The 123,310-nt window shown below is 44.2% G+C and overlaps 2 protein-coding genes across 3 annotated transcripts; one reads left to right on the forward strand and one right to left on the reverse strand.

Annotated features, from left to right (window-relative positions):
• Positions 1 to 11,390: 11,390 nt before the first annotated feature.
• Positions 11,391 to 38,030, reverse strand: LOC137374155 (dnaJ homolog subfamily C member 15-like). The gene is made up of 7 exons (XM_068039936.1): positions 37,980 to 38,030; positions 37,739 to 37,894; positions 30,932 to 30,983; positions 27,000 to 27,073; positions 21,879 to 21,955; positions 14,716 to 14,786; positions 11,391 to 11,643 (listed from the first exon to the last, which is right to left on the reverse strand). The coding sequence occupies exons 1-7, from the start codon at positions 38,028 to 38,030 to the stop codon at positions 11,573 to 11,575; spliced, it is 552 nt and encodes a 183-aa protein (XP_067896037.1). The 3' UTR covers positions 11,391 to 11,572.
• A 23,752-nt stretch (positions 38,031 to 61,782) lies between these two features.
• cdadc1 (cytidine and dCMP deaminase domain containing 1) lies at positions 61,783 to 121,442 on the forward strand. Of its 2 annotated transcripts, XM_068040300.1 has the most exons (10): positions 61,907 to 61,996; positions 62,541 to 62,772; positions 66,024 to 66,115; positions 76,495 to 76,672; positions 77,246 to 77,827; positions 96,127 to 96,176; positions 98,137 to 98,309; positions 114,562 to 114,751; positions 117,287 to 117,341; positions 118,750 to 121,442. In XM_068040300.1, the coding sequence occupies exons 3-10, from the start codon at positions 66,077 to 66,079 to the stop codon at positions 119,601 to 119,603; spliced, it is 2,121 nt and encodes a 706-aa protein (XP_067896401.1). In that variant the 5' UTR covers positions 61,907 to 61,996; positions 62,541 to 62,772; positions 66,024 to 66,076; the 3' UTR covers positions 119,604 to 121,442. The 2 variants fall into 2 exon arrangements, with proteins under 2 accessions (XP_067896400.1, XP_067896401.1); XM_068040299.1 differs by lacking the exon at positions 62,541 to 62,772 and having other exon boundaries at positions 61,783 to 61,996.
• The last annotated feature ends 1,868 nt before the right edge of the window (positions 121,443 to 123,310 follow it).

Here is a 123,310-nt window from a genome sequence, read left to right on the forward strand (position 1 = left end):
TCCTTTAATAGTAAGCTGCAATGATACGTGACAATGGTGCTCGTCTTGTGGTGATTGGTTGTCACTAAGCCAGTGTGTTCCAGTCAGCCACTAACTACTTAAGATTTGACATGCTTTAGCTAAACACTAAATGTAGACAACAACTGTAGCTTTCCATCAGTCTCATTTCACACTACTGTATGTAACATACTGTAAGTATGTATAAGGGAAATGGATCAAAGGCAAGCAAATGGAGTTGATATATAGATCATCCATGATTTAATTGAATGGCAAAAGAGGCTCAAGGGGCTGAATGCTCTCCTGTTGTTCATCTGTTCCTGTATTTTCTTCAGCACATGCTGGAGTGCTTAAAATCTGTTACTCGGGAATATCAACGCAAATTTGAGTTTGTGGATAACAGAGAGGCAAGAGATCGGCCCCTGTGGAATTTGAGCAGAGTCCATCTGTATATTGTGTCTCAATGTTTTTTGGATGATATTTTCAATTCATCAGAGGTGCAATAGGGGTGTCAATTAAATCCTTGCTATTGGGATGATGGGAAAGGGTGTGAGTTCATCTCTGAAGAGTCAGTGGATGTGTCTGATCTCTAGGGAAGCAATATGAGAGCTGTTGAACTGCACATTCCCTAGTAGTCTGTTGTTGTGTCTGCATCAGATCTCTGGGAGCCTCCTAGGAAGTTTTGGGCAGTTCTATGACAGTCAAAATACAAACTGGTGCCCATGATGACAGCATTCACCAGGCTTCACATTTTCCAAGGAACCAAACTTCAGCCCTCCCAAACCTAAGGGTCAAAGAAACCTAATCCCTCACCCTAACATCATGACAGTGACTCAAATACATTTCTCATCTGTTGATTCATGGTCTACTACATTATTGTGTTATTCTGAAATCCAGCTAAATAATGACCCTTGTGCTTCTCCTTGCATTCTATTATTCATGAGATGTTAGCTGTGGCTCAGTTGGTAGCATTCCCACTTGAGTCAGAAGGTTGTGGATTCAAGTCCCATTCCAAACTCTGGCACACAAAATCTAGGCTGACATTCTAGCATAGTACTGAGGGAGTGCTGCACTGTTGGTGGTTCCATCTTTGAGATGAGATGTTAAAACCCAGGATCCTGCCTCCACTCTCAGCTGGATGTAAAAAACCCCATGGTACTATTCAAAAAAGTACAATGGATCCCCTGATGTCTGATCGAATATTCCTCCTTCAATCAACATCATTAAAACAGATTATCAGTTTCACTATCACATTGCTCTTTGTAGGACTTGGCTGTGTGCAAATTGTCTGCTACATCTCCTTCATTGCAACACAGGCACAGTGGCGCAGTGGTTAGCACCGCAGCCTCACAGCTCCAGGGACCCGGGTTCGATTCCGGGTACTGCCTGTGTGGAGTTTGCAAGTTCTCCCTGTGTCTGCGTGGGTTTTCTCTGGGTGCTCCGGTTTCCTCCCACAAGCCAAAAGACTTGCAGGTTGATAGGTAAATTGGCCATTATAAATTGTCACTAGTATAGGTAGTTCATTGATCTCACCAAAGCCTTTGACCTCGTCAGCAGACGTGGTCTCTTCAGACTACTAGAAAAGATCGGATGTCCACCAAAGCTACTAAGTATCATCACCTCATTCCATGACAATATGAAAGGCACAATTCAACATGGTGGCTCCTCATCAGAGCCCTTTCCTATCCTGAGTGGTGTGAAACAGGGCTGTGTTCTCGCACCCACACTTTTTGGGATTTTCTTCTCCCTGCTGCTTTCACATGCGTTCAAATCCTCTGAAGAAGGAATTTTCCTCCACACAAGATCAGGGGGCAGGTTGTTCAACCTTGCCCGTCTAAGAGCGAAGTCCAAAGTACGGAAAGTCCTCATCAGAGAACTCCTCTTTGCTGACGATGCTGCTTTAACATCTCACACTGAAGAATGCCTGCAGAGTCTCATCGACAGGTTTGCGTCTGCCTGCAATGAATTTGGCCTAACCATCAGCCTCAAGAAAACGAACATCATGGGGCAGGATGTCAGAAATGCTCCATCCATCAATATTGGCGACCACGCTCTGGAAGTGGTTCAAGAGTTCACCTACCTAGGCTCAACTATCACCAGTAACCTGTCTCTAGATGCAGAAATCAACAAGCGCATGGGTAAGGCTTCCACTGCTATGTCCAGACTGGCCAAGAGAGTGTGGGAAAATGGCGCACTGACACGGAACACAAAAGTCCGAGTGTATCAGGCCTGTGTCCTCAGTACCTTGCTCTACGGCAGCGAGGCCTGGACAACGTATGCCAGCCAAGAGCGACGTCTCAATTCATTCCATCTTCGCTGCCTTCGGAGAATACTTGGCATCAGGTGGCAGGACTATATCTCCAACACAGAAGTCCTTGAAGCGGCCAACATCCCCAGCTTATACACACTACTGAGTCAGCGGCGCTTGAGATGGCTTGGCCATGTGAGCCGCATGGAAGATGGCAGGATCCCCAAAGACACATTGTACAGCGAGCTCGCCACTGGTATCAGACCCACCGGCCGTCCATGTCTCCGTTATAAAGACGTCTGCAAACGCGACATGAAATCGTGTGACATTGATCACAAGTCGTGGGAGTCAGTTGCCAGCATTCGCCAGAGCTGGCGGGCAGCCATAAAGACAGGGCTAAATTGTGGCGAGTCGAAGAGACTTAGTAGTTGGCAGGAAAAAAGACAGAGGCGCAAGGGGAGAGCCAACTGTGCAACAGCCCCAACAAACAAATTTCTCTGCAGCACCTGTGGAAGAGCCTGTCACTCCAGAATTGGCCTTTATAGCCACTCCAGGCGCTGCTTCACAAACCACTGACCACCTCCAGGCGCGTATCCATTGTCTCTCGAGATAAGGAGGCCCAAAAGAAAGTATAGGTAGGTGGTAGGGAAATATAGGGACAGGTGGGGATGTTTGGTAGGAATATGGGATTAGTGTAGGATTAGTATAAATGGGTGGTTGATGTTCGGCACAGACTCGGTGGGCCGAAGGGCCTGTTTCAGTGCTGTATCTCTAAAAAAAAAAGCTACATTTCAAGAGTACTTCATGTATCGCAATTTGAGCCATCCTGAGATCATGAAAGGTACTATATAAGTGAAAATCTTTCCTCTTTATGATACAAGGTCAATTACTGACCGCTAATTCAGAAATTAAATCCGGTCATGTAAATGCAAACCCATTCTCCAAAATTCTGGTTCATATGTAAACCTCTACATCTGCAGCATTCAAGCCTTTTGTCTTTGTGCTTATCAAGAAGCTTTGGTGGGGTTGGGGTTAGGTAGGAGGGTGGATCACAAATGGGCCCTGAAATTCTGTGGGGTTTCTGGTCTCTTGCCAGTGGAAGATTTGCAGAACACTAAAAAAAATCAAGGACCCTGTATAGCCGGATTATGCAGGGCTGTATTATTTTTTGAGGGGGTTCCATTTGGTCTCCTGTCAGAGTGACAAGTAGGAAAACAGGAGAACCCGCCCCCTCAACAGCCCTTGGAATTTCAGGGCCATGAAATTTAAATCCATGCTCCCAGAAATTTGATTAGATCGCAATCTGTGGCCACTAATAAATCTTGGTGTTCTGATTAGGAAACATTCACCAATGAAGCAACAGCACTAAGAGCCGTCCTTTCCAAACTGCAGACCCACAGTTCAAAAGAACTTGACTAAGATGCAAACATAACAGAGTTACTTGTGCCTTGTTGACTGGACTTCCGGAACTCACAGACAGTGCTTAATACGGTTAATTCTGAGATAGACTGAAAGGCAATACAAGAAGTCATTGATAAACTTGAAGAATGGGCGTGTGAATGGCAAATGAATTTCTTATAGATAAGTGTGAAGTGGTGTAGTTTGGCAGGAGGAATAAGGAGGCCATATACTCCTTGGAAAATAAGGGTCTGAATGTGGCAGAGGAGCAAAGAGACCTCCGGGTATAGATTAGCAAATCATTAAAAGTAGCAACACACGTTAACAAGGCCATGCAAAATGCAAACAAAGCCCTGGAGTTCATTTCTAGAGGAATAAAACTGAAAAGCAGGGAAGTTATGTTAAACTTGTATAAAACCTTGGAGTACTGTACACAGTTCTGGTCTCCACATTCTAAAAAGGAAATAGCGGCACTTGAGAAGGTGTTAAAAAATTATTTTACAAGGATGATATCAGAACTGTGATGTTACAAATATTAAGAAAGACTGAACAGGCTGGGACTCAAAAGCCTGAAGCGCGACGAATAGAAGCCTTTAAATTTATCAAGAACTTTGATCAGATCGGTGTAAAGAACATATTTCCACTTGTGGGAGGACTTCAAAACTGAGGGCCATAAATCTAAGATAGTCACTAATAAATCCAAAAAGTAATTCAGGAGAAATCTTTTACCAAGAGAATGAATACAATGTGGAATGTGCTATCACATGGAGTAGTTGAGGTGAATAGCACAGAGCCTTTAAGGGGAGCTAGATAAGTACATGAGAGAGAAAGAAATAGGATTATGCTGATGGGTTAGATGAAGTAGGGTGGGAGAAGGCTTATGTGGACCATAAACCCCACCATAGAGCAACTGGACCTAATAGCCTGTTTTGGTGCTGCAAATTTTATGTAATGTAATACTTTGCCCATCTCCTCTCTACATCTTTATCTCCTGGTTTCCAAATTGAGCTGAATTATTTGCCTATTAATTTAATTGACTCCTCTGCTAATGTCTGCCATATTGGAATGGATTTCTCATGTTCAGTTCATTAGTTTGATAACACAATCAGGAACGTGACATTACATAAAGATTGATTTCTCCATTTGATAAAAGACGTAATGAAATTAGTTGGTGGACTGTAACCTAATTTTACTACAAACACACTACAAAGTGACTGTAGTCATTTTCAATTCTAATGTGACACTGCTTCAAGAAACTAATGAAGCTTGTCGAATAAAGATTATAGACATCTATTTACTTACAGATCTGAAAATTTATAGCAGCTGCTGACCTAGTGCCTAAATGGACTTACTTTCTGAGTGCAAAACGATGAAAAGGCTAGGTGAAATCAAATATTTAAACTGTTAAATGACAGTGGGAATGGCTATAGATAGGAGAGTTCTATTTCTTTATGGTCTGATCATCACCAGTTATCTCCCCACTTCGGGCGTGAAATTCAACTTTGGCAGTGCCACAAAATTGGCCATCCCGATTTTCATCCCATCGACTTCAGTGTGAAGGGAAATCGGGCAAGGTGTATAATGGGCAGGTGATTTGCTATCCCAACGGAATTTCTGGGCCAATTTGTGGCCTCCACCCTTCCCCCCAAAGTCAAAAGGCTTGGACACTCCAGGTGTACGGGTATACAGGTCAAAAAAGAATTTCAGAGTTAGGGTCTGAATAATGTGTTATAGCTTCAAATTTCACAGCAGCCTCTAATTTCTGAATTGGGGTCAACAATCCTGAAGTGTTATATCATGAGTGTAAGATATGAATTTCAGCCCTACACTTTCATAAGTAATATACACTGGAAGGTCAACCAAATGTTTACTTCCCTGTTTATACATGTAGTGAAAAGAGATAATAATGATGACTACTACAGCTATTGAAAATAGTTCACATGACTCAATGATAGAACATTGAGCTCCTATTGGGAACATAAGAATTGCTAGATGAAAAAATATCCAGGCAGTTTGCCTTCTGCCATCCTGGGAGTATCTGAAACCTTATTTAGGGATTTAGATAATACAAATGAGATGCTTAACAGATCTTCTATCATTGCAGCACAGCAAGCTGATCCAGAGATATACTGATTGGCACAGACAGCTCTTACAGAAGCTGAGGCGGAAGGATTTCCAGAAGGCTATTATATGGCAAAAGGGGTTTTGAGGAGGAAATGGAGACTGCCTCATAGGCCTGCGGCTGAAGACTGGACAGTTGTCAAACAGATAGTGGTACCACCTAAAATTCGCCAGGGATTATTAAGGTTAGCACATGACATTCCTTTTGCAGGACGTAGGGGAATTTGGAAGACCAAATCACACATGAGCCAACATTACTACTGGCCAGGTCTTACAAAGGATGTAAGACAATTTTGTAGGACATGCCATACATGCAAAATGGTGGGAAAACCGCAACCTTCTATAAAACCGGCACCAATAGTTCCCATACCGTGATTGAGGAACCATTTAGCAGGGTAGACTGTGTAGGACCCTTGCCAAAAACAAAAGCGAGACATCAATACATTTTTGCTATCATGGATATGGCTACTCTATTTCCAGAGGCCATTCCTTTGACAAATACTGCTAAAATAGCAGTAGAAAAGTTAACCCAATTCTTTACGAGATATGGGTTGCCACTTGACGTTCAATCTGATCAAGGTTCTAATTTCATGTCTAAGATATTTCAAGAAATCATGGGCAATCTGGGGATTAGACAGTTGAAATCTTCAGCATATCACCCACAGTCACAGGGAGCTTTAGAGAGATACCACCAAACTCTCAAAACAATGATTAGAACATACTGTCACGAACATCCGCATGACTGGGTGAAAGGACTAGACTTTCTTTTATTTGGCACCAGAGACTCATCAAGTGAGTCTACAGGCTTCAATTCTTTGAATTGGTTTACGGACATGAAGTAAGAGGTCCTCTAAAACTGATAAAAGACAGATTCTTGGAACAAAAGAATGAATCTTCGCTACTGGACTATGGGCTGAATTTTACGCTGACCCAGCGGGTCAAATGGTGGTGTGGGGGTGTATGGAGCAGTGTAAAATTGAGCGGGAGGCTCCAGGGGGACTTCCCAGCCCGCTCCCGCCTCCAGCCAATTTTACCGTGGTTGGGCAGGGGTAGCGGCCCGCCCGAGGCCAATCAAGGCCCTTAAATGGCCACTTAAGGGCCCTTGCCCGCCTCCACGGGTATTTTACCCATGGCAAGCAGGCATGCTGGGGACGTGAAAGGCCGCCCAGTGATCGGGGTGTCCATCAAGTAATCCACCTTACCCACTCTTTTGATTACTCTATATGGACCACTAAACTATGCCCGATTGAGGGCTGCCCCGCCTCCCATCCCACCCCCAGGACCCAAGCCGACCCCTCTCCCCCAAACGACCACCCTAGCCTCACCAGGGCACGACCGATCTCCTTGGTGAGGCATGCCCAACGTACCTTCACTCCTGGCCCCATGTCGTCGGCTGGGCTGCAGCCTCAGCAGTGGCCACCACTCCCGGTGGCGCTGCTGGGACTCAGAGCTGCCGGCTCACTGATTGACCGGCAGCTCACTGAGGCGTGACTTCCTCCCTCAGACAGGTGGAAGTCCCGCTTCGGGACAATTAAAGCCCGGGAACCCGTAAAAAAATGGGGCGGATCCCCGAGCTAGGCGGATTCCTATAGGATTCCTATCCGCCTAAGGTAAAATCCAGCCCTGTGTATCTGTGTTCCGGGAAAGGCTCATGAAAGCTTGCGGTGTGGCTCAGGAACACCTTAAAGCATCCAAGCCAATATGAAAAAATGGGCAGACACGAATGCAAAACCCCGTAATTTTCAACCAGGGGATGAAGTATTGGTGTTGTTACCATTATAGAGAGAACTATTAAAAGCACGGTTCAGTGGACCATATAAAGTGATCAATAGAATGGGTAAGGTAGATTACTTGATTGACACTCCTGATTACTGGAAGAAGAACTGGTTGTGCCACATCAATATTTTTTTTTAGAGATACAGCACTGAAACAGGCCCTTCGGCCCACCGACTCTGTGCCGACCATCAACCACCCATTTATACTAATGCTACACTAATCCCATATTCTTACCACATCCCCACCTGTCCCTATATTTCCCTACCACCTACCTATACTAGTGGCAATTTATAATGGCCAATTTACCTACCAACCTGCAAGTCTTTTGGCTTGTGGGAGGAAACCGGAGCACCCGGAGAAAACCCACGCAGACACAGGGAGAACTTGCAAAGTCCACACAGGCAGTACCCAGAATTGAACCCGGGTCACTGGAGCTGTGAGGCTGCAGTGCTAACCACTGCGCCACCGTGCCGCCCACAATACGTTAAAGCAATATTATTGCAGGGAGGAGGATAAGCCAGTACAGGTATGTCAGGTAATCGGGACTGTTGAGAAGGAAGAGGATCATGAGGATGAAGCAGAAGGAGGCCTAGACAATTCTCAGATTGAACCTCCAACTATCAGATTAGTGAATACAGAAAGGCTAGGAAAATTGGGCAACATGCTTTTGCACTTAGAGGCAAAACAACGTGAAGACCGAACGAGGCTTTTCAAAACATTTAAAAGAGTTTGTAAGGATAAGCTGGGTTGTACAACAATAGCCACACATGATGTGGACATAGGGGGAACCATTCCTTTAAAACAACATCCTTACCATTTAAGTCCGGACAAACAAACCCAAGAAAAAGCAGAGATCCAGTACATGTTTAAAAACAATTTGATCGAACCTAGTCAAGTCAGCTCGAGTTCACCAATAGTTCTAATACCTTAACCTGACGGGTCAACCCGATTTTGACGACAGAAAAGTCACTGCAGTAACGAAGGCAGACTCCTACTTAATTCCGCGTTTAGAAGACTGTATCGATAGATTGGGCAGTGCAATGTTTCTTACCAAGATCGACTTGTTAAAGGGATACTGGCAAGTTCCTTTGATTCCTCGAGCCAAAGAGATATCAGCTTTTGTAACACCTAATGGTCTTTATCAGTGCTGGATGATTCCATTTGAGGCTAAAAGAATGCCCCAGCCACTTTTCAAAGATCAATGAATCAGGTGGTAGCCAGTGTTTCCAACTGTGTAGTGTATCTCGATGATTTACTAATATACAGTAACACCTGGCAAGAACATTTAAACCAGCTAAAAATTCTGTTTAAAATATTACAAGCTTAGTGAAAAATCTAGAAAAAAGCAAATTCGGAAAAGCAAGAGTAACTTACCTCGGACACATAGTGGGGCAAGGACAGGTATTGCCAAAAACGGCAAAGGTATAAGCCATAGTAGAGTTCCCTATCCCTAAATCTAAATGGGAAATAATGAGGTTTTTAGGGATGTGTGGTTTTTACAGGAAATTTGTACGGAATTTTAGTACTGTGGCTGCTCCATTAACCGATTTGCTACAAAAAAAGAAAAACAAAGTGGTATGGTCAGATGAATGCCAGGCAGCTTTTGAAAAGCTAAAAGCAATCCTAACTAATGAACCAGTGTTGGCCACTGCAAATTTTGCTAAACCCTTGTGGGTTGGTGCAGTCCTCTTGCAGGATAATGAATTGGTGCAGTCCTCTTGCAGGATAACGAATTGGGCACAGAGAAGCCAGTAGGGTACTTTTCAAGAAAACTAAATTGCCATCAAAAAATGCTTTCCACTGTGGAAAAAGAAACATTAGGACTTTTGCTGACTCTCAAACACTTCAAAGTATATGCTCACCAAGACTATAAAGAAATACTAATATACACTGACCATAACCCATTAAAGTTTGTGGAAAAAGTTAAAAACCGAAATGCTAGAATATTTAGATGAAGCTTGTTGGTACATCCTTATCATTTGAAAATTGTACATATTTTGGGGAAAAAACAATGTTTTCACCGCACTTTGTCACAAGGAGCTACAGGCCTAATTAATTGCCTAAAGACAAAAAAGCCTTCTTAAGAGCCCATTTGGTATTGCTGAAGGAACTGTTGATGCCTGCTGCAGCTGAAAAGTTTGAATGCCTGTCAAAAAACAGACTGCTTCATCAAATTCAAAAGAAGACTTTGAGTAGCCTTTGATTATTTTCACATTGGACTATCTCATCCATCAGGAACATAACCCATAAAGACTTACTTATTCATTTAGTCTTAAGAAACAGCTAATTTTAAAAACACCATTTTAAAACCGGTTAACTACTGTTATTTTTGAGTGTGCATGTGAGAATGGGGAGTTAGATTAAAATAAGAAGATATAAGGTCTTTAACCATAGCTTTATCTTAATAGTGTTTAAGATTTCGTTTTTAATAAATAGTTCATTTGTTTTTGTCTAAAGATGCTTGGTTTGGTCTGCTTTATTATGGGTATTACTAGAGTGTTTGACTGTTTACCGGTTGTGTGGGAAAACGTCAATAATACGCTGGGACCTGTGGAGTGATGGGACTGAATTGACAGTGCGTTGCTCCTAGCGCGGTCGTAACAACATGCATTGATCAAAAGTAACCCCGTGTACCTCAAGTGCAGCTAGGTGGTCTTTTTAAAGCATTTATGAGTGCTCTTACATTGTGCTCCCCCTGCGCTAAGATGGAGGCAGGCTGCTGCCCTTTTCGCTCTGTGGTTTTTCATTACCTTGGCAGTCTTTCTCTGGTTGCATGAGGCCTGAAGGGCCCCAACATATTGAGATGCAGGAGCTCCCTCTGTCATCGAGGCTTTGTGAGGTGCTGGTGTCACCGTCTCCGGAGATAAAGCCAAGACAGGAGCGCCCTGTGGGGAGCCCCAAGATGCTGCAGGCAGCTGCTCCTCTATCCTTCCAGGTCATACTTGGCCCGCCTTGCTCACCTGAGGAGTTCAAGGACCTGCCAATAACTCCAGGTACCTCCTCTGCCTCTCACCTAGCCATTACTCCACAGAGCTCATGGAGGTAGCGATAGCATGCAAGTTCACGTGCATCTCCAGCATCCACTGGGTAATATGCTGGATATAGCTCTCCATTAGGGTTGCCAATCTATCAATGGAGGATGCCATGTGCACACATACCAGAGCAATGGCTGTACTCATTGCCCGGATGGGCTCCTCCATTGTTCATGCATAGTTTGCTACATTTGGTCAAATGCTGATTTGATGTCAAGGGTAGTCACTCTCACTGCACCACTGAAATTCAGCTCTTTTGTCCATGTTTGGACCAAGGTTGTTATGAGGTCTGGAGCTGAGTGGCCCTGGTGGAACACAAGCTGAGCACCAGTGAGCAGATTGTTTCTAACTGCCACTTGATAGCACTGTTAACGACACCTTCCATCACTTAGCTGATGATTGCGAGTAGGTTGATGGGGAGGTAATTGGCCAGATTGGATTTGTGCTGCTTTTTGTGGACAGGATATACCTGGGCAATTTTCCACATTTTTGGGTAGATGCCAATGTTGAAACTGTACTGGAGCTGCTTGACTAAGGGCGTGGCTAGTTCTGGAGCACAAGTCTTTAGTACTCCAGCCAGGATGTTGTCAAGGCCCACAGCCTTTGCTGTATCCAGTGCTTTCTGTCGTTTCTTCATATCACATGGAGTGAATCAAATTGGCTGAAGACTGACATCTATGACGATGGGGACCTCTGGTGGAGGCAGAGATGGATCGTGAACTTAGCACTTCTGACTACAGATGGTATAAATGTACCTTCACTCTTCCAAATGAGAACTTTACAGAATTTAATTTACGTCTTGTGCAAAAGAAAAATACACATATTTTATAATTCTAAAACCGGTTTTATGAACATACACATTTTAAGCGTACATTTCAATAACGTTATATGATAGTGTCCACTATTGTTCATACGTCTAATTTTGATAGCACTTTTATTTATTCAGAAAATGTGTAAAATTTTATTGATAAATTATAATAAATAACACAACCATGAAGAATCATTTTTTGCTGGAAGAATCCATTATCTCTTTTGCTTCATTGATCTTTGCAGCCAGGAATGGCGATCCTCCTAAAATTACAGGGAAACAAATGAGCTCGGTTTTAAACTTTGATTACAAGGTGCCATGTTGTCTCATTTGTTGTTTTCCATTACTGACTCCAGTTCTATTTGCAAAAGTGATCAGCAATAATTAACAATGCAGTCTCATAAAATAAAATTTCTGTATAATCTCAATCAGGATATGCTTAAAGAAAGGTTTCCACTTATAGAATCATAGAGTTTTACAGCACAGAAAGAGGCCATTCAATCCATCATGACTGTGCCAGCTTTTTGAAAGAGCTACCCAATTAGTCCCACAGCCCTGAAAAGTTCTCCTTTTCATGTATATATCCAATTCCCTTTTGAAAGTTACTATTGAATGGGCTTCCACCATCCTTTCAGGCAGTGTATTCCAGATCATAACTCTCCGCATAAAAAATATATGAAAAAACTAATCTTATTAGCAATTAATTAGATTTACCCTCTATCGCACCTCCCGCCAACAAAGGGTGCACAAATGGATGTGAAGTGGTGATAACTATTAGCATTACATTGTTTTATACTGCAGTTATGATGTAGCATTAACATTGCCTGGCTAGATCTCCAATTCTCCAGCCAAGCAGACAGATCTCCATTTCTTCTCTTCCAGCAATTACAATTTAAATGTTAATTGTCTGCATTGTCTAACAATCTAAATTACCTCCAAGTAGGGCACTTTCTAAACCTGGTATGGATCTCAGACCAGCTCTCTTTTTGATCAGGCTCTGACTTGTCCTACATGTGAAAATCACTTCACCAACAATGTTGAAGTTATAGTGTAAACACATGCTTACACATATCAGAATTACCTTGAAAGATTACTCTCTGTTAACTTGGTTAAACGCTATTTCAGTTGCAGTTTTAGCTGATTAATTTGAAAATGAGTCAAAATTATCTGAAGCAAAGTATTATTCTCCGTTGATCAGTTGTTGAATATTTGCGACAATACAGGCTCTGTCTAGTAGAATATTCAGGTATTCTTGTTAAATTACTGGTTTTAACCACAATTATATTTTAAAAAACCCTTAATACTACAATATACTTAATACTTTTTCATAAAGAACTCAATTTTATAATGCACGGCCCAAATGATTATATTGCAATATCTGATTATACCTCTTCATGTAAACAGTCTATTTTTAAAGCTCAAAGTTCAATAGATATCTTCTCATTTTATAATTTTTTTTATCTTTAAGGCTACACGAAGCCTGTATCATCATTTAAATTGTTTTACATCTGTGGTTACAGGAGTAGAGATACTCAATATAAATGGCATGTTGATTCTCAAGATTCCTCTCTGTCAGATACAGTGGGCAGTTGGGATAGTAGCTAGACTGAACTCTAACCTTTGATAATTTTTACTCAAGTAACAACATGTAAAAGCCAGGTCTAGGTACTGGGAAGAACTGATTTAAGCAATGGTACAGTTTATAAAGATGATAGTGAGTACACAGGAAATCTTCCAATTCAGACCTGTAAAGTGTGACAATTACTGGTTAGGACAAGCAGTATCAGGTGATCACTAAGTGTGTGAGGGCAAGAGTTCAGTGTGAAGAGAAAGGGAGGGCGATCTCATTGCCACCTGCCACATTTCTAAATTCCTATTGCATGTGAAGAATGCAGAACGATGACAAATTAAATGACGAGACTGCATCAGCCATTAATTCCCTGAATTAAAACAGACTGTTGGCCACTCGTGCTGAAACAATTACCATTGATACTTTCAAGGTGGCACATGTATAAGCCAACCCTCCAAAATGCCACTAAAAGAACATTCATGCCGCTCATAAAAGATGAGGGCCATTACAAAACTCCAATCCACCAAAATTCTCAGCTTCACATTGGCTGGTATCTGTTTTTTTCTTATTTTAACCAGCACATTCCTATGACCGATTGCTCTGCTCCTGCAGATCTGTCATTCTTTACTCACAGCACCCACTGCTGATTTTACATTTTTCACACTTTGTCTATCTTGCTGGGTCTGTCTCAGATTTTAAATCAACAGCGGGAGCCTTGTCTGAAGGTGGGAGGGAAAGTCGACCGTTGAATATTAATGGCAGTGAAGCAGAACAACAGACAGGCATGTGCTGGTATGGTATTGGCCCATTGCTTTTAGCTAAACTGCTTTGACATGGGGGAAACAAGAGGGACAATATGATTGTCGTGGAGAGACGTCTTCCCTACTTTTAGCTTGAAAGAGAGGCATGGGCTCTTCGTCTGAACACGAGTTCATACAGTAGCTGTGGTAAATTTTGGGGAAAAGGAAAAGTATCAAGCTTCTTATTCAAAATTTCACTGGTCAAGCAATTTCAACAACATTATTTATATATGTCTTTAAAGTGGTAAATTGCCCCAAGGGCATCAAAGGAGCATAATCAGACCATAATTGACACCAAGTCAAAGAAGGAGACATTTGGGCACTTGACCAAGTAATTTTTAAGGAGGGTATTAAAAGGAAAAGAGGGAGTTGGAGAAATTTAAGGATGGTGGTGGATGGACAAGAACCCAGAGTTGGAACAACACAGTTGGGCTGGAAGAGGTTACAGAGCACAGGCCATGGGATTTTAACACAAGGAAAAGAATATTAATAAGAATTTTAAAACGCAAGTGCTCCGGGCCTGGGAGCCAATGTGGGTCAATGAACACAAGGGTACTAGGTCGGGAATCTCAGTGGGTGTTAACTATGGAGAAGCAGCGGCCACATTTCACTATCGTGCCGGCAAGAGACTTTCAGACAGCACATCCATACTGTTCAGGATTTAGGGACAGGTCTTCAGAATTGCTGGTCATTTGTTGCGTTATTGGCTCCCACTTACCATAGGATGCACTTCAAACATGAACATTTTTTATGCATCTATCAATAAAACTTCTGATTAATCATTGCATATTAACTTCATGAAGTGGTTGACAGGTGTTAGCTGGATGCTGTAAGCAATAACCACACAAGAAATAAACATTAAAAAGTTATGTGACTTTCCAGTCTAGCTACAATAATTGGAGTTAATCTTCAAGGAATTCAAAATGACCCACTTATTAAAAGTTTCCATTAAATATTATTCCTACCTTTGTCAGGATGATTTAGTAGCATAATTCTCTTGTGGGCTTCTCCAATTTTTGTTCGGCTGGCTGAAGGACTGAAGAGAGAAACATCATCAATCTATACTCACTGTTCACTCAGAACATCTCTCAAATATTAAGAAATGTTCCCAGAACTGTAAAACATTGTGAAATTAGAATCTAACCAACTGTGATCCATTTTTCATGCTGACCAGAGTGTTTACACTAGTTTACTTTAAGAGCCCAAATCCCTCATTCAATAAAACAGGTTGTTGCCATATTTACTACTGAAATGTCCAGTTATTCGTCTTCTTTGGCAGCTGGCTGAAATGTGGCCCAGGATGGAATCTCTATGATCTTTGCTCCCACTAGTTGAATAAGTGCTTTGTGAACTGGCTGTGATTGACAATACCTTCCCTCTGAGTCAGTAGGTTTGGGTTCAAGTCCCACGCCAGAGACTAAGCTAACACTTCAGTGCAGTGCTGACAGACAGTTACACTGTTGGAGGTACCATCTTTTCGATGAAACATTAAACTGAGGCCCCATCTGACCTTTCAGGTGGAAATTAAAGATTCCATGGCACTATTCAACGAGGAAGGGCGTTCTCCAGGGCGTCCGGGTCAATATTTATCTCTCAATCACGAAAACATATTATCTGATCATTCATTTCACTGCTGTTTACGGGAGCTTGATGTGTGCAAATAGCTGCTATGTTTCCTACAAGAGCACTTCAATGGCTGTAAAGTGCTTTGGGATGTCCTGAGGTCGTGAAAAGTGCAATAAAAATGCAAGTCACTCTTTTTCCTTACTCACAATGAGGTATTAGCTGGAGTTAACCTCCAAGGAATTCAAAATGTCTGTTGGATTAAATCACACTGTAATCTGAGTTGCCAATTCTTTTTTACTCCATCATCCAAGGAAGCTATGCAGCCCAATTGTCTCTGTCTGAAGGGCTCTCCAATTTGAAGTAGGCAAACTGAGAAATACCTCCCAGAAAATGACCCAAACCAAAACAAATAATTCTGTCCATTAAAAAAAAGCTATCAATCAGGCACATATTTTAATTGCTCCACCATTTGTAGCTGTGCCTTCAGCTGTCTGGGTCCTAAGCACTGGACTTCCCTCCCGAAACCTCTTTGTCTCTCTACCGCTCTTTCCTTCTTTAAGATGTTCCCTAAAATCTACTTCTTTAACCAAGTGTTTGGCCAACTGTCCTAATGCCGTTTTGTGGTTTGGTGTCAAATTTTGTTTTATGCAGCTCTTGTGAGTACCTGGGGATGTTTTAATATGTTAAAGGCACTATATAAATACAAGTTGTTGTATATCTGAAAATAATCCCACAAGCATTGTATTTTTATCTCAGACAGTTGTTCCTCAGATATTAAGACAAAATAATTAAAATTTGTGATACTCTTCCATGAGCAGAGCTGCTTTTTAACTGCTTGAGGCAAAAGCTGGTATATGGATCTCATTGAATGGTGGAACAGGCTCATAGGGCAAAATAGCCCTCCTGTTCCTATGTTTCTTGTATATAATGACAGACATAAAGAAGCCAATACCATGAAACAAGAAAGCATTTTCATTTATATAGCGCCTTTCACGACCTCAGGATGTTTCAAAGCTATACAGTCAATGGAGTACGTTTGAAGTGTAATCACTGTTGTAATGCAGGAAACGTGGCAGCCAGTATACACACAGCAAACTCCCACAAACAGCAATGTAATAATGACCAGATAATCTATTTTTTGTGATGTTGATTGAGGGATAAATATTGGCCAGGACACCGGGGATAACTCCGCTGCTCTTCTACAAAATAGTGCGATGGGATCTTTTACATCCAGCCAAGCAGTCAGATGGGGCCAAGGTTCAACGTCTCATCCGAAAGACAATACCACAGTGTCAGCCTAGATTGTGTATTCAAATATCAATCATGGTCAGGACAGATCTCCCCTTTCAGAAACTTGAGCTCGCCGCTGGTTGAGCACTGGTCCCGTTTGTCACGTGGGCGGCGACCCCACTGCAATCATGGGGCGGGCGGCTATTTTGCATAATGGAGGAGTGGGGCCCCCCCACACATGCGGCAGGGTGGGAGGCGAGACGCCGAATACAGCGTCAGATGACTCCGGAGTAGGTGCTGGTGCCATATTTAAAGCCCTGCCTGCTCTGCTTGTATTGCTTCCTTGCAGTCGATTGCTGCTAGCTGCTCAAAACCGTTCTGCATTGACTCTGGACCCCCAACCCCCCACCCCACCCCCAAGGTCAACCCCACAGGATGTCGAGACAAGGCACAGGGTGGCCCCACGGTTTAGTGATACCACCCTCCAGATTCCCCTCCAGGCTGCAAGGAAGAGGCGGGAGGTTCTCTTCCCCAGCTATGGCAAAAAAAGTCCTCCCGCCTGACCAAGCAAGCCTGGACGGAGATTGCTGAGGAGGTCAACAGCCGTGGGGCTGCCCCTGGAACTGGATACAGTATAGTGCCACAAGAGGGTCAATGACCTCCTTAGTAAAGCCTGGCTCGCATATAAAATTAAAACCCGACCCGGGCCCGAGTTCTTTAATTTTTTAAATGCCTGACCGGACCCAAACCCGACATATGGTCAGGTAGCCAGGCTTTACTGCAGGGTGCAGAGCCCGGACTACTTCCTGGAGCAAGGCAGCACTGTCCAAGTCCAGCCCGACCTGACCTGAGCCCGAATGCTGGACCCGGAAGAGAGACCCGACCCGAACCAGACACGTCGTCGGGTCTGGCCGGGTTCGGGTCAGGTAGCCACACTTTACTCCTTAGTCTGCCAAGGTGAGTGCTCCATACCTCTTTCTTTTTAAGTGACTGGACGTGCCTACGCAAAAGGAAACAGAGAAGGGGGAGGGTGGCACTACAACGGCAATGACAGAGGGGTTGGGCATCACCTCATTGTGACAGGTACATGCTGCATTTTGGCCACAGGCTACCTTCTTTCACAGCACACTGCCCTCAACTTCCGATGGCAGGCAGCAGCATGAGCTAGAATCAGGGTCACAAGTTGATGAAAGCACCGCGTATACGCCTGAGCAGCTGGCTGAAGCCGAGACAGTCGAAACCACTGATGGTCAGAGGACTGTGGGTGGCCGGGCCCATGCTGTGCCCCAGGCTAATGATAAGCTTCTGGTGTTGACAGCACAGGGCCTGCTGGAGTTGCAGAGAGAGGTAAGACAACGTCTGGCAGAGATGCCCGAAGCCATGCGCAGCCATGAGCAGATGATGGAGGAGTCCATCCACGCCATGATTGCCACCATGTCTCAGGCATGTGAGCCCACGGCTTCCTCCATTGAGAGGTTCGCGATCCTCATGGAGAGCCAGATCCCATAGATGCGTGCAGACTTCCACACCATTGCTTGGGCCTTTAGCTCAACACAGCAGTGGCAAGACAAAAGGAGGAGAAGGTGCCTGGAGTCTTCTTCAGTTCCATATCCTTCACTGGTCAGCAGGGAGGTTCAAGTGAGTCTTGAAAGGGGAGAGAAGAGGCTGGCCTCCACAGCTGTGTGCTCCCTTCAGGGCACTCTGAGTGTGGACAGCGGTTCCTCAACCCCTCTGCCAGTGAGCCCAGCTTCAACAGCTGCGATGCATGAGCAGAGTCCTGCACCAATGCAGGAAACCCTCAGGCAGCCGGGGCCTTCCAGGCCTCATGCAGCCAGAGGACACTGCTGAAGTCATCTGCTGGCACTGGGTTCACACCTCATGGAAGCACTTGCAAAGGTATAAAGAAAAACATCTAGACACACTTGGGGGTTCACAGGTGTTTGATATCTGGCATGTGATGATTAATATAAAGTTCTTTTGTTCAAGCCATTAACGTTCATTGCATATAGTGATTATTCTATCATGCCTTAATTGTGAGCTACTGACTTCATTCTTTCCCGTTAGTGGATTGCCAATGTAAGCACAGTCCTCATTTAAATATGATCGCCCATGGGCACTAGGCAGTAAACACAAATAGAAAGGAGGCAACAGACAACATGGAGGTCAGTATTTATTGGTTTCTCTGTGGGTGGACAGCAGGGAGGCTGGAAGTGGGTAAGTATGAGATTGCCTCTAGCCTCCTTGGCCCATTGCTCAATTTGCCTGGCCTTGGTGCAAGGGCTTCAACATCCAGTGCTGCTTGCCTCTCCCCCTCCTCTGCATCCTCCTCATTTGTGGATAAGTGCCGCTCAGGCATCTCATCGTAATGCAAGGACCCCCCCCCCCGGCCCGGACTCCACCAACCCTGCAGTTCTATATTATCCAGAGCACAGCAGACTACCATGATATGCGATACCCTCACTGGGGAAAACTGCAGGGCTCCACCAGATCAATTGAGGCAGCAGAAACTCATCAGCAGCCCAACAGTCTGCTTGATGGTCACACGGGTGCAGCTGTGGCAATTGTTGTACCACTCCTGTACTGCACTGCGAGGGTTCCTCACAGGCATGAGCAGCCAAGTCTTCAAGATAGTCCTTGTCCCTGAGAATCCTTCACTGAAGGCGAGCAGGGGCCTGAAAAGCTGTGGCACCTGGGACTGTCGAAGTGTGTAGGCATCGTGGCTGCTTCCTGGGAACCCGGCACACACCTGCAGGAAATGCTTTTGGTGGTCACTGACAAGTTGAATGTTGATGGAATGAAAGCCCTTCCTGTTGGTGAAGGCAGCTGGATGATCCGTTGGAACCTTGATGGCCAGATGTGTGCAATCTACCATACCTTGCACCCAGGGAAATCCAGCGATGGCCCCGAATCCGTTGGCCCTCTCCGCCTGATGGTCAGGGTTGATCCGGTAGCGCACATAGTCGCCGGCCCTCTTGAACAGGCCATTGGTCATTGATGCAGCGATGGGCTGCTGCCTGTGAGACCCCACACAGGTGGATCCTTGGAATGATCCAGATGCGTAAAAGTTTAGTGCCACTGTGATCGTCAGGGCCATGGACATAGGGATGACCCCCAAATCCCAAAAGCCTAACTCAACCGGCAGCAGGGTGCATAAGTCAGTGATGGCCTCCCTTGAGAGGCATAGTCTTCAAATGACAATGCTGCTTGGACATTTGGAGGTAGCTGATTTGAGTCTAGTACACTCTCTGGTACAGGTGAGCCCTTCTTGGCATGGCCGGCTACTGATGCTCCGGTTGTGAAGCTTCACGGCAGGCACAGCTGCCTCTTGGCCCTCTCTCCATTGGAGGCACATTGGAGGATCCCATTTGGGGATCCAAAAAGACAGGGTGTATGAGACCCATGCCAGGCGACCAGTGGGCCTATATAGCGCTGTTGATGCATAAAGGACCCTGCCCTGGCAAGTGAGGTTTTGCTACTTCTCCCAGAAGACTCCCAGATGGCCCTTAGTGCCCACCCTTGCTGATGGCCGAATCTCTCATTAAGCAGTAATGGCAAACACATATCTCACCTAACAATTTGTTCAACAAACACAGACACCAAACCCAAGGTCCCCTTGCAGCGCACCCTAGACCCCGACCTCCCCTTGCAGAGCCCCCGAGACCCCAACCCTCCTTGCAGAGCCCCTGAGTCTCTGACCACCCCCACCTTGCAGAGCCCCCGAGACCCCGAACCCTCATGGCAAAATCTCCAACCACCCCCCGCCACACCCTTGCAGAGCCCCTGATATCCCAACCCCCCACTTGTAGAGCCCTTGAGACCCCGACACCCCCATGGAGAGCTCCTGAGAACCACCTCCCCTTGCAGAGTCCCCAACTGTCCTTGCAGAGTGCACAGCACTACAGTCTGAAAATGGCCTCCGCAACCCCCTCTCTCACTATGGTCATGGCTGCCTCCCCATCACGGCAATGAAGCTGCACCACGGTGTCACCAGCTTTCAATGGTCGTGAACCCGAAGGCACTACTGTGCCGCCCGCTGTCCACTTAATCCCAAGCTCTCCATTAAATCGTGACGAATTAGATGCTAATGTATTGAAGTAAGCGGTCCACAATAGATTCTAGTCATGTCGGGTCGTTGATTCTGCATTGGTGCTTTCCCACCACTGACTAAATCCGGAACCAATGTCACGATGCCAGATTTCTGGGCGGATGCTTCCCACGCGATTCTCCGTTCCCCCAATGCCACCATTCCGCTTCAAAAGGCCGCACAAAATTCTGCCCCATGTATGCTGCCATTCATTAAGATATCTTCATAGAGACAATCTTCCTAATTCCACTATCAACGCAAGACTAACGGCTCTGTAGTTACTCAGGTTCTGTTTCGTCATCATCTGTCTTAAAAATGGGTACCATGCTAATTTGATTCCAAACCTGTACTCAGTCACTGCTCCATGATGACGATCAGCCCTTTGTAGATTTTGTCCCTAACCTCACTTTGCATTCTTTGGAGATTTCTTGCTATGAGCCTATCTAAGATCTCCTAGCAAATTATGTCACATATATGTGCACTGTTTGACATATTGTTACAGGTGATCGTAGGTGACCGATTCTACTTTTACAGTATTTTGACTGTGTGAAGGTGGTAAAAAGATTCAGAAAGTCATTCAGAATCTAGAGTTTAACAAAAGATTAATGTGAACAAACTTCACAAGCAGTTAAGTGCTTCCTACCAGCAACAGGCCAATCTTTGTGAATGCACATTTCGCATTAGAGTTTCGTAAAAAGCAGGTATTTCTATTAAGTCCGGCTAAGTTTAATTTAATATAACTTGTCGTGGTACATGAAGGAAAACAGTTTGGATCCACAGGGGTAGAACTCTTGCAGTGGCTCTCCTGATTTCCCACACAATCGTCATGAAGCCGGGGGAAACATCTGCGTGGGTTTCCTCCGGGTGCTCCGGTTTCCTCCCACAAGCCAAAAGACTTGCAGGTTGATAGGTAAATTGGCCATTATATAAATTGCCCCTAGTATAGGTAGGTGGTAGGGAAATATAGGGACAGGTGGGGATGTGGTAGGAATATGGAATTAGTGTAGGATTAGTATAAATGCGTGGTTGATGGTCGGCACAGACTTGGTGGGCCGAAGGGCCTGTTTCAGTGCTGTATCTCTAAACTAAACTAAACTAAACCATTTATCCCATTTCTTCAGGGTTCCTGATAGTTTTCTGCCAAGCTTACAGCGATAGATCGAGAGAAACCCTTCAGAAATTGTAACTCCCTAGTCAGTGAGAGATTTCCAGAACAGCATCTGGAGAAGGCTGAGTGATGACACTTACCTGACGCCTAATACAAGGCTGGCCTCGCGTTTATTCATTTTTGCTTCAAATCCTCCTTTGTAATATGTTGAAAAGCTCTATAAAATAAAACAATCCCTGTAGTAACGCATCTCTTAATGATATAAAACATCCCACTAGATTAATGTTTGCTGAGTTCACTTCTGCCATTCTACATTCAGGATTCTACAAAAGCCCTTTTAATTATGGTTCGAGTTACCAGTTTGAACTATTACTTGATCATCAAATACATACGCACAAATTTAAGCATCAGAATAATTTGAGGATCAAGAAAGGAAAAGAAAGTAGTTTCACCAATACCCTCCAAGAAGAAAAAGTGCTGTTCAGGAATGGATTCAATTAAGTTCTTACTGCACCACTAAACACGCTCCATTTTACTAAGCTTGGGGACAACAGTTGCGTGCAATGAAAATTAGCCTCTTTTTTCAAAACTTTAAATCTCTCTCCCCAGGCCAAAACTACAAGCCTGAAGAACATCCCGCATTACTTGTATGAAAACACTACAGCCTTCTGAAATAGAGAACACAACTTCCAACTGTTCTCCAGCCCAAGCCACAGTCATTATACCTAATTATTTGTTTTCTGCCCATCAATCAAGTTCCTGTGCACGTTGCTATATTTCCTCTAGTACTTGTAAGTGTCTTAGCTCGTTTTATTATGTTAAATGTACTAGATAAATGCAAGTTGTTGTTGTTGAATGTTTGGTAATAAACCTCTGATCAGGCAACTTTTAAAGTGCCTCTAGAAATGTCCCATCAATACCCATACAGGAAACCCAAATATGTCCTGAGCTGTTGTGTGTTGACTATACTCATAGAGTCATAGTATTATACAGCACAGAAAAAGGCCCTTCGGCCCATCGTGTCTGTACCGGCCATCAAGCCTATCCATTCTAATCCCATTTTCCAACACTTGGTCCGTAGCCTTGTATGCTATGGCGTTTCAAGTGCTCATCTAACTACTTCTTAAATGTTGTGAGGGTTCCTGCCTCTACCACCTCTTCAGGCAGTGTGTTCCAGATTCCCACCACCCTCTGGGTGAAAACATTTTTCCTCAAATCCCCTCTAAACCTCCTGCCCCTTACCTTAAATCTATGCCCCCTGGTTATTGACACCTCTGCTAAGGGAAAAAGTTTCTTTCTATCTACCCTGTCTATGCCCCTCATAATTTTGTACACTTCAATCAGGTCCCCCCTCAACCTTCTCTGCTCTAAGGAAAACAATCCTAGCCTATCTAGTCTCTCTTCATAGCTGAAATGCTCCAGCCCAGGCAACATCCTGGTGAATTTCCTCTGCACCCTCTCCAGTGCAATCTCATCCTTCCTATGGTGTGGTGCCCAGAACTGTACACAGTACTCCAGCTGTGGTCTAACTAGTGTTTTGTACAGCTCCATCATAACCTTCCTTCTCTTATATTCTATTCCTTGGCTAATAAAGGCAAGTATCCCATATGCCTTCCTAACCGCCTTTATCTACCTGTGCTGTGCCTTCGGTGATCTATGGACTAGTACACCAAGGTCCCTCTGACCCTCTACACTTCCTAGTTTCCTACCATCCATTGTATATTCCCTTGCCTTGTTAGTCCTCCCAAAAAGCATCACCTCACACTTCTCAGGATTAAATTCCATTTGCCACTGCTCTGCCCATCTTACCAGCCCATCCACATTATCCTGTAATCTAAGGCTTTCCTCCTCCCTATTTATGACACTACCAATTTTCATGTCATCTGCGAACTTATTGATCATACTTCCTATATTCTCATCTAAATCATTAATGTACACTGCAAACAGCAAGGGTCCCAGCACCGATCCCTGCAGTACACCACAGGTCACAGGCTTCCAATTGCAAAAACAACCCTCGACCGTCACCCTCTGCCTCCTGCCACTAAGCCAATTTTGGATCCAATTTGCCAAATTGCCCTGGATCCCATGGGCTCTTACCTTCTTGACCAATCTCCCATGTGGGACCTTATCAAAAGCCTTACTGAAGTCCATGGAGACTACATCAACTGCTTTACCCTCATCTATACACCTAGTCACCTCCTCAAAAAATTCAATCAAATTGGTTAGACATGATCTCCTCCTGACAAAGCCATGCTGACTATCCTTGATTAATCCCTGCCTCTCCAAGTGGAGATTAATCCTGTCCCTCAGAATTTTTTTCCAATAGTTTCCCTACCACTGTCGTTAGACTCACTGGCCTGTAACTACCTGGTTTATCCCTGCTACCCTTCTTGAATAATGGTACCACATTTGCTGTCCCCCAGTTCTCTGGCACTTCTCCAATGGCCAAAGAGAATTTGAAAATTTGTGTCAGAGTCCCTGCAATCTCCTCCTTTGCCTCACATAGCAGCCTGGGATACATCTCATCTGGGCCTGGGGATTTATCCACTTTTAAACCCGCTATAACCGCTAATACCTCCTCCCTTTCAATGCTAATTTGTTCAAGTATACCACAATTCCCCTCCCTGATCTCTACAACTACATTGTCCTTCTCCAAAGTGAACACAGATGAAAAGTAATCATTTAATACCTCACCTACATCCTCTGGCTCCATACACAGATTGCCACTTTGGTTCTTAATGGGCCCTACTCCTTCCCTGGTTATCCTCTTGCCCTTAATATATTTATAAAACGCCTTGGGATTTTCCTTTATCTTGTGCGCCAGTGTTTTTTCATGCCCCCTCTTCGTTCTCCTAATTACTTTTTTAAGTACCTCCCTGCACTTTCTATACTCCTCTAGGGCCTCTGCTGTTTTTGGCCCCCTGAAGCTGCCATAAGCCTCCTTTTTTTCCCTTATTCAATCCTCTATATCCCTTGACATCCAGGGTTCCCTGGACTTGTTGGTCCTACTCTTCACCTTAACAGGAACACGTTGGCCCTGAACTCTCACTATTTCCTTTTTGAATGACTCCCACTGGTCTGATGTAGACTTTCCTACAAGTAGCTGCTCCCAGTCCACTTTGGCCAGATCCCGTTTTATCATATTGAAATTGGCCTTCCCCCAATTCAGTACCTTTATTTCTGGTCCATCTTTGTCCTTGCTCATAACTACCTTAAATCTTACAGAGTTATGGTCACTATCCCCGAAAATGCTCCCCCACTGACACTGACTGTATCCAGCAAGTGAAAGACAATAGTACAATATACCAGAGACAAATATCGTTCATTTTAGTCCCATGTACATTCAGGATGGTCCACAGGATGTAAACTTCTGTAAAAAAAAAAATTCTTCAGATGTGGATATCACTGGCAAGGCCAGCATTTCCCAGCCCTAGTTACCCTAAAAGTTTGAAACAACTGGGTGGTTTGCTGGGCCACTTCAGAGGGCTTTAATGAGCCACTTGGGTATTTAGGACAATCCGCCAGCTTCATGGCCCCTTTTACTAATAGCAACCCTTCCAGATTTTTAAAAATTCTCAAACAGCCATGATGGGATTTGAACTCATGTTCTCTATTATTAGTCCAGGCGTTTGCAACACTAATCCAGAACTGCTACACTATTACATACAAGAGTATCATTGCCAATAGCTGATGCTTAGCTACCTCAACTTCTGAAGTAGAAATTTTACAGCCTTCAAATTTCAAAGGAAGTAGTGACAAGCCAGGAACAAACAGTACAAAATGTTTGTATCCTCCAAAAATTGCATAGAAGGATGAAAATTAGACAATACATTTATTTAAGCAAGCCTTTTACACAGAACATCACTGACATGAATATTTTCATGTGTGAAAATGGCAAAAATGAACCAGTAACTAAATATCTAGTTGGATTCACAATAGATTATGGAGGGAAATGTAGAACTTAAATTACAATGGAGAAACAAACAACTCTGGGAATAAAACAAATCATCCTGGCCTCGTCTTTTTTCTAAATCCACTTTTTCCATGACGTACACAAATGATGAACATTTCTACTTCTCAGACATTTTCTGAAAAAACCTTCAAAGTACTTGAAATAGGTGGCTGTACAACACACTCACACTGTCAAGCAACAAACGCAATTTTAATAGTGAGTCGTTTGAAAAAATGCAAGCCAGCAGGTGGGAAAGATTAAAGCAAATATGCCCTTGGATGGACCACTTCTAAACTTTTTTGCAGGGTTAAGAACAGGGTGGAAATGAAATCTAAATGGATATCATTTATGTGCACAGAACATTAACCCCTTCCATTCAATTAGAGTAATTACTTCATGGTGTGTTCTTCTAAAGGTGGGCTCCTTTAAAAGATTCGATAAAGACAGGGGAGTGGGAGTAGGTGAGTTGAACTTGCAGAGAGCTGGCACAGACACAATGGGCCGAATGGCCCCCTTCTGTGCTGTAACCATTCTATAATGCGCCTATGAAATAAAGAAACTGTTGTGGTATCAAAGGTTATTGTATGTGTCTTCAAATTACAAACTGCCTGATAAAAATCATCTCATTTCCAAATTTGCGAAGCACATACGCACAACAAACATGGAATCACAGACTTGGAAGGACACTATTCATGACTATTACAGATTTGTGAGAGAAAGAAATAACTTGCATTGATATGGTGCCTTTCACATTCTCGGATCATCGCAAAGTGTTTCACAGCCAATGAATTAACCCTTGAAGTATAGCCACTGTTGTAATGAAGGCAAAGGTGGCAGCCACTCTGCACACAGAAAGGTCCAAACAACAAGACAAATGCAGGTTAATCTGTTCTTTGTGGGGTTGGCCGAGGAATAATTGTTGCCTTGGACACTTCAAAATCTCCACTGCTATTCCGCGATGTTTTATGGAAATTGGAAGAGAACAGCCAGTTTAATGTCTCATCTGAAATTTGGCACTCTGACATTTCAGCATTCCTTCAGTACTACCCTTAACTGTCAGCCTAAACTATGTGCTCAAGTCCTTGAGAGCAGCTTGAACCCACGAACATCTGACTGTAAGGTAAGATTGTTACCACTGACTTTTATGTTTTTAACAGAAAACCCTCTCAAAAGTCATTGCACAAATTAGCATGCTCAATATACACAAGTTTAGCACACCCCAAAATATTTGAGGCATGTACAAATTGAAACAGGTCCAATATCCAAATACAATTCTTGAAAAGTCAAGCTCTGGTATTAGCAAACTTACAGGACCGGGGATGATTCTCGCTGTTTCTACAATCATCTGTTGAAGAGGCTTCCACAATCGAAATGCATGGCGACCTGAAAAAAAAAAATCAGTTGTATTGCTCATTGTCCTTTCAGTATTAAAGACAAAACAGCAGCCTTTAATGCACTACATAAAACAGGAGGAGGCCATTCAGCCCCTAGAGCCTGTTCTGCCATTCAATGAGATCACGGTTGATCTGTATTCTAACTCCATCCACCCGCCACAGCTTCAAAACCCTTAGTACCCTTGACAAACAAAAATCTATCAATCTCAGATTTAAAATTATTAATTGAGCCAGCATCTACTGCTTTTTGTGGAAAAGAGTTCCACACTTTTTCCACCCTTTGTGTGAAGAAGTGCTTATTAACTTCTCTCCGGAATGGCCTGGCTTCGACTTATGTCCCATTATCCTAGACTCCCACACCAGTAGAAAAAGTTTACTTCCATTTAGTTCCTTTCAAAATCCTAAAAACCTGAATCAAATCACCCCTTAACCTATAGGAAATACAAGGCTAGTTTATATAAACTCTCATTATAATCCAATCTTTGGGAGCCCTGCAACATTCTGGTGCATTCCTTCTAAGGTCAATATATCCATTCTAAGGTGGTGCCTAGAACTGTATACATACCCTAGATGTGGTATAGCTGTAGCAAAACAAACTCCCCTTTATATTCAAGCCCTCTAGTTATAAATGCTAACATTCCATTAACCTCTGATTATTTTTTGTATCTGACTACCACATTTTAATGATCTGTGCACATGGATCCCTCAATCCCTTTAGACCTCCACTGTTCCTAACTTTTAACCATTTCAAAAAATGCTTGGATTTATCCTTTTTTGGTCCAAAGTGGCTGACCTCATGCTTATCTAGATTGAAATTCATCTGCGATAATTTTGCCCAGTCACTTAATCTATCAATGTCTTTCAAATTTTATGCTCTCATCTACATGAATGACAACTCACTCTGTTCAGCAGTCATGTTAGATGAAACTATAAAAGAAACTTAGCCAGCTCTGTTTGGATGCATTGTATTAGTATTTCGCCTGCAGTCACTGGGTTGGTTCTGCATCAAAATAGTGGAGGGGACACTCTTTACACGGTTTTCTTTATTTTCCTTTTTGCATTCATCCACATAAAAAAATGTTGAGCTACTATCCAACACATTATGTCACAAAACAGCAAGATAATACCCAAGTTTCTGCCCTTCGTCATGTTTTCAGGAAATCACATTGAAGAATATTTGCCTTTTTTGCATGTTTGTGTGCATCAAGCTGAAGAATGTTATTGCTGAGGAACAGAACTTTTCCGATTTTAGGCACCCAACATCAGCATCAAGCATTCGCAGGTCAAGTGTTGCACAGAATAAAGTTCCATAATGTAACTCAGCTTTAATTCCAGAAAAGCACCCCTTAATGACGCCAGTGCGACAATTCCATGTTCTACACCAGCCATCCTGTGGTCTGTCTGAGTGAGGGTGCCAAATACAGGAACTAGGCCGATTTGAAACTGGCCAAATTCATTTTACATACGGCCCTTTAGTCTGTGCTGAATCAGGCCTCAGCAGTGAACGGTCAATGACTAATCCACAGTGCCAGAGAGACAGCAGTTAAGTCATCCCGGAACATTTTTATGCATTATGGAATGCAAGAGCATGTGAGTCTGGGTGCAAGCATGTACCAGCCCCCATGGCTGAGGAATACATACATGGTGATGGAGAAGGAATTGCTATTTTTTTTCCAAATGGGATTGTGGTAATAAATCCACACAAACCTAAATGAGACTCTTCCTCCCCACCCAACAACTAAAGACCCAAAAACAGGAAGGGAGACTTACTATTGAAGCCATTTTAAAAAAATCCAAGCATTTCTATCACTCTTTTCAACACATGCAAAATAGCAATTTCCTATCAAGTATATACTTGATAGATATACCTAGATATAGTTTTTCACTTCTCAATAGAAAGATTTATCCAGTCAGCCAAAAATAAAGTAGGTAGGAAAGCTTAAATTTCACCCAAAAGCAAATATTCCCCTGAAGTGAATCCCTTAAACTTTTCCACAGATATAAAAACGGAGAGAAAACTAAATGATCTAAGTGGGAGATCAATGTGCGTGTACAAAACATTTATCCCTTCCACTCAATTAGAGTAATTGCATCATGACATGTTAGCTGTCAGGTTGGGTTCATCTGAACCACAACTCCAGAACACTTAGACTATGACACCTTGTCTTTGAGCCTACATACAGAACACTGAACTGATTACATGGAGTCAATTTGACAGCCTTTTTGGAACATTAACTTATTCAGGCAACTAGTGTTTGCAATTTAGACTCATGAGGAAAATGCACAATTGGTTAAGAATGAATAAAAGGTCGATTCATGGTCAATTAGAAAATGGCACATTCAACGAGCCACAGATAGCAGAGTAGTCACACTAGAAATGCTGCAAAGGAAAACACTGGAGATCAATTCAGAGAAAATATGAATAAAAACAGAAAAATGCTGGAAACTCTCAGTAGGTCAGGCAGCATCTGTGGAAAGGCCAAACCAGTGAATGATTCAGGAACTGGAAGACATTACAGGTGCATTTAAAAACGAACAAAACAAAGGGAAGGGGGAAGAGGAAAAATAAATACACACAGGATAAGAAATAGAATAATCTGTAAAATGCTTAAGTGGAAAACAGATGATGATTAAATGATAGAAGTATTAAAAGCAGGCAAAGTGCACCAGAACTGTATAGAAGGACTCTGACCACCAGGGGACTGTAAAGAGGCATTACTGCAAGTTTAGGCATTTTCTCATTTGCTTATAGAAAAGGACCTAAAAAGTAATTTTTTAATTTTACTGCCAACTTAAAAACTTTCTTACTAAAGAACATGGTTAGATTTCAGTATACGATATGATGCAAATAAAATATGACAAGTAAAACAAAGAGAAAAGGTGAATGTACAGTTAAAATTCAACAAACCAAAAACGTACTGGCAAGCACAGAGTGTTATGAATGTTCGGGCATTGGATAAATTTGTGACAGATAGGGCTATTGGAAGGCATCAGACAGAGGACAAGTGACATAAAATGTCTGTAACACAGTATCTTTGGTGATGTGTCACAGGTAACCATGCTTTCCTGGTGTGTGCTGTATTTGAGGAAGAAGTTTCACAGATTCTTTTCTAAAATTGGACACAGGCATTACTTTACTGGTTCATTAGGATTTTGGCATTGCTATTGATCAAGGACATTGGTGTACAAGCTTATACCACATGCATAATTGAGCACTAATGGCCTCCTTTCACCTTCTCATATGTTTATAGAAGTGCAATATGCTCAACTGATTCTTAGACAGCAAGGGAAAAAAAATTCAACCCTTTATTGCGATTGATGGATATTTGGCAGACAATGTTGGCCTAATTAGACCAAAGGTGTTAGCTTTGGCTCAGTGGTAGCACTCTTGCCTCTGAGCCAGAAGATCTGGGGTTCAAAACCCACTTCAGGGACTTCAGCAAATAATCTAAGCTAACACTCCAATACAATACTAACGGACTGCTACAATGTCGGAGGTGCTGACTTAGGATGAGATGTTAAACTGAGGCCCCATCTGCCCTTTCAGGTGAACGTAAAAGATCCCGTGGCACTGTTTGAAGAAATTGAGGGGAATTCTCCCCATTGTCCTGTCTAACATTTGTCATCCACTAAAACAGATTATCTGGTCGTTATCTCATTGCTGTTTGTGGGAGCTTGTTGTGTGCAAATTGGCTGCCATGTTTCCTACATTATGAGAGAGACCACACTTCAAAAAGCATTTTGGGAAGTCTTGGGGCACTATATAAATACAAGACTTTGTTTCTTTCAGAACAGTTCAAGAACCAAACTAGTTTGTTAAGAGGCAGAAAATGAACCACTGCCTTACCTGCAAATGCTGCAGCTGCGACACCAAGGCCAACTGCTATCAGCGTTCTACCCTGGGAAAGGAATGAAAAAAACTTTGTTCAGGGAAAAATGTTATGTAAAATAAGCAGGTACAAATAAACAGAGCAGCATACTCATTGTGCCCTCTTGAAACTATATCTTCATTTTGCAAAAAAGGAATGAATACTCATTCACATTTTGGGGAGAGGTATCACAGAATCACAGAAGGTGTTAACTCTCATTCCTTCACCTATATCAGATTTTCCTTCGGAAAGGTTAATGATGCTACTGAGAAGCTATTAATGTATAACACAGTCCTCACTGGACAAATAACTGGATGCTTATTGGTGCTTGGCATTGGTAAGTTATGTGATTTGACAAATCCAAACTTTGGTTCTTAGCAATCTGCCTCAAAGTTCTCTGGCCTTGGCTATGAGGGATGTTTCACTGCAGGATGAGAGAAAGTTTTGAACATTTTTGGACCCGGTTGGATCAGCTCAACAGCCAAGGGTAGATTGAGAAGATCCATAACATAGAGGGCCGAAACGAGAGGAAAACTTGCAGACTGTTCCTGCTTATCTCAATCTCTTTCAGACTATGCTGGAGTGTTTTATTGCTGATACAGAGATTGCACTGCATATCGGGTTAATGAAAACGATTTTTATGCACTTCTTGGTAGTTTTGTTTAGAGGCATAAGCATGTTAATGCATTATCATACCTGTCAGACACAAAATTCAATGTTCTCTGTATAAATGACTACAATATGTGAAATGAAACTGTAAACTAATTCTTCTAGACTTGGTGCACATATATTTTTAAAATGCCCAGAATAAAAATAACAAGACACTGTGGCTGGGATTCCCACTCGGCCATTGCACTGGAAGAGGTGCAGTGTTACTCCATACGCGCTCTCACGACACGCTCCCCCATGCCCCTCCAGCTCCCGCCAAACTCCCAAGGGATTATCTATGGTCAGTGCCGTTGAATATAGTTGGGCAAGCACAGGGGGAGTCCCCCAGTAATTTTCTTTTGCAAAGAAAGAAAACCTTGTATGGCTGGAAGACTTAAATCGGGACTATGACATGGAGATCGTCCTTAAGAGATGAGGCAGAAAAGGGATAGTCTGTTAAGGGTGCATGGTGAGGCAGAATAATTGATGGCTTGATTAGGTTGCAGGGCAGGAGGGCATCAACGTCAATTTTTTAAATTAATTCTAGGGATATGGGCATCGCTATGAAGGCTGGAATTTATTGCCCATCACTAGTTGGACTTGAGAAGGTGGTGGTCCTTTTTCTTCAACCACTGCAGTCTGTATGGTGAAGGTGCTCGCACAGTGCTTTTAGGTAGGGAGTTCATGCATTTTGACCCAGTGATGATGAAGGAATGGTGATGTACTTCCAAGTCAGGATGGTGTGTGACTAGGAGGGGAACTTGAAGGTGGTGGTGTTCCCATGTGCCTGCTGCCCTTGTCCTTCTAGGTGGTGAAAGGTTGCAGGTTTGGGAGATGCTGTCGAAGAACCGTTGGTGAGTTGCTGCAGTGCATCTTTTAGATGGTAAACACTGCAGCCACTGTGCGCCTGTGGTGGAGGGAGTGAATGCTTCAGGTGGTGAACGGGCTGCCAATTAGGGGACTGATTTGTTCCTGATGGTGTTGAGCATCTTGAGCAGGGTTGTCCAATCTTTTCGCATGGTGTGCCTCATGACAATTTTTGTCTTACATGGGAGGCGGTATGACAATTTTGGAAAGATAAAGACATTAAAAAGTTATCTTACTATTAATCAAAACAACAACAAATGTGCATTTTGTGAAGAAGCTTTAAATGAGAAGATTAATTTATTGGCTTACTTTCTCATCACTATGTTGCACACTGATTTAGTGCAATACCTGGCATTTTTTTGCTTGCACAAGTAGTCAATGTCTGCCCACACACTTCTTGTAGCGATGCGCAGTATTCTGGATAGATATCCATCTGTCAGGGGTGATCTTGATCTCTGTCAGTGTTGTCTCCTCTGTGTCGTCCTTGCTCTTTGTGTCTCACCCCCCTTTCTCGTTCTGTGCCCTCCTCTTTCTATATGTCTCTCTGTCCCCCCCTTTCTTTCTGATCCCCCCTCTCTCTCTGTCCCTTCTCTCCCTCGCTGTCACCCTCTCTCTCTCTGTCCCCCCCTCAGTCCCCCTCTCTTTCTGTCTGCTCCCTCTCCGTTTTCCCCCTCTCTCTGTTACCCTCTTCTCTCCCCCCCTCCCTCTCTCTCAGAGTTGCAGGGAGTGGGAGCTCTCAGCACAGCAGTTTTGTGGTGGGTCAGTTTGTTTAAAAACATCGTGCTGTCAGTTTCACTGCTGACAGCTGCTGGAGCAGGAATGCACTTCCCAACTTTGGATAGATTCAGCGGTTTTCCGGCGGGCTTTTAAAAAAAGTCAGAAAACTCCAAATCTGTCCGAAGTTGGGAAGTGGGTTCCTGCTTCAGCAGCTGTGAAACTGACAATGTGATGTTTTTAAAAAGGCCGGTCTGCAAGAAGACAATGGGAAATATCCCGTCTCCAGTCATGGAGCCCTGGCGAGGATAAGGAACAGCCCGGGTACAGTTTGCACCCACGGGCCGGATGGAAAACTTCGGCGGACCGGATCCTGGCCTGCGGGCCGTATGTTGGACAACCCTGTTCTTGAATGTTATTGCAGCTGCACCTACCCAGGCACGAGGAGAGTATTCCATCAAATTCCTGACACGCATTCTAGGGGGTGAGGAGGGCTTAGAATATCAGAAAGTGGATCACTCATAGCAGAATACCTAGACTCCGACCTCCTCTAGTAGCCATGGCATTTATGTGACCTCTCCTGTTGAGTTACTGGTCAATGGCCCTATCCAGGATGCTGATAGTGGGGGATTGGACGATAGTGCCATTGAATGTCAAGGAGGTGGCTGCCTCATTTACGGACATATTCTGTGTCAGCAATTTGAAATATTTGCAAATTCTAACACCCTATCCTTAACTCTAACCAACACACCATGACACCAACACCCTAAATCCTGAATTGTGCAATGCAGGACTCGCTGCAGTGTCAATAGTCACTTAGTATAATCTAGGCAGACACTATGAGTGCTCGACTGTCAGAGGTGCTGTCTTTAAGGCTTCAACCCTCTCTATCTCTGTAACCACCTCATCCCCACAACCCTCTGCGATATCTGCACTCATCTAATTCTGGCCTCTTGGGCATTCCCAATTTTAATTCCTCTACCTTTGGTGGCCGTGCCTTCACTGCCTAGGTCTTAAGCTCTGGAATTCCCTCCCTAAACCTCTCCCCTCACTTACCTCTCTTTCCTCATTTAAGATGCTCCTCAAAACCTACTTCTCACCAAGCTTTTCGCCATCTGCTCTAATATCACCTTATGTGGCTTGGTGTCCAATTTTGCTTCATAACATGCCTGAAAAGTGCCTTGGGACCGTTTTATTACATTAAAGGCACTACATATACAATTTGTTGTTGTTGCTGTCTTTCAGATCAGTATGTTCTCAGCCCAACAAGAAAAGAGGCATTGCTAGATCTGGTGCTGGGAAATGAGGTGGGCCAAGTGGACCAAGTGTCTGTGGAGAAGCACTTGGTTTAGACTGATCATCGTATCATAAGGTTTAGTAGTAATGCAGTAAGGCAAGGAACAAAATAAGGTCTAGCCAGGATGAAACCAAAGACTGGCAGCAAGAGCTGTATTGAAACAATTGGTTATTTTTAGGAAGAGATTCTTCAGTAACAGGCTAGGTACATTACAAGAAGGGCAAAAGGTAGGGGAACCAAGAACAGGGCTCCTTGGTTGACGGGGGAGATAGATATGATGATGAATCAAAAAAGAGGATGTATGATGCATGTCAAGTGAACTCATCAAGTGAGAACCAGGCCATATACAATAAGTTGAGAGGGGAGATGAAGAGGAAATTAAGACTGGCAAAGAGACAATATGAAAATAGAATGGCAGTCAACATAAAAGGGAACCCAAAGATCTCCTACCAGCATGTAAATAGTAAGTGAGTAGTAAAAGTAGGTGTAGAGCCTATTAGGAGCAAAGAAGGTAATATATGCTTAGAGGCGCAGGGCAAGGCTAATATACTTAATGAGTACTTTGTATCAGTGTTCATTAAGGAAATGGAGGCTGACAAAATATCAGTAGAAGCAGAGAGAACAGAGGCAATGGATAGGATAAAAATTGAGAGGGGGAAGGTAATAAAAAGGCTGGCTATGGTTAGGGTTGATAAGTCACCTGGTCTGAATGGCTCACATCCTAGGTTGCTAAAGGAACTGGGGATGGAGACAGCTGAAGGGCTTGCCATAATCTTCCCTGGACATGGGGTGAGGTGCCAGAGGATTGGAGAGTGGCAAATGTGACACCCTTATTCAAGAAAGGGTGCAAGGACAGTCCAAGCAACTACAGGACAGTTAGTTTAACATCAGTGGTGGGTAAGGTTTTAGAAACAATAATCAGGGAAAATAATCAACCAACAATTACAGAGGTTCGAGTTCATTAAGGATAGCCAGCAAGGATTTGTAAAAGGCATATCATACTTGACTAATTGAATTTTTTGACTACGTGACAGAGAAGGTTGATGAAGGGAATGCAGTGGATGTTGTTTACATGGATTTTAAGAAAGCATTTGATAAAGTACCACATGAAAGGCTGGTTAACAAAATTGAAGCTCATAGGAGGGTCAATGTCCAATTGGATAAAAAAATTGGCTTAAGGACAGAAAACGAATCATAGTAAATGGCTGCTTTTCAGACTGGAGAATGGTTGACAGTGGTGTTCCCCAAAAGTCAGTGCTAGGACCACTTCTTTTTTTGCTTTATATAAATGACTTGGATCTTAGAATACACAGTAGAATCTCAAAAATTGCCGATGACACGAGGCTTGGAGGTGCAGCAGTGAGGATGATATGAATCGCCTGCAATAGGACATAAATAGGCTAGCAGAATGGGCAGAAAGGTGGTAGATGGAATTTAATATTGACAAGTGTGAGGTGATGCATTTGGCAGAAGGAATAAGGAAAGGCAATATATACTTAATGGCACAGTTGTAAAGAGAGTGCAGGAACAGAGGGACCTGGGGGTGCATGTGCATAGATCTTTGAAGGTGGCAGGACATATTGAGAGTGGTTACTAAAGCATATGGGATCTTGGGATTCATAAACAGAAGCATTGAGTACAAATGCAGGGAAGTTATGCTGATCCTTTATAAAGCTCTGGTTAGGCCCCAACTGGAGTACTGCGTCCAGTTGAAGGGTCATAGACCTGAAACATTAACTCTGCTTCCCTCTCCACAGATGCTGCCAGAACTGCTGAGTATTTCCAGCACTTTCTGTTTTCGTTCATTCTTACTATTGTTTATGGGGCCTTGTCATGCGCAAACTGACTGCCACATTTCCCAGCATTACTTCTAAAGTACTTAATTGGCTTTGAAACGCTTTGGGACATTTTAAGTGGCAGCACAACCACTCTTCCATTTTACTTTCATTTTTAGTTGTTTTTTCTTTTTTCTTCTTTGTTACATATTTTACAACCTTTTTTTGCATTTATTTCATTTCATCTTAGTTTGTTCAGTGTGCTTACCCATTGTTTTGTTTCATGTTTGCACTTACTGCTGTTCAATATTCAGTCCGTTAACACCTATTCTGTACTAATGCTTTGTCTTTCAACACACCATTAACATATTGTTTGCCTTTGTTCCATGACCTTTTGGTCAGCTATGGGGCCTTGTCCAATCTGCACCTTCTCCTTTGTTATCTCTTGCCCCACCCCCACCTCACTTGCTTATAACCTGTGACATTTTTAATATTTGTCAGTTCCGAAGAAGGGTCACTGACCCGAAACGTTAACTCTGCTTCTCTTTCCACAGATGCTGCCAGACCTGCTGAGTGGTTCCAGCATTTCTTGTTTTTATTTCACTCTTCCAATGCACTGTCAGGGCATCTCCACATCGCACATGCGCAGAGAGAACACACGGCAACAAAGGCATTTCTATTGACAGAAATGGTCGCCACATTACCAAAAGGATGTGGATGCTTTGGAGAGGGTGCAGAGGAGGTTCACCAGGATGTTGCCTGGTATGGAGGGCGCTAGCTATGAAGAGAGGTTGAGTAGATTAGGATTATTTTCATTAGAAAGACGGAGGTTGAGGGGGGACCTGATTGAGGTGTACAAAATCATGAGAGGTATAGACAGGGTGGATAGCAAGAGGCTTTTTCCCCAGAGTGGGGGATTCAATTACTAGGGGTCACGAGTTCAAAGTGAAAGGGGAAAAGTTTAGGGGGGATATGCGTGGAAAGTTCTTTACGCAGAGGGTGGTGGGTGCCTGGAACGCGTTGCCAGCGGAGGTGGTAGATGCAGGCACGATGGCGTCTTTTAAGATGTATCTAGACAGATACATGAATGGGCAGGAAGAAAAGAGATACAGACCTTTAGAAAATAGGCGACAGGTTTAGATAGAGGATCTGGATCGGCGCAGGCTTGGAGGGCCGAAGGGCCTGTTCCTGTGCTAATTTTCTTTGTTTGTTCTTTGACAGGTCAGGGTCAGGCCGTGGGGATCGGTTTGGGGTCAATCAGTGGTTCGTAGTTATATAACTGAAGGATTCAAAGAAGGCGGGTGCTTCTTGAAGGGACTGCAGCACTTCATGACCTATTGAGACTGATCCGCTCGGTCTCACCGGGAGTCGCATAATGCAATGAAATCAGGCGGCTGCAAGTACGGTACGGCCCAGCCGCCGCCCGGCGCAGCGCTCCCGTGTGCTGCGGGGCTCGCGCACATTATCCTCCGCGCGCTGCTCACCCCGCCGTTATCCACGCGCTGTTCACTGCCCATCACTGTCCCGCAGCTCGTGCTGCGCTTTCTAACGGCTTCGGGTTCCGTCCACCACTCTACGGTGTCCGCGCGCGGTCGAATATAGCGAGGGCGAAATTCAAAACTGCTGCCAACCGTGTGTCCCTGTAGACGGCAGCCTTTTTTCCTCGCTTATTCTCATCAGATTGACGACCTCCCCTTCGTTTAGGAATACATCCCAAATGCAAACCATGTATTGAAAGATGTGATCAAAAGATCTGGCACTGAATTCTGTGCGCATATTTATTTCTGAGAGAAGTGAGAGTGGAATTTGCGGAGGCACTGGCCGTAATTTTCCAGTCTGCCTTAGATACAGGGGTGGTGCCAGAGGACTGGAGAATTGCAAATGTTACACCCCTGTTCAAAAAAGAATGTAAAATAAGTTAGGACAGTCAGTTTAACTTCGGTAATGGGGAAACTTCTAGCAACAATAATTCAGGACAAAATAGGCAGGTGGACAAATGTGGTAACAGAGAGGGTTGATGAGGGAAATGCTGTTGATGTGGTGTACACGGACTTCCAGAAGGCATTTCATATAGTGCCGCATAATAGACTTGTGAGCAAAGTTACAGCTTATGGAATAAAAGGGACAGGAGCAAGTTGGATATAAAATTGGCTGTCAGGAAACAGAGAATAATGGGTAATGGATTTTTTTGGGCTGAAGGAAGGTGTTTAGTGGAGTTCCCCAGGGGTCGGTGTTGAGACCCTTGCTCTTCCTGATATATATTAATGATCTACACCTTGGTGTACAGTGGACAATTGCAAAATTTGCAGATGATACGGAACTTGGAACCATTGTGAACAGTGAGGAGGATAGTGTAGGACTTCAAAAAGAAAAAGACAAGTTGGTGGAATGGGTGATCAAGGGGCAGATGAAGTTCAACGCAGAGAAATGTGACATGATTCATTTTGGTAGGAAGAACATAGAGAGAGACAATATAAAATAAAGGGTACAACTCTAAAAGTGGTACAGGATCAGAGGGACCTGGGTGTATGTGTGTATGAGTCATTGAAGGCGGCAGGACAGGTTGAGAGGGTTAATAAAGCATACAGTATCCTAGGCTTCATTAATAGAAGCATAGAGTACAAGAGCAAGGAAGTTATGTTGAACTTGTATAAGACGCTCGTTCGGACTCATTTGGAGTATTGAATTCAGTTCTGGGTGCCGCACTTCAGGAAAACTGTGAAATCATTGATGAGAGTGCAGAAGAGTTGCAGGAGAATGGTTCTAGTGATGAGGAGCTTCAGTTATGAAGATAGATTGGAGAAGTTGGGACTGTTTTCCTTGGAGAAGAGAAGGCTGAAAGGTGATTTGACAGAGGTATTCAAAAGCATGGGGGGTCTGGACAGATTAGATAGAGAGAAACTGTTCCCACTCGTGAAAGGATCGAGAATGAGAGGGCACAGATTGAAAGTAATTGGCAAAGAAAGCAAAAGCGACATGAGGAAAAACTTTTTCACGCAGCAAGCGGTTAAAGTCTGGGATGCACTGCCTGAGAGTGTGGTGGAGGCGGGTTCAGTCGAGGCATTCAAAATGATATTAGACTGTTACCTGAAAAGGAAGAATGAGCAGAGTTATGGGGAGAAGGCAGGCACTCGGTTGATTATTCATTCGGAGATTGGGGCAGACACGATGAGCCGCATGGCCTCCTTCCGTATTGTAACAATTCTGTGATTCCCTTCTGGTTGTAAATCATTGATAAATGGTTTGGGTTAGTTTGTTCACACATGGTGTGGCTGCCTACTCTGCAGTGAACCAGACTATGGCTTTACCTAGGGAGCGAATGACAGTGGAATTGGGGGTGGCCTGTAATATCTATCCACAGAAATAGACCGGTTATTTTAATAACAATTGGGCGGCACGGTGGCGCAGTGGTTAGCACTGCAGCCTCACAGCTCCAGCAACCCGGATTCAATTCTGGGTACTGCCTGTGTGGAGTTTGCAAGTTCTCCCTGTGTCTGCGTGGGTTTTCTCCGGGTGCTCCGGTTTCCTCCCACAAGCCAAAAGACTTGCAGGTTGGTAGGTAAATTGGCCATTATAAATTGCCACTAGTATAGGTAGGTGGTAGGGAAATATAGGGACAGGTGGGGATGTTTGGTAGAAATATGGGATTAGTGTAGGATTAGTATAAATGGGTGGTTGATGGTCGGCACAGACTCGGTGGGCCGAAGGGCCTGTTTCAGTGCTGTATCACTAAAACTAAAAAAAAAACTAATTGAGTGTGATGGATCATGGTATTGGTTTCTTTCTGGCACAAAACACAATGGGTTAAAAAGAAACAGCTTACATTTATATAGCAACTTTCACAATTGCAGGACATCCCCAAGTACTTCACAGCTGATTTAAATACTTTAGAAGTGTCTTCTTCTTTGGCCTCCTTGTCTCGAGAGACAATGGGTAAGTGCCTGGAGGTGGTCAGTGGTTTGTGCAGCAGCGCTTGGAGTGGCTATAAAGGCCAATTTTAGAGTGACAGACTCTTCCACAGGTGCTGCAGATAAAATTGGTTGTCGGGGCTGTTACACAGTTGACTCTCTCCTTGCGCTTCTGTCTTTTTTCCTGCCAACTGCTAAGTCTCTTCAACTCGCCACGCTTTAGCCCCGCCTTTATGGTTGCCCGCCAGCTCTGGCGATCGCTGGCAACTGACTCCCACAACTTGTGATCAGTGTCACAGGACTTCATGTCGCATTTGCAGATGTCTTTAAAGTGGAGACATGGACGGCCGGTGGGTCTGGTACCAGTAACGAGCTCGCTGTACAATGTGTCCTTGGGGATCCTGCCATCTTCCATGCGGCTCACATGGTCAAGCCATCTCAGGCGCCACTGGCTTATATGTGTATATGCTGGGGATGTTGGCCGCCTTGAGGACTTCTGTGTTGGAGATACGGTCCTGCCACCTGATGCCAAGGATTTTCCGGAGGCAGCGAAGATGGAATGAATTGAGACGTCGCTCTTGGCTGACGTACGTTGTCCAGGCCTCGCTGCCGTAGAGCAAGGTACTGAGGACACAGGCTCGATACACTCTGACTTTTGTGTTCTGTGTCAGTGCGCCATTTTCCCACACTCTGTTGGCCAGTCTGGACATAGCAGAGGAAGCCTTTCCCATGCGCTTGTTTAATTCTGCATCGAGAGACAGGTTACTGGTGATAGTTGAGCCTAGGTAGGTGAACTCTTGAACCACTTCCAGAGTGTGGTCGCCGATATTGATAGATGGGGCATTTCTGACATCCTGTCTCATGATGTTCGTTTTCTTGAGGCTGATGGTTAGGCCAAATTCATTGCAGGCAGCCGCAAACCTGTCGATGAGTCTCTGCAGACACTCATCAGTGTGAGATGTTAATGCAGCATCGTCAGCAAAGAGGCGTTCCCTGATGAGGACTTTCCGTACTTTGGTCTTCGCTTTTAGACGGGCAAGGTTGAACAACCTGCCACCTAATCTTGTGTGGAGGAAAATTCCTTCTTCTCAGAACTTGAATGCATGTGAGAGCAGAAAGGAGAAGAAGATCCCAAACAGTGTAGATGCGAGAACACAGCCCTGTTTCACGCCACTCAGGATTGGAAAGGGGTCTGATGAGGTGCCGCTATGCTGAATTGTGCCTTTCATATTGTCATGGAATGAGGTGATGATACTTAGTAGCTTTGGTGGGCATCCAATCTTTTCTAGTAGTCTGAAGAGACCACTTCTGCCGACGAGGTCAAAGGCTTTGGTGGGATCAATGAAAGCAACGTAGTGGGGCATCTGTTGTTCACGGCATTTCTCCTGTAGCTGGCGAAGGGAGAACAGCATGTCAATGGTGGATCTCTCTTCTCGAAAGCCACACTGTGCCTCAGGTTAGACACGCTCAGCCAGCTTCTGGAGTCTGTTTAAAGCGACACGAGTGAAGACTTTCCCCACTATGCTGAGCAGGGAGATTCCACGGTAGTTGTTGCAGTCACCGCGGTCACTCTTGTTCTTATAGAGGGTGATGATATTGGCATCGCGCATGTCCTGTGGTACTGCTCCCTCATCCCAGCACAGGCAAAGCTGTTCGTGCAGAGCTGGAAGTATAGCAGGCTTGGCAGTATAGCAGTACCACAGTTTAGAAGTGTAGTCATTACTTAAGACAGGGAAGCCTAGCAGCCAATTTAGGCACAGCCAGGTCCCTTGAATAGCAATGAGATAAATGACCAGATGATTGGTTTTTAGTGATGTTAGTTGAGTGACAGGACATCAGGAAGAACTCTGCTAGACTTCAAATAGTGCCTTGGGATCTTTTATGTCCACCTGAGAGGACATCTCATCTGAAGGATGGCACCTCTGACTGTGCAGCACTCCTTTGGTATTGCACTGAATGTCAGTCTAGGTTATTTGCTCAAGTCCCTGGAGTGGCCTCAAGTCTTTCTGATTCAAGAGGTAAGAGTGCTTCCACTGAACCAAGGCTGACAGCTATAAAAGCAGCTTCAACACACAGAAAATGCCAAGCTTAATGTCAATAAATGATCAGATATTTTCTGGGATGGGTATCCAATGGAGGGGCCAAGCCATTCAATTTTGTCTGAATATACATTTGATTGACAACTCTTTCTTGGTTCAACAGGTATAATTAAATCAACCTTGCCTCAGTTAATTTCTTTGAGAAGTATTTCCGTGCCAGTCTTTTAAAATTAAATCTGAGGGACAGAGATGTTTGAGATAGAGACTCCACGTAAAGGTTAATAGTCAAGCACTCAGTTGCAATCCAATTTACAGTGCAGTTTAGTCTAGCTAACATGACTATTATTTTCTAGCTTACAAGGAGGGATAAGAGTGAGCCTTACTTTAGTGGTAATATTCCCATCTCTGAGTTGATCCCTGCTTAGCGAGTAGAGACTAGAAAAAGTTCTGTACATCCAGTGAGATATTCGTGCCTGGACAGTGACCACTGGCTCAGGGGAAGCATTCCTGTCTCTGAGGGGGGGTCAGGGTCTGGCCCCAGTCCTGGCAACCCTGGTGAGTGGAGGCCAGAGCATCGGCTATGAATACTGGATTGATATGCAGCGGGGGGGGAGTACTTGTGTCCGAGGGTGCAGTTTGGCTCCCTCGCATATTGTAAAGGATAGGTAGGGCTCTTGGTTGCAGCCCACCGAGGAGAAGTTCAAAGATTTTTTTTTTTTTAAATTAGTATGGCAATGAGAAACCACCCCAGCTACCCTTCCTTGGTAAGTGGCTCAAGAATCTCATGTATGAAACTTGAATTAGGATCTGCCCAAGAGCAGAACACACCAGTCAGATGGACTAGAAGGGATATATAAGCTGAAATATCTCGGAACAGATATGCACCTGTTCAAATTGACATAAAACATCCCATAGCTTGAGTGGATGAAGAGCAACAAAGTTCTTGTAGGAATTAGCGGATATTTGATTTTCTCCTTCAGGGATTTAAGGATCTTTCTGTCTCAATAAGGTAATTTCTCCTGCTGATCCCTAATAATCAGATTCATGTTACCAGTACTAATGGAGTAGCTGATGTGCCTAGCAATGATGCTGCTCTCCATCACAGCTTCAACGTAGGGAAGCACTCACCAGCTCCCCACGGAAACCACAGAGCCCATAGCAAATAGTCAGTCTGTCCTGCATCCATCCTAGTATTGGAGGCCAGAGAAGAGGGCCAAGAGGCTCATATTAATCTGGAGCAGTGTTACAATAGTGTAGAGACAAAAGGTGTGCACAGCAATGAAACCAAGTAATCTGTTGATAATCATAATAAGCCATGGATATTATTGATACAGTGACTGTTTGGTTGGTTATCTTGTCAAACAGTGAGGAATGAGTATTGTGGTTTGTGAGGTAATGGATAGCTGTGAGAAACAGGATTTTACTTAGCTCTTAGAGAGAGTGGCAAAAGGAGCTGATCCTTGGTGAGCTGAGACCTAAGAAAAATATTATTCTAAGCTGCTGGGAAAGTGTCTTGCTGGCTCTGAGCTGTCCAGCAGAATGAGTGACAGGATTTGCTTCATGTTTCTTCATGGGCCCAGTCTTCAGCCACAGCTGTGTCCTCATCAGCCTCTCTGGTATGTTCTGGGACAGCTACAATCATTGCTTTCTTGGTTGCAAAGTTACAAAGCACAGCACATGCTATCAAAATTGGTAAAACAGGGCGTGGCACACACTACAGGGGACCAAATTGACTGAACTAGACACTGGAACCTTCCTTTTAAGTTTCCCAATAGCTTACTCCATTCTAAATCTTGGACGACTGTGTGCTTCATTATAGTGCTCCTCTATAGCACTGATGGTCCCACAAAGTGGTCTTATGAGCTGTGAGAGTAAAAACAAAAAAAGGTAGACTTGCATTTATATGGTGCCATTCACGACCTCAGGTTGTCCCAAAGTGCTTCACAGCTAATGAAGTACTTTTGACCAGTAATTATTGTTGTCATGGAACTTTTTTTTTTCCTGTTTAAAAACAGTTTACTCTTAAGACAGAGAGAAGTTTTTTTTAGTTTCTTTGAAAACAGTGCCACAGCCAGCCTGTTCCCGAGGCAACAGCAGGAGACGTGCTGTAATGTTTCAATTTAACCCTGTGCAGGGACTGACTGAAACTGGTCTGAACTAGACCCAACAAAGTGTGCTTACTAAGAAAGAAGCTGTCTATATCTCAGCAGAAAAATCTACATTGAGCTCAGACTGTGTTTGCCTAAGGAGAAAAAACCACCCTGGAAAGAACATTTTCATTGGAGGTAGTAAATTCTATTTTACTTCGAAACTCTAAGAAGTCTCTGCTACAGAATTGGCTCTCTATTGCCTGTTTGTGTTTGCTGGAATTCTCAGTAAACTTTTTACCAAAAGACTGCCAATTTAAAAATCCAAGTTGACCTATTGTTGTGCTCCATGTTGAAAGAACTGTGTGACGCCTGCTGCAGCTAAAGTACTTTGAACGCATATTCCTTAAAGAGTGTTTCATCAAATTTGCCTGGAAACTTTGAGTCGCATCTGACGATTCAACTCTGGGACACCTCATCAACAGGGACTGAAACTCACCAGGACTTACAACCCAGTTACTTATTTTATTTCTAAGAAACCCATTTTTTTAAAACCAGGTAACCGATAGTTTTTGAATGTATGTGTGTGTGTGCATGGGGGTGGGGGGGGGGGGGGGGGAGGGGAGGTGATGGTTAGGTTAAATAAGAAGTTATAAGGTCTTTACACATAAATTTATCTTAATAGTATTTAAGATTTAGAGAGAAGTTTTTCAGTTTCTTTGAGAACAGTGCCACAGCCAGCCTGTTCTCTAGGCAACATCAGGAGACGTGCTGTAATGTTTCAATTTAATGGTGTGCAGGGACTGGCTGAAACTGGTCTGAATTATTAATGAATAGTTAATTTGTTGTTGTTTGAAGATACCTGCTTGGTGTATTTTATTCTGGGAGTTAATAAAGTGTTTAATTTGGCTATTTTTCTGGTTAGATGGGAAAACTTTAATAATATGCTGCAACCTGGGGAGTGATGGGACTGAAGTGACAGTGCATTGCTCCTGCCTCGGTCGTAATGTAGAAAATATGGCAGACAATTTCCGCACAGGGATAAATATTGGTCAGTATGCCAGAAAGAACTGCCCTGCTCTTCTGCTAAATTGTGCTGTGGGATCTTTTACATCCACCTGAGAGCGCAGACAGCGTTCGGTTTTAACATCTCACCCAAAAAACAAAACCTCCGGCAGTGCAGAGCTCCCCCAGTACTGCATGGAGTGTTAGTCTGGATTATGGGTTCAAATTTCTGGAGCGAAACTTGAACCCAGAGCCTTCTTAATCAGAGGCAAGTGTACTACCACTGAGCAATGGCTTTACTGGTAATAGTGAGTATTCCTTTTCAACCACCAGCCATTCTGCCTTTGCCCCAGTGATGGAGGTTGTGCTGGGAACTTGACTGGCAAGTATAAAGGCATCATGGCAGCTTGCAGCATATAAGGAATTCAACTAAAGGAAACTTTGCCTTTCGTTACAAATGACCTGCATGTTTAGAAAAGGAAAACCAGTGCCCATCTCTATTTCAACAGCGGGGGAAGGGGAAGAGGAAGAATGGCTGTAGGGTGAAAAGGGATATTAAAACATGCAATGGGACATGGATGTAATCAGTTGCCCTGAACAAGGCTTAGGCAATCGAAGGATTCTGCAAACATTTATCTGTCTGTTGCTGCATATAATCTGAGCTGACCTGGCAAAGAGGGCATTGATGACTTGCCTTATATAAGAGTGCACAGTAAATTGACTGATCTGGCAAAGGTCCCTTGTAGTTCCTGGAATGAACATGAGCATAAACATTCAGAGCTGTGATCACTTTCTCAGCCACAGTCAGAGCCATCTGCGCTGTGGGTGTTGTTAGCAGATCTGGCTGCAGCAAAACAAACAGAGCTCTTCCAAGTCATTATAACTGAAGTGCAGCCGCCTGAGACACAGATCTTGGAAAGTGCACCTAGATCGACGCATCCTTCTGCGCAGTTACCTCCAGAATGGACTGGCTCTCTTTTGGTATTCCCTAGCTACTTTCCCCCTCCCCACTTGCGCCTCCTGCTGCTCCTCTCCCTCCAATAACATGCCACATTGAATTCCTATTGGGAAGCTCGTTTTGCAACCTTTAGCTAGTTCCCTCATAATTTCCCTTTAGTACACAGGTGATGGAGAATGCAGCTGAAGACTTGCTGTATGAAATGGTGCATGCATATTGCAGATACCTTCAGGCAACCCCAAGAAATTGCCAAAAGTCTGCAACAACAATTTCATCTTCAGCAGCTTCTCTTTAAATAACTGCTTTTCCATTGATGAGCAGGCAGGACCTGGCATTTGTGCCTGCTATATAGTAGCGTGCCATTCGAAGGGTGCGTGGGAAGACAGAAATCAGGGAATGTCGGACAGATGACCAACATAACCCTAAACCTAACCCATCCCTAGTTCCCAATGCATTGATTTACAATTGTCTGTCACCCACCCAAAACCTGCTGAAATTTGTGACATGGGAATTTAAGGAAGCACAGGGCATTTAGAGCTCATGTAGAATTACTACCCAGGAATTTCAATGCCAAAGTATCTCATTTCTGTTTTACTTGTGATAAATTCCAATGACTACAGACCAATCTGACCAATGTTTCACTGTTAACCCACTTCTGTTAATTAGAATTTTTTCTATAGTTTACTCACAGTCTGAGGTCACCCTATCTCTCCTGGATGACTATATCCTTTTAATCGTGATGCTGCAATGAAGAGAGGATCTAACCAATTCCCTTTGACATTCAATGGCATTACCATCGCTGAATTTACCCCACCATCAACATCCTGGGGGCCACATTGACCAGAAACTTAACTGGACCAGCCACATAAATACTGTGGCTACAAGAGCAGGTCAGAGGCTGGGAATTCTGCAGCAAGTAACTCACCACCTGACTCCCCAAAGCCTGTCAACCATCTACAGGCACAAGTCAGGAGTGTGATGGAATACTCTCCACTTGCCTGAATGGCTGCAGCTCCAACACGCAAGAAGCTCGACATCATCTAGGACAAAGTAGCCTGCTAGATTGGCACCCCATCCACCATCTTCTACATTCATTCCCTCCACCACCGACACACAATGGCTTCAGTGTATACCATCTTCAAGATGAACTGTAGCATCTCGCCAAGACTTCTTCAACAGCACCTTTCAAACCCACAACCTCTACCACCTAGAAGGACAAGGGCAGCAGGCGCATGGTAACACCACCACCTGCAAGATCCTCTCCAAGTCACACACCATCCTGACTTGGAAATATATCGCTGTTCCTTCATCAGTGAGTCAAAATCCTGGAACTCCCTCTCTAAAGCATTTTTGGTGTACCATCACCACTTGGACTTCAGTGGTTCAAGAAGGTGGCTGATCACCACCTTCTCAAGCGCAATTGGGGATGGGAAATAAATGCAGGCCTGGTCAATGTTACCCGTATCCCATGAATGAATAAAAAAGTAACAACATATAAGCACAAAAATTGTAACAAAATAAGTAGAAATTTCAGATAAAGTGGCTGTTAATTGGTAGAGGAAGTTAAAACAAGACTGGGCACCAAGCCTTGATAGACATCATACAATATTGCTTAAAATAGCTTGCAAAATTTCTGACACCCTTGCCACCAACTTTAGCGAATCATTAGAAATAAGAGTATTCCCCAAGGATTTGAAATCAAAAGGACACTGTTAAAATGAAACATTTTCAACTATGTTAGATTATTTATTAGATTCTTTCTAGGTAATGACAGCACAGGGTTAAAATCAATCACTACCAACTGTCAAATTGCAAATTTCATCATCTCGGGTTTGCAACTGTGGCATATTCCTTTTGAAGAAAAGAGACATTAATGCTAATAAGTGTTGACTGCAGAACTGATGTTCTGTAGAGTCCCTGAAAGCTGGCTGGACAAATGGTTAACTTCCAGTTCAGAATTTATTTAGAACTAACAGAGACCCACAAAACATTTGCAGTGGAATTAATATCTTTATTGCAACAGCACTTTAAATACAGGATTTCTGGTTATTCTTTCACCAAACACTTTAACAAAATCAAAACTTCTCACTCGGGGAGATGGTGGCGTAGCAGTAATGCCATTGCACTGGTAATTTAAAGGCCCAGGCTATTGCCTTTGGGACACAGGTTCAAATCCCACTATGGCAGCTGGTGAAATTTAAATTCAATTAATTAGTAAATTCAATTAATTAATATAAAATCTGGAATTATAAGCTAGTCTCAGTAATAGTGCCATGAAATTATCATCAATTGTTGTAAAAACCCATCTGGTTCACGAATGTCCTTTAGGGATGGATATCTGCTGTCCTCACTTGGTCTGGCCTACATTTGACTCCAGACCAACAGCAATGTGGTTGACTCTTAATTGCCCTTTGAAATGGCCTAGCAAGCCTCTGTTGTCAAGGGCAATTAGGGATGGGCAACAAATGCTGGCCTTGCCAGTGACGCCCACGTCCCATGAAAGAATTTTTTAATAACTCTGGGAAAAGCTGCATGTGTCCATGTGTAAAAACAGGCCAAGGAATATAAATATAAATTGTCAAAAATATGGCCTTGTGACTTGATTATAGTCATAGAATATGAAAGTCTAATTGGGAACTTTCTCCTGAACTGAAAAGGCAGGTTTACATCTGTTGGGCTCAATACTATTCGAGGAATAAACACTCTATTTCCTTGAAATCTGCCTGTTATAATTTCAGCATCTATCATTGAAGAAAACAGTTTTCTAACTACCAATCTTGTTACATCACAAAGTTCTTGTTTTGGATTCAAGTTTTGTAGCAATATTATAAGTGCTTCTTCCTTGAGTCTAAGTTTGTGTGGTGCCAAGGCCATTGGGGTTAGACTGTGTAGAAACTCTGGAGGGTACAAACTGTTATCATCTTCTGTGTCTATAGAGTCAATGCTGATGTATTCTTTTAATTCGCCAATTTATTTGTGCTAATTTCTTCTGGCCTTGAATGGGCTGCATTTGCATTCTGTGCAGCTGTATGTTTACCAAATCTATTCCAACATGAGTCAAGGTGCATGTGTAAGTTTGGGTTCTGTGCACTATACACAAGATTGCATTGATCCCAATATGTTAAATTGGTCTCGAGAAAATACACACCCAGATATCAATTATATCCCTGGCTGTGTGATTGATACTATTAAGTGTCTCACATCACCCCCTTACCTTCCATTGTTTTTGACACCGCTGCCACCACCAACCATTGGACATGTGCGTCACATGGTCCAGTCCTCTGCATGCCCCACGTGCCTCCCCATGCATGCCATCCTTCTCATGTCATCCCATCCCATTCCTTTCATCCCGCTCTTGCCATCCCCATCCCTCCCATCAATCCCATCGCAGCCCTCACGAAAACTACCTCTCCAGCAGAGCTACCACAAACCAAAGCTCAAGATGGCTATAAAATCTCATGCAAACATTTGTCACCAAAGACTTGCAGGTTGATAGGTAAATTGGCCATTACAAATTACCCCTAGTATAGGCAGGTGGTAGGGGAATATAGGGACACGTGGGGATGTGGTAGGAATATGGGATTAGCGTAGGATTAGTATACATGGGTGGTTGATGGTCGGCACAGACTCGGTGTGCCGAAGGGCCTGTTTCAGTGCTGTATCTCTAAACAAAAAATAAATAAATAAAATAAAATAATTTCAATATAGCCTGACCATGGACATGTAAAAGTTTATTCAATTGAATAGTGTAATGGACACCCCACATGGAAATATTAATTTCATCATATGGAACTTTGCCTGAGACTTTTACTGGACATTATTACAAATAACTTTGAAAAAAAAAACAGTGCAGCTAAAGATGGCCATGCACGAATTTGCACATGTAAAGCTAAGGGCCGACTGGAGACAGTGGTAATTATATAGGGTAACCAGAACAACGGGAGTGCTCTCTAAATTACCTAGAATGGTTTTGTCAATGTTGATTGTCAAAAGCCATCGACACCCATTGACTTTGAAAGAGCCATACCCCCCCCCCACCCCACACCAAGTATGTTTGCACAGTTTGAGAGGAGAACTTTGAATTTCAAAAAACTCTTCCAGAAACTTCTGTTTCAAACACAAAGAGGTGGTCACATCACCTGACTGCCGGTGGAACTCTGGGAGTTTGTGAATTGTGCCTCAGAAAGCAGGCAGTAACTGAACTCCAGGGAAGGAACATCCTCTTACTCTCTCCCTCTTCACCAAAGTCCCAGGAAAGCCTCAGCTGCAGCTAAACCTCAAATTTACAGATCCTCAGTCGGAAACCAAAGGGGACACGGATAAAGCCCCTCTTTGACTTTCCAGAACCAGAGAGGCAAGCCCGAATTGTGCACGTGGTCCAGCGAGGACTTCAAGAATTTAATTTCGACTAAAGACACTGAGACTCAGTATTTAAATTCCATTTTTATTAAGGAGTCTACTCCAGCCTCCCAACTCTGTTTTTCCCTCTGTAATCTATTTGTGTGTATGTGTGTGTGCCTGTCATGTGAATATGAATGTGGATGCATTGCATATTTTAGTAATTTTAACTGGTTTAGAGTGATAAGGTTAATAAACCTGCATCTTTCTTGTTGAACTCCAGAAAACCAGGCGCAGGGGCGGCACAGTGGCGCAGTGGTTAGCACCGCAGCCTCACAGCTCCAGCGACCCGGATTCAATTCTGGGTACTGCCTGTGTGGAGTTTGCAAGTTCTCCCTGTGTCTGCGTGGGTTTCCTCCGCGTGCTCCGGTTTCCTCCCACATGCCAAAGACTTGCAGGTTGATAGGTAAATTGGCCATTATGAATTGCCCCTAGGTAGGTAGGTGGTAGGGAAATATAGGGACAGGTGGGGATGTGGTAGGAATATGGAATTAGTGTAGGATTAGTATAAAATGGGTGGTTGATGGTCGGCATAGACGGTGGGCCGAAGGGCCTGTTTCAGTGCTGTATCTCTAAACTAAACTAAAAACCTGTCTGGTTCATTTGCAATTATATTTGAGGAACAAGAGCAAGCGCTCACTGCAGTGGTAAGCTAATTACTGTGTTTGAAAGAAGAAATCCTGTTGTGGTCAAACTAGAGGAAGTGTGAAAGGACAGCCTGAGACCCCTTACTCACCTGGTCACCACAGAAATTTGGGGGCTCTAGTCCAGCATTGTACCCACAGACAAATGAGAAATTGGAAGTAGGTCTGTGCTGTACGGGCTGTTCCCAGGGACGCACACCGAGACAAACATCAACTGCTGGAGGACTATCAATTCGGTGAAAGACGCCCTTTGGTCTGCCTGAAATTAGCTGGTCTTCCAGCGCAAAGAGTTGTCCACGACCGAATGTTGCAGACTGGCACATTCCAAGGTCCAGGACTATGTGCTGAGGGACGCACTAAAGCTTGGGGCAGCCACAGCAAAGGCTCAATGGGGAAAGACCACTGTGTAAGGTCCCCCCACCAAGCTGAATGGAGGGGCTGGATCCATAGGAAACCCCTCGGACTGTATAGGAAAAATTTTGTGTGCTGTAAAATGTAAAAATGTATATGGCATGACAAATGAAATGGAAGGGTTGTGAGGCAACTCATGATTGTATTGAAGAAAACTTATCACCTTTGCATTGTTTGTAATTTTTGACTTGGTGCTGTTTGAAACTGTTTGGTAATGTATTTTTTACAGATTTTTATGAATAAAGTATATTTTGGAAATAAAAAAAAAGAAATTGGAAGTCGGATCAATTTGATTTCCCATCAAATAAAAAACTTCAATACAGATTTTCTTGTGGTTTGTTTTGCTAGAATACTAACATGTCTGCATCTGAAGCCAGTACCTTCCCAGGCCAGGGTTAAGTAACTTGGGATAAGATAAAGGCACTGTCTATGGAAGAGTTGAGGAATATGGCTGGGCAGTGTGGGATCACTTTCTGTGCCAAAGCTAAAAAATCCAAACTCCTAATACTTGTGGCCAACCATTTTTCCCTCGAACTTGAAGAGTCAGATGCAGGGTTAGACTCAGACAGGATACTGTTAGCAAAAATACAACTGGAACAGAGTAGACTTGAATTATACAGGGGAAAAGAGAGAGAAAAAGAGAGACAGGGAGAAAGAATTTTCCATAAGGAGCAGGAGGAAAGGGAGTTAAGATGCTTGAATTCACTGGGGGGTGGGGGCGGGTGCGTTGGACAGAGTAACCTCAGTGAAAGCATAGTCAATATGTAGGCTACACTAAACTCAGGGCCATGTGCTGAGTTCTTAAAATTCTTCCAATTGATCCCAAATTTCAATGAGGGAGACGTGGAAGCATTTTTTGTAACTTTTGAAAAGCTTGCTAGACAGTTAAAATGGCCGGCCGAGAGCTGGACACGACTGCTACAAAGCAAGCTAACAGGAAAAGCCCATGAGGTTTATTCCCTGTTGCCAGATGAAAGTTCATAAAACTATGAATTGACTAAAAATTCTACCCTCAGGGCATATGATATAGTACCAAAAGTGTACCGCCAGAAATTCCAAACCCTCCAGGAACAAGCTGATCAAACTTAACTGGAGTTTGAGAGAAGTAAGCAACTGGCTTTTTACCAGTGGTTAAGGGCCCTAAAAGTACAGCCCACATATGAAAACTTCAGAGTTGATTCTACTCGAGGAATTTAAAAACTCTCCCACTCTCGATAAAGACCCATGTGGAGGAACAAAAAGTGCACAGAGCGAGGCAAGCCACAGTTCAGGCGGATGAGTTCGCTCTCATGCACAGTTGGTTCCCCAAGGGAAAACCTTTCCTACTCACCCCCACAACACCAAAAAGGCTAAGAGGTGGGAGGCTGATAGGAGGCTCAAACCGTCCTGGAAGAGAAAGGAAAGCGGGACACACAGGGGGCCCTCCTCAAGCCAGAAAAGATAGTGTTGAAAGCAGGAGTGAGACCTGTGTGCTTCCATTGTAATAAGGCAGGTCACCTCAGAGCTGATTACTGGAAACTACGGGGAAAGCCTGTAGGGTTAATCAGGGCACACCCGACCAGTGCAGGAGAAAGGACCCTGCTGGAAGGCAGGCTGTGACTTTAACTGCAACAGCAGTAATATCCAGGAAAAATACTGCTTTGGGTGCAAGAAAATTTAATGAGATCCCTGAAGGCTATCAGGATTTTGTGTCCATAGGGAGAGTAACCTCATACCCCTCAAGTGGGGCAAACAAGCCCATCATCATACTCCGGGATACAGGGGCCACCAGATCCCTTTTGCTGGGAAAAGGCATGACCTTTCCCCCAGAGAGTGCAGTAAATGCGAGGATGATAGTGAATGGTATTGGACTGCAGTGTAGGACCGTACCTTTACATCGCGTGCACTTGGAGTGCGACCTAGTTTCGGGAGCGGTGACTGTAGGGATTGTCCCTAGTTTGCCTGTGGACGGGGTTGACCTGCTCCTAGGTAATGATCTGGTGGGGGCGAAGGTGGTGTCTTCCCCAGTAGTAGTAGAGAGACCAAAGGAAGTCAAAGAGACAGGGCAGTGGCTTTCCCCTGCATTTCCCCTGATTGTGGGCCATGGCCAAATCAGCTCCCTCAGAGGAGAATGAACTGGCACTGCAGATAGATGATCATGCGGTCTGGTTGTCTGAAAATTTCTTTGGGAAGTTAGAGGACCCAGGGAATGGGTTAAATGAAAGCAAAATACTGCGGATGCTGGAAATCTGAAATAAAAACAAGAAATGCTGGAAATACTCAGCAGGTCTTGCAGCATCCATGGACAGAGAAAGTCTCTCTCCACGGATGCTGCCAGACCTGCTGAGTATTTCCAGCATTTCTTGTTTTTATAATGGGTTAAATGAATCTTCCCTAGTTGAGGCTCAGCAAACCGACCCAGTATTAAGAAAGTTAGGACAGGCTGCCCAAACTGAAAGTGAAGCAGAGGGAGTCCCTGATTGCTACTATGTAAAGAATAAGGTGCTGATGAGGCAGTGGAGCTCTCCTCACAGACCGGAGGACAAAGAGTGGACGGTGGTTCAACAGTTAGTGGTGCCGCCGAGGTACCGGAGAGAAATATTAAGAATGGTCCATGAGCTTACAATGGCTGTACATGTCGGTATACAAGAAACCAAAGCCCACAAAAGACGGCAGTTTGACTGGCCAAAACTCCACAAAAATGTAGTGGAGTACTGTAGAACTTGGCATATGTGCCAGGTTGTGAGGAAGTCCCAATCTGCAGTAAAATCTGCACCCCTAATTCCTGTACTGGCGTTTGGAGGACCCTCCAGCAGAATTGTGACGGACCCCTGCTGTGTACAAAAGGGAACAGACAAGCACAGGTCTGGCACAGAGTTCAGGAGGAAGGCGCGAAAAGGACCATGAAGACAGGTTAAAGGAGGTCTGGGAGAAGTCCAAGATGGAACCCCCTACTGTCTGTTCAGTCAACCCTGAAATGTTGGAAAAATCAGACCCCACACCCTCCTATGTAAATGCAGATAAAAGAAACACCCTACCAGAGCTGCTAACAGCATTTGCAGAAATCTGCAGGGACAAAGAATGTCCCCAAAAGGGCAGAGAAACAGTGAGGGTGATGCATCACCTAGTCAAAGTGCCGCATGGGAATGCAGTGGAATCTGGACAGATACCTGTGGACAGGAATTTTCCAGAGGACCTCAGGAAGATTAGCAAAGAGAAAGTCAAGAGAAAGGGAGACAAAAATGCCCTAAAGTGAGCAGCACTTGTATGGCTCACCCAGAACACTGAAAGTGAGGTCAGAGTGGATCCACCCACTGCAGACTCCCATGATCAGAGATTAAACCCAAAAATCTTCCTTCAAACGCCAACAAGAACAAAGACCCAGAGGAAATCTCAAACACCTTACAGGGGCTTAAAACCAATTTATTATCCACTACTACCATAGGGAGAGAAATTAGCAAGGTACTGGAATCTGAAGGGTTAGAACCACTTGTTGCAGAAACAGCAGCCGAGGGGTTAAAGCTTGTGCACAAAGAAGAACTCACCCTGATAAAATTACCTAGAATGGTTATGTCAATGTTGATCGTCAAAAGCCATCAATACCCATTGACTTTGAAAAAGCCAAACCACCGCACCACACCTCCCCCCCGCCCCCCCCCACCCCACACCAAGTATGTTTGCACAGTTTGAGAGAACTTTGAATTTCAAAAAACCCTTCCGGAAGCTTTTGTTTCAAACACAAAGAGGTGGTCACATCACATGACTGCCGGTGGAACTCTGGGAGTTTGTGAATTTCGCCTCAGAAAGCAGGCAGTAACTGAACTCCAGGGAAGGAACATCCTCTCTCCCTCTTCAGCAGAGTCCCAGGGAAGCCTCAGCTGCAGCTAAACCTCAAATCCACAGATCCTTACACACAGCGCCAAAGAGGACATGGATAAAGCCTCTCTTTGGAACCAGAGAGGCAAGCCTGAATTGTGCACATGGCCCAACAAGGACTTCAAGACTTTAATTTCGACTAAAGACACTAAGACTCCATATTTAAATTCCATTTTTATTAAGGATGTCCAACCTCCCAACTCTGTTTCTCCCCTCTGCAATCTATTTGTGTGTGTGCCTCTCATGTGAATGTGAACGTAGATGCATCGCGTATTTTAGTAATTTTAACCGGTTTAGATTTCTAAGGTTAATAAACTTACACCTTTCTTGTTTAAACTCGAGAAAACCTGCCTGATTGGTTCATTTGCAATTATATTTGAGGAACAGGAGCAAGTGTCCACTGAAGTGGTAAGCTAATCACTGTGTTTGAAAGAAGAAACCCTGTTGCACTCAAACCAGACGAGGGGCGAAAGGGGAACCTGAGACCCCTTCCTCATCAGGTTGTAACAATAGTGAAAGCCAATAGTACAATCATAGATTTTGTCTTTCCAAACGTGGTTTACGTCTGGAGAAACTGTGGTGAAGGATGGGTGGTTATAGATCTCTCCCTGATTATATAAGTAGTGGGAATAATTTAAAGTGGTTTAAAACTCAAAAACAGTGTTGAAGCATTTTGGATACTGTGCACCATAGGCAAGATTGCTTTGATCCCAGTACGCTAAATTCATCTAGAGCATGGTTGTCCAACATACGGCCCAAGGGACAGAATCCGGCCCTCCAAAGGTTTCCATTCGGCCCGCAGATATAAACTGTCGGAATGTCAGGCACCTTGGCAGGCAGCTATAGGTTTGTTATGTGCCCCGCTCCCACACAACATGGCTGTGCCCAGATGAGAGGCTGTATTCACAACCTGCCTTTAATATCCACATTTATGGTGGGTGCACAGGCGAGAAACGGTGAGAGGGGAGTGGAGAGCATGGAGAGTGGAGTGAGAAAGATAGAGAGAGCAGGGAGTGAGAGAGAGAGACAAAGATAGAGGGGGGAGGGAGACAGAGAGAGGGGGGAGAGAGATAGACACAGAGATAGGAGGGAGAGAGAGGGGAGAGAAAGAGAACAAGATCACTCCTGACAGAGGGACATCTATCTGGAATACCCTGCATTGCTACATCAAGTGTGAGTACTTATGTAAGCAAAAACAACGCCAGGTATGTCACTAAATCGGTATTCAACATAGCGATGAGAAAGTAAGTCAATAAATTAGTCTTCTCATTTAAAGCTTCTTCACAAAATACACATTTGTTGTTGTTTTGCTAAGATAAGAAATTTTTAATGCCTTTATCTTTCTGAAATTTCTCACCGGCCCGCGATGTAGGACAAAAATTGTAATGTGCCCCCCACCCCATGTAAAAAGTTTGGACACCCCTGGTCTAGAGATAATACACCCTCCCGCCCGATACCAATTATATTCTTGACTATGTAAAAGAATGCTATTAAGCATCTTGTATCACACCCTAACCATCTGCTGCTTTTTTTACCACCACCACCAACTATTGGCATCCGTACGTGTGTCATGCATTCCAGTCCTCCGTGCGCTCCATGTGCCTTCCCATGCACCAGACGCCGCACACCAAATCAACCCACCAACCAACCAAAACAGTCCAGACAGACCAAAAAAAAGGACAACAGATGCTTGAGACAAGCATATAATTGGCAATAAAAACAAGAAATACTGGAAATACTCAGCAGGTCTGATGCAGAGTTAATGTTTCAGGTCAGTGAACTTTCATCAGAACTGGCAAATATTAGAAATGTAATAGGTTTTAAGCAAACAAAGCAGGGGTGGGGCAAGAGATAACAAAAGAGGTATTAATAGGACAAGGTCACAGAGAATAACTGACCGGAAGGTCATGGAGCAAAGACAAATGGTATGTTAATGGTGTGGTGAAAGGCAAAGCATTAGTACAGAGAGGGTGTTAATTGACAGAAAAATGAACAGCCCTGTCCCCAAGCACAAACATGAAAAAAAACAGTGGGTAGGCACAGTAGCAACCAACTCAAATAAAATAAAGAAAAAAGAAAAAAAATAACTAAAAATAAAAAGGGGGGCCCGTCATGCTCTGAAATTATTTAACTCAATGTTCAATCCAGCAGGCTGTAGTGTGCCTAATCGGTAAACGAGGTGCTGTTCCTCGACCTTGCGTTGATGTTCACTGGAACACTGCAGCAATCCCAGGACAGAGATGTGAGCATGACAGCAGGGAGGCGTGTTGAAATGGCCAGCAACCGGAAGCTTGGGGTCTTGCTTTCGGACTGAGCGGAGGTGTTCCGCAAAACACTCACTCAATCTGCGTTTGGTCTCTCCAGTGTAGAGGAGACCAGATTATGAGCAGCGAATACAGTATACTAAATTGAAAGAAGTACAAGTAAATCGCTGCTTCACCTGAAAGGCGTGTTTGCTCACCATTCCCCTTCTCGCCTGTGCACTCACCATAAATGTGGATAATAGAGGCAGGTTGTGAATGCAGCTTCTCATCTGGGCACAGCCATGTTGTGTGGGAGCAGGGTCCGAGCAAACCTATAGCTGCCTGCCAAGGTACCTGACATTCCTGACAGGCCTTGGATAGTGAGGAGAGTGGAGGTAAATGGGCAGGTATTACACTCCTGCGATTGCAGGGGAAGGTGCCGTGGGAAGGGGACGAGGTGGTGGGGGTAATGGAGGAATGGACCAAGGTGTCGTGGAGGGAACGATCCCTTCGGAGTGCTGACAGAGAAAGGGAGGGGAGGGGAAGATGCGTTTGGTAGTGGCATCACGCTGGACGTGGCGGAAATGGCGGAGGATGATCCTTTGGTTGTGGAGGCTGGTGGGATGGAAAGTGAGGACAAGGGGAACCCTGTCGTGGTTCTGGGAGGGGAAGGGGTGAGGGTAGAGGTGCGGGAAATGGGCCAGACACAGTTGAGGGCCCTGTTAACTACAGTGGGAGGGAATCCTCGGTTGAGGAAAAAGGAAGGCATATCAGAAGCGCTGTCGTGGAAGGTTGCATCATCAGAGCAGATGCGTCGGAGAAACTGGGAGAATGGAATGGAGTCCTTACAGGAGGCAGGTTGTGAAGAAGTGTAGCCGAGGTAGCTGTGGGAGTCAGTGGGCTGATGATGAATATTAGTAGACAACCTATCCCCACAGATGGAGACAGAGAAGTCAAGGAAGGGAAGGGAAGTGTCGGAGATGGACCTTGTAAAGGTGAGAGAAGGGTGGAAATTAGAAGCAAAGTTGATAAAGTTTTCCAATTCTGGACAGGAGCAGGAAACGGCATCGATACAGTCATCAATGTAACGGAAAGAGAATTGGGGAGGGGGCCTGAGTAGGACTGGAACAAGGAATGTTCAACATATCCCACAAAAAGACAGGCATAACTAGGACCCATGCAGGTACCCATAGCAACACCTTTTACATGAAGGAAGTGAGTGGAGTTGAAGGAGAAGTTGTTCAATCTGAGAACATGTGCAGCCAGGCAGAGGAGGTTGGTGGTGGATGGGGACTGGTTGGGCCTCTGTTCAAGAAAGAAGCTGAGAGCCCTCAAACCGTCTGGTGGGGGATGGAGGTGTAGAGAGATTGGACATCCATAGTGGAGGAGGCGGTTAGGGCCAGGAAACTGGAAATTGTCAAAATGACGTAGGGCGTCAGAAGAGTCTTGGATGTAGGTGGGAAGAGACTGGACCAGGGGAGAAAAGATAAGAGTCAAGATAGGAAGCAATAAGTTCAGTGGGGCAGGAACAGGCTGACACAATGGGTCTGCCAGGACAGTCCTGTTTGTGGATTTTGGGAAGGAGATAGAAGCGAGCTGTCCGGGGTTGTGGGACTATGAGGTTGGAAGCTATTTCCACCACGTCCAGCGTGATGCCACTACCAAACGCATCTTCCCTTCCCTTCCCCTGTCAGCATACCGAAGGGATCATTCCCTCCGCGATACCCTGGTCTACTGCTCCATTACCCCCACCATCTCGACCCCTTCCCACCGTACCTTCTCCTGCAATCACAGGAGGTGTAATATATGTCAATTTACCTCCTCTCTCCTCACTATCCAAGGCCTCAAACACTCCTTTCAGGTCAAGCAGCGATTTACTTGTACTTGTTTTAATTTAATATACTGTATTCGCTGCTCACAATGTGGTCTCCTCTACATTGGGGAGGCCAAATGCAGTTTGGGTGACCGCTTTGCAGAACACCTCCACTCAGTCCACAAGCAGGACCCCGAGCTTCCGGTTGCTTGCCATTTCAACACTCCCCCCTGCTCTCATGCTCACATCTCTGACCTGGGATTGCTGCAGTGTTCCAGTGACATCAACGCAAGCTCAAGGAACAGCATCTCATTTACTGATTAGGCACACTACAGCCTGCCGGACTGAACATTGAATTCAATAATTTCAGAGCATGATGGGCCCCCCCTTTTTATTTTTAGTTATTTTTTCTTTTTTATTTGTTTTATTTTAGTTTGGTTTCTACTGTGCCTACCCACTGTTTTTCTCATATTTGTGCTTGGGGCCAGGGCTGTTCATTCTTCTGTCAATTAACACACTCCCCGTACGAACGCTTTGTCTTTCAGCACACCATTAAATTATCGTTTGCCTTTGCTTCCATGGACTTCTGGTCAGTTATTCTCTGTGACCTTGTCCTGTCAACACCTCCCCTTTTGTTCTCATTTCCCCCACCCCTGCTTTATTTGCTTAAAACCTTTTACATTTCTAATATTTGCCAGTTCTGATGAAGGGTCACTGACCTGAAACGTTAACTCTGCTTCCCTCTCCACAGATGCTGCCAGACCTGCTGAGTATTTTCAGCATTTCTTGTTTTTATTTCAAATTTCCGACATCTGTAGTATTTTGCTTTTATCATATAACTGACAAGATGCGAATGGCTACTCACTTCATGTCTGGTTGAAACACCCACTGCCCGCTCCCATAGCGACGCCCCGGCTCGCTTGTTTGCCCTATCTCTGCCCCGCCCCAGTCCCTCCGCTCCGCCCCTTCACCCTCCTCTGTCCCGCCCCAGTCCCTCCACTCCGCCCCTTCACCCTCCTCTGCCCCGCCCCAGTCCCTTCGCCCCGCCCCTTCACCCTCCTCTGCCCCGCCCCAGTCCCTTCGCCCCGCTCCTTCGCCCTCCTCTGCCCCGCCCCAGTCCCTTCGCCCCGCCCCTTCACCCTCCTCTGCCCCGCCCCAGTCCCTTCGCCCCGCCCCTTCGCCCTCCTCTGCCCCGCCCCAGTCCCTTCGCCCCGCCCCTTCACCCTCCTCTGCCCCGCCCCAGTCCCTCCGCTCCGCCCCTTCGCCCTCCTCTGTCCCGCCCCAGTCCCTCCACTCCGCCCCTTCACCCTCCTCTGCCCCGCCCCAGTCCCTTCGCCCCGTCCCTTCACCCTCCTCTGCCCCGCCCCAGTCCCTTCGCCCCGCTCCTTCGCCCTCCTCTGCCCCGCCCCAGTCCCTTCGCCCCGCCCCTTCACCCTCCTCTGCCCCGCCCCAGTCCCTTCGCCCCGCCCCTTCGCCCTCCTCTGCCCCGCCCCAGTCCCTTCGCCCCGCCCCTTCACCCTCCTCTGCCCCGCCCCAGTCCCTCCGCTCCGCCCCTTCGCCCTCCTCTGTCCCGCCCCAGTCCCTCCACTCCGCCCCTTCACCCTCCTCTGCCCCGCCCCAGTCCCTTCGCCCCGCCCCTTCACCCTCCTCTGCCCCGCCCCAGTCCCTCCGCTCCGCCCCTTCGCCCTCCTCTGTCCCGCCCCAGTCCCTCCACTCCGCCCCTTCACCCTCCTCTGCCCCGCCCCAGTCCCTTCGCCCCGCCCCTTCACCCTCCTCTGCCCCGCCCCGCCCCTTCACCCTCCTCTGCCCCGCCCCAGTCCCTTCGCCCCGCCCCTTCGCCCTCCTCTGCCCCGCCCCAGTCCCTTCGCCCCGCCCCTTCACCCTCCTCTGCCCCGCCCCAGTCCCTCCGCTCCGCCCCTTCGCCCTCCTCTGTCCCGCCCCAGTCCCTTCGCCCCGCCCCTTCACCCTCCTCTGCCCCGCCCCAGTCCCTTCTCCCCGCCCCTTCACCCTCCTCTGCCCCGCCCCAGTCCCTTCTCCCCGCCCCTTCACCCTCCTCTGCCCCGCCCCTTCATCCCTCCCCTGCCCCGCCCCCTGTTCTGACCAATCCGGTCGCGGCATTCGATATCATGACGTTTCGGCACGCGCTGACGCTACCGGTTGCTGGGGAGGAAGTTGCGACGATTGGTGCTCTGTTTTGGTTCTGCACCTTGTTATTTCGCCGTCGGGTCAGTCAGTTCGTCAGCGCCCCCGGGATTAAGACAGTTTCCCCACTTTCAGTAGCAGCGGCTTTCGGACCATGAACCACTTCGAGGGGTGTGCGCCAAAGAGTGAGGATGGAGAGCGGAAGGAGAGAAGCGCACAGACGGACTGCAACGCCAGAGGTGAGGGCAGCCAGTGGCTGCTGTGGCCCACTGTCACTGCCAGTTGGTGAGATGCCGGGCAGGAGGACTGGTGCTGGGGTCGGGGGCCTGGAGGCCAGAGATCTTGGGCCAGGGGACTGGGGTCAGGGCAACAGGACCTTGTATGTTTTCTGTTGTGGTGCCAGTCAGTGTTTGCGGTTTTAACTAGTTGACATCACTAAAGTCCACCAGGAGCTTTATTAACTATGTTGACAACCCCAGAAACCATTGAGGTGCAGCACCTTGAGAGTGAGGGGTTGTGAATAGGGAATGACTGAAAAGGTTCTCTTCTGTTGTGAGGCTACTTTTCCCACATCCAGTCCTGGATGCGCTGAAATTTCCCCTAACTAAATATTGGGAAAACCAAAGCCGGCGGTTTTGGCCCCTCACAACCTCAAACTCTGTTCCTCTCGCCACTGATCCCCATCCTCCTACCTGCCCGCTGCCTTTAGGCTGAAGAAAATGATTTGCGATTTTGGTTTCCTGTTTGATTCTGAATTACTCAAATATAGCGGAACATCCACAGGGCGCTTCACAGACGTGTAATCAGACAAAAATTGACAGTGACCAAAGGAGGAGATGTTGGGACAAGTTGGTCTGAGAGAGCTTTTAAGGAGGCGAGATGGAGAGATTTAGGGAGAAAATTCCTGATTTGTCATCCCTTTTGAATATGGGCCCCATGCAGGCCCTAGAATGCCAATATATTGAAAGCAGGCCTACATGCTGTACATGTTACCAGTGACTTCCTCACAATAAATGTAAGTAACTCTCAAATCTTGTCCTAAGTTGATTTTAGCACCCTCGGATGGTGTATTGTTTTTGAAACCTTTAAACTTCTCTTCTGTATCAGTCATTAAGTCTGTTTGGGAAGGACGTGTTGTTTGTATCTTCCTTTGTGAATAGTTGGAGGATGTAATCATTCAGAATGTCTTGTGCTGGTCCTTTTGTTTAGATCTCTTGAGCCTGTTTGCATCTTTTATCTCTGACCTATTTTGTATCTGCAGGTCTCTTTGTCCCTTCTTGATCACCCTTATAACATGTTTCTGCACAATCCTGTATTCATTCCAGAGAACTTTTCCCTGCAGGATCTGTAGTTCATTTAAAGTCATGCCTGGTTAGCCTGAACTTTCTTGTTTTAGTTATGCAATCATCCTGTGTGGTTAACATTCTTGATGAGCCATTCCAAATGTTGAGTGAAGACTAATGCTGCTTTAATGAGAGGGCAGGAGGAAGAAGGGTAGGTGTGGGGTTTCAAGGTTTATTTGAAATATATCAAACTGAAATCTTTGAAAAATTAATTAATTTTCTAAATTCCAGGGACTAGAAGATATAATTCTGGTAAATCTATGCTGCACTTGCTCCAAGGCCAATATATCCTTCCTAAGGTGTAATGCCCAGAATTGAACACAGTACACCATGTGTGGTCTAACCAGGACTTTGTATAGTTGTAGCATGACTTCTAACCCTTATATTCTGGTCCTCTACATATAAAGGCCAGCATTCCATTAGCCATTTTGATTTTTTTTTGTACCCGTCCATGACATCTTAATTATCTATGTACATGGATCCCTAAGTCATTTTGGACCTCCATTGTTTCTAGTTTTTCATCATTTAGAAAGTACTCAGATCTATCCTTTTTAGGTACAAAGTGAATGACCACTCACTTGCCTATATTGAAATCAGTTTACCACAGTTTTGCCCATTCACTTAATCAATTAATATCTCCTTTTTAATATTATGCTTCCACCTACACTGCTTGCAATGCCGCCTATCTTTGTGTCATCAGCAAACTTGGATATGTCGCTCTCTATCCCGTCATCTAAGTCATTAATAAATACAGTGAATAGTTGAGGCCCCAACACATGCCCCCATGGGACACAAAAGGAAAATATTGTGGATGCTGGCAATCTGAAATAAAAACAGAAAATGCTGGAAACACTCATCAGGTCTGGCAGCATCTGTGGAGAGAGAAACAGAGTTACTGTTTTAGGTATATGACCTTTCATCGGACACATCCTGCCAATTAGGGTACCTACTGATTATCCCTGCTCTGTGCCCTGCTGCCCAGTGAATCTCCTAACCAGATCAATAATTTGCCTTCAATTCCATGAGCATCAACTTCAGTTAACAGCCTCTTATGCAGAACTTTATTTCTGGATGTCCATATAAATAACTAGACATTTCCCTGAACTCTACCTTAGTCACGTCCTCAAAAAAATTCAATGTTGCATTTGCTGACAACACAACTACTAGGTGACACACTACTGGCATATGTGCTAATGTAGCCTCATGACTTAAACGTCACAGTCTGCAATGTCTCAGGCAGCTGCCAGTAATAAAGATGGCGCTGCTCTATTTGACACACAAATAGCAAATTGAACCCAACCCCCCCCCACCCCCCCACCCCCCACAACAGTAACCTGCACCCTTCCACGATCAGTGCCTCAATTGCCGCTTTCTCTTCCCCACTCCCTCCCGTGATCCCCGCTTCTCTTCACCAGTCCCGTGCCCATCTGCTCGCCGTTCCCTCCCATCAATCCTGACCGCTTGCTGCTTCACGCCTTGCCACTTCCCCCACCCGCCACTTGCCCCCTGCCTCGCCACTCGCTCCCCACCCTGCCACTCCTCTCCCCCCCCCCCCCCCCCCACCCAACCCCCCGGTCACTGCTTGCTGTCCGCCCCGCCCCCGGTGATTGGCCATTCGCCTGCTCAGTGCGTGGTTATGTCATAACGTGCTGATGTCATGATGTGATGTCTGTGTGAGTGTGCATGGATTCGTGTTGGCAAATGTTCAGACGCACTGATGACGTCGGCGATCACTCTGCACTATCAGGAGACACCTAGAAAATTCCATCAAGTTCGCCAGGCATGACCTACCCTTTACAAATCCATGCTGCTGCTTCTCTGATCAGCTGTAAATTTTTAAGGTGCTCAGTCACTCTATCCTATATTATAGAGTCTAGTAATTTCCTGACAACAGATATTAGGCTAAATATCTGTATCTAGATAGGCAAATTTCTTGCAGCTGATTGGCTCACATCAGGCACAGAGGAGTGTTACCAAACACTGTACAGGTCAGTAGACAAGGTGTAGGCACCAAACTTAAAAGGGAAAGTACAATAAACAAGGATGAGGGTGAAAGCACAGTTGAAGAGAAGGGACTTCAGGAGGTGAGCTGAGCTTTCCACCCCGTATCCTCTCCCACAAAGACAGCCTCCTTTCACTTCCATAACATTGCCCCTACATCAGCCGATCTGATGCTGAAACCTTCATCTGTGCCATCGTTACCTCCAGACATGACCACTCCAATGTTCTTCTGACCAGCCTCCCACCTTCTGTGGTCTGTCAACTTCAGCTCATTCAAAAGTCTTGTCCACCCAACACTCCTATCCTCGCTGGCCAACTTTGGTTCCCAGGCCCCTATGTCTTCAAGTTAAAATTCTCATCCTCATGTTCAAATCCCTTCGTGTCCTTGCTCCCTCACCCCCACCATCTCTAACTTCCTTCAGCCCCATAACTCTCCGCTCCTCCAATTATGGCCTCCTGTGCATCCTATCCTTGTTTTGTCCAACCATTGGTAGCTGTTTCTTTAGCAGTGTAGACTTTGTGCTCTGGAATTCTCTTCCAAAACCTCTCTGTCTCTCCACTTCTCTATCCACTTCTGGGATCTTCCTTTAAACCTACCTACTTGACCCCAAGTAGTATCTCCTCCTTTATTTAGCATCCAATTTTGTCTGTTTTGCATATCTGTGATGCGGCTTTGGTCATTTCTCTATGTTAAAGGTGCTCCTATAAATGCAAGGTATTCCATCTGTAGGAAGGCAGGCCTTGGTATTTTAATGCGCCTGATTATTTCAGTATTTACTTACACTTTTTGATAAGTTAATCTGTTAGCACTGTCTTTAGCATTTCATTTGGTAACTGCTTTGTACAAATTGAAAAAGGACAACTTGCACAAGGACTTAATTTAGTAATGTGCAAATTAACAATGGCTTCTTTTATTTCCTAGGACTGAGCCCTAGGCTTTCCAAAGTAAACCTTTTCACTCTCCTTAGTCTATGGATGGAACTTTTTCCAAATAATGAACAGAAGACAATTCAGGTACGGCATTTGCCTAGCTGATCATACTGAAGATAAGCAGCTTAATAATGTCGAAAAGTGCATGGATTATATGTCAGCCATTTTACATTATATCACTTGATGCTGACATATTGGGTACTATTATCTTTGTCTCGTTATTTCAGTCATCAAATAAGACAACTTCTACATTATCAATCATTTTATGTGATGATTCCAGTCAGATTAACAACTGTCTATTTTTATGTATTTGAGCAGTGTGCATTGACTATGTACAGTCATAGGCTGGGTGCTGCAAAATTCTGCAGGTAATTACACTTACGTTGCACATAAATGGAGCATTAATGCAGGTGAATTCCTGGACTTTGTCCCAACAGGGGACTCCTCCACTTCCAGTGCTTTTCCTAAAATTCCTTCCTTGCATAAACTGGTGTAAACATTGTGACTGAATTCTGCTTTTTCTGTTGAGCTAAGACCTTGCTGAAAGGAAATTAAGTGGGCCATGTTCCAAATTCCACTGTATTGGACTTATGCATATATTGCATATGTTATATACAATAAAAGCTGGTGATGTACTGAGTTACTAGACAATAGAACAAAGAATGGTTACTGATGTTCATGATGCAATTTTGTGCACTTTCACAGAAAGTTAGATTACTTTGAGTGCAAATTGCATAAGACTGCCAGAAAATCATGCAAACGACTGTGTGGTTTCTGGGGAGCACTCTGACGCCTTTGCACTCAAACAATTAAATTTACTCCAGTTCTTCCAGAGGAAACCAGCTTAGTTCCTGGGAGAGCTTTAATACCCCACAGTTACATTGCTGGTTACACTTCTTTCCCAATTTCTGTATTCTGGCAGTGCACTAAAAGTAATTGGGTGTACTGGGAGACTTGTAGAGCAGGTATTTGGAGTGCTCAATGCCTCAGATATTTTGGACTGCTTTGGTCTTACAATATGGTCCAGGAAGAGTTTCCAGAATTACAGTAGTGCACTAGTGCTGCACAATGCCACTATGGGCAGAAATCTTACAGTAGAAGTTGCTGAGGAACAATATGGGACCTTGCAAGACCAGGAGAGCTCTGATGCACAGGAACCACAAACAGCACAGTATTCCGTGGTGTATAAAGGGGACTTTTGCGTCAGCCTCTCATTGACCAGTTTCCTCCTTTAAATCCTGCACAGCGATCCTTGTATCAGTCTGATGTTGTGGATAGTACAGTACAATTTGTAACCTTGCTAGTAGCACTTAGTGGGATGTTGGTGCTTAAATTTGTATTGTTATTGGTATACATACTGATAGGCATTTATCTGTTGTCTGCAGGATCTTATCATGTCAATGTATATGTAACCTGTTCTTTTCTTCTTCTTTGGCCTCCTTGTCTCAAGAGACAATGGGCAAACGCCTGGAGGTGGTCAGTGGTTTGTGGAGCAGCGCCTGGAGTGGCTATAAAGGCCAATTCTAGAGTGACAGACTCTTCCACAGGTGCTGCAGATAAAATTGGTTGTCGGGGCTGTTAGACAGTTGGCTCTCCCCTTGCGCTTCTGTCTTTTTTCCTGCCAACTGCTAAGTCTCTTCGACTCGCCACACTTTAGCCCCGCCTTATGGCTCCCCGCCTTTATGGCTGCCCACCAGCTCTGGCGATCGCTGGCAACTGACTCCCATGACTTGTGATCAATGTCACAGGACTTCATGTCACGTTTGCAGACGTCTTTAAAGTGGAGACATGGACGGCCGGTGGGTCTGATACCAGTGACGAGCTTGCTGTACAATGTGTCCTTGGGGATCCTGCCATCTTCCATGCGGCTCACATGGCCAAGCCATCTCAAGCGCCGCTGGCTCAGTAGGGTGTATATGCTGGGGATGTTGGCCACCTCGAGGACTTCTGTGTTGGCGATACAGTCCTGCCACCTGATGCCAAGGATTCTCCGGAGGCAGCGAAGATGGAATGAATTGAGACGTTGCTCTTGGCTGACGTACGTTGTCCAGGCCTCGCTGCCGTAGAGCAAGGTACTGAGGACACAGGCTTGATACACTCGGACTTTTGTGTTCCGTGTCAGTGCGCCATTTTCCCACACTCTCATGGCCAGTCTGGACATAGCAGTGGAAGCCTTTCCCATGCACTTGTTGATTTCTTCATCTAGAGACAGGTTACTGGTGATAGTTGAGCCTAGGTAAGTGAACTCTTGAACCACTTCCGAGCGTGGTCGCCGATATTGATGGATGGAGCATTTCTGACGTCCTGTCCCGTGATGTTCATTTTCTTGAGGCTGATGGTTAGGCCAAATTCGTTGCAGGCAGCCACAAACCTGTCGATGAGACTCTGCAGACACTCTTCAGTGTGAGATGTTAATGCACCATTGTCAGCAAAGAGGAGTTCCATGATGAGGACTTTCCGTACTTTGGTCTTCGCTCTTAGATGGCAAGGTTGAACAACCTGCCATCTAATCTTGTGCGGAGGAAAATTCCTTCTTCTGAAGACTTGAACGCATGTGAGAGCAGCTGGGAGAAGATGATCCCAAACAGTGTAGGTGCGAGAACACAGCCCTGTTTCACACCACTCAGGATAGGAAAGGGGTCTGATGAGGTGCCGCTATGCTGAATTGTGCCTTTCATATTGTCATGGAATGAGGTGATGATACTTAGTAGCTTTGGTGGACATCTGATCTTTTCTAGTAGTCTGAAGAGACCACGTCTGCTGACGAGGTCAAAGGCTTTGGTGAGATCGATGAAAGCAACGTAGAGGGGCATCTGTTGTTCACGGCATTTCTCCTGTAGCTGACAAAGGGAGAACAGCATGTCAATGGTCGATCTCTCTGCTCGAAAGCCACACTGTGCCTCAGGGTAGACACGCCAAGCCTGTCTAACCTGTTCTTTTACTACTTATTTATGTACATTGCTTGCATTTGTGCCTCACTTGGATCACATTCCTAATTAATTTGCTGAATAGTTTAATATGTTTGGAATTTTCTATCAGGGCAATGTAAGGTACACTATATCTGTCTCCAATGTTGACCTTTTTCACTTTTGTTGATATCTGACAGCTATCTGCATGATTCCTGCCACATCAAATGAGTACGCACACCTCATCGAGCCTCTCTATTGTTGCTTCCCTGCTTGTATTAATCTTTGGCCATGAGGGTCTTTTCCAATTTGAAAAATCTTCACTGAAGCAAGGTCTTTTCTGTTGCTTTTGGTCAGCTATGTGGCCTGGTCCAATCTGCACCTTCTCCTTTGTTATCTCTTGCCCAACCCCCACCTCACTTGTTTATAATCTGTGACTTTTCTAATATTTGTCAGTTCCGAAGAAGGGTCACTGACCCGAAACGTTAACTCTGCTTCTCTTTCCACAGATGCTGCCAGACCTGCTGAGTGAATCCAGCATTTCTTGTTTTTGGTTCTTTTCTGTTGCTTCCTTGGCTACTTGCTGAATTACTTCACTGTTGCAATAATACTTGCAGCTGATTTCACAAATGGAGTCATTGGTGGCTTTGTCATGCTTAAGTAGTAACTTAGCAACATTATTGCATGTTTATTCTAATTGTCTCGCAGTTGTATTTGTGTTTTTGGAATGTTGGTCTTTCAGGAAATGCCCAGTTCACATTTGTACATAAACATACCTGCAACCGTGTCACAGTGCCAAAGGGAGGGCACTTAACATATGAAGAGGAAGTTCACCCCTTAGTTGCTTCCATAATGGTTTTTCAAAAGCTGTTTTACTATGTCCACTGGTTACCTAATGGTAGATGACTTGTTCTTTGTTGCTGTTCTTAAACTTTTCATGATATTTGCAACAGCAGTCTGGGATGATATGCCCTCTGATTTTTCCCACCTTCCCTATGGGAAGGTGTCATTTTGCCTAAGTAAGGTTTTTCTTTTAATTTAGCCTGAGTTGTTTTGCTTAACTTTTTCTTATCTTAATGGAATATAGGGAAATCAGACCTAGGTAGTGGTGGGACCATTTGCTTTGGAGAAAATGGAGCTGGTGCTTAAATAAAGATTGTACAATGGAACATTTTAAAAAAAAAAAGCTAGGGAAAGCCAAGAAATCCCAGGGAAAACAGTTAAACACTGCATAGATCAGAATGGAGCAGGAAACTGAATGAAATTTTAGAGCAGAAAACACCCTATGTGTACACAAAGTTTCCACATCACTCACCTAACTGTTGATTTAATATTATCAGAATTGAAAGTAAATGTTTCCAATACTTCGTACATTGACTTAACTTTGGGAGAGGACTAAAAATTGAGCAGGAGATTAAAATGTGAATGCTGTCTCCCTGATTACTCAGAGTCTGTGTTCCCTACAAATGAGGAAATCCCAGGTTTGTTCCCGTCTCTGCTGAGCTGGGCGATCTCAGTTGAGCCAGTAGCTGGGCTCTACAATTCCGCAGTGTCTCTATGGAAGGGTAGGGAAAATCAGGCAAGTATCTGCCTCCTGATGGCTATACAGTAACCTCTTCTGGAAATGTACACATATGGACAGGATTGGGATGAGCTGCAGTGTTTCCCAACTGTTCTACAGACACCCCGCCCACCCCAGGGTAGTCTTATCACCATTTACCTGGGGCTGTCACATGATTAATGGCACTTGGGTCCAGTAGTGAGGCAACCAATGCTGCTATTACCATTCTCTAGGGAGTTGGTGTCCTCAGGTCAGAGGGTAGAAATTTGAGTTGGGGGTGGGGGGGAGAAAGGTGAATGGGTATTTTGGGGCAAGGGTCTGAATTCATTAGTAGCCTGAATCTGGGAGGGGTGGGAAAAGAGCCTAATAACTTCTATGTGTACAGCAACTAAACAGTGACCCACTTTAAAAAAAAAAAGTGTGGGCACCCACAATTTGTGAGCATGCACTCTGTAAATATGTCAAGGTTTTGTTGGCTCATTCAGAGTAAACTGAAAGGCAACATAATCATTTCAAACCTTTTGTTGAAATTGTTTCCCTGTCAGGTATTTTGTTTTCCCCTTTATAATTAGTTCTGAATGTCCATTATTCTCTGTTTACAATCACTCCTGATGAATTACTGAAAGGTCACAACCTGAAACGTTAACTCTGTTTCTGTCTCCACTGATACTGCCTGACCTGTTAAGTATTTCCAGCCTTTCCTGTTTTTGTTTCAGATTTCCAGCACCCACAGTATTTTGCTTTTGTTTGGTTGTAATCTCATCTGAAGGGTCACACCCTCCAATCTAGTGTTGTACTACTGCAGGGTTAGCTGATGCTGAAAGTGAACTGACAACTTTGTAATTTAGAGCCAAGCACGTTAATGACATTTGCTGCTGTTGGTGTCCCTGCAGCTCAGATGATTAAGTGCCAGTCCTTTATTTAATTTATATTGTAGCAGTCCATATGGAGGTTGATGTTATACAAATTGCGGATGCTTTACATATTGTTTCAGTGATAGGTAAACCGCTTCAATCTAGACTCCAACTGCCCTCTCAGGTGGATGTGAAAGGTCCTATGATCTTATTTGAAAAAGAGCAGGGAAGTTTTCCCCATTGTCCTGGCCAGTACTTATCCTTCAACCAACATCTCTAAAACAAATTATCTGATTGCTGTCACATTGCTGTTTGTCAGACCTTTTTGGGTGCGAATTGGCTGCAGTGTTTCCTATCTTGCAACAATGACCAGATTTCAAAAGTACTTAATTGGCTGTTAAATGCTTTGGGGCTTCCTGAGATCATGAAATGTGCTATATAAATGTACCTTCTTTCCTAATACTATGACTGAAAATATATTAGACTGTAATTTGCTGAAAAAAAATGGCACCAGGATGATGCATACTGTTATTGTGAAAATCGGCCAGTAACTTCTGGCGAGGAAGAGATACCCTGTGAATTGTGAATCACCAGAAGTGCTGGCCAAGCTCCGCCACTCTGTCATCTTCACAAAAATGATACATCGCAAGTAACGTTCCCGAGATTTTCATGATGTAGCTCACTTGCACATTAATTGGCCATTAGACTCACTACAGACATTTAAGTCCGATAGATAACTGTGCAAGTACCTTTTTAACAATGTGATAAATATTAATGACTGTTAATCAACCTCTGGCCCAGAAATGTGGAGTCTCATTCCTTCAGGTTGTGAATTGTTGGGAAGATTTTAAAATGTCAAATTATAATTAAAATGTATTTCTTACTTTTCCTTTTCTTTTAATTCAATCTTCCCATGGTGTAATGGTTAGCTCTCCGGAGTTTAAATCTATTGATCTGAGTTCAAATCTTGGGGCCTCAAATGTTCCATCATTTGGATAAGATGTTAAACAGAGGACCCATCTGCCTGCTTGGCTGGATGTAAAAGATTCCATGGCACTATTTTGAAGAAGAGCAGGGGAGTTATTCCTGGTGTCCTGGCCAATATTTATCCCTCAATCAACCTCACCAAAACATTATCTGGTCATTATCACATTGCTGTTTGTGGGAGTTTGCTGTGTGCAACTTGGCTGCCATGTTTCCTACATTACAACAGTGACTACACTTCAAAAGTACTTGATTGACTGTAAAGCACTTTGAGACGTCCAGTGGACGTGCAAGTCTTTTTCCTCCTCTTTCCCTCCATTCCTCTTTCTGTGCCTGATATAACATTGAATGCATCCACTTCAGTTCAGCCTCTTTCTCAGTCTTTCCTCTGTTTATTTCTCATTCCATAAATCTCATTGTTTAAAGAGATGCATTGTTTGTCCCACTGTTCACACAGGCCCCGGATGCCCTTTTGCCCGTGCTGCATCATTACCAGCTCACACTTCCAGCAACTTTATGGGAAAAAATATTTTGAGCTGAAGCAGGAAAAAGTTTAACTAACTGGGCATGCTACGAGACCCCTCTCTCCAGTAGATTCCGCCCATTATTTTTGTGCCCATGCAAAATTGCCACAAATAGCCTCTTGAAGCAGCATCACCACATTTAGTAGAATTCAATGACAGCATTAACCAGCCATTTGATGTCGCCATCTTTTAATAAAAAAATGAAGTAGGTTTAAAACAAAAGGAGTGACTGTAATAGGGAACGAAAAATGCCTTATTAGTTATCTAAACATGACTTGGCAAAAAATGAAATAATACAAGTTGCACATCTTCAGCATGTATTTCCAAGTGATTGGGTGAGATATCCTTTCAAAATCATTGTCTCTTACCCTCACCGACATCAAATTTTCTACAATTGCTACAATTATCACCTACCGCCCTCAGCTGATGAGTCAGTACTCCTCCATGTTGAACAGCACTTGGAGGAAGCACTGAGGGTGGCAAGGGCACAGAATGTACTCTGGGTGGGGGACTTCAATGTCCACCATCAAGAGTGACTTGGTAGCACCACTACTGACCGAGCTGGCCGAGTCCTAAAGGACATATCTGCTAGACTGGGTATGCGGCAGGTGGTGAGGGAACCAACAAGAGGGGAAAACATACTTGACGTCGTCCTCACCAATCTGCCTGCTGCAGATGCATCTGTCCATGACAGTATTGGTAGGAGTGACCACCGCACCGTCATTGTGGAGACGAAGCCCCACCTTCACATTGAGGATACCCTCCTTTGTGTTGTGTGGCACTATCACTGTGCTAAATGGGATAGATTTCAAATAGATCTAGCAATGCAAAACTGGGCATCCATGAGGCGCTGTGGGCCATCAGCAGCAGCAGAATTGTACTCATCCAAATGTGTAACCTCATGGCCCAGCATGTCCCCCACTCTACCATTACCAACAAGCCAGGAGACCAAGCCTGGTTCAATGAAGAGTGCAGGAGAGCATGCCAGAAGCAGAACCACGCATACCTCAAAATGAGGTGTCAACCTGGTGAGGCTACAGCACAGGACTATCTGTGTGCCAAACTGCGTAAGCAGCATGCGCTAGACAGAGCCAAGTGATCCCATAACCAACGGCTCAGATCTAAGCTCTGCAGTCCTGCCACATCCAGCTGTGAATGGTGGTGGATAATTAAACAACTAACTGGAGGAGGTGGCTCCACAAATATCCCCATCCTCAATGATGGGGGAGCCCAGCACATCAGTGCAAAAGACAAGTTTGAAGCATTTGCAACTATCTTCAGCCAGAAGTGCTGAGTTGATGATCCATCTCAGCCTCCTCCTGAAGTCCCCAGCATCACAGATGCCAGTCTTCAGCCAATTCAATTTACTCCGCGTGATATCAAGAAACGACTGAAGGCACTAGATACTGCAAAGGCTACGGGCCCTGACATCATTCGGGCAATAGTACTGAAGACCTGCGCTCCAGAACTTGCCGCGCCCCTAGCCAAGATGTTCCAGTACAGCTATGGCACTGGCATCTACCCTGCAATGTGGAAAATTGCCGAGGTATGTCCTGTACACAAAAAGCAGGACCAGTCCAATCCGGCCAATTACCGCCCCATCAGCCTACTCTCAATCATCAATAAAGTGATGGAAAGTGTCATCAACAGTGCCATCAAGCAGCACTTGCTTAGCAATAACCTTCTCAGTGACGCTCAGTTTGGGTTCCACCAGGGCTACTCACCTCCTGACCTCATTACAGCCTTGGTTCAAACATTGACACAAGAGCTGAACTCCAGAGGTGAGGTGAGAGTGACTGCCCTTGGCATCAAGGCAGCATTTGACCGAGTATGGCACCAAGGAGCCCTAGCAAAACTGAGGTCAGTGGGAATCGGGGAAAACCCTCCACTGGTTGGAGTCATACCTAGCGCAAAGGAAGATGGTTGTGGTTGTTGGAGGTCAATCATCTGAGCTCCAGGACATCACTGCAGGAGTTCCTCAGGGTAGTGTCCTATGCCCAACCATCTTCAGCTGCTTCGTCAATGACCTTCCTTCAATCATAAGGTCAGAAGTGGGGATGTTCGTTGATGATTGCACAATATTCAGCACCATTCGTGACTCCTCAGATACTGAAGCAGTCCGTGTAGAAATGCAGAAAGACTTGAACAATATCTAGGCTTGGGCTGATAAGTGGCAAGTAACATTCGTGCCACACAAGTGCCAAGCAATGACCATCTCCAATAAGAGAGAATCTAACTATCTCCCCTTGACCTTCAATGGCATTACCATCGCTGAATCCCCCATTATCAACATCCTAGGGGCTACCATTGACCAGAAACTGAACTGGAGTAGCCATATAAATACCCTGGCTACAAGAGCAGGTCAGAGGCTAGGAATCCTGCAGCGAGTAACTCATCTCCTGACTCCCCAAAGCCTGTCCACCATCTACAAGACACAGGTCAGGAGTGTGATGGAATACTCTCCACTTGCCTGGATGGGTGCAGCTCCAACAACACTCAAGAAGCTCGACACCATCCAGGACAAAGCAGCCCGCTTGATTGTCATCCCATCTACAAACAATCACTCCCTCCACCACCGACGCACAGTGGCAGCAGTGTGTACCATCTACAAGATGCGCTGCAGCAACACACCAAGGCTCCTTCGACAGCACCTTCTAAACCTGCAACCTCTACCAACTAGAAGGACAAGGGCGGCAAATGCATGGGAACACCACTACCTGCAAGTTTCCCTCCAAGTCACACACTATCCTGACTTGGAACTATATCGCTATTCCTTCCCTGTCGCTGGGTCAACATCCTGGAACTCCCTTCCTAACAGCACTGTGGGTGTACCTACCCCACATGGACTGCAGCAGTTCAAGAAGGCTGCTCACCACCACCTTCTCGAGGGCAATTAGGGATGGGCAATAAATGCTGGCCTGGCCAGTGACGCCCACATCCCATGATTGAATTTAAAAAAAATTACATTATTAATAATAAACAGAAAAAAGGTATTTCAGCATTAAATCCCACGTAAGATTAATGTGGCGGGGGGAACAATGTAATTATTATTAGTTTGTGCTCTGTTTTAAAAAAAAAATTCTCAGGATGTGGGCGTCACTGGCAATGCTGACATTTATTGTCCATCCCTCGTTGCTGTGAGAAGATAGTGAGCTGCCGCTTTGAACTACTGTAATCCATGTGGTGTAGTTGTTAGGGAGGGAATTCCGTTATTTTAACCCAATGACAATGAAGGAACAGTAATATATGTCCAAGTCAGAATGGTGTGTGACTGGGGATGCTTTGAAGTGATGGTGTTCCCATGCACCTGCTGCCCTTGTGGTGGAGGTGTTGGCTTGGACTGTTTTGTCCAGGATGGTGTTGAGCTTCTTGAGTGGTGTTGCAGTTGCATCCATCCAGACAAGTGGAGAGTATTCCATCCCTTTCCTTACTTGTACCTTGTAGGTGGTGGAGAGACTTTGGGGAGTCAGGAGGTGAGCCGCTCGCTACAGGATACGCAGTCGCTTGGCCTGCCCTAGTACCTGTAGAGTTTATTTCATTGATCCATTTTGTCAAGTCCTTGCTGTTGTTTGTTTTAGAACTTTCAATTTGGGTATGTAGGTTTCCTATTCACTGAACGTTTTTTCATTTTTAGCGGCGACGAAATGGCCTGGTTGTTGTGCACAGTTCAAAAATTATCGGCCTACACTGTTCAAGCACGGAGCTGCATGCAGGCCAAATTGCTGTTGTCAAACATGGGTCCAGGTTGAAAGATTGTGATCTCTACTTCTCAAGGAAACCATGCTCAACCTGTTTAAAGATGGTTTTGAATGGTAGGTACAGTCAAAAAGTGTTTGATAAAATGCCAGTAGACAGTAATGGTGAACTGTTGTTCTTATTAGATTGGAAGAAAGTATAGTGTTGTTCCCCCGGGGTTGGTATTGGTACCGCCATTATTTTTAATTATATATTAACGCCCTCAACTTGGGTATGGGGGCATCATTTCAAAGTTTTCAGATGACACAAAACTTGGAAATGTAGTCAAGAGTGAAGAGGATAACAGCAGACTTTAGGAGGACATAGACAACTGATGAAGTGGGAAGACACATAGCAGATGGAATTTACTGCAGATAAGTATAAAATGATGCATTTTGGAAGGAAAAATGAGAGGCTTTCAAAAGGGAATTGGAAATATACTTGAAAAGGAATAATTTACAGGGCTGTGGAGAAAGAACAGGGGTCTGGAATTAATTGGATAGCTCTTTCAAAGGGATAGCTCAAGCGTATTGTGCTGAATGGCTTCCTTCTTTGCTGTATGATTCTATGAAACAAAACTGCACAATTGCCACCAAACAAATGTCCACTTTTTTTTATTTCTGCTTTTTTTGTAAAATATTTAATTTTAGCTGGAGTCAATCGAATATCCTACTGGCCTGGTGACCCAGAGATAAGTCTAGCTGAGGACAAGGTAATGAATAACTGCTGCTCAGATGCAAAGTTAGATGCTAAAGCTGTGGAAAGACTCAAGTCCAATAGTCGTGCTCGTGTCTGCACCTTGCTTCAGCCCCTGGCTTACAACATGCTTCAGTTTATAGAAGAAACTTCAAAAAAGTGCGAATTTTTGCAAAGCATAGTCGCCATGGACCCAGATTTTAAACTTGAGGATTTTTTTGCTGAGTGCAGAAGAAAACGATTACGGGAATTTGAGAAATTGTTCTTGATTTCCAACAGTGAGACGCACAAAGAAATCTTAAAGACTATTGGCTTAGAGAATGTGTGTGACGATGTTCATTTTACTAACTTGAGGCAGAAAATGGAGGACCTTGTCTTTTTATTAGCAACTGTCGACTGTAGCGTTCCAGAGTACGGAACGTTCAGATTTTATTGCGATGATTCGGACAGATCATGCAACGAGCACACAAACAATGAATTCCAAGACTTTGCAAGACACTGCATGGTTCAAGCCAGGTTATTGGCATATCGGACAGGTGAGAGGACTAATCTGGTCCTAGTTTTGTGGTGCACAGACAAGTGTGATCTTTAACATCCATTAACTAATCAAGAACTTGCATTTGTGAAGTACCTTGCATGACAGCAGGACCTTGGAAAGTACTTTGCAACCAATGGTATACTTCTGAAGTGTACTCACTATTGTAATGCAGGAAATGCAGCAGCCAGTTAGCGCACAGCAAAGTTCCACAAACAGCAATGTGGTAATGATCAGATAATCTGTGTTTTAGTGATATTGGTTGAGGGATAAATATTGGTCAAGACTCGGGGAGAACTCCACTGTTTTTCTTTGTAATAGGCCCATGGGATCTTTTACGTCAACCTGAGAGGGTGGCCTTTATAACGTCTCATCCGAAAGATAGCATGTCCAACAGTGCAGCACCCCCTCAGTATAGCATTGATGTGTCAGCCTGGATTGTGTGCTCTAGCCTCTGCAGTGGGGCTTGAATCCACAACGTTCAGTGACCGTAAAGTGCTTTAGGATGTCCTGAGGTCATGAAAGATGCTATATAAATGCAAGTCATCTTGTTTTCTTTTTAATTGTGATAATTAAGTGAATGGTAAAATAGCGGTACAACATTTTTAGATTTAAATTTAGAGATACAGCACTGAAACAGGCCCTTCAGCCCACCGAGTCTGTGCCGACCATTAACCACCCATTTATACTAATCCTACACTAACCCCATATTCCTACCACATCCCCACCTGTCCCTATATTCCCCTACCACCTACCTATACTAGGGGCAATTGCTAATGGCCAATTTACCTATCAACCTGCAAGTCTTTGGCATGTGGGAGGAAACCGGAGCACCTGGAGGAAACCCACGCAGACACAGGGAGAACTTGCAAACTCCGCACAGGCAGTACCCAGAATTGAACCTGGGTCGCTGGAGCTGTGAGGCTGCAGTGCTAACCACTGCGCCACTGTGCCTTGTGCTAATACATTTCCTCGTGGGGTGGATATCACCTATCTGATGCTTTTGCTCCCCAAATTTTCTGATCCTTGTAAAACCAGCCATCCTAGGAGCAGTACTGGGTGTATCTCCAAGTTCGTTCTATGCTCTTGGAAAAACTTAGAAAATCCTCAGCCAGCTTGGAAGGATGGGGCTGAAATATGCAGCTGACCAGCTGTCCAGGCCTTCTGCTCCACACTGAGCAAGGTCGTGACCTCTGCTCACCACTGGATGCAATTGTCCTGTTCAGCTTCATTTCCCTTTTACAGGTACCCACAACCACCCCTTCCCCACCCCACCCCCACTTCCAGCATTTCTCATCCACAGCACCACTCCCTACTGGCTATATCTATCCTTCAGGTGAGCTTTTTTTAATGCCTCAATTCACCTACCCCACTGATCTGAATTTGTTTTCATCAGCAGTCACTTCTCCCACCTCTCTGTTTCCCTCTCTTTCCCCCACCCCTCTCCCTTTCTCCCTCTTTCTCTCTTCTCACACCACCCCTCCACACCTACCTCCTTCTCTCTTCTTCCACTTCTGCCCCTCTTATTTCCCAGTCTACTTCCACCCTCCCAATTTCTCTTCCACCCTTCTCTTGCCCTTTGTTTTTCTATCCATATCTCTCTGTTCACACCCATTTCCCCTCTTCCCCTTGTGGTCATAAATGTTGATTTTTCCCTTATGCAGACCATGTTGATTCTTTTCACACCTGCTGCATAAATGTTAATATTACATTCATACTGTATTTTAAAAATTACATAATTTTAAAAAATAATACCTATGTGTAAAAATGACTTGTGTATGGAAGAAATGTTTCTAAATGTGCAGTTTCCTTAGTACTGGTTGGTCCCTCTCTCTCGGTTACCTGGTGCCAGAGTTCCGCTCAGTTCCTCAAGCTTGGATTCTGCAACTGAAGCACAAAACTATAAATTCTGTGTTGGGATGCTATGAAAGTTTGTTTTCATTGGTATCCTGTGGAACTGCAATTCTCAGAGTGCACCGCAAGGGCCTGCATCATATGACAGCCAGGTGGAAAATATTGGGAGTAACAGTGTTCACCCTCTCTTGTGAAACTACATTATCTAGAGTGCACTGCGATAACCCACATTTCATGTCAACCAGACAAAAAAGACCCAACAGCTGTGTCAGAAAGTTCTAGCTCTTAAATTCTATGTGTGAGAGGGATGCATTGTGGGAGTTGTAATTTTCACCCTTCTGTAGAATTCAGAACCCAGAGTGCACCAAATACATTTCTTGACAATCAGACAGAAAATTTACATATAATCATGAGGCACAAGGGGAAAGAAAATCAAAAAGACGCACTTATTTTTGGCTATTATCCATTTTGAGTTGTAAAGTGACATTTCTGAGGTAAAAGTGCTGTTTAGGAGGAGGGTTTTTTGGTCACTGACAGGGACTGATCTTTGCATTAGATGGAAATGTTTGAGGTGCTTTGAGTTTGAAGATTACAGCCAAAGTCAGGTCCAGAGCATGATGAATGATGACCTGTTGGAGGCTCTAGATATTGGAGACTCGATGGTGGGCAAACATTTGCTAGGCACTGCTATCCTAACCGCAGCCTCCACAGGAACTAAAACTCCATTGCTCCAAAGCTTAATGGGGAAATATTTTTAAAGAACCGAGAGAATAATTCTGGGGAAGGAAGCATCAGTTACAAGTGCTTAAACTTTAACCAAATGCAGAAATGTATATATGTTAATTTTTGGCAAGGGCAAAGCATAGCTATTTGATAAGTGATTTTTAAGGTGAAGGTTAATACGATTAAATATTGTAACTGTGAGGTGTGTATCTTTCAGTATCAATAACATGCAAGGTTTTTCTAACTTGTGTACGTCACCTGTTGTATTGCTTCAGCAATTTTGCGCCACTGCAGCGATGGACAAATTGCTATCACATCCATAAGAAATAGGAGGAGGAGTAGGCCATTCAACCCTTTGAGCCTGCTCCGCCATTCAATAAGATCATGGCTGATCTGATTGTGGCCTCAATTCCACTTTCCAGCTGGCCCCCATAACTCTTGACTCCCTTGTAGATCAAAAATCTGTCAAACTCAGTTTTGAAGATAGTCAATAACCCAGCCTCCGCTGCTCTCTGGGTTAGAGAATTCCAAAGATTTGCCACCCTCTGAGAGAAGAAATTCCTCCTCATTTCTGTTTTAAATGGGAGACCCCTTATTCTGAAACTGTCCCCTAGTTCTAGATTCCCCCAGCAGTGGAAACCACCTCTCAGCATCTACCCCGTCAAGCCTTCTCTCATATGTTTCTATAAGATTACTTCACATTCCTCTTAACTCCAATGAATATAGGCCCAACCTTCTCAAACTGTCCTCAAAAGACAACCCCTTCATCCCAGGAATCAACCGCGTGAAACTGCCTCCAATGCAAGTATATCCCTCCTTAAATAAAGAGACCAGAACTGTTCGCAGTACTCAAGGTGTGGCTTCAGCAAAGCCCTGCACAGTTGTAGCAAGATTTCCCTACTTTTGTATTCCATCCCACTTCCATTTACCTTTCTAATTACCTGCTGTACCTACATGCTAACTTTTTGTGATTCATGTACGAGGGCACCCAGATCCCTCCGTACCACAGCATTCTGTAGTGTCTCTCCATTTAAATAATATTTTTGCTTTTCGAATCTTCCTGCCAAAATGGATAACCTCACATTTTCCCATATTGTACTCTATCTTCCAAATTTTTGCCCACTCGCTTAACCTATCTATATCCTGTTGCAGACTCTCTGCGTGCTCCTCGCAACTTGCTTTTTCACCTATCATTGTATTATCAGCAAATTTGGCTACAATACACTCTGTCCCTTCATCCAAGTCATTTAGTAATGTAGATTGCACAATGTCTATATAGTGTTGATCCCTGTGGCATCCCACTAGTTATAGTTTGCCAACTGAAAATGACCCATTTATCCCGACACACTATATTTCCTGTTAGCATGGATAGAGGATTGGCTAACTAATATATTACCCCCAACATCATTAGCTCTTACCTTGTGCAGTAACCTTTTATGTGGCACCTTATCGAATGCCTTTTGGAGATCCAAATACTCTACATCTAATAGTTCCCCTTTATCCACACTGCTCGTTACATCCTCAAAGAATTCATCAAACATCACTTCCCTTTCATAAAAGCGTGTTGATTCTGCTTGATTGTATTATGATTTTCTAAATGTCCTGCTACTACTTCTTTAATGATATATTCCAGCATTTTCCCAATGAAAGATATTGGGCTAACTGGCCTATAGTTTTCCACTTTCTCTCCCTCCTTTCTTGAATAGGGGTGTTACATTTGCTGCTTTCCAATCCGCTGGGACCTTTTCCAGAATCTAGGGAATTTTGGAAGATTTCAACCAATGCATCCACTATCTCTACAGCCACTTTAGTTAAGACCCTAGGATGCAGGCCTTCAGGTCCAGGGTACTTTTCAGCCTTTAGCCCCATTAGTTTTCCTAGTACTTTTTCTCTAGTGATTTTTAAGTTCCTCCCTTTTGCCCCTTGATTTTCTACTATTATTGGAATGCTTTTAGTGTGTTCGACTGCAAAGACAGGTACAAAATATTTGTTCAAAGTTTCTGCCATTTCCTTGTCTCCCATTATTAATTTCCCAGTCTCCTCCTCTAAGGGACCAATGTTTACTTTAGCTACTCCCTTTTTGTAGAACCTCTTACTGTCTGTCTTTATATTTATTACTACTTTACTGTCATTCTACTTTCCCCCTTTTTAAAAAATCATCCTTTGTTGGTTTCTAAAGTTTTCCCAATCTTCTGGCCTGCCACTAATCTTCACAGCATTGTATACCTTTTCTTTCAATTTGATACCATCCTTAACTTCCTTAGTTAACCATGGTGCATCCTCCTCATAGTCTTTCTTTCTCAATGGAATATATCTTTGTTTTGAGTTATGAAATATCTGCTACTGCGTTGCTACCATCTTGCATTTTAACCTATTTCCCAGTCCATTTTAGTCAACTCTGTCATCATACCTTTGTAATTGCCTTTATTTAAGTTTAAGACACTAGTTTCAGCCCCAAGTTTCTTACCCTCAAATGAAATTCTATCATGTTGTGATTACTGCTACATAGAGGATCCCTTACTATGAGATCATTAAATAATCCTGTCTCATTACACATTACCAAGTGTAAAATGGCTTGTTCCCTGGTTGGTTCTAGAACTTATTGTTCTAATAAATTGTCCCAAAAGCACTCTATGAACTCGTCCTCAAGGCTACCTTTGCCAATTTGATTTTTCCAATCCGTATAAAAATTAAAATCGCCCACAATGTTGTACATTTCTCACAAACCCCCATTATTTCTTGATTTATACTCTGTCCTACTGTCCAGTATAGCTACTGTTGGGCCTATAAAGTCAGAGTCGCACAGCATAGAAACAGGCCCCTTCGCCCACCGCATCCATGCTTTCCGTAATGCCTATCTATACTAATCCCGCCTGCCTACATTAATTCCATATCCCTCTATGCCTTGCTCATTCATGTACCTGTCCAGATGCCTCTTAAATGTTGCTACTGTTCCTGCCTCCACCACCTCCTCTGGCAGCTCATTCCAGATACCCACTAGTCTTTGTGTGAAAAATTTACCCCTTTGATCCCCTTTAAACCTCCTCCCACTCACCTTAAGTCTATGCCCTCTAGTTTTAGTCACCCCCACCATGGGAAACAGACTCTGGCTATCTACCCTATCTATGCCCCTCATAATTTTATATACCTCTATCATGTCCCCTCTCGGCCTCCTTCGCTCCGGGGAAAAGAGATCCAGCCTATCCAATCTCCAAACCAGGCACCATCCTTGTGAATCTTTTCTGCACCCTCTCTAGCTTAATCACATCTTTCCTGTACTGCGGCAACCAGAACTGCACACAGTACTCCAAATGCGGCCTAACCAACGTTATGTACAACTGTAACATGACGCCCCAACTCTTGTACTCAATGCCTCAGCCGATGAGGGCAAGCATGCCATACGCCTTCTTCACCACCCTGTCTGCCTGTGTTGCCAGTTTCAGGGAACTATGTACTTGCACCCCAAGATGTCTCTGCTCAACAACACTCCCCAGGGCCTTGCCATTCACTATATGTCCTGCCCTGGTTTAACTTCCCAAAATGCATCAATTTGCACTTGTCGGCGTTAAATTCCAATTGCCAATCCCTTGCCCACTTTCCCAGTTTATCTATATCCTGTTGTAACTTTAGACAACCTTCTTCACTGTCCACTATGCCATCAATTTTGGTGTCATCTGCAAACTTACTAATCATGCCCCCTACATTCACATCCAAGTCATTAATATATATGACAAACAACAGAGGGCCCAGCACCGATCCCTGCCGCACACCACTGGTCACGGGACTCCAATCTGAAAAACTAGTCCCACCAGTGACTTCTTTGCTATTTCTCATCTCCACTCAAATTAATTCTTAATCTTGATCTTCCAAGCCAAGATCATTTCTCACTACAGATCTGGTCCTTTATTACCATAGCTACCTCACCTCCTTTTTCCTTTCTTCCTATCCTTCTGAAATGTCAAATACTCTTGAATATTTAGTTCCCAGTCTTGGCCACCTTGCAACCAAATCTCTGTAATGGCTATCACATCATACCCATTTATTTCTATTTGTGCCATCAATTCACCCATCTTGTTATGAATGCTGTGTGCAATTAGATAAAGAGCCTTTAATTCTGTCTTTTTACCATTTTTCCCTACTCTGTCCCTATTTGCTGGTGCACTCTTATGTTTGTACACTACGTCTCTTCCTGCCACACTCTGGTTATCATTATCCATATTGCTACCCTGCAGTATTACTCGTCCTTTCACTTTAACTTCCTAAATTTTCCCTCACCTGAACCCTCTCCCCCACTGTTTAGTTTAAAGCTCTCTCTACAGCTCTAGTTATTTGATTCACCAGACCACTGGTCCCAGCTCCGTTCCAGTGAAGCCCATCCCAAAGGAACAGCTCCCTATTTCCCCAGTCCTGGTGGCAGTGCTCTCATGAATTGAAACCCATTACTTCCCACACCAATCTTTGAGCCACGCATTTAACTCCGATCTTATTTACTCTCTGCCGATTTGCTCGTGGCTGAGTTAGTAGTCCAGCAATTATTACCTTTGTGGTTCTGCTTTTTAATTTAGCCCCTAGCCACTCATACTCCCTTAGCAGAGCCTCTCTCTTAGACCTACTTATGTCGTTGGTTCCTACATGGACCAGGACAGCTCGGTCCTTCCCCTCCCACTCCAAGTTCCTCTCCAGCCCCAAGCAGGCAAAACAGCCTTCAGGACTCGTGCTCTCAGCTGCAGAGAACACCCCCTAACTATACTGTCCCTTACTATGACTACATTTCTTTTCACTCCCCGCACTTGACTGGCCCCTGCACCACGGCGCTGTGGTCAGTTTGCTCAACATCCCTGCTCTTGTACACATAGGCTGCAAGAACCTTGAACCTGTCGGGCAAGTACAAGGGCTGAGTCTCCTCCACTGCTACCTTCTGGGTCTCCATACCTGGCTCGCTTATAGTCACACCCTTCTGTCTCTGACCATGGATCAAATCTGAAGTACTTAACCTAAGGGATGTGATTGCCTCCTGGAACACAATGTCCAGATAAATTTCTCCCTCCCTGATGCACCGCAGTGTCCGAAGCTCAGATTCTAGCTTCTGAACTCTGAGCCGAAGTTCCTTGAGCTGCCGACACTTACTGCAGATGTGGTTGCTGTGGATCACGCTGGTCTTCACCAGCTCCTGCATGCTACAGCTGCAAAATATACCCTGCCCTGCCATCTCTATTGTATTTTATTTAACTAATTAGGGTTTCAGGTTTTGAAATGGTGAAACTACAACACAGGACTACTTGCATGCCAGACAGCAGAAGATGCAGGTGATGGACAGGGCTAAGCGATCCCACAACCAACGGATCAAATCTAAACTCTGCAGTCCTGCTACGTCCAGTCGTGAGTGGTGGTGGACAATTAAACAACTGGCAGGAGGAGGGGGCTCCACAAATACCCCCATCCTCAATAAAAGCAAAGTACTGCAGATGCTGGAAATCTGAAACACAAACAAGAAATGCTAGAAATACTCAGCAGGTCTGGCAGCACGTGTGGAGAGAGAAGTAGAGTTAACGTTTCAGGTCAGGTGACCCTTCATCAGAACTGGCAGATATTAGAAATGTAAAAGGTTTTAAGCAAGTAAAGCGGGGGTAGGAAAGAGATAACAAAAGAGAAGCTGTTGATAGGACAGGGTCACAGAGAATAACTGACCAGAAGGTCATGGAGCAAAGGCAAAGAGTATGTTAATAGTGTGCTGAAAGACAAATGGACCAAAAACAGAGCAGCCTGACCCCAAGCACAAACATGTAAAAAAACAGTGGGTAGGCACAGTAGAAAACAAACTAAAATAAAATAAACACATAAAGAAAAATAAAATAAAAATAAAAGTCAGGGACAGTCATGCTCTGAAATTATTGAACTCAATATTCAGTCTGGCAGGCTGTAGTGTGCCTAATCTGTAAATGAGGTGCTGTTCCTCGAGCTTGCGTTGATGTTCACTGGAACACTGCAGCAATCCCAGGACAGAGATGAGAGCAGGGGGGCGGGTGTTGAAATGGCCAGCAACCGGAAGCTTGGGGTCATGCTTTTGGACTGAACAGAGGTGTTCCGCAAAGCGGTCACCCAATCTGCATTTGGTCTCGCCAATGTAGAGGAGACCACATTGTGAGCAGCGAATACAGTATACTAAATTAAAAGAAGTACAAGTAAATCACTGCTTGACCTGAAAGGAGTGTTTGGGGTCTTGGATAGTGAGGAGAGAGGAGGTAAATAAGCAGGTATTACACCTCCTGCGATTGCAGGGGAAGGTGCCGTGGGAAGGGGACGAGGTGGTGGGGGTAATGGAGGAGTGAACCAGGGTGTCGCGGAGGGAAAGATCCCTTGGGAATGCTGACACGGGAAGTAAAAGGTGTTCCTATGGGTACCTGCATGGGTCCTAGTTATGCCTGTCTTTTTGTGGGATATGTCGAACATTCCTTGTTTCAGGCCCCCTCCCCAACAATCTTTCCAGTGCATTGATGACTGTATCGGTGCCGTTTCCTGCTCCTGCCCAGAACTGGAAAACGTTATCAACTTTGCTTCTAATGTCCACCCTTCTCTCACCTTTACATGGTCCATCTCCGACACTTCCCTTCCCTTCCTCAACCTCTCTGTCTCCATCTTTGGGGATAAACTGTCTACTAATATTCATTATAAGCCCACTGACTCCCACAGCTACCTCAACTACACTTCTTCATACCCTGCCTCCTGTAAGGACTCCATTCCATTCTCCCAGTTTCTCCGTCTCCGACGCATCTGCTCTGATGATGCTACCTTCCATGACAGCGCTTCTGATATGTCTTCCTTTTTCCTCAATTGAGGATTCCCCCCCTACTGTGGTTGATGGGGCCCTCAACTGTGTCCGGCCCATTTCCCGCACCCCTACCCTCACCCCTTCCCCTCCCTCCCAGAACCACGACAGGGTTCCCCTTGTTCTCACTTTCCACCCACCAGCCTCCACATCCAAAGGATCATCCTCCGCCACGTCCAGCGTGATGCCACTGCCAAACGCATCTTTCCCTCCCTTCCCTGTCAGCATTCTGAAGGGATTGTTCCCTCCGCGACACCCTGGTCCACTCCTCCATTATCCCCGTCACCTCGTCTCCTTCCCACAGCACCTTCCCCTGCAATTGCAGGAGGTGTAATACCTGCCCATTTACCTCCTCTCTCCTCACTATCCAAAGCCCCAAACACTCCTTTTCAGGTCAAGCAGCGATTTACTTGTACTTCTTTCAATGTTGTATACTGTATTCACTGCTCACAATGTGGTCTCCTCTACATTGGGGAGACCAAACACAGACTGGGTGACCGCATTGCAGAACACCTCATCTCAGTCCGAAAGCATGACCCCAAACTTCTGGTTGCTGGCCATTTCAACAGCACCACCCCCCATCGCCCCACCCCGCTCTCACGCTCACATCGCATAGTTCCAGTGAACATCGACGCAAGCTCGAGGAACAGCACCTCATTTACCGATTAGGCGCACTACAGCCTGCCGGACTGAACATTGAGTTCGATAATTTCAGAGCATGACAGGCCCCGCTTTTCATTTTTATTTTTTATGTGTTTATTTTATTTTAGTTTGTTTCTACTGTGCCTACCCATTTTTCATGTTTGTGCTTGGGGTCAGGCTGCTCTGTTTTTGGTCCATTAACACCCTCTCTGTACTAATGCTTTGTCTTTCAGCACACCATTAACTTACCGTTTGCCTTTGCTCCATGGCCTTCTGGTCAATTATTCTCTGTGACCTTGTCCTATCAACCCCTTCTCTTTTCTTATCTCTTGCCCCACCCCCGCTTTACTTGCTTAAAATCTTTTACATTTCTAATATCTGCCAGTTCTGATGAAGAGTCACAGACCTGAAACATTAACTCTGCTTCTCTCTCCACAGATGCTGCCAGACCTGCTGAGTATTTCCAGCATTTCTTGTTTGTGTCCCCATCCTCAATGATGGGAGAGCACAGCAATCAGTGCAAAAGATAAGGCTGAAGCATTTACAACCATCTTCAGCCAGAAGTGCCGAGTGGATGATCCATCTCGGCCTTCTCCTGAGGACCCCAGCATCACCGAAACCAATCTAATTCACTTTGTGATATCAAGAAACAGCTAAAGGCACTGGAAACTGTAAAGGCTATGGGCCTGACAACATTCCAGCAATAGTACTGAAGACGTGCTCCAGAACTAGCTGCGCCCCTCGCCAAGCTGTTCCAATACAGCTACAATACTGGCATCTACCCGGCAATGTGGAAAATTGCCCAAGTAGGTCCCGTCCACAAAAGGCAGGACAAATCCAATCCATCCAATTACCGCCCTATCAGTCTACTCTCAATCAGCAACATAGTGATGGAAGATGACAGTGCTATCAAGTGGCACTTGCTCAGCAATAACCTGCTCAGTGATGCACAGTTTGGGTTCCACTAGCTACTCAGCTCCTGACCTCATTACAGCCTTTGTGCAAACATGGACAAAAGAGCTGAACTCCAGAGGTGAGGTGAGAGTGACTGACCTTGATATCAAGGCAGCATTTGACTAAATTTGCTGATGTCACATATATAGGTAGGAAAGTAACTTATAAAGAGGACATAAGGGGGTGACAAAGGGATATAGATAGGTTCAGTGAGTGGGCAAAGACCTGGCAAATGGAGTATAATGTGGAAAAGTGTGAAATTGTCCAGTTTGGCAGGAAGAATGGAAAAGAAGCATATTATCTAAATAGTGAGAGATTGCAGAGGGATCTGGGTGTCCTAGTGAATGAATCGCAAAAGGTTAGTATGCAGGTACAGTACGTAATTAGGAAAGCTAATAGAATGTTGTTTATCACGAGGGGATTGAATACAAAAGTAGGGAGGTTATGCTTCAGCTGTACAGGGCATTGGTGAGACCATATCTGGAATACAGTGTACAATACTGGTCTCCTTATTTAAGGAAGAATGTTAATGCATTGGAGGCAGTACAGAGAAGGTTTATTCGACTAATACCTGGAATGGGCGGGCTGTCTTATGAGGAAAGATTGGATAGGCTGGGCTTGTATCTGCTGGAATTTAGAAGAGTAAGAGGCAACTTGATTGATAAGATCCTGAGGGGTCTTGACAGGGTGGATGTGGAAAGGATGTTTCCCCTTGTGGGAGAATCTAGAACTAAGGGGTCACTGTTTAAAAATAAGGGGTTGCCCATTTAAGACAGAGATGAGGAGAAATCTTTTCTCTGAGGGTCATGAGTCTTTGGAATTCTCTTCCTCAAAAGGCAGTGGAAGCAGAGTCTTTGAATATTTTTAAGACCGAGGTTGATGAACAAGGGGGTGAAAGGTTATCGGGGGTGGGTGAAAATGTGGAGTAATCAGTTCAGCCATGAACTTATTGAATGGCGGAGCAGGCTCGAGGGACTGAGTGGCCTACTCCTGTTCCTAATTCGTATGTTTGTTCGTATGACGGAATGTGGCGTCAAGGAGCCCTAGCAAAACGAGTCAATGGGAATCAGGGGGAAACTCTCCACTAGTTCGAGTCATACCTAGCACAAAGGAAGATGGCTGTGGTTGATGGATGTCAATCATCTCAGTCCCAAGACATCACTGCAGGAGTACCTCGGGGTAGTGTCCTAGGCCCAACCACCTTCAGCTGCTTCATCACTGACCTTCCCTCCATCAAAAGGTCAGAAATGGGATGCTCGCTGATGATTGCACAATATTCACCAACATTCACGACTCTTCAGATAATGAAGCAGCCCGTGTCCAGATGCAGCAAGACCTGCACAACATCCTGGCTTGGGCTGATAAGTGGCAAATAACATTCACGCCACACAAATGCCAGGCAATGACTATCTCAAACAAGAGATAATCTGACAATCTCCCCTTAATGTTCAATGGCATTGCCATCTCTGAATCACCCACTATCAACATCCTGGAGGTCACCATTGACTGGAAACTGAACTGAACCAGCCACATAAATACGGTGGCTACAAGAGCAGATCAGAGGCTGGGAATTCTGCAGCAAGTAACTCACCTCCTGACTCCCCAATGCCTGTTCACCATCTACAAGGCACAAGTCAGGAGTATGATGGAATACTCTCCACTTGCCTGGATGGGTGCAGCTCCAACAACACTCGAGAAGCTCAACACCATCCAGGATAAAGCAGTCTGCTTGATCAGCACCCTATCCACCACCTTCAACATTCACTCCCTTCAACACCAAAGCACAGTAGCAGCAGTGTGTACCATCTACAAGATGCACTGTAGCAACTCACCAAGGCTCCTTCAATAGCACCTTCCAAATCATCTAGAAGAACAAGGGCAGCAGATGCATGGGAACACCACCACCTGCAAGCTCCCCTCCGAGCCACACACCAGCCTGACCTGGAACTATATCACCGTTCCTACACTGTCGCTGGGTCAAAATCCTGGAACTCCCTTCCTAACAGCACTGTGGGTGTACCTACACCCCAAGGACTGCAGCAGTTCAAAAAGGCAACTCGCCACCTTCTCAAGGGCAATTAGGGATGGGCAATAAATGCTGGCCTAGCCAGCGATGCCCATATCCTATGAACGAATAATAAAAAATAAACCTCAATTATTATTTGTAGTTATATTATGTACTTTAACTAGTTAAGCTATAAATTTAATACTGTACTTGAATCTCCCCAGACCTAGTTTATGTTACTGCCCTAGTTCAGAGGAAAAAAACGTAAAACTTACCAGCCAATCACTCATCAAAATTATGCCTCTAGATCTCAGCTCTTAGCTCTTGTTCCGTCTCTTGGACCACTCCTTGTTTTCTAAAAGACCAGAATAGTGCGTCTTCGCTACACTGCGCCAAGTTCCCAAGTTAAGTACTCTAGACGCGGACTCCATCAGTGGGCTGCCACTGAGAGATTATGGTAAGCGTTCGAAAAAGGAAGCATTCGGAAGGGCTGGAAGGCTAGGAACAGACGAAGCCCTTGAGGAATATAATGACAGTAGGAAGGAACTTAAGCAAGGAGTCAGGAGGGCTAAAAGGGGTCATGAAAAGTCATTGGCAAACAAGATTAAGCAGAATTCCAAGGCTTTTTATACGTATATAAAGAGCAAGAGGGTAACCAGGGAAAAGTTTGGCCCACTCAAGGACAGAGGAGGGAATCTATGTGTGGAGCCAGAGGAAATGGGCGAGGTACTAAATGAGTACTTTGCATCAGTATTCACCAAAGAGAAGGACTTGGTGGATGATGAGTCTAGGTGTTGGAGAAAATCCAGATTGTGCCCAATTGTTGAACAAATTCTCCGGACTCAGACGTTGAGAACAAACACTTTATTGCATGATATCATGGGATATAACACCTTACCTAAATGCGGTTCAGTGCTACTCCCAAAGAGCTACAGATCGCCGTGGACTTATATAGTATAAAAAAGGCAGAGCTAACAGTTTCACAATTAGATAAGCACCCACAAGACTGCCTACGTAACGGTGCACCATGCAGGGTCCGAGGTCAGCGAAACATCAGTTTCAACAATAACAAGCTAGTTCCTTAATTCAATGCCCACTCCAGACACCATATCTGGCCGTAATGTCTGATTGTGGTTAGCTGCTCTGTCTACAATTTATGACCGTTGGTTGTGGTTAGATTAGCTACAAGCTGTGTCCTGTTTTTCTGCTTCTACAATGTTAAGTAATAATTAGCAAAGCTAAGAAAATTTCTCCAACACTAGGGAAGGGAGTGTAGATAGTCTGGGTCATGTCGTTATCAAAAAGGAGGAGGTGTTGGGCGTCTTGCAAAGCATTGAGGTAGATAAGTCCCCAGGGCCTGATGGGATCTACCCTAGAATACTGAGGGAGGCAAGGGAAGAAATTGCTGGGGCCTTGACAGAAATCTTTGTATCCTCATTAGCTATAGGTGAGGTCCCAGAGGACTGGAGGATAGCCAATGTTGTTCCTTTGTTTAAGAAGGGTAGCAAGGATAATCCAGGAAATTATAGGCCGGTGAGCCTTATGTCAGTGGTAGGGAAATTATTAGAGAGGATTCTTCGGGACAGGATTTATTCCCATTTGGAAACAAATGAACTTATTAGCGAGAGGCAGCATGGTTTTGTGAAGGGAAGGTCATGTCTCACTAACTTGATCAAGTTTTTTGAGGAAGTGACGAAGATGATTGATGAAGGAAGGGCAGTGGATGTGGTCTATATGGACTTCAGTAAAGCCTTTGACAAGGTCCCTCCTGGCAGACTGGTACAAAAGGTGAAGTCACACGGGATCAGAGGTGAGCTGGCAAGATGGATACAGAACTGGCTCGGTATTAGAAAACAGAGGGTAGCAGTGGAAGGGTGCTTTTCTGAATGGAGGGCTATGACTAGTGGTGTTCCGCAGGGATCAGTGCTGGGACCTTTGCTCTTTGTAGTATATATAAATGATTTAGAGGAAAATGTAGCTGGTCTGATTAGTAAGTTTGCGGACGACACAAAGGTTGGTGGAGTTGCGGACAGTGATGAGGATTGTCAGAGAATACAGCAGGATATAGATCAGTTGGAGACTTGGGCGGAGAAATGGCAGATGGAGTTTAATTCGGACAAATGTGAGGAAATGCATTTTGGAAGATCTAATACAGGTGGGAGGTATACAGTAAATGGCAGAACCCTTAGGAGTATTGACAGGCAGAGAGATCTGGGCGTACAGGTCCACAGGTTAGTGAAAGTGGCAACGCAGGTGGATAAGGTAGTCAAGAAGGCATACGGCATGCTTGCCTTCATCGGTCGGGGCATAGAGTGTAAAAATTGGCAAGTCATGCTGTAGCTGTACAGAACTTTAGTTAGGCCACACTTAGAATATTGCGTACAATTCTGTCGCCACACTACCAGAAGGACATGGAGGCTTTGGAGAGGGTACAGAAGAGGTTTACCAAGATGGTGCCTGGTCTGGAGGACATTAGCTATGAGGAGAGGTTGGATAAACTCTGATTGTTTTCACTGGAACGACGGAGGTGGAGGGGCGACATGATAGAGGTTTACTATGTTGTGAGTGGCATGGACAGAGTGGATAGTCAGTAGCTTTTTCTCAGGGTGGAAGAGTCAGTTACTAGGGAACATAGGTTTAAGGTGCGAGGGGCAAAGTTTAGAGGGGATGTGCGAGGCAAGTTCTTTACACAGAGGGTGGTGAGTGCCTGGAACTTGCTGCCAGGAGAGGTGGTGGAAGCAGGTACGATAGCGACGTTTAAGAGGCATCTTGACAAATACATGAATAGGATGGGAATAGAGGGATACCGTTCCCGGAAGTGCAGAAGGTGTTCGTTTGACAGGCATCAAGATCGGCGCAGGCTTGGAGGGCCGAATGGCCTGTTCCTGTACTGTTCTTTGTTCTTTGTCAGGGTATTGGTAGTGTAGCCATTATGGTACTGGACAAATAATCCTGGAGAATGTACGTTTGAATCCCACAACAGTTCACCTGTGAAAGGTTATGAAATTGAGTTCAGTAAATCTGGTAATTTGTGGGCTGATAGCAGGGGAAAAATTAACCATGAAAATTGCTGGATTATCATAAAAATGCCATCTAGTTCACTATTGCTCTTCAGGGAAGGGATCCTGTCTGGCCTACACGTGAGTCCAGACCCATGTTAAGTGGTTGACTCTTAAATGTCTGCAGGGGAACTAGGGATATGCAGTAAGTTTACTAAGAGCCTTGTGTAAATTTATAATGGGAAGAAAGTGGCTGCTTATAATTCTGTCAACACATTTTTGAAGAATTGTTTTGTAGTCCAGCAGCCTCTGTGGCAGATATTTCATAAACATCCCCTTTGGTCCGAGCATAACCTCCAGTCCCCCTCAGCAACATAGAAACATCTTTGCTTCACATCGCATTGAAAACATTTTTTATTGAATGGTTTCAGTTGCATAAAACATTGAAATGTTTTCTTTATTACGATCTGTTCCTGTCTTATGACTGTCTTTCCCCATACACGCTGCCACCGCCCAACCATCTGTGGGCAGCGCAGTGGTTAGCACTGCAGCCTCCAGCCTCCAGCGACCTGGGTTCGATTCTGGGTACTGCCTGTGCGGAGTTTGCAAGTTCTCCCTGTGTCTGCGTGGGTTTTCGCTGGGTGCTCCGGTTTCCTCCCACAGCCAAAGACTTGCAGGTTGATAGGTAAATTGGCCATTATAAATTGCCCCTAGTATAGGTGGGTGGTAGGGGAATATAGGGACAGGTGGGGATGTGGTAGGAATATGGGATTAATGTAGGATTAGTATAAATGGGTGGTTGATGGTCAGCACAGACTCGGGCCAAAGGGCCTGTTTCAGTGCTGTATCTCTAAACTAAACTAAACTAAAATAAATAAATCAGTAGATTTTCTGCCAGATTGGGGTGACATGACTGTTGCAGAGCACTCTGGGGATTGTAGTTTCGATGAGCAAGGTGAAAACTAAAACTCCCACAATGTATTTGTCCATAGGTGCCATGTATGTAAACCTCAGGTAAAATTTCCATCTCTTGGGAGTGAATCAGAACACCAGGTCAAATTCACAGAGAGATGGCCAAGCTTCTGCAAGGTCATCTAAGATGAAATGTCTCATTCTGTGGGTAAGTTTTTTTTCCATTGATTCCAGTGTTTTTAATTGACCCCCTGACATTGGGTCAGCCTCCACATGTATGCTGACAAACTCAGCTCTACTTCTCTACCAATTCTCTCAATCTCTCCTCCAGCTCCATGTTGTCAGGCTGCTGGTACAATATCAAATGTCAGCTAAGCAACAATTTACTCTGGTTAAATGTTTGAAAGACCGAAGCCATCATCTTTGACCTCTTCCACAAACTCCAAACTCTTGCTCCAGATTTTATTCTCCTCCCCGGCCAGTGTCTCAGGCTGAACCAGACTTTTTGCAGTCTCTGTGTCCTAGTCATCCCTGTGTTGACCTTCTAACCCCACACCCCCTCCAACACAAAGACCACACATTGCGCTCACGTAACATCACCTGCCTCAGCTTATCTGCTGAAACTCTCAACTGTGCCTACATCACCTTCAATCTCCTTTAAGACCCTCCATCAAACCCACTTCTTTGACCAAGTTTTTGCTCACCTTTTCTACCATCTCCTTTGCTTTGTCATCCATTTGATTACATAGGAACATAGGAAGATGGGAACAGGAGTAGGCCATTCAGCCCCTCGAGCCTATCCTGCCATTCAGTGAGGTCATGGCTGATCCGCAGCCTAACTCCATATACTTGCCTTTGGCCCATATTCCTTAATATCTTTGCTATCTCAGATTTAAAATTAACAACTGTTCTAGCTCTGTGATTACACCTCTGTAAAGCTCCTTGGCATGTTTTTCCACATTAAAGACAAATGTAAATGCAAGTTGTAGTATGTATTATATAACTTTTATATGTTTTTATATAATATAATCCAGATGTTTGCTGGAATCACTTGAAAAAATTGTGACTGGTTCAAGTTGGAGCGTTTAAATTGATTACCTGGGAAAGCTTTTCTGATCTATATTGGGTGAGGTTCTTCAGCTGGGAAGATTGTAATACTTGACATTTTTTCTGCAACAAACACATCTAGTGTGCACCCCTCTACCTTTCAGTTGATGTGCTATGCTTAAGGTTTTTAATTATAGACTTCCTGATTCCTTTATATTTGATAAAATTAATACATGTCTGCAGTAGTCAAGAGTTCTTTTGAGTGAATCATAAGAGTGGTTTGAAATACTTGTGCAGCTTATTTTGCATTAATACCATAATGCATTAATATATTTCAGAGGATCAAAAGATTGGTGTTGGGGCAGTGATCTGGGCAGAAGGGAAGATGGTAAGTTTTAGCTTTTTGCATTACATTCTTTTAAAAAGGAAATTCTACCAGTTTTCTGTTAAAGCCATTGACCCTTTGCTTGGCTGTGACACAAAGGCTGCTGTCACCATCACATTCTGACTACTCTCCAAGGGCAAGTCTAAAGAGTGAACATCAGCAAGGTATTAAAGTGTGCAGGGCATCATAGCTGAGGTCAATTCTGCCCTTGGCCAATGGTTACTTTCGGGAGAAAACCGTGGCAACTGTGATTTTTGTTTACCTCTTCTTCCTTCAGTCAATTGTAGCACCCTGAGCCACCACCCTCCCCCCCCCCCCCCCCCCCCCCCCACCAAATTAAATTAGCACAGATCAGGAAGAAAAGGGGCTTGTGACTTTGTTACAACAGTGCATATGGAAATTTGATAACATCAACGACTGAAAACTGTACATGGAAGAATTTCAACCCACTAGTCTGTGTGGCTGAGTATAAACTTGAGCTATTGGATGAAGATGAATTTATAGTTTAAAACAATTAACAACTTATAGGAAGTTAAATTAGATATGCAGTGGCCCAAAAAATGAATCCTCCAGCTGAAATATTTATTCTCAGCAGCAAATGATGTGATTCCTTAACGCCTTTAAATAAGGTTTGGATAAATATCTTAATGGAGAGCTGTAGGGAGAAAGAAAGAAAACAAAATGCTTTACAGTTAATGAAGTACTTTTGAAGTGTAGTCACTGTTGTAGGAAATGTGGCAGTAAGCTGCACGCAACAAGGTCTCACAAACCCCAATGTGATCATGAGCAGATAATCAGTTTTAGTGATGTTGATTGAGGGATAAATATTGGCCAGGACACCTGGGAGAATTCCCCTGCTCTTCAAATCGTGCAATAGCTTCCTATAAATTTTCAATATTACAGCAATGGATAAAGCGTGATAAACCTCTGAATGTATACTCTGTTATGGGCTATAGGGTGACCAATGCTACAGAAAATCAACAAATATTTTATTTATTTGTATTTTTTGGGTATTTTGTGTTGGATAAGAATGTTTTAAAATGCAATATCCTACTTAAAGCATTGGCGAATTACTGCTTGAATGGTATTTTAAGAATTTGTTTCCGCTCACTTCTGTCCACCTTTTCTTGCTAGTATGACCTTTGAGCCAGTTTGGGTCCAGCCTAGCCACCTGTATGACCACATGCATCTGTAACCCCAAACCTGTGATATATATATTACACTGTGTCTCCTGACAACGCAGAGCACGGGCAGAGCGATCGCCGACGTCATCAGTGCGTTCATAGACATTGTGTGTGTGAACGCTTTTTGTAAATGTATTTTAGCCAAAATGCAAAAGCTAGCTCAGTCCACTCATTACTTTCGAGAGGTCTTGCTTAACTGTTAACTCACTTTTTTTCATCAGCCTTATGCACTGAGGAGAGAATATGGCCCTTTAATATCTGACTGCTTAACTCCCTTTGATTTAATGTGTCTTGTGGTTGAGTCACTCATTGGTTTATATTTAGACAGGTTGACCTTCTCTATGGTGTTATCCCACCATGTGTATCCTCCATAACCACGTGTGAGGCTATTCTTTCCCTATCATTACATTTCATGGCAATGAGATCATGTTCCAACATTTTGTTTGACATTTTATCTGAAAATTTTGAGCGTGAGAATATTCTGAGTGGCCATCAGACAAGAGACTAACCCTTCTCTGATTAGCTGAAACTGTCTGGGATGCAACCCCAAAGGAGCATAATGAACCATTCCATCCATCCACAGCTGATTGATTAAACGTGCATTAAAGCAGAACAGATCATGAAGCCAAGTGACATAAGATTTGTATCCCACTCAGGACATCTGCTTGAAGTCAGTCAGAGCTTTGGCATGAGCTATCAGACAGGCACAGCTTGCAGAAGTCCTAATGGATATTGTCATTTTTAAAAAAAACTTCTATCGTAATTTCTGTTTATTATAGAGTAATTGTGATGGAACAGGAGCCAGGTATCTGATTGGCTGCGGTTACAACGCCTATCCAATGGGGTCTGAATATGCAGACTACCCTCAGATGGATGAGAAGCAGCAGAAAGACAGAGAAGCCAGGAAGTTTCGGTACATCATACACGCCGAGCAGAATGCCTTAACCTTCCGGTAGGTATGCAAAGCACTTAGGAACATTACCGGTTTTAACCTGCTAAAGTTACCTATGCATAAAAGAAGGAGAAAAGATTCAAATTTCTACAGCATCTTTCAAAAACTCTGATGACCCAAAGTGTTTTCAGCCAGTGAAGTACTTTTTGAAGGTTATTCACTATTGTAACGGCCTATATACCTAACATCACACTGGCATTGAAATTCATATATTACAGGACGTCTTTTTGGTACATCCCAAAGACTGGCGGATCGTATCAAACAACGTGTCCCTTCTGCCGTTCGTAACGGGCAAGGTGCAGGCCATGCCCAAACAGCTTGTGCTTGCAAAACTCAAAACACAGTGTCCAATATTAGATGTGATTCCGCGATTGGACAACATTTGCTAAATAATCCTCAGTTTGCTAAGAATTACGCTGACAACCAATTTAAGATTGTCAGTAGGGCTCACAGTGTGGAGCATTTGCACGTACTGGAAGCTACATATATTAACACACAGGGCCATGTTCTTTGTAGACAGAAAGAATGTGTACACACATTGCACCTGCTTCAGCTGAACAAAATAAGTGACAGCCATTCGCTGGTTCATTCCTCAGGGCAATATCTTGACCAATCAGAGTCAAGCTGTCTGGTTTAAATTTCAAGCAAAGCTTGGCAGTTAACTGTCAGTCACTGTTAACTGGTGCATTCTCCATGGCAACGCCTCCATCAATCAGAGTTCACTTGCCAACCAATCAGCATGCTCTTCTCACAGTATAAATTTGTTGTTTTCCCTTACATTGGTATTCTTGCAGAATGTCATGATGAGTGCAGGATGAAAAGCTTCGACTTAATGTCTCTATTTTCAGCAATACTCAGGTTTTGCACTACCAAACGACTATTAGTAGTTATACTGTTGGACAGAGCATTAAACGAGAAATTATTGGAGCTTGTAACAAAGGCAATGTAATAATTGTGGGGGACTTCAATTTTCATATAAACTGGGACAATGAAATGGGCAGGAGTGGTCTAGAAGATGAGTTTGTAGAATGTTTTCGTGACAGTTTCTTGGAGCATTATGTTGTGGAGCCACCTAGGGATAAAGCTGTCTTGGATCTAGTATTGTATTGTATAATGAAGGATGGTTAATAAGCAATGTCATAGTAAAAGATCCACTGGGAAACAGTGCTCATAATACCATTGAATTCCATGTTCTGTTTGAAAGTGACATGCTCCAATCACAAACAAGAATCTTAAAGGCAATTATGTAGGCATGAGGGGAGAACTGGCTAAGGTAAATTGTTTTTTTTATTCATTCATTCATGGAATGTGGGCAACTCTGGATAAGACAGCATTTATTGCCCTTGAGAAGGTGGTGGTGAGATGCTGTCTTGAACCCCTGCAGTCCATGTGGGGTAGGTACACCCACAGTGCTGTTAGGAAGGGAGTTCCAGGATTTTGACCCAGCGACAGCGAAGGAACGGCGATTATATTTCCAGGTCAGGATGGTGTGTGGCTTGGAGGGGAACGTGCAAGTGGTAATTTTTAGTTTAGTTTAGAGATACAGCACTGAAACAGGCCCTTCGGCCCACCGAGTCTGTGCCGACCATCAACCACCCATTTATACTAATCTTACACTAACTTCATATTCCTACCACATCCCCACCTGTCCCTATATTTCCCTACCACCTACCTATACTAGGGGCAATTGCTAATGGCCAATTTACCTATCAACCTGCAAGTCTTTGGCATGTGGGAGGAAACCGGTGCACCCGGAGGAAACCCACGCAGACACAGGCAGAACTTGCAAACTCCACACTGGCGGTACCCAGAATTGAACCCGGGTCGCTGGAGCTGTGAGGCTGCGGTGCTAACCACTGCGCCACTGTGCCACCCTATGTTCCCATACAACTTCTGCCCTTGTCCTTCTAGGTGGTAGAGGTCATGGGTTTCGAAGGTGCTGTCTAAGGAGCCTTGGTGAGTTGCTGCAGTGCATCTTGTAGATGGTATACAATGCTGCCACTGTGCATCGGTGGTGGAGGGAGTGAATGTTTGTGGATGGGGTGCCAATCAAGTGGGTTGCTTTGTCCTGGATGGTGTCTAGCTTCTTAAGTGTTGTCAGAGCTGCACCCATCCAGGCAAGTGGAGTGTATTCCATCACACTCTTGTGCCCTGTAGATGGTGGACAGTCTTTGGGGAGTCAGGAGGTGAGTTACTTGCCGCAGGATTCATAGCCTCCGACCTGCTCTTGTAGCCACGGTATTTATATGGCTATTCCAGTTCAGTTTCTGGTCAACAGTAACACCCAGGATGCAGATAGTGGGGGATTCAGCGATTGTAATGTCATTGAATGTCAAGGGAAGATGGTTGGATTCTCTCTTGTTTGAGATAGTCATTGCCTGGCACTTGTGTGGTGTGAATGTTACTTGCCATTTATCAGCCCAAGCCTAGATATTGTCCAGGACTTGCTACATTTCTACACTGATTGCTTCAGTATCTGAGGAGTCGTAAATGGTGCTGAACATTGTGCAATCATCAGCAAACATCCCCACTTCTGACTTTATGATTGAAGGAAGGTCATTGTTGAAGCAGCTGAAAATGGTTGGGCCTAGGATTGTACCCTGAGGAACTCCTGCAGTGATGTCCTGGAGCTGAGGTGATTGATCTTCAATGACCACAGCCATCTTCCTTTGCGCTAGGTATGACTCCAACCAGAGAGTTTTCCCTCTGATTCCCGTTGACTCCAGTTTTGTTAGGGCTCCTTGATGCCATACTCCGTCAAATGCTGACTTGATGTCAAGGGCAGTCACTCTCACCTCATCTCTTGAGTTCAGCTCTTTTGTCCATGTTTGGAGAAAGGCTGTAATGAGGTCAGGAGTTGAGTGGCCCTGGCAGAGCCAAACCGAGCATCACTGAGCAGGTTATTGCTGAGCAAGTGCCACTTGATAGCACTGTCAACAACATCGTCCATTACTTTACTGATGATCAAGAGTAGACTGATGGGGCAGTAATTGGCCAAGTTGGATTTGTCCTGCTTTTTGTGTACAAGACGTACTTGAACAATTTTCCACATTGCTGGGTAGATGTCAGTATTGGAACATACCTCAAAAGTATTGTAACGGCTTGGCTGGGGTGTGGCAGGTTCTGGAGCACATGTCTTCAGTACTATTGCCCGAATGATGTCAGGGCCCGTCGCCTTTGCAGTATCTAGTGCCTTCAGTTGTTTCTTGATATCACGTGGAGTAAATTGAATTGGCTGAAGACTGGCATCTGTGATGCTGGGGACTTCAGGAGGAGGCCGAGATAGATCATCAACTCAGCACTTCTGGCTGAAAATAGTTGCAAATGCTTCAGCCTTGTCTTTTGCACTGATGTGCTGGGCTCCCCCATCATTGAGGATGGGGATAATTGTTGAGCCACCTCCTCCTGTTAGATATTTATTTGTCCACCACCAAACACAGTTGGATGTGGCAGGACTGAAGAGCTTAGATCTGATCCGTTGGTTGTGGGATCGCTTAGCTCTGTTTGTCGCATGTTGCTTGCGCTGTTTGACATGCAAGTAGTCCTGGGTTGTAACTTCACCAGATTGACACCTCGTTTTGAGGTATGCCTGGTGCTACTCTTGGGATGTCCTCCTGCACTTTTCATTGAACTAGGGTTGATCCCCCGGCTTGATGGTAATGGTAGAGTGGGGGATATGCCAGGCCATGAGGTTACAGATTGTGGTTGAGTACAGTTCTGCTGCTGATGGCCCACAGCGCCTCATGGATGCCCAGTTTTGCATTGCTAGATCTGATTGAAATCTATCCCATTTAGCACACAAGTGCCACACAACACAATGGAGGGTATCTTCAATGTGAAGACAGGACTTTACCTCCAAGGGCTGTGTGGTGGTCACTCCTACCAATACTGTCATAGACAGATGCATCTGCGACAGGCAGATTGGTGAGGACGAGGTCATGTTTTTCCCTATTGTTGGTTTCCTCACCACCTGCCGTAAACCCAGTCTAGTAGCTATGTCCTTTAGGACTCAGCCAGCTCGGTCAGTAATGGTGCTACCGAGCCACTCTTGGTGATGGACATTGAAGTCCCCCACCCAGAGTACATTCTGCACCCTTGCCACCCTCCATGCTTCCTCCAAGTGTTGTTCAATATGAAGGAGTACTGACTCATCAGTTGAGGGAGGGTGGTAGGTGGTAATCATCAGGAGGTTTCCTTCCCATGTTTGACTTGATGCCATGAGACTTCATGGGGTCCGGAGTCCATGTTGAGAACTCCCAGGGAAACTCCCTCCCGACTGTATACCACAGTGCCGCCACCATCTCTGCTGTATCTGTCCTGTACAGGACATACCCGGGAATATTGTCTGTTGGATATGATTCCGTGAGTTGACTATTTCAGGCTGCTGCTTGACTAGTCTGTGGGACAGCTTTACCAACTTTGGCACAAGCCCCCGATGTTAGTAAGGAGGACTTTTCAGGGTCGACAGTGCTGGGTTTGCCATTGTCATTTCTGGTGCCTAGGTCGATGCCAGGTGATCCGTCCGGTTTCATTCCTTATTGATTTTTGTAGCAGTTTGATGCAACTGAGTGGCTTGATAGGCCATTTCAGAGGGCATCAAGAGTCAACCACATTACTGTGGGTCTGGGGTCACATGTCAGCCAGACCAGGTAAGGACAGCAGATTTCCTTCCCTAAAGGACATTAGTGAACTAGATGGGATTTTACAACAATCAACAATCGTTTCATGGCTTTCATTAGACTAGCTTTTAATTCCAGATTTTTATTAATTGAATTCAAATCCCACCTTCTGCAGCGGTGGGATTCAAACCCATGTCCCCAGAGCATTACCCTAGGTTACTAGTCCAGTGACAATCCCACTACACCACCGCCTCCCCCCAAATAGACTAAAAAGTAGGGCAGTGGGAAACCTTTAAAGAAACAATTCAAAATGTTTAATAAAAATACATTCCTCTGAGAAACAAAAACTCGGGCAGAAAGATCCAACTGTGGCTCATTCAGGAAGTTGAGCATTAGATTAAAAGAAAAGGCTTATAATGTTGCAAAAACCAGTAGCAAGTCTGAGGATTGGGAGTGTTTTAGAAACCAGCAAAGGGCCACCAAAAAGTTGATGACAAAAGAAAAAATAGAATGAGCGTAAACTAGCCAGTAACACAAAAACAGATTGCAAGAGCTTTTATAGGTATATCAAAAGGAAGAGAGTAGCTAAAATAAACGTTGGTCCCTTAGAATCAGAGATAGGAGAAATTATCATGGGGAATGAGGAAAAAGCAGAGGCATTGAATAAATATTTTGTGTCTGTCTTCACAGTAGAAGACACACGTTCCATACCAGAATTAGGCAGTAACCTAGGGGCTATAAAAGTAAGGAAATTCATATCAGCAGGGAAAAAATATCGGAGAAACTTAAGGAACTGAAATCTGACATTTCCAGGATCTGATGGCCTACATCCTAGGGTTCTAAAAAAGATAGCTGCAAAGATAGTGGATGTGCTAGCTATGATTTTCCAAAATTCCTTAGATTCGGGAATGGTCCCATCAGATTGGAAGTTGGCAAATGTTACACTGCTTTTCAAGAAAGGCAGGAGAGAGAAAACGGAACTACAGGCCAGTTAGCTTAACATCAGTCGTTGGGGAAAATGCTGGAATCTATTATTAAGGAAGACTTAACAATGCACTTAGAAAAGCACAGTATGATCAGAACAAGTCAACGTAGTTTTACTAAAGGGAAATCCTGTTTGACAATTCTATTAGAGTTTTTTGAGGATGTAACTAGTAGGGTAGATAAAGGGGAACCTGTAGATGTAGTATACTTGGATTTCCAAAAGGCATTCGATAAGGTGCCACACAAAAGGTTAATAGGCAAGATAAGGGCTCATGGAGTTGGGGGTAATATATTAGCATGGTTAGATGATTGGTTAACAGACAGGAAGCAACAAGTGGGCAAAACGGGGCTTTTTTCAAGCAGGCAGTAAATAGTGGAGTGCTGCAAAGATTAGTGCTGGGGCCTCAGCTATTTACTATCAATATTGATGACTTGGGTGAAGAGACAGAGAGTAATGTATCTAAGTTTGCTGATGACGCAAAGGTAGGTGGAAAGATAAGCTGTGGGGAGGACACCGAGGCTTCAAAGAGATATAGACAGGTTAAGTAAGTGGGCAACTAGATGGCAGATGGAGTATAATGTAGGGAAGTGTGAAATTATGCACTTTGGTTGTAAGAATAGAAAAACAGAATAATTTTTAAAGGTGAGAGCAAGAGGGTAACCAGGGAAAGGGTTGGCCCACTCAAGGACAGAGATGGGAATCTGTGTGGAGCCAGAGGAAATGGGCGAGGTGCTAAATGAGTACTTTTCATCAGTATTCACCAAAGAGAAGGACTTGGTGGATGATGAGCCTAGGGAAGGGAGTGCAGATAGTCTCAGCCATCTCATTATCAAAAAGGAGGAGGTGTTGGGTGTCTTGCAAAGCATTAAGGTAGATAAGTCCCCAGGGCCTGATGGGATCTACCCTAGAATACTGAGGGAGGCAAGGGAAGAAATTGCTGAGGCCTTGACAGAAATCTTTGCATCCTCATTGGCTACAGGTGAGGTCCCAGAGGACTGGAGGATAGCCAATGTTGTTCCTTTGTTTAAGAAGGGTAGCAAGGATAATCCAAGAAATTGTAGGCTGGTGAGCCTTATGTCAGTGGTAGGGAAACTATTAGAGAGGATTATTCAGGACAGGATTTACTCCCATTTGTAACAAACAAACTTATTAGCGAGAGACAGCATGGTTTTGTGAAGGGGAGGGTCGTGTCTTACTAATTTGATCAAGTTTTTTGAGGAAGTGACGAAGATGATTGATGAGGGAAGGATGGTGGATGTTGTCTATATGGACTTTAGTAAAGCCTTTGACAAGGTCCCGCATGGCAGACTGGTGCAAAAGGTGAAGTCACACGGGATCAGAGGTGAGCTGGCAAGATGGATACAGAACTGGCTCGGTCATAGAAGACAGAGGGTATCAGTGGAAGGGTGTTTTTCTGAATGGAGGGATGTGACTAGTGGTGTTCCGCAGGGATCAGTGCTGGGACCTTTGCTGTTTGTAGTATATATAAATGATTTGGAGGAAAATGTAGCTGGTCTGATTAGTAAGTTTGCGGACGACACAAAGGTTGGTGGAGTTGTGGATAATGATGAGGATTGTCAGAGGATACAGCAGGATATAGATCGGTTGGAGACTTGGGCAGAGAAATGGAAGATGGAGTTTAATCCGGACAAATGTGAGGTAATGCATTTTGGAAGGTCTAATGCAGGTGGGAGGTATACAGTAAATGGCAGAACCCTTAGGAGTATTGATAGGCAGAGAGATCTGGGCGTACAGGTCCACAGGTCACTGAAAGTGGCAACGCAGGTGGATAAGGTAGTCAAGAAGGCATACGGCATGCTTGCTTTTATCGGTCGGGGCATAGAGTATAAAAATAGGCAAGTCATGTTGCAGTTGTACAGAACCTTAGTTAGGCCACACTTAGAATATTGCGTGCAATTCTGGTCGCCACACTACCAGAAGGACGTGGAGGCTTTGGAGAGGGTACAGAGGAGGTTTACCAGGATGTTGCCTGGTCTGGAGGACATTAGCTATGAGGAGAGGTTGGAAAAACACGGATTGTTTTCACTGGAATGACGGAGGTGGAGGGGTGACATGATAGAAGTTTACAAAGTTGTGAGTGGCATGGACAGAGTGGATAGTCAGAAGCTTTTTCCCAGGGTGGAAGAGTCAGTTACTAGGGGACATAAGTTTAAGGTGTGAGGGGCAAAGTTTAGAGGGGATGTGCGAGGGTGGTGAGTGCCTGGAACTTGCTGCCAGGGGAGGTGGTGGAAGCAGATACGATAGCGATGTTGAAGAGACATCTTGACAAATATATGAATAGGTAGGGATTAGAGGAATATGGGCCCCGGAAGTGCAGAAGGTGTTAGTTTAGGCAGGCATCAAGATCGGCGCAGGCTTGGAGGGCCGAATGGCCTGTTCCTGTGCTGTGCTGTACTGTTCTTTGTTCTTTGTGTGCAACTGGTAAGTGCCGATGTTCTGATGGGCACCACAGTTTAGGAAGGATGTTAAAGCTTTGAAGAGCATACAGAAGTGATTTTACTAGAGTGGTTCCAGGGTGAAGGATTACAGTTACGTGGCCAGACGAGGATCTGGTGGTGGTCTCCTTAGACAAGTGAAAACTAAAAGGAGACTTAATAAAGGCGTTTAAAACCATGAAGGGTTTAGATAAGAGTATGTTACGACTGAGGAGGGAGGAGTACACTTTCTATCTCCAGTTCCACTTCTCCACAGGTAACAACATATATTTAAATGTTTACCCAATTATATACATTTTTATTTCAGAATAAAATCCACCAACCAGGTTTCTTTAATAAACAACAAAAGTATTAATTTATTACACAAGTCTTAGTCAATAAAGGTGGAAAGCTTTAACACACAATTTGAAATATGACATTAAATATATATATTCCCTCCTAAATACCCAACACACACACCGGTGAAAAGGATAAATAAAGATGCTTTGGCCAAAGTACTTGTTAATTCTTGAAGATAAAGGGTAAGATATGTTATGTTCCAGATAGCATACAGTCTGGCATCCGAGAACACGTAAACGGGTCACTGGGATCTTTTCAGAAGCAGTTCGTTCATGGGATGTCGAGAGAAAGTCTTTTTTTTTTGATTAGATTAGAGATACAGCACTGAAACAGGCCCTTCGGCCCACCGAGTCTGTGCCGAACATCAACCACCCATTTATACTAATCCTACACTAATCCCATATTCCTACCAAACATCCCCACCTGTTCCTATATTTCCCTACCACCTACCTATACTAGTGACAATTTATAATGGCCAATTTACCTATCAACCTGCAAGTCTTTTGGCTTGTGGGAGGAAACCGGAGCACCCGGAGAAAACCCACGCAGACACAGGGAGAACTTGCAAACTCCACACAGGCAGTACCCGGAATCGAACCCGGGTCCCTGGAGCTGTGAGGCTGCGGTGCTAACCACTGCGCCACTGTGCCTCTTCCAGGAGCTTCTCAGGAGAAATGCGGCATCAGGCGTTACAGCTATCACAACTGGATTTATTTGCAAGGTTTCTCAGAGAGGTGGAGAAAAGATGAGCTGCTTGTTTCTTTCAGCAGGCTACAAACCCACTGACTTAAAACAGTATTCAAAAATGAAACCCACTCTTGAGCACCATAAATCTTGACATGTCACTTCTCTTGTAAACAACTCCCATAGGCAGAATGCACCTGAGGACATGTGAGATCAGTAAATGTTTTTAAAGAGTCCTTCCAGTGACCCTTTTTAAAAAAAAAACATGCATGGAATCCCAGTCTCAATCAATCCATCTCCACAATTCTAAAACACGAGTCCTCAAAAAAAAAAAAATTAAAAATAGAAGCACTTTCATAACAAGTAAATAAAGAGAAACAGTTCCCAGTGGTTGAAGGGGCGATAGAGCAAAAGAACCAGAGGGGACATGAGGAAAAATGTCTTTACATAATGAGTGCAATGCACTGCCTGATGGGGTGCTGGATACAGATTCAATAGTAGCCTTCAAAAAGGAATTGGATGACTACTTGGAGAAAAAATGCAGAGATATGGAGAAAGAATGGGGCAGTGGGACTAACTAGATTGCTCTTCAAAAGACTGAACACAGACTCGATCGGCCAAATGGCCTTCTCCTGAATTGTACTATTTTATAATTCTACGGCAAATTATTGACCTGGTTAATAAATTGTCTGAAGGAATGGAGACAGAGACATGTTACAACCGAGGTGAGAGCAATGCACTGTCAATTCAGTCCTATCCACAGGTCGCAGCATATTATTAAAGTTTTCTCACCGAACCGGAAAACAGCCAAATTAAACACTCTAGTAAACTCCAGAATAAAACAGTTCAAACCAGGTATCTTTAGACAATATCAAATTAACTATTTATTAAAACTAAACCTTAAACACTATTAAGATAAAGCTTTATCAAAAGACCTTATAACTTCTTTGAACCAACTCCCCCATTCTCTCTCTCACGCACTCAAAAATTAATGGTTAACTGGACATGTTTTAAAAATGAGCTGTTTCTTAGGAATAAATAAATAACTGGGTTGTTAGTCTTTGTGGGTTATGCTCATGATGGGTGAGGTATCCTAGTGTAAAAATAATGAAATGCCACTTGAAGTCTCCATGTGGGTTTGATGAAACAGTCTCTTAGTAAATAAGCATTCAAAACACTTCGGCTGCAGCAGGCATCACACAGTTCTTCAACGATGAGCACAGCAATAGGTCTACTTGAATGTTTAAAAATCGGCAGTCTTTTGGTAAAAACTTTACTGAAAATTCCAGCAAACACAATCAGTCAAGACAGTCAATCTTGAAGCAAAGACTCTTAGATTGGCAGTAAAGAAAAGGAATTTTGCAACCTCCAGCAATGTAAATGGTCTCTTCAAAGAATATTTTCCTCCTTAGACAATTAACATGGCTTGTAGCTCACTGTAGAATTTCTGCTGAGAGAAATAGACAGCTCTTTCCTCCAGTAAGCACGCTTTGCTGGTGGCATTCAAAACTGGTTTTAGCTGGTTTTTAGACAGTTAAATTGAAACATTATACTATGTGACCTCCTCACTCTCTGCTGTTGCCTAGATAACAAATGCAGCTGTGGCACATTGTTCTCAGAAATCTAAAACTTCTCTCTCTCTCTTAAAGGTACACTGTTTTTAACAGAGTCTTAAGGCACACTGTTTCAAGTAGAGGAGAAAAAAATACAGTTCCATGACAGTAGGGATAATGGCAGCTGCTCTAATTGGCAGGATGTGACTAGTAGCATCCCACAGGGGCCTCAACTATTCATTGTACATATCAACTATTTAGATGATGGCACAAAGATGGGCAGCATTGTATACAGCATAGATGTAAGCATAGATAAAATTACAAAGTGATATGAATAGATTAAGCAAATGGGCAAAACTGGTGGCAATTTTTAAAAATTCATTCATGGGATGTGGGCGTCGCTGGCCAAGCCAGCATTTATTGCCCATCCTTAATTGCCCTTGAGAAGGTGGTGGTGAGCTGCTTTCTTGAACTGCTGCAGTCCATGTGGGGTTGGTACACCCACAGTGCTGTTAGGAAGGGAGTTCCAGGATTTTGACCCAGTGACAGTGGAGGAATGGCAATATAGTTCCAAGTCAGGATGGTGTGTGACTTGGAGGGGAACTTGCAGGTGGTGGTGTTCCCATGCATTTGCTGCCCTTGTCCTTCTAGTTGGTAGAGGTCGCGGGTTTGGAAGGTGCTGTCTAAAGAGCCTTGGTGCATTGCTGCAGTGCATCTTGTAGATGGCACACACTGCTGCGTCGGTGGTGGAGGGAGTGAATGTTTGTAGATGGGGTGCCAATCAAGCGGGCTGCTTTGACCTGGATGGTGTCGGGCTTCTTGAGTATTGTTGGAGCTGCACCCATCCAGGCAAGTGGAGAGTATTCCAACACACTCCTGACTTGTGCCCTGTAGATGGTGGACAGGCTTTGGGGAGTCAGGAGGTGAGTTACTCGCCGCAGGATTCCTAGCCTCTGACCTGCTCTTGTAGCCATGGTATTTATATGGCTACTCCAGTTCAGTTTCTGGTCAATGGTAGCCCCTAGGATGTTGATAGTGAGGGATTCAGCGATGGTAATGCCGTTGAATGTCAAGGGGAGATGGTTAGATTCTGTCTTGTTGGAGATGGTCATTGCCCGGCACTTGTGTGGCGCGAATGTTAGTTGCCACTTATAAGCCCAAGCCTGGATATTGTCCAGGTCTTGCTGCATTTCTACACGGACTGCTTCAGTATCTGAGGAGTCACGAATGGTGCTGAATATTGTGCAATCATCAGCGAATATCCCAACTTCTGACCTTATGATTGAAGGAAGGTCATGATGAAGCAGCTGAAGATGGTTGGGCCTAGGACACTACCCTGAGGAACTCCTGCAGTGATGTCCTGGAGCTCAGATAATTGACCTCCAACAACCACAACCATCTTCCTTTGTGCTAGGTATGACTCCAATCAGCGGAGGGTTTCCCCCTGATTCCCACTGACCTCAGTTTTGCTAGGGCTCCTTGATGCCATAGTCAGTCAAATACTGCCTTAATGCCATGGGCAGTCACTCTCACTTCACCTCTTGAGTTCAGCTCTTTTGTCCATGTTTGAACCAATGCTGTGATGAGGTCAGGAGATGAGTGGCCCTGGCAGAACCCAAACTGAGCGTCACTGAGCAGGTTATTGCTAAGCAAGTGCCACTTGATGACACCTTCCGTCACTTTACTGATGATTGAGAGTAGGCTGATGGGGCGGTAATTGGCTGGGTTGGACTTGTCCTGCTTTTTGTGTACAGGACTTACCTGGGCAATTTTCCACATTGCAGGGCAGATGCCAGTGTTGTAGCTGTATTGGAACAGCTTGGCTAGGGGCGTAGCAAGTTCTGGAGCACAGGTCTTCAGTACTATTGCCGGAATGTTGTCAGAGCCCATAGCCCTTGCAGTATCCAGTGCCTTCAGTCGTTTCTTGATATCACGCGGAGTGAATTGAATTGGCTGAAGTCTGGCATCTGTGATGCTGGGGACTTCAGGAGGAGGCCGAGATGGATCATCAACTCAGCACTTCTGGCTAAAGATTGTTGCAAATGCTTCAGCCTTATCTTTCGCACTGATGTGCTGGGCTCCCCCATCATTTGAGGATGTGGATATTTGTGGAGCCACCTCCTCCAGTTAGTTGTTTAATTGTCCACCACCATTCACAATTGGATGTGGCAGGACTGCAGAGCTTAGCTGTGAGCCGTTGGTTGTGGGATCGCTTAGCTCTGTCTAGCGTATGCTGCTTACGCAGTTTGGCACGCAGATAGTCCTGTGATGTAGCTTCACCAGGTTGACACCTCATTATGAGGTATGCCTGGTGCTGCTCCTGCCATGCCCTCCTGTACTCTTCATTGAACCAGGGTTGGTCTCCTGCCTTGATGGTTATGGTAGAGTGGGGGATATGCCGGGCCATGAGGTTACAGATAGTAGTTGAGTACAATTCTGCTGCTGCTAATGGCCCACAGCGCCTCATGGATGCCCAGTTTTGCATTGCTAGATCTATTTGAAATCTATCCCATTTAGCACGGTGGTAGTGCCACACAACACGATGGAGAGTATCCTCAATGTGAAGGCAGGACTTAGTCTCTACAACGATTGTGCGGTGGTCACTCCTACCAATACTGTCATGGACAGATGCATCTGCGACAGGCAGATTGGTGAGGACGAGGTCAAGTATGTTTTCCTCTCTTGTTGGTTCCCTCACCACCTGCCGCATACCCAGTCTAGCAGATATGTCCTTTAGGACTCGGTCAGTAATGGTGCTACTGAACCACTCTTGGTGATGGACATTGACGTTCCCCACCCAGAGTACATTCTGTGCCCTTGCCACCCTCAGTGCTTCCTCCAAGTGCTATTCAATATGGAGGAGTACAGACTCATCAGCTGAGGGAGGGGCGGTAGGTGGTAATCAGCAGGAGGTTTCCTTGTCCATGTTTGACCTGATACCATGAGACTTCATGGTGTCCAGAGTCGATGTTGAGGACTCCCAGGGCAACCCCCTCCCTAACACTGTACCGCCACCTCTGCTGGGTCTGTCCTGCCTGTGGGACAGGACATACACGGGGATGGTGATGGCAGTGTCTGGGACATTGTCTGTCAGGTATATGATTCCGTGAGTATAACTATGTCAGGCTGTTGCTTGACTAGTCTGTGGGACAGCTCTCCCAACTTTGGCACAAGCCGCCAGATGCTAGGAGGACTTTGCAGGGTCGACAGGGCTGGGTTTGCCGTTGTCATTTCCGGTGCCTAGATTGATGCCGGGTGGTCCGTCCGGTTTCATTCCTTTTTATAGACTTCGTAGCGGTTAGATACAACTGAGTGGCTTGCTAGGCCATTTCAGAGGGCATGTAAGAGTCAACCACATTGCTGTGGGTCTGGAATCACATGTAGGCCAGACTAGGTAGGACAGCAGATTTCCTTCCCTAAAGGACATTAGTGAACCAGATGGGTTTTTACAACAATCAACAATGGTTTCATGGCCATCATTAGACTAGCTCAATTCCAGATTTTTTTTTTTATGAATTGAATTCAAATTCCACCTACTGCTATGGTGGGATTTGAACCCATGTCCCCAGAGCAGTACCCTGGGTCTCTGGGTTACTAGTCCAGTGACAATACCACTACGCCACTGCATCCCCGGATTGCAATATAGACATGTGAGATCATTCACTTTGGACCTATAAAGGATAGATCTTTCTAATTGGTGAAAAGCTAGAGATGTAGGAGCCCATGTAACATGATCATTAAAATGTCATGGATAGATACAAAAAATAATCAAAAAGCCTAATGGAATGCTGGCCTTTATATCAGGGGAACTAGAATACAAGGAGGTAAAAGTTATACTACAGCTACACAAAGGCATGGTTCAAGCACACCTGGACTGCTGTGAACAGTTCTGGGCAGTACACCTTAGGAAGGATTTATTGACCTGGGAGTGAGTGATTTACCAGAATGATGCTTGGATGCCAAAGGTTAAATTACTAGGAGAGAATACACAAACCCCTACAGTATATTTCCTGGAATTTAGAGAGTTAAGGGGTGGTTTGATCTAAGTTTTCAAGATATTAAGGGGAACAGACAGGGTAGATAGAGGAAAAAATGTTTCCTCTCGTTGAGAAATTAGGAAACACTTCTACACACAGAGTGGTTAAAGTTTGGAACTGTCTTCAGCAAATGACAATTGAGGCTGGGCCATTTGTTAATATTTGGTAACCAAAGGTATTAAAAGATATGAGGTAAAGGCAGGTATATGGAGTTAGATCGCAGATCAGCCATGACCGAATCGTAGCAGAACAGGTTTAAGTGGCTAAATGGCCTACTCCTGTTCTGTAATCCATGCTGACATCCCAGTGCAGTACATTGTCTAGGGTACCATATTCAGAGGAGACTTTAACAGAGGGGCCATCCGCCTGTTCAGGTGGATGCAAAAAGATCCCATGGCACTATTCCATTGAAGAGCAGGAGATTCCTCCTGGTGTTTTGGCCAATATTGTTCCCTGAATTAATACCACAACAAAAAAAACAAATAGGTTATCTGGTCATTCATTCATTTGTGTGACTGCTTTGTGAAAATTAATGGCCATGGTTGCCTGAGGTGGAATGTGAGTAATGAAATGAAGAGAAAATTGAGAGGAGGAAACCAACTGTTAATTAATAAACTATGCTGGTCAATTAATTCATTACGATATGAGAAGATGAATAGTTGAGCCATTACATGTAATTTGTGACTGTATCACTATAAAGTCTAAATTAAAATAAAAACAAATGCTGGAAATACAGATGAAAAGTCACAGACCTGAAACATAACTCTGCTTCTCTCTCCACAGATGCTGCCAGACCTGCTGAGTATTTCCAGCATTTTCTGTTTTTATTTCAGATTTCCAGCATCCGCAGTATTTTGCTTTTATTTTGGAGTCTAACTTAAACGTTGATGTTGCTAATACACAAAAAAAACTGTAGATATTGAAAACATGAAACAAAAGCAGAAAATGCTAGAAACCTCCTTCAAGGCTGGCACAGCATCTGTGGAGAGAAGCAATAAGTCAACAATTTCAGGCAACGCTAAGCCTAACTTGCTGAGAGTTTCCAGAATTTTCCATTTATGCTACTTTAATGCTTTTTCGCTGTTTTGCAAGATTTGTGAGATGATGGGCATTCATTTCTGGGGACAGGTAAACATGATGTAAAGCATCCTCACGGCTTGTGCCCATTTGCATTATGCCGTAGGGTGTACAGATTTTCAGTCGGCTCGAAAGTAAGTATCAACTGAGACTAAAACACTTTAGAATGATGTTAAATGCTCTAACTAATGTTACTGACATTAACACATGACTGTTTTTCAGATCACAATGCCACGCAACCTTATCTGGGGAGTGCAATTCAAAACTCACTGATCAGTTCCTCTGATCCAGATGCAAAATTTTAAAAAAAACTATCTTTTTTAATATCCTCATGGTGTGTGCGTATAGAACACAGTAAGGAACACTAACGTATGCAATTTAATTGAGCCCTGAGGATACTCTTGGCAGTGGATGACTATGTCTTGTGATTTATCAGGGCATAGACTGGGCAGACAATTGTGCACCCTCCATTTATTAAGTATTCAATGTGTTTCTTTTGCAGGTGTCAGGATATTAAAGATGAAGAAAAAACAATGATTTTTGTTACTAAATGCCCATGTGATGAATGCGTACCTTTAATAAACAATGCCGGTATCAAACAGATATACACAGGTGACCTCGATGCTGGCAAAGTAAAGGCAGATATATCCTATCAGAAATTCTCTGGTCTACAAGGAGTGAGGAAGTTTACAGTGAGTACCTCATTACAAATCATAAGGACACAAGAAAAATCCAGGAACATAAAAGGTCAATCAATCCTCTCGCATCATGGCTTCTAATCATAGTTTGAGTAACCATGCTCTTTCTCAGCTTTTATTTCAGCTGCAGAGACACTGATTTGTTATTGCAATCCTGGTCAGTGAGATTGCGAGTTTGGAATTTTTTTAGCTTTGTGTATTCCATGTTTTAAAACAATTCATAGAATTTTACACTTCTTCTGTGGTTGGGTGAACTGTGTTATACTTAACAATACATACAGTAATGCAGTGGTTGGTTATGTTACTGGATTATGTTACTGAGAACGTGACTTCAAATTCTAGCATGGCAATTTGAATTTGGTTTAAAAGATCTGGAAATTAGAAGTAAAAGTGGCCATGAAGCAGCCATATTGTCTTAAAAACTCAATTGTTTCACTTATGTCCTCAGGGAAGGAAACCTGCTGTCCTTTTCCAGTCTGCCCAATATGTGACAGCACACCAGTATTGACTCTTACCTGCCCTCAGAAGTAGCCAAGCAAGGTTGTTGAGGATGGGAATAAATGCCAGCCCTGACATTAACAGCCACATTGCGAGAATGGATAAAGCAACTTGCTAACAAGGGGAGAGTAAACCTGCTAGCTAGCCTCCGTTTTAGGATAGATGTCAACCCGAGTTCAGTGATAGCCTCCAAGTCAGAAGGTTGTGGGTTCAAGTCCCATAGAGTTATAAGTGCACAGTTTAAGCTGAGGTGTCTCTGCATTACTGAGGGAGCGCTGCATTGTTTTTCAGATGAGAAATTAAACTGAGGCGCTATCTGTTTTCTTAAGTGGATGTAAAAGATCCCAAAGTGGCCTCTGGTGCAGCCTGCACCAGGAATGCATGGATGCCATTTGCACCCAAAGCAGCACCCCAGCACCGAGAAAACATATGCTACAGAACTGAATTCTCGAACCATTGAGTTTTACAGGATAATCCGTATCTAGATACCCTTTAAACAAGCTGATAAACTTGGAAACAATAGGATGTTGGTTTGATGCTTTTTAATCATATTACACAACCCACTACGTACAGTGACCATGAGATTATTGGTACAGAGAGATACTCATGGGAGGGACCCATCAGAGAGAATGCAAGTGCAGTGTTCTAATCTGCTTTTGTTGGTCAATGATAGAAGTTCAAGTCCTACTGAACTTTTGTGTGTTGTAATGTCTTGCTAGCGTGATGATAACATGTCAACATGTTCTGGTCATTTTAAATTAATATATAACACATTAACCCATTAAATCATCGTATCCTCTTTAGCACACCTGCGTGACACTACCACTACATCTATCACAGCGTGTTACTTTTTATATCATGCCTTTTTCTAATAGTCTGTTGTATTTATTTGTAAGCTTGACTCGGTGCCAAGACCACACCATATCTATACCTGCAGATTATTGGTCCATTAATGTCTATTGACCGGTTCTAATCTAGTCCTGAACATGACCTCTTAGAGCCTGTTTATATTGTAGGTTCTTAGCTACTGGCCTACCACCATCTACAGTCCAGTCCAGCATTTATCAATCAACCAGCACCAAAAACAAATGATCCATTCATTTAGCTTATTGCTGTTTGTGGGATCTTGCTCTGTGCAAATTGGCTGCCGTGTTTTCTATGGCGATTAAACTTCAAAAAGTACTTCATTGGTTATAAAGTGCTTTGAAACATTGAGGTTGTGAAAGGCACTATATAAATGCAAGTTCTACTTTCTATAGATGTGGCACGCTCACTAAATATAATAGGCTCCGTTATTACATAGAACTACATTGAATATAAAGCATGGAAATCGGACATTCAGCCAAAATAGTCTCTGCTGGTGTTTATACTCTACGAGTCTCCTCCTGTTCCATCTGGCTCCTTTCAACCCTTCAGCAAACCTTTCTATTCCCTTTTCTGCCATACACTTGTCAGGTTTCCTTTTGAAGGCATCTATGCTATTTGACTCGGCCACTTCTTGTGGTAGTGAGTGCCACATTCTAAACACTCTCCTGAATAAAGACTGTAGGCTCAAACATAGGATTAATATATATTTGGCCAGGGTCGAATCCAAGTATGGAGCCTCCACAGACGGGAATGGGATTCATATATGGACCCAATTTTAAATTTGTTTAAATGGATAGGTTTAGAATGGGTAACAGTCTCACCCATAGTCAGCTGTAGGATATTATACCCTAACTCTGACCCACACTGCTGTCTAATGAGGCCCCACACTGGGACAGAGTATCACTGTGGCCCCTATAGAATCTAATTAAAGAGTGAAAACAGATGCCATTATTTAAATGTTCTTTGTTACCAAGGTTTTAGAGTAGGTGAGTTTTAATAGCCTAAAACCTGTGAGCAATTTTATTACAATGGTGAGGTCCAGTCTGAGAGATGAGATACATGAACAAGTGACTGATTTATAAGTATCTATTAGAGGGGATTAATTCAAAATTTTATTTTAAGTGATTTACATGTAACTTCCAATTTGAATTTTTTTTTTAACAGTGGCAGAAAGCTCCAGCCAACAGTATTTTAACGTCAAGTATCCGAACTGTTCACAGTGAGTATCTATTCACTGCTGCTAACCACTAACTTTATGTACTGAATAAACCCGTGGTTTGAATAGAATGTTACGCTTTTAAGAGCACGCAATGTACTGCCAAACAGAAGAACAGTTGTGGATCATGTGTGCCGTTTCCAAAGACACTCTTACATTGCTTCTAATAACTTTGCAAAAGAGTGCTGCTCTACTGATCTTGGTACACCATCGTCAGTTTGTTTATTTGATCTTTCCTGCCACTGCTCTCTACAGGGCCACAAAACACTAACCAAGAAAAGGATCTCTGTGAGATATGGATTCAGGTCTCCTACCCATTCTTTCATTTGTATATATGGAGAGATCAAAGAGAGAGAGCTATTTGTCTGAGTCAGATAAACAAGTCATGTAGTTGCAAGTTAAGTACACCTGTCACAGCTGGGTTCTAACTCTGGTTTTAAAAGTCTATGTGGCGACTTCCTGGGGAATGTATGTTGGCAATTTAAGCTCACTTTTGGAACAATTGGTCAAAATGCGTGAAGAATTTACAAGTACTACAGCTTTCTCTCAAGTGCTGTAATTGCCACTGTTGGCAAAGTTTTAACAATCACTGAAAGCCATCGTTCAATTGCTTGAAAATAAGAACAGATCTTTTGGTTCAAGGTTGGGAAAAGCGCTGTTCAATGCAACTGTGCTGATCTGATTCCTCAGAGTTATTACAATGGAATGTACAGGAAAGGTTCAGGACAGAGATACTGAACTAGAACAACAATACCTAACTTTGGTACACACTTTCTTTTTAGCCTCTACCTTTCAGGATCATTAGGAACAGGAGTAGGCCATTCAGCCCCTTGAGCCTGCTCTGCCATTCAATTACATCATCCCTGATCAGCACCTTAACTCCATTTACCTTTCTCTGCTCCAATTCCCTTGATACCCTTACCCTACAAAAATTTATCAATCTCACTCTTGAAAGCTCCAATTGACCCTGAGCATCCACAGGCATTTGAAGGTGAGAATTCCAGATTTCCACTACCCTTCATGTGATTCCTGGCCTAGCTCTAATTTTATTATGCACCACCACCCCCCTCTCCCCTTCCCCAGCTTCTGATTTCCCCATCAGAAGAAATAATTTCTCTCTATCTACCCTATTGAATCCTTTTAATATTTTAAACAGCTTGATCAGATATTCCCTCAGTCAAATTCAAGAGAATACAAGCCAAGCCCTCAACGTTGTCACCAATTCTGGTGAGGACTTCAATTGTTAGATTTTTTTCCTCACTGAATAGGATTTGGTGCCTGCAATGAAAGTGTCTGTGGCTGCTCCTTAGAGGACATGTTTCTGCTTCATGGCACTTGGAGCAATGCTGTGGATTTGCACCCAGTAACTCCTAGCACACTGACTGTACCTTCACTTGTGTTCTGTCCACAGGAAAACGAGGATCAACCAAACCTTGCACACACCAGAGCATCATTTTCCCAGGAATCGTTAACAGGGCCACCACGTGCACAATGGGCTCCAGCACAGAACCTTCACCATCTTGTGAGTCATTGGTACTGGGGTGCATGGCAAGTATGGAGGACCCCCAATCTCCCTTGGCCAAAGGTGATTTGAAGAGGCCACTGAAAGCTCCTAGGTCTGAATCCCAAACGGAGGAGCTGCTAAATTTGGAGATCAGCGAGCCAGCTTTCAAAAGGAGGGTGGTGGCAGAGCATCAGATCTATCTGCAGAGTCTTGTGACTTCATTACACACTGTGATGAATGATATGGTGGATAGGATGGAAATGACCATATCAAGGTTGAATACCTCCATGTCTGATGTCCAAAATGTGCTGGACCAACAATTTGCTGCATTGCAGGCTAGCAGGGAGGGAGCATTATCTCAGACAGTATCTGTGATGGAAAGCTCTTTAACCCAGGGACTGAGCAACATAGGAGCATCACTTCATACTGCCTTGACTACTGCTGTATCGGATGTGGGCTCCAAAGTGCAAGAAGGCCTGCAAGTGGGATTTGAAAACCTTGGGGAAAAAATACAGTCAACCATGAGAGAGGGTTTTGCCAATCTGATAAACAAACATACCTCTGAGTACCAAAACCTATGCGACAGATATGAAGGAATCTCACCCACTGGGGGCCTAAATAACTTGTCTGAAGAGGTTGGAACTCACGACGGCAGCCTGCCCCTTTTATCACACTACCCTAGACAGCCTCCACCTAACTCTCCACTGGAAAGCAGGAGTCCCTCTGTAGTGACTCAAATATCTGGAGGCACAAAAATCTAGGGAGGTTAGAGTAAGGAGGGAAGTCTAACAAACTTCCTTTATGTGAAAGATAATTGGAGTATGGAATAAACTACCTGAAAATATTACTGAACTAAATAATTTGGGAACAAAGCAGCTGACACATTTTGCTGATGAAGGATGTGATTGAGATGTACCTCTCACCTACCTTTACTCTGCGGTATGGGCCACACACCAGTTTTATGGGACATCATTGTTCCAGCATGTAACATTTTAATTCTGCTCAAATCATTGACTAAGCTCACACTGTAGTTTATTAGGCTCCTTTTACATTACAGTAACTTTTACAGCAGATGCCAGTGCTACTTCTCACTGCTGTATCTCTGAGCTTTCACAAGCCTCTTTTATCTTTAGGACAAGCAGCCTTTTCTGTATCCAGACCCTTCCACTGTTTACTCATCTAAAAGCTTTACAATTCGGCTTTACAGTTAACTCTGCCAGACTCATGAGCTACTCATTACAAACCTTTGCAACAATTTCATCTGCTCACAAGATCTATATATTCTTCTTTGCATCACCTCGGTACCAGTATAGGGATGGTGGGTCTTGAATAGGATGATCTCAAACTGTCTTGGTTCTTTACCTCTCCTGCTAATTTTAAAACAGGAGTCAGCCACAGCTTGATAGACTGTTTCAAGCTTTGTAGAGAAGTTCACAAAAAAAATTGGCGTTTCTATGCAAGTTTGATTCGACTAAAGGACAACTGCTGGGAATTGATGTTCATGAGTCTTCTCTGACCAATTCTGTTTCGGGGTAAAGAAGATTCTCTGCTATCTTTTAATACATTATCTCTGCACTTCAGTCGTTTCACTACTGCATTGGGTAGTTAACCAGTAAACAAATGGATAGTTTTGCTGATATTACATTCTCCCATGGCTTCCAATTAAAACATCCCATTAGGCTTGTATGTTCTGGACCACAGGAGAGTAAGGGGTAATCTAATTGAGGTGTTTTAATTGGTTAAAGGAGTTAATAGAGTAGAGAGAAATAATTTCCTCTAGTGAGGGAATCCAGAACATGAGGGCATAACTTTAAAATTCAACCCCATTCAGGGGGGAGGTCAGGCAACATTTCTTCACAGACAAGTTAGTGGAAATCCAGAACACTCTCCCCAAAAAGCTGTTGAGGCTCGATCAATTAATTTCAAAACTGAGTTTGATAGATTTTTGTTATGCAAGGGTATTAAGAGATAGGGAACCATGGCAGGTAAATTAAGATAGTCATGATGTAATTGAATGACAGAACAGGTTCGAGGGGCTGAATGGCCCCTTCCTGTTCCTATGTTTACTAGCAGTTTTACTACAAGTTGCATTGATATATAAATATCAATAAATAAACACAAAAGACACTTTACAACAGACTTTTCCTGTTATCAGGTTATTTTGGATCTGGAACATTTCCAGTAATATAGCTGATTCTGGTAGAACTGTAGCTTGTCTTCATTACAACTGCTGGATCCGTCCAATGTAAAGAATGTTATATTCTCCACAAGCACAGTTTAAGTTGGGCAGTGCTTTCAAGCTCTACTTTAGGTTCCTTGACGTGCTTTATGTAACATAGATTGAATCATCTTTTCCCCCTGCATGCTTTGTGTTCTTCTGAAGTTTCTTTAATGGTTTTTGTCATAACGTATCAAAGTGCTCAGCTTCTATAATACTAATCGATCTCGTCTGACATTGCAACGGACGGGGAAGGGCGTGAACACTTGAACAATAATGGATATGTATATCAATGTTCCCAAAGAATGTGAGGACAATATACAGCAGACTACACTATTGTGAAGATTTAAAAATTAATAAACTAGAGAGTTTAAATTTAAAATGTGTTCTGTTTTATTTATGCTATACACCGGGAAACGTAAACCATCGTCATTCTTTGGCGACGAGAAAAGGATATACTGATGAACACATGCACAGCTACATAGGCAGCAGTGAATTAATGAAACGGTAGACACCACAGAATCAAGTCTAAAGCGTCAGCAAATTAATGAATAGTGCAGTAGAAGCCAGTGAATTAAATGGAGAATTGACTGGCAATTTAATAATTTCATAGTGCAGTAGGCGGAACCGTACTTGTCGGGAAGTGTGATTGATTTGCAGTTGAAAGGTAATAACCTATTCAAAGCAATTATTTATATTTCATGAAGCTAAGTCATCGATGGAAATGGTATACTGACAATGCAATGTCAAGCCACACCTATCGACTGTGGATTCTATCACCACCCAGAGGCACCAGGCACATATTAAATCATATTAAAAATGACCAGCCACAGCTCACAGTAGCAAGGACTTCCAGAAATCTGAGCGAACTATGGTTCACTCTCTTCAGCCCCGAATGTATATGACAGCCGTTTCATGCCGAAAAACAAGAAACGGACTACACTTCTCACACCCTGCCTCCTGTAAGGACTCTATTCCATTCTCCCAGTTTCTCTGTCTCTGACGCATCTGCTCTGATGATGCTACCTTCCATGACAGTGCTTCTGATATGTCTTCCTTTTTCCTCAACACAGGATTTCCCCCCACTGTGGTTGACAGGGCCCTGAACCGTGTTCGGCCCATTTCCCGCATCGCTACCCTCACCCCTTCCCCTCCCTCCCAGAACTGCGACAGGGTTCCCCTTGTCCTCACTTTCCACCCCATCAGCCTCTATATCAAAAGGATCATCCCCCGCCATTTCCGCCACCTCCAGCGTGATGCCACTACCAAAGGCATTTTCCCCTGTCAGCATTCCGAAGGGTTCGTTCCCTCCCTGACACCCTGGTCCACTCCTCCATTACCTCCACCACCTCATCCCCTTCCCACGGCACCTTCCCTTGCAAGCACAGGAGGTGTAATACCTGCCCATTTACCTCCTCTCTCCTCACTATCCAAGGCCCCAAACACTCCTTTCAGGTGAAGCAGTGATTTACTTGTACTTCTTTCAATGTAGTATACTGTATTCGCTGCTCACAATATGGTCTCCTCTACATTGGGGAGACCAAACGCAGACTGGGTGACCACTTTGCGGAACACCTCCGCTCAGTCCGAAAGCATAACCCCGAGCTTCCGGTTGCAGGCCATTTCAACACACCCCCCTGCTCTCATCCTCACATCTCTGTCCTGGGATTTTTGCAGTGTTCCAATGAACATCAATGCAAGCTCGAGGAACAGCATCTCATTTCCCAAGTAGGCACGCTATAGCCTGCTGGACTGAACATTGAGTTCAATAATTTCAGTGCATGACAGGCCCTCCCATTTAACTTTTATCTTTAGTTATTTTTTATTTCATTTTTTGTGTTTATTTTATTTTAGTTTGTTCAATTTGTTTCTACTGTGCCTACCCACTGTTTTTTCTAGTTTGTACTTGTGGCTGTTCTGTTTTCAGTCCATTGACACCGTCTCTATACTAATGCTTTGTCTTTCAGCACACCATTAACATATTGTTTGCCTTTGCTCCATGACCTTCTGGTTGGTTATTTTGTGACCTTGTCCAATCAACATCTCTTTTGTTATCTCTTGCCCCACCCCCGCTTTACTTGCTTAAAATCTTTTACATTTCTTATATCTGCCAGTTCTGAAGAAGGGTCACTGTCCTGAAACGTTAACTCTGCTTCTCTTTCCACAGATGCTGCCAGACCTGCTGAGTTTTTCCCAGCACTTTCTGTTTTTATTTCAGATTTCCAGCATCTGCAGTATTTTGCTTTTATT

Source organism: Heterodontus francisci, chromosome 10 (genome assembly GCF_036365525.1).
Source record: "Heterodontus francisci isolate sHetFra1 chromosome 10, sHetFra1.hap1, whole genome shotgun sequence".
Classification (NCBI taxonomy): domain Eukaryota; kingdom Metazoa; phylum Chordata; class Chondrichthyes; order Heterodontiformes; family Heterodontidae; genus Heterodontus; species Heterodontus francisci.

Excerpts from the sequence above, each read along its gene's own strand:
- LOC137374155 (XM_068039936.1), bottom strand. The coding sequence starts at position 38,030 with ATGCGCACAGAATTCAGTGCCAGATCTTTTGATCACATCTTTCAATAC. Across the intron at positions 27,074-30,931 it reads CGCAGCTGCAGCATTTGCAG|GTCGCCATGCATTTCGATTG; the intron begins GTAAGGCAGTGG and ends TTTTTTTTTCAG. Across the intron at positions 14,787-21,878 it reads AGCCTTGTATTAGGCGTCAG|TCCTTCAGCCAGCCGAACAA; the intron begins GTAAGTGTCATC and ends TTCTCTCTTCAG.
- cdadc1 (XM_068040299.1), top strand. The coding sequence starts at position 61,912 with ATGAACCACTTCGAGGGGTGTGCGCCAAAGAGTGAGGATGGAGAGCGG. Across the intron at positions 96,177-98,136 it reads TCTGGGCAGAAGGGAAGATG|AGTAATTGTGATGGAACAGG; the intron begins GTAAGTTTTAGC and ends TGTTTATTATAG. Across the intron at positions 114,752-117,286 it reads AAGGAGTGAGGAAGTTTACA|TGGCAGAAAGCTCCAGCCAA; the intron begins GTGAGTACCTCA and ends TTTTTTTAACAG.